Source organism: Rhipicephalus microplus, chromosome 5 (genome assembly GCF_043290135.1).
Source record: "Rhipicephalus microplus isolate Deutch F79 chromosome 5, USDA_Rmic, whole genome shotgun sequence".
In the NCBI taxonomy this organism is placed as follows: domain Eukaryota; kingdom Metazoa; phylum Arthropoda; class Arachnida; order Ixodida; family Ixodidae; genus Rhipicephalus; species Rhipicephalus microplus.
The window spans coordinates 42,525,357-42,668,867 of NC_134704.1; the positions used below are offsets into that span (position 1 = coordinate 42,525,357).

The 143,511-nt window shown below is 44.6% G+C and overlaps 6 protein-coding genes across 9 annotated transcripts; 4 read left to right on the forward strand and 2 right to left on the reverse strand.

The window, feature by feature from the left end:
- Nucleotides 1-10,411: 10,411 nt before the first annotated feature.
- On the forward strand, nucleotides 10,412-33,150 carry LOC119173898 (medium-chain acyl-CoA ligase ACSF2, mitochondrial). Of its 3 annotated transcripts, XM_037424681.2 has the most exons (16): nucleotides 10,412-10,623; nucleotides 11,867-12,035; nucleotides 12,279-12,407; nucleotides 13,709-13,762; nucleotides 17,334-17,452; nucleotides 19,676-19,723; nucleotides 22,056-22,173; nucleotides 22,499-22,591; nucleotides 24,666-24,814; nucleotides 26,236-26,327; nucleotides 27,198-27,274; nucleotides 28,651-28,758; nucleotides 29,965-30,110; nucleotides 31,288-31,429; nucleotides 32,594-32,704; nucleotides 32,968-33,150. In XM_037424681.2, exons 1-16 carry the CDS (start codon nucleotides 10,526-10,528, stop codon nucleotides 33,085-33,087), a joined length of 1,773 nt encoding a protein of 590 aa, XP_037280578.2. In that variant the 5' UTR covers nucleotides 10,412-10,525; the 3' UTR covers nucleotides 33,088-33,150. The 3 variants fall into 3 exon arrangements, with proteins under 3 accessions (XP_037280578.2, XP_075750426.1, XP_075750425.1); XM_075894311.1 differs by lacking the exon at nucleotides 22,499-22,591; XM_075894310.1 differs by lacking the exon at nucleotides 13,709-13,762.
- Nucleotides 33,151-34,597: 1,447 nt separating this feature from the next.
- On the forward strand, nucleotides 34,598-36,892 carry LOC119173897 (neprilysin-2). Its single transcript, XM_037424679.2, has one exon. The coding sequence runs from the start codon at nucleotides 34,598-34,600 to the stop codon at nucleotides 36,890-36,892; it is 2,295 nt and encodes a 764-aa protein (XP_037280576.2).
- Nucleotides 36,893-39,796: 2,904 nt separating this feature from the next.
- Nucleotides 39,797-71,412, forward strand: LOC119174653 (ras association domain-containing protein 1). 2 transcript variants are annotated; one of them, XM_037425645.2, is made up of 9 exons: nucleotides 39,797-40,007; nucleotides 40,548-40,719; nucleotides 41,020-41,272; nucleotides 43,508-43,629; nucleotides 45,371-45,472; nucleotides 46,064-46,248; nucleotides 55,016-55,128; nucleotides 55,459-55,568; nucleotides 61,394-71,412. In XM_037425645.2, exons 1-9 carry the CDS (start codon nucleotides 39,985-39,987, stop codon nucleotides 61,610-61,612), a joined length of 1,299 nt encoding a protein of 432 aa, XP_037281542.2. In that variant the 5' UTR covers nucleotides 39,797-39,984; the 3' UTR covers nucleotides 61,613-71,412. The 2 variants fall into 2 exon arrangements, with proteins under 2 accessions (XP_037281542.2, XP_037281543.2); XM_037425646.2 differs by lacking the exon at nucleotides 39,797-40,007 and adding an exon at nucleotides 40,017-40,148.
- Nucleotides 71,413-71,801: 389 nt separating this feature from the next.
- Arf4 (ADP-ribosylation factor 2) lies at nucleotides 71,802-79,453 on the forward strand. The gene is made up of 5 exons (XM_037425643.2): nucleotides 71,802-72,019; nucleotides 72,370-72,560; nucleotides 74,047-74,118; nucleotides 74,221-74,346; nucleotides 78,291-79,453. Exons 1-5 carry the CDS (start codon nucleotides 71,953-71,955, stop codon nucleotides 78,378-78,380), a joined length of 546 nt encoding a protein of 181 aa, XP_037281540.1. The 5' UTR covers nucleotides 71,802-71,952; the 3' UTR covers nucleotides 78,381-79,453.
- Nucleotides 79,454-81,860: 2,407 nt separating this feature from the next.
- Nucleotides 81,861-95,685, reverse strand: LOC119174651 (interleukin-1 receptor-associated kinase 4). Its single transcript, XM_037425642.2, has 9 exons — nucleotides 95,249-95,685; nucleotides 95,032-95,192; nucleotides 94,305-94,388; nucleotides 92,454-92,688; nucleotides 91,839-91,953; nucleotides 91,668-91,777; nucleotides 89,074-89,311; nucleotides 87,464-87,616; nucleotides 81,861-82,026 (listed from the first exon to the last, which is right to left on the reverse strand). The coding sequence occupies exons 1-9, from the start codon at nucleotides 95,449-95,451 to the stop codon at nucleotides 81,973-81,975; spliced, it is 1,353 nt and encodes a 450-aa protein (XP_037281539.2). The 5' UTR covers nucleotides 95,452-95,685; the 3' UTR covers nucleotides 81,861-81,972.
- A 6,016-nt stretch (nucleotides 95,686-101,701) lies between these two features.
- LOC119174650 (zinc metalloproteinase nas-26) lies at nucleotides 101,702-132,718 on the reverse strand. The gene is made up of 12 exons (XM_037425641.2): nucleotides 132,580-132,718; nucleotides 123,785-123,885; nucleotides 118,671-118,802; nucleotides 115,302-115,476; nucleotides 114,606-114,732; nucleotides 111,910-111,982; nucleotides 110,797-111,015; nucleotides 109,543-109,687; nucleotides 108,778-108,906; nucleotides 108,025-108,110; nucleotides 106,723-106,847; nucleotides 101,702-102,031 (listed from the first exon to the last, which is right to left on the reverse strand). Exons 2-12 carry the CDS (start codon nucleotides 123,854-123,856, stop codon nucleotides 101,905-101,907), a joined length of 1,410 nt encoding a protein of 469 aa, XP_037281538.2. The 5' UTR covers nucleotides 123,857-123,885; nucleotides 132,580-132,718; the 3' UTR covers nucleotides 101,702-101,904.
- Between the last annotated feature and the right edge of the window lie 10,793 nt (nucleotides 132,719-143,511).

Below are 143,511 nucleotides of genomic sequence, written 5' to 3' on the forward strand. Positions count from 1 at the left end.
GCGATACTCATTAAAATTACCTCACAATAATGCACAGGTTTTATGCTGAAATTGTGCCCAAAGGACCTTATATTCTTAATGCGCGCAACGACAACTCCACTGTGTCGCGCCAAACTTAATCAATTTATGAAATGATTCGGTTTATGCTAACATCTTCCTCAAATGCTCATTCACGCCACATCCCCATGGCAGTGAAGGCATACAATGTCACACTAAACCTTTGAAAAAACTAGAAAAATGACACATTTTCTCTGTTTTTACCTTACGCAAATTTTCGCACTCGTGATTAAACTGATTCAATGCTGACTTTCAGCCTTTGGCTCGGCGATTTTCCTTCTGAAAATTTTCCACCGCATCACGTAACCTACCAAATTTAAAGTGGCTCAAATCTGCATTTTCAATGCAACACCGAGTAACAATATTTGACACGCCCGTGCAAAAGTTACTCCAACTGACCGTTCCCCCTTTTCTCGTGGTTCCTTTAATCGTACACGATGGGGTCGCGGTCCCGGCGGTTTTCCTGCACGTCTGAGGCTACTAAACAAACGAACGTTAGGCTGTGTCCTGCCGTCACGCCTCATTCTGCACTTCGTCCTATTCCCCATAGGAATTTGAACGTGACGCCAGAAGCTGGGGGGGGAGCCTGTGCCCTTTTCTCTTTGTATTCACCCCTGCGCGGTATTTAGCCACTCTGCTCTTTCGACTTTGACCCTTCGGGCAAGGCCGCTTTTCCGAAGTCGTCGAGCTGAACCGCGCGCATCGTTGGGGTGACGCACCTCCCTTTCTCCCTCCACACCTGACTCGCCGCTTGTGCCTCCATGAACAGCCCCATTGACGTTTCCTTAAACGGATTAGTGGCCTACCCTTTCGTCTTTCGCGGGGCGGTGTGGGACTAGTCCTATGCTTAGGCAGTGCCTAACGCTTTCGCTTCTTCCTTTTTCTGCGATGTTTGCAAACCTGCTCGGTGTTATCGCTGCACTGCTGAAGCGTGGCGTTCTTGCCCTCATCAGCCACTGCGCTAACCATGCCTAAATTTGACAATGTCGAAAGGTCCCCCTGAGGCACGAAGAAGGTTTCCAGCCTCTTACTGGGCCCATTAGGGCTGCTGGCACCCTCTTCATCCGCGCAAGGAGCGTCCTTCGACATCGTCCCCACCTCCAGACCGGCCACGGCCTCGTTCTCTACATCATTTACATGGATGCATTCGAGAATATGCGGGCCCTTCTCTGGCGCAATCTGTTCCTGTCGCGCTTTATGAGGCGCCTCAACTTCCGGCGCTTTGCGACGCGCCTCGCTTTCAGACTCCGGTGCGAGTCTTTCTTTCTTTTTGCTAACAGAAGTTCCGAATTTTCCGATCAGCTCTGATTTGATAACTTCATAGTTGTTCGCGTGCTGCTCACTGAGTCGCGCAACAACGTCCGCTGCCTCGCAGGGCAGAACCGTGCGTAGCTTCTGAGACCAGGTGTCTCGCTCACACTTAAGTTGACTACACTTTCGTTCAAAGAGTCTGAGATACAGGCCCATATCCCATGATACCTCATATGGCTGCATGTACCTAGACATCTCGAACTCTGCCTCCTTTTCGAGAAGTACTCCTCGCTGGGGTCCCAGCCTCATACGCAACTCATAGTCTTGTTTGAAAAACTTTCTCTTGAGGCCTTCTCTTTCCTGTTCACTCTTTCCTTCCATCTGAGCTGCTCTTAGTTTTCTTTCGATGATGAGGTCCCATTCTTCACTTATTTCCTCATCATCAGCCCCAAATCATTAATCGCTTGAATGATTATGGGTTTTCGTGCCAAACCCTTTGTATCGATCCCCAACTCCTCACACAAAAGCAACAAGTCTGACTTCTGCAGCTCCCGCAAGTCCATGATCGTACTGAGTGCTCGCTACTTCCAAAATAACTTTCCGAAACGGCGAAACTGAGTCTTTCGGCAAAGTTAACTACCAGTTCTAAAATTTACCCTCTTTTAGAACCTGGTTCACTCAAAGGAAAAGCCAAGCACTCACCCATACGTGATCCATGTCTCGAGCAAGCTGCTTCTCCTGGGCCGACTGTTGTTGTCACTTGTAGCTTCGAATCCCACCGCTGTTCACCAGTCGTCGTGGTCCCACCGCTGCCACCAGTTGTTGTGATCCCTCCTTTGATCACCAGTTGTTGTGGCTCGGGGTGGAAGGTCGCTGGAGGATACGAAAACAAAACCCGGTCTCTTGTGGTAGCGTGGTGTAGCTTCGGGTTGAGGAAACGAGCGCTTACAAGATGGGGATATGAAAAAACAAACAGGTTTATGGCACTATTTACAAATATTTACAGCATAGGAAGGTTAGGAGTTCACACAAACCACGAGCGTGGTGGTTGAACCGCTACACAGTTCAGAGCGACGTCCTGCACTCTGCGGCGCCGTTATAAGCCCTGTCGGGCTCCTCCTTCTTCAGTGGAACACCAATCACACACACACACAACAGGTGAGGGGTACGAGCATGCACGGCGCACGTGAACATCCAATTTCGAGTCAAGATCACTGCACTTAAAGGTGGCGCCAGAGAGGCTCTTGCTCGTCGTGTATGTCGCTGGTCGAGGGGTCCCAAGCTTCGGACAGCAGACATCAAACGGTCCGCCAATCTGTCCGCTCAATTAGCAGGGCACTTTGTGGCGGCGGTCGCCGTTTCTTCAAAGGAATACGCTGTCTTTGTTGTCCCCTCTGGAACGGCTTACCGCTTCGTGGCGACGTGACGTCTCATCCGCCGGCTAGCAGGGACAATACCTGGCGGGCATAGGCATTCGGCGAGCCGGCTACTTGTTTGAGGATTAAAAGAGCGCCGCTCCCCCGTCAGCTCTCAACGCTGGTTCCAAGAAAACCTGGGTTCCAGGCGTGGGAACGCGGCCCGGCTACGCTTTTCAACGACAGCATGGCGCCTACCGATGGCGGTCATAACAGCCCTTGGAATGTCCGCTGGATGGCGGTGCTTCTATAGGGAAAATGCTCGTGTCAATCGTGTCAATATGATGAAAAGATACGATATGGTGGTACTTGGAGTGTTGAATAGATGGACGAACGGACACACAGACAGATGCATGGATGGACGCATGAACGGACGCAGGGGTGGATGCATGGATGAACGCAGGGACGGACGCACGAACAGACGCACGCACGGACGGGCAGATGGACGCGTGGACGGTCACACAGACGGATGCATGGACGGACGGAAGCAAGGACGAATGGATGGACGAATCCTTCGCCCCACTCTCCATCGTTCACTCCGTGGATATGCTGCCATTTTTTCTTCTTTTTTCTGTGCACACTAGCTACTAGAGCCGGAAACGCATACCGCTTTTCTCGCTACAGAAAAACGCCAAGTGCGGCGAACTGCTGTGCGGTGTAAGGAAAAAAAAGTGCCGCCATATCCACGAAGTGAATGATGTTGAGTGGGCGAAGCTCCGGAGGTAAACCTGGTAAACCATGAATCCCCTGTACATTTTGCCCACTCGATTTTATTACATCGCTCCCCCTAGCGTACGTCGCCGCACTAAATCGAACGATTGCCTTCAACCAATGACACGCGCCATATGTGACATCATTCCTATTTTATAAGATCTCGCGTCTTTCATCAACTACAAGTACCGCTTTCTAGTTTATAACATCTTGCATCTTTTCATCATCAGCTACAAGTACCACCATCTAGTAAACACTACAAGAACTAAACGAGAGGTGGCTACATACAGGAGACGGTACCGCCATCTAGTGAACACTGCAAGAACTAAACTAGAGGTGGCTACATACAGGGGACGCACAGCCCACGCAATAAGGAGCTTCGCCCCTAAAAAGAAAACATTATTTTTCTAACACTAGGATCTCACGTGCGAAACGCCGTTATGAACGCGCATTCGCATTTCCTCACAATCTCTTCGGGAAGGAGACGCTCTAGGTGCCGACCAGTGTGGACGCGCGAGGATCGGCTCCTGCTTTCAAGAATGCTTTCCTGTGGTATTCACGAATTTGTCGCCGAGTTTTTAGTCCCATCGTGTGCCTAAGTTCTCAAGCAATCAGCAGATACCACCTTTGTGCTGGTGAGTGGACTTTTAAACCATTTTTGGGACATTTTTACACGGCAACGCCACCGGGGGATTTAAGCCTAACCAAGGAGGCGATTGTCGCCGATGCGCCGGCCCGGCGCCAACGCGACTCAACGCTCTGCGCGTTCCAGGATCTGCAACTGAGAATGGAATACCAAGTAGATGGAGAGGACGTCTCTCCAGAGGATTGCACGGAAAACATGGGTTGCAAGGAAGCCGAAACGAGACGCTCAAGGAATAAGCAAGCCGCGGTTAGCGTTTCTGCTGCCAAGGGTTCGACCAAGGCTGGCGTTGCGGGAGACGCTCGAGCCCGTCGTAATAGGTATGGCACAAAGCATACAATCGTGCGAGCTGGACACATGCCGCCACTACCTAAGGACTTCAGCAAAATTGTGCTACAACCACGTGGAGGATTAAATATCTCGAGAATGGGCACTGGAGCCGTGGCAGACGCGATAGTACTGGCGGCCGGCGTCAAAGAGGAAGAGGCCATGCAGGACATCATCTGTTCCAACTTGCAGCAGAACATTATGGTGGCAAGCACTCCGGACCAAGACAGAGCTTCAAGATACCTCAAGGTCAAGCAAATTGACATTGGAGGCAAAGTTTTCGAGGTCAGCGCGTACGCCGCGGCACCCCACGATACTTGTAAAGGAGTGATTCGTGGGATCCCCGTAAGCGATACTCAGGACATTTTGACCCGAATGATCGTGAACGCGAACAACCCGCTCGCGCTGCAGGCCAAGAGAATCAAGGACACCGGGACAATCATCATAGCGTTCGAAGGACACAAGGTGCCCAGATTCGTGAGATATGGACCTTCACTTTTGCAGTGCTCCCTCTACCGCAAGAACATCGATATTTGTTACGTCTGTGGAAAGCTGGGCCATCGGTCTGACGTCTGTCCAAACCCAGCTGAAACAACCTGCAGAGGCTGCGAGATCAAGAACCCAGATAGCCTGCACCAGTGCAATCCAAGATGCAGGCTGTGCGACGGTCACCATCCCACGGCAGACAAGGAGTTCAAGAACAAGTTCTTAGTGCCATACGTCGTCAGACGCAGACGTTGGGAAAGATCGCGAGCAGCCGCAGAAGCCCGGGACGCATCAATCACATCGAGTCCAGACATCAACGACAAGCAGCTTATTCCAGCCTACTGGACCCAGAGCATCCAGACTACACAAGAACAGGAATGGCGGCCCCACTCCAGGGGGAGGTCGCGTTCCAGAAGAGGTTCTAGACCCAAGGCCCGCTCCCAATCACGGGGCCGCTCGAGTTCTCAAGGTCACCATCAGGGTCGGGATCAGCCTGGGCGGCACCCGAATGGCCAGCTGCCTGGCGTTCAGTTCGAGATCACGGCTTCACACCCGGGGAGGATGCCTGCAGTTACTTCGAAAGGCAGCTGGGCTGAGCGAGTGCGCAACGGCGGGGCAGAGGTGATGACAGGTAAGCTGCCAGAGCATGATAGAATTGCACAGCTAGAGCAAGAAAACGCGAGACTCACAAAATCGAATGAGAGGCTATCAGCTGAGTTAAAGGAAATAAAAATTCTTCTCACGAAGCTAACCAGCGCGAAATCTTCACAGCCAATGCCTCAGCCAGTCGATGTCCCTGTGGCTGAAAACGTGGGGGACTCGAGAACCACGAAAAAGAGGGCAGTCATGGCAGAACACGTGGAAGCCAACCAAACGACCATGTCAGATATGAAAGAGGTGTTTGACACGCTCAGCAAAGTAGTAGCCAACCTTAGCGAGCAGATGGGTAGGCTACAATCAAGCGTGGCGGCACTGGAAGAGCATATGACTTTGCGCATTACAAAGGTCGAAGCATATCTGCACAACACAGCAAGGCCTCCTCACCCACCAAGCTCACCCCTTCGGCCACCAATACTAGTGGTACCAAACCTGTCGACAGGTGCAGCATCAGGCTCTGGCCGCCCATGTAATAACCATGATGGCAGCGCTACGTGAAGGATTTCGTATCTGGCAATAGAACTGTAGAGGTTACCTTAAAAAGAAGGCAACCCTGCAGCAGTATATCAGGAGCAGCCAAGAAAAGCCTCATATTATATTATTACAAGAGACCCTTTCACCGCAAGCAACGTTGCTTGGATTCCGGCCTGTAATAGGGGATACTGAAGGGAGGGGAGTCTGCACCTTCGTATGCAACAAACTAACCCATGTAACCCACGACCTCAAGATAGAAGCAGGCCGGTTGGAACACGTCTTGGTAGAGATCGTGCCGGGTACCAGCAACCGTCAGAGCATTTTCATTCTTAATATATACAGCAGTCAAAAGGAACAAAAGCAAGGGTTCAAGACGCTTCTAAAGAAACCTGTTAATATCGCCGGGGAATGTCCACTCGTCATAGCAGGTGATTTCAACGCCCCTCATCATACATGGGGTTACAAGTACAACACTGGGAAAGGAAATCGACTTTGGCAAAGTGCCAGTGAACTTGATCTCGCCCTAATCACAGACCCCAGCCTACCAACAAGGCTTGGTACATCTTGCTGCAGGGATTCCACCCCGGACCTTACATTTGTAAGGAACATCAAGAAGGCCCAGTGGATGAACCTTGCTGTAGACCTAGGAAGTGACCACTGCATTCTTGCCACTACCTTCTCCGTGGAGCATAAAAAGCAGAGAGAATTCCACTTCACAGACTGGGATAAGTTCAGGAAGATAAGGATGGAAAGGGAACAAGATGGCCACAGACAAGGCTTGGAGCAGTGGGTCAAACAGATTAAAGATGACATCAAATCCGTCTCCTCCACCATTACCACAGATTTTCCGGTTGAAAGAATGGATAGCCGGCTCGCTCATCTTCTTGAGGCAAAGCAAGCACTACTGAACCGTTGGAAGGGTCAGCGCCTGAACCGAAGACTGAGGAAGAAGATAGCTGAGGTAAACAGATCAGTCGAGGAACATTGTCGCGCACTATCCAGGCAGCAATGGGACGAAATCTGCAACTCCGTCGATGGTCAGATGCGCAATGGCAAGACATAGAATATGTTACAGCATCTCCTACACGAAAACACCACCAAAACAAATCAAAAGCATGTTATCGCTCGAATTTTGCATAAAGAGATAGGGCGCACTACAGAACAGCAAGTTGTACAGCAGCCCGTGCATAAGTACCTCCCAATCAAAAGAGTATTGGCACCCCCAAGTAGACAGTACCAGGGCACGCCAAATCCAGGTCTTGAGGGCAAGTTTAACATCGAGGAGATCAGAAGAGCCTTGCATGATCTCAACAGCAGGTCGGCCCCTGGCCCGGACAGTATATCAAACAAGGCCCTGCGTAACCTTGATGGCGATTCAGTTGAAACCCTGAGGGATATGATCAATTCAGCATGGAAAGAAGGCAGTGTGCCAGAGCAGTGGAAGCTGGCCAGCACGATCCTTATTCCTAAGCCAAGAAAGCCCCCTAACTTGGACAACATGAGGCCAATATCCTTGACATCATGTATCGGCAAGGTTGCAGAACATGCCATACTGCACAGGGTAAACAAGTACTTGGAAGATAACGACATATATACACACAATATGGTTGGATTCAAGGCAGAGCTATCCACACAAGATGCATTGAAGCTTATCAAATACCAGGTCATCGACAATGAAACCAGAGACGTGAGAGCCATTCTGTGCCTAGATCTAGAAAAAGCGTTTGACAACATCCTCCACTCATTCATACTCGAAGCAATTTCCAAGCTTGGTCTAGAGAAAGCCTTCTATGACTACGTATGGTCTTTTCTTACAGATCGGAAAGCCGTGATGAAGATTGCAGATATCGAGACCGCCGCAATCGAACTAGAAGCAAGGGGCACGCCACAAGGGGCAGTGATTTCACCAATGCTGTTCAACATTGCCATGATTGGACTGTCAAAGAAATTATCGAGCATTGAAGGATTGAAGCACAGCATCTACGCAGATGACATTACCATCTGGTGCACAGGTGGAAGCGAGGGGCAGATTGAGAGCGCTCTGCAAGAGGCGATTGACACCGTAGAAGACTACCTTCGCCCTTCCGGGCTCAAGTGCTCCTCGAGTAAGTCAGAACTTTTGCTTTATCGGACTGCACGCCGGGGACCGAAGCCCAGGGGATGGAAGCCGTTAAACCAGATAGACATCCACCTCCGTACAAATCAAGGGGATGCCAACCAGAGGGTCGACTCCATCAAATTCCCGGGAATGCTGATAGAGTCTACCGGCGCCAACAGCAAATCTATAGCCAAGTTAACTCGGAAAACAGACAGTGCGGTGCACCTCATACGCAGAGTGGCCAGCAAAAGAAATGGGATCAAGGAAGGCAACCTCATCAGGTTGATGCATGCGTTTATTCTAAGTCACTTCACATACGAGGCAGCAATGCACAACTGGTCAAGAGCCGAGTCCGAGACACTGAATGTGCTCCTCAGGAAAGTTATCAAGAAGGTACTGGGCCTACCCATACATACCAGCACCGAGCGTCTGCTTGAGCTTGGCATACACAACACGCTCGAAGAAATAGCAGAAGCCCAAGAGAGAGCACAGTTTGCAAGGTTATCTACTACAAGGTCGGGGAGAATGATCCTGCAGAAGCTGGGCCAACACCCAATAGCAATCAGACGCAATTACAATAATATCCCTGACAACATCAGGGAAACTATCACGGTATCTCCTATACCGAGAAACATGCATCCAGAACACAACGTCGGAAGAAGAGTAGCGAGGGCCAGGTCTATACTTCGTCAAGTCTCAAACGAGGAACGAGGGGTCGTATTTGTTGACGCGGCTTCCTACGCCAATGGGAAAGCATTTGTGGCAGTGGTAGTCGATGGGGCTGGCCATGTCGTCAACTCAGCGACGGTCAGGACGAAAGACCCAATCATTGCGGAACAAGTGGCCATCGCCTTAGCACTCAAGATGGATGACATTGAAGTCGTCTACAGTGATTCCATGGCAGCACTACGGGCGTTCGCCAAGGGGACGGTCTGTGAACAAACGCTGAAAATACTGCAAGGCAAGAACATAACCCATCATCTTCTGAGTTGGTTCCCAGCTCACCTTGGACAAATCAACGATTCCCCTCCCAATCTCAACGAAGCAGCACACGAGGCGGCGCGAGAACTCTCCAACCACGCCTCCCCGGGGATGCGTTCTACCGGTGAAGGGGATAACCGGGAAATTCTTACAACATATAATGAGCTCACTAAACATTTCTACCTGTCTAGAAGGATTTTCTCTCCACCTCACAAAAATCTAACCCGGCCCCAAGCACTTACATTAATGCTTTTGCAAACGCGGATGTACCCTACTTTGAAAATGTTACGCATCATGTACTCTGACCTATACCCAAGTAATCTTTGTCCACATTGTGGGAAAATAGCTTCATTAGAACACATGCTCTGGCAGTGCACCAAATTCGCTCATTTATCGCACATCACCTCTGCCAGATGGGAGGCGGCAATCCGCAGCTCATCCTTGGCAGATCAGCTCTGGGCTGTCCACCAAGCCCGCGAGGCGGCTGAGGAGCTTGGCATCTCAGTCCCCACGTGGGAGCTGCCCGCAACACAGTGATCTGTGTTTTGGAGGACCAAATAAAAGTTTATCCAATCCAATCCCTTCGGGAAGGCGGGGCATTTTTTTTTGGGTGGGGGGGGGGATATCATTTTTTACTTTTTCTTCTTCGAGACTCTTGCGAGCTGTTGTAAAAAAAGTACCTGGTGAAAGGCGGCTTCGTTTCTTAATAATAACCCTTCTTATCATACTCGGCGAAAGTTGATTGATTTCAATGACTGAATCTCTCATTTGTTTTCTTAGTTTCTGTACCACACTTATTTGCACTTTATACATTTATCCAATTCTTAACCTACGCCACGTACACGTAGCATCGGTAAAGAATTGAACTGTACCATAGTGGTTATAGTGGGTATAGTGCAGGTCCAATAAAATTGATAATGTTGATAATTGATAATAAAGATTTTCGCTCATTTGGGAGGACACGCTACATGACATATGCTAAAATTGATGGTTAACCAAAAATAACCTCTAATTATAATTGACGGTGTAACCAATTTTAGCACTTAAAAATTTTCAGCCTGATTATTGGCCGATCCCCATGCGGTTATTCGGCCCACTCGATACTGTGGTGACAAAATACCTTTGCCTGGGACATCTACTGCTCTCTTAACAAACAATTTTGTTTATTGGCAGTTTTATCTCTAAACTAATTTTTCAGATTGGCTTTAATTTCATTTTAGTTTCATTTAAGTGTCCTGTCGCCCGGTTCTTGGCCCATACCCCTTTGTGGATGAGCGCCGTCCATCTGAGGTCATCAGTATCAGCATCAGCACCAGTCCGCCTTCATAACAGCCTCACCTCGCGTAGTACTGCGCTAAGAGTTGTTAGCTTCCACCGTCGACTAGCCCATCGAACGAAGCGTTTATTGCCGTCGGCGACGCGGCGATGCTACTACGGTGCTGCCCGCGAGTTGCCGAAATCTTGTCGGCAGCCCTGATCCGGTCAAAGCTGAGGAGCCCTGCGAGTGCTCTTCAAATTGCAAGGTGAGATTTTTCTTATCTTCGATGAGTCCTTTGGTGGCTGCAGTTAGAAATGGTTCTAATGGAGGCCTGGTATGCGAATGCCCATTGCTTTTTATAACGTAGCATTGTTCACTGTTCGCTCATTGAACGCTTGTACACTCTGAGCAAACGAAAGAGTCATCCGACTTTTGTTTTTAGTCTTAACTTGCCTCTTATATAACTTTCTCAGGATATATATAAAAAAAACAGGAATCGGGGGGAAAAGAGAAGCGCGTAATGAAAAATTCCCGAACAGGAGTGTGCAGGAGTCAAAATTTCCCCGAGTGGATCCGTTGTCTCGAAGACAACGCTTTGAAAGCACTTGGCATTGAAAGAAACACGAGTCCATTTGTCGAAATGCAGGCTCCTGCACACACACCCTGTTTGCGAACTTCTCATCTCTGAAAAGTCACGTAAGCTCTCTTAAAAGGGTGATTTATACTTTCGTGGCACAGCCGTGGAAGTCATAAAGGCAGTCACTATGTCCCTCTAAAGGGAGTCATTGACGTGACAAGTCAGCACTCGCCGAATAATGTAACCTGTGGTCTTCTTTTTTTTTTGTAGTGGCGTACTTTTCAGGGGTTAAGAGAGGCGTATAATGAACGAGAAAGCTGTCAATAATTACCAGAACAGCTTTTCTACATTTTATAAATGATGTATTGTAGTATATTGCAATGCGGTCTCGTCGCGATGTGGTCTTGTATAGCACAATGGTGTACATCTAGCATGACTAGCGCAACAGAAAGCACATAAACAGACACGCGGTACGTTCGCGTGTAACCCTGCGTCTAAGTCTTCTTTGCATTACACTCATACCGCAAGAGAAATGCGACTTCAGCTCCACTTTCATGTTGTCGCTTCAAGAAACTGCCACAAGTCTGAGTTATGTAAACGGCGTTATGCATTGTGAGTGGTCTATAGACCACTCACACATGCGAATGGCATTATAATGCCATTCGCACTATGCGTCTGAAATCTGTTCTAGTGTTCTCTAGGGCTACAACCGCAAACCCCTGCGATTCACCGGGTAAGGTAGTGTCTTCGCTTATGTTAATTCACTGGACCGCCTAGTATATTGCGTTTCACTTGCCATCACTCTAAAAGGCGTACCTAATAAATGTTGTCTGGTGTCCAACGCTGACGATGATTCTCCCCTACGGTTAAGCGGGTGACCTGCTTGTTCAATGCAGAAGTTCAAAGTAAAAAAAAAATGTTTGTTTTGCAGACGTAAGGCTTCCCGCCTCAGCTACTACCATGCACCGAGTGATGTTCCGCTGCTGCCGCTAACAGTGGGCCAGGTGATCGACAGGGCTGCGGACACCATGGGGGACAACGTGGCCATCATCTCTTGCCACCAAAACATCACCAAAACTTACGTGCAATATAAGCTTGACGTAAGTGAACATGCCTGCTGCATATTCCTCAACGTATGTAAATAGGCGTTTTTCTTTGTGTTTATTCCGGGTCGACCTTCACAGGAAACAGTGGGGGCAAACGGGACGAGGAGGACAGAAGAGACTTTGCACTGGCTTTCGTTAGCCAGCGCAAAGTCCTGTCTATCTCTCTTGCCCCGTTTGCCCTCACTGTCGCCGGTGATGAAGTCATGCCAACAAGCCCTAGTTGACACCCATTTATAGGTCGACCACTTGGCGGCTGCCCTGGCATCGCTCCGTCTGCCTGTGGGATCCATGATTGGCCTCATGGCGGCTAACATATACGAGTGGACAGTCGTGCAGTTCGCATCGGCCAAGGCTGGCCTGATCCTCGTGAGTCTCGCTGCGGTATCTTTTGCTAACCGAATATATTTGTTGACACTATATAATACTACTCTATATACGCTGAAATATGGTGCGGTTGGATTGAGACGTGCAAGCCATGCCAACATAAATAACGACTTGCAGCAGTATCTGCTAAAAGTGTCATTGAACTTTTTTTTAATGTGGTCGGAAGCGTACTGTCAGCATTCAAAGCCATTGAAGAATTAAAAAAAGATGTTTAATGCGTACGCCTAAGACGACTCGAAAAGGAAAGCCATCTAACGTGGCTGTTTTACAGGCTGTTTTACAGTGATGGTGAGTGTTTTACAGTGTTTTTACTGAGGTAAATAGTGCACGTACAGCGGACACTATTTACCTCAGTTGTCACTAATTTCTCGTGTAATAATTAGGTTCAATAATTTATTTTGCCAACTAATCCAGTATTACCTTAATTTGCTTTTATTATCGTCACGTAATGAACTTTTGCTATCAACTTTCACTAATGAATTAGCTTTATTTTATAGTCTTCTTTATATTCCCCTTTATCGCCTCGCTTTCACGCTTTCTCAAAGATGAAGCGTAAGTCACGTGAGATCCTTTTTTTTTAATCGCATGAGTGCCGCAATGACGTATACTGGTCGCGCAACTTGCTCGCATCGGTCTTCGAGGCGAGCGAGTGGTCATGTGACACTTATAATGAGACATAAGGGGATTTCACCTTAATGGGCGGCAAGCAGGCTTTGAACAGAGCTGTGATAGTTGAAAAATGTATGAAAGTAAAAGTAGCAAAAGGACAGGGGCCGAGTTGTCGTTGTTGTTTGAGCGGTATTTCTGGTTTAAATGTAAGCAACTAAGTCATAATTTTTGCGCTTTCATAAGTTCAAGCAACAAGCGATCACCTAACGTGAACGACACAAGAGCCAAACCAATAAAACACAGTAAAAATATCAACATGCGCCATTAGAAGCATTAAACAAACGGACGTTTACGACCTAATACTGCGCTTAACTAACGTGCAGTTCGATCGTTATGTACAGTCACGAGCGAAGGTATAGAAACCTCAAGATTTTTTTTTTTTGTCTTAAGCCTGAGTATGTTTGTGAAATCAAGAGGCACAGCCTAAGCACACATGTTTTGCCAACGCAAAATGATTAAAACAATCCTATACGCTGTGTGGTTGTGCCAGGGAACCTTTTTTTTTTTTATTTGGTGTTGGTGCTGTGGCCTCTAAACTTTTGCTCACGACCGTACAAGTAAAAGCCTCGCCCCATTTCTTATATCAGGTGAACTTTTCGCGCACCTTTGTGCAGGTAAACATCAATACAGCGTATCAAGTTCCAGAATTGGAGTATTGCCTGGAAACTGTGAGTTTCATTCAAGGCCTGTCGGGTGTTTAACTTAAGGCTGAATCCGTGTGTTGTGACTGAAGATCTTATTTGGAGATACGCCCACTAACTCAGAATGATTGGCTATACAATTTTTTAAAAATTCGCACTTTGTGCTCCAGTCTTGCAGGTCTGAATGTTTTGATCGCATTGAAATCACTAGATAATATTTGAAATGTAGATACTTGCTTATTACCAAATGATAAAGACAAATTGGTTACTATATACATTATAGAGTTGAGAACAAATGCAAGCTGGTTGCTTATGTTTTAGCCACCACGCCGCGCTGACGTAAATTCGGATCGAAACAGAAAAATTTTAAATCTCTGTGGCCTGGATTCACGATGTGCAGTGTAAAACATTATCGTATGAAAGTGGTTAAGCAAGGCAGCTTCAGAAACGATAGCATTTACAATTATGGCCAGAAACACCACATCCTTGTGTGAAGGAAAATATGCTCGTGCTGAGTGGATTTTAACACACTTTGAGAAAGAAAAAGAGAGATTCAGTTGACTTGCTTTTTATAGTTCTGGATTGCCACGTATACGACTCTAAAGATACATGTTAGCTCCTTTGAATATACAAGTGGTTTTAACAGAAGAAAATTGCCGACCCGTAACTGTCTCTCCTTACTAGGACACCTCAATAGGTCCGCACAGGAATGGGGAATAAGATATATAGGTAGGATAAGATTGGAGAAGAGAGAAAAGAAAGGTGAGGGTCATTCGATCTGCTTCCTGTAACGGACTCATAAGCGCCCCACGCGCCACGCGTGGCCGACCAGGAAATTTAAGAAGGCCGGAGAAGGATGGTCGCCGCAAGAAGGAAGACAAACAGGCTGGATTGGCGCGTTGTAGAGGGCGTGTGAAGCACTCGCCGAAGCGCGTGACCTCTTCACGGAAACAAACAAAAAAAGTTGAAGTCTGTAGCACTCACTAATACACAAATTCCACCGGACTTACGTCACGAAAATGCGGTGGCGCTGTCTTGGTAGACAAAAGAGGCTCTGCCTACCGCAGTTTCTGCTTGGTTTTCAATGGTGCATGTGGGGTTCTCAGTCAAGAAATGAGAAAGAAAACGGTATGCCGACGAGCTGCGTCATGGTTGGATGTGAGTCGCGTCTCAAAACTTAGTTTTGTTTGTTGGCCCACATAGCAGCCTTCAGCGCTTATGACTTTCACAACGCTTGTGGCGTCTCACAACGTCGTTTTGTAGGCGCACGTCGCAGCCCTCAGCGCTTATGGCGGAGGTTATGGGCGTACGGCGCTATAAGTTTACCGATAATGTCGACATCGGCCTACCCGTGTTTAAGAACAAGGGATAGGTCTATAGGAGTCCAGTAACACCTCGACGGGGAGGCACTAAAGTTCCCCTGGATGTCGTCGTGCTCTCGTCGGAGTTCCGAGTCCCAAAAGGGTCAACGTAGATCGCTTTAAAGAGAGTCATACACCTGGCAGGTTAGGACTGTCTGAAAGGATTGTCATATTTATGATATTTTTTTCTTATAGTTCAAGAAATTCATGTTCTATGCAGTGTCTTTCAAGAAATAAGCCCGAAAATTAAAAGAAAAATAAATTGAGAACAACCCGAAAAGTATTCGCTCATTTTTTTCACAATTATTTCTTTGTGCCGGCAGGCACATTAGGATTGCTGGAAATATCAATTAAAACAATAATCACGGTGATTCATTTATTTACTTTTTTATGATGGAGACCACTGGTCGAGTCAAACAAGAGAATGAGGGTCCTTGCTTCGGACAGCTCATTGCCGCTAACAGATTTGCGGAACACGTCCGATGGTAATAGTGATTAAGTCTGAACTATATCAATGTGGATGAGAGCAAATGCTATATTTTTAGACAAACAAAATGACCTATAGTGTCGTTATACCAACTATTGATCGATTTAATTTTATTGGTCTGTGAGTTACGCTTGCGATTATGAGACACGTGACTCACGTATGTTAAAGGGACAGTGAATCCAAATATTATGTCCATGTTGATAGCTGAAATAGCGGCTCAGAAACCTTGTAGTCTTACTTTTGTGCCAAGGAAGTGCTCATTTGAAATAAAATCACGTTTTCTTGGTCTGCATCACGTTGGCACACCTCAAATTACCCGCCTCGAGTGCAACCTTTTGCGTCACTGTTGCCGTGCACAACGTTGCCGGGCTTCGATGCGCGGCCGCTGACACTAGTAGCAGAAGAACGAAAGTAGCGGGAGCCACAGCAGCAACAACGGTCATTGAACAATTTTTTTACCATGTCCTCCGAAATGGCACGCGTGCTTAGTTCAACTGAGTCCCGCTAGATGGCACAACCTGTCCGATTTACCCAGGTGAAAATTAACTTTTGAACCACTCGCGCCATTCTCCATATAGTAACGTCCGGTGGTTATTTTTTTTCTGTGAATCAAACAGAAATGAACAAGCAACATTTTATTATATCTCTTGATGCACGGAAGGTTGTTTATTTAGTGTAGCTAGTTCTATTACTAATGATTAATCGTAGGCAGCAAGTGTGACGTCATCGGGATCATTTTGTGTTCTCGTGCATTTTCAGTAATTTCTCGGCAAGTAGGGCACTGCTGTTCATAATATTGCCATTTTAAGCGTTGACATACATTGAGATTTCACTTTGACTTAAATTGTTATTTGAGTTTAGTGTCCCTTTAACCGATACAGAGCTGACACGATTACAATAGATCTCGTGAATATTGACGTCTTTCGGGTCGTCCGCTAGTTTCGCTCATCGGCGCTTCGGTTTCGATTTCATCGACATCAATTACTGCGCAGTAGATGCGAGGGGCTGCTTCTTCGAATGTCAAAGCGACAATAGGCTTTTCGCAGGAGGCACTTCAATTTCCCTTGTGACCCGACCACATGTCCCCACTAATTAACTTAGTTCATTTGATTACTGTAGTCGTTCCCTGATCAATATCTCTACTCATCGCAAGACCTGTGCCGCCACAAAAAAAAAGCAATTATGAAGGCAGATAGGGAAATATTACGTTTCCATCATTTTTGTGGATTTTTCTGACACATTTTCTCAGACACCCTGTACATTACCATATGAAGTTCACTCTGAAGTCAGCAGCGTTAGGTCTAACCTCTACAACTTCAATTACACTGCAGTGTTTGAGGTACTATTACATAGCTTTTATTGGGTACAAGCACCACTAAACGATTCCGAAATGAAGTTACCTATAAGTCGTTGCTCCAATTGGCCGTGCGATTTGCCACATGATTATAGTTTCAGTGCGAGCTTACACCAGCTATTCATAGCTTGCACTTGACGTCATATGGCTCCAACGTGGGGCTTAGATGACGCCAAGACAGCATAATCACGAGACTATCAACCTCATTCAGTACGAGAAAGACGTCGCTGGAACGTCATTGGGAATCTATGCACAGAGAACGGTGGAACCAGCACGTGATGTACTGATAGCACTAACATGACATCACAGAGTTTGCGTCCCACCATGTTGGTGGTCCAACGCGGCAGTTCCAGTGACGTCATCCCAAGCCACCTATAACCCACCGTGATTCCGCAGGTTGACTGTGCAGCTGTCATCCTGTCAGAAATATTCACCCGCCAGGACAACTACGCCATGATGCTGCAGATAGCGCCCGAACTCGAGCACAGTAGTCCGGGCGAACTCAAGTGTAAAAAGTACGTTAAACGAACGGCATATCTATTTTTGACGGGAGCGTTAAAACATACATAACCACCATATATCGTGGTCTGTGTATTAAGACGTCAGAGAGTCCGACCATGTAAAGTCCTAACCACACGCGTTACAACGGGTCGGCACGTGGCGCGTAGGCTCGCCGCCACGCCCTGTGTCAATGAAGAGAGAGGGCGCAAAGCTTCGTATAGCCGAGCACCCTCTCTCTCTCTCTTTCTCTCTCTCTCTAATGAGAGAGGACACAGTGGTGAGTCTACACGCCACACGCCGACTCATTGTCATGCGTACATGTGGTTAGAATTTATCGTATTGTGATCGGTTACAATTAACCTAAACATGCCAGCTCCACTCACAGCTTCGCGGTGTGCATGCAATTGCAATTGCAATTAAGACAGTAGTGCTGGCTTGTTTCAGCTCCAACCGTGAGTATTTTTACGGCGAAGCTGTATACCTCTAGTTGGTCGAAATCCTTCGCCACGTGAACATGAAACGACCAGTTGAAGGGCACCCGAGCCACCAAATAATTTCTTGCATGCCCTTCTGCTAGCAGACGGGCACACTTATTTCGTTTTTACTTCGAACTCTGTAGAAGGTCATTCGGAGAGGTGTACGGACGAACAAGTTAGCTGTTGACTCGTGCACCACTGCAACGCCACAACTAAGAAGTGAGGCAGCTTGGGCTAGTTGGTATGGCATGACGATAGTTATAGCGCCAGAACAGAACGACGACACAGAGACAAGAAGGACACGAAGGACACGAGCACTCGTGTCTTTCGTGTCCTTCTTGTCTTTGTGTGGTCGTTCTGTTCTCGCTCTATAACTATCGTCATGCCACAACTACATTTCGACCGCTCGGTTGTTCAGGGGCCCCTTTACACTTCAAGGCGAGTGTCACATATCTCCTTGCAATCAGGCATACGAAATGGAGCTCAGTATTCGTTTCAATTAGGAAACTACAAAACAAGCATCAAAATCACATGCTGAATGACAAGGTGCCTGTGAACAATGGGAACACCCTCCCACCCATTCCTGGTGAAGATTAGGTAGCAGCTGCTTCGCACTTAACACGAGGACTTCGAATCACGTCAAAAGCACATCCCTGATTGATTGATATGTGGGGTTTAACGTCCCAAAACCACCATATGACTATGAGAGACGCCGTAGTGGTGGGCTCCGGAAATTTCGACCACCTGGGGAAAAGCCCATCCCTTCACCCAGCGTGTGTTTCCTGCTTTCATTCATGAAAGAGAGGTCTATCTATAGCAACTTCATTCTACAACTGTCATGGGTAGACTATGGAAATTAAGGACACCAGAAGAGCAGCCTACAGGGCTCGACAATAGGAAGCAATTCGTCTCGCTTAAAACGGTCGCGGAACCAATGACGGCCTACCACAGCGACCACAATTGCCACTATACCCTTAACTCTAAAGTAATAATAAAACATACCCTCATCCCCATCATCATGTGTGCTGCTCGATACATCTTTTCTGGACATTCACGTTTGCAGGGCGCGATGGCGACCATTTCTTTTTCTGTCGCCTGATGTAAATACTGCGCGAATTAAGAGCTAAAGGTCCATCGTTACATAAAACATTATGTTTAGGTGAGCAGCTATGCCAGTGTCTCCGACTAAAATTTCCAGGGCGTTCAAGTTTCCTAGCTAAAAGCAATATTAATGGACACAAACTTGCGCACCACTAGCTTTAGCTAGGAGGAAACCGTAAATTCGTGGGCTGGTTTTTTATTGTTTTGACACAATAATAATGAAAACTAAAATACAATGATGTCGCTTAGATATCATTAATATTGCGTCTAGCAACAAAACATGATCCCATAAATTTGCACTTACCTCTTAAATTCATTGGCGCAAGCATTAGTATTCATGGGAAAGTCAACTATCAGAAATACTCGAAAGAAGTGCTTGATGTCATGAAAATGAGCAAGCGTGACTGGTTGGAGCATTTATGCAAATTCTCTTTGGGGAGGGAAAGCGATCGCTGTAAACGGAGCTGACATTTCCTTTTTTTAAGTTTAATTTGTGATCCAGGATAGTTGTGCGACAACTTTATACATGGTGTTTAGGTATGTTTCTACCACTCTCGTGAAAGGGACAGATTCGAAGATACTCGTGGCGCAACCCACACGAGAACAAATTATTTATCAGTCTCGTTGCTTTACTTCAAACGATATTTTGTTATTTTGCAGACTCCCAAGCTTGAAGTATGTTATTATGCTCGGGGATGAAGTGAAACCGTAAGTGTGGCGTGCTATTTTCCAACACACATTTCGTTTGACATGCATACGCGTCCATGTGGCGCTAACAACGTGCAATCTCTCTCTCACACACACAATATTTGGTATATAATGAGTGGCATTCTATTCTGCGAACCATACCAAGAAGAAAGTTCATAAATGGGCGAAATAGCAGGTAGCCGATGAAGAACTGCATATTAGCCTAATATTCGACCATCTATGGGGTTTTTAACATGCACGTAAATCTAAAAACACGACTGTTTTTTTTTATTTGCTATTCTTCAGAATCAAAATGAGGCCGCCATCGCTTCAGATTGAACCCGTACCCTCTAATGCTCTCAAATGAGCGCCCACACAAGCCCTCGATGTTTCATAAGCACAGATTCACACGCAGTTTTTAAGCATAATGGTGACACTTGACCAGTACGGTTACCTTAAAAAGCCCTAAGTCCTCTCGCGCATATTGGTAATGTTTGGGTCGAATGCCCGACCTGGCGTCCCCTACTTAAGCAGCATGATGCAGGAGGCGTTGAAGATGCAACTAAATTTTGCCGACACCGTGGGGTAATGTGGCCTTATACTATGAGGATTCTTACGTAGCAGGTTCTGGTGTCGTGGCAGGGTGACGTCGTAGTCATCTTGTTCCCACGCCAACGAGAAAAGCCTGTCACCGGGGGTACTGTCGTCGTGTGACCCCGGTTAAATGTGAATCGAAAAATTTATCAAAAATTTCAAAAGAACAGACTGTTTGGCTAGTTGGTAATGCATAATTGATCAAGCCCGAGTTTCTTCTCGCTGCGTCCGCGTGCTACAGCTGCTGCGATTGTGGCATGGGGGCCGCGAACAGGTCACGCAAGGAGAAACAGTTCCCCTTTCCTAACTGGTTCTAACCTCGCCTACTCATCTCCCTTACCACGCGGGGATGAAAAGGGCAACTAGAGTGAAAAAAAAAACGTAACTGATCCCCCCATATAGGAATCGGTATAACACAAAAGTGAAACACGTCTTTACAGAGATATTTGAGTGTTTCTCGTGCAATGTTTCAGCAACAGCAACAAAATACAAAGTCACGTTATGAACAGCAAGCAGCTCGAAACTTGCAGCGCACACCTTAAAAATAAAACATGCACTAAATCAGCATACACAGGACGAACACGGACTTACAAGTGTGACAGCTCTACACTTGAAGCGCGCTGTTTATACGGAAACAAAGAGTGCACAACGAAACGAGCGCACAACGAGCTTGCCCTGTGTGTATACACAGCGTAAACCGCCGTCGCACTTCTTGCTGCGTCGTATGTCAGCAGCATGCTCCTTTCGTAAACGCTGCCGCGGCAGCATGCGAAGTCACCTTCGTACTCTCCCGAATTACGAGTCTGGTAAGCGCGCGCGCACGCGAGACCACGCTACGTGGAGGCGGCGCTTCGCGGAGGCGACGACCTTTAAAGCGCGCCCAGTGCGAGCCCTTGGCGCCATCTGGCCACCGATAACGAAAACACGCTAAAATTTCGAAGCTCTGAGGACTGCCAAAGGGTGTATGTTGTATATAAATGGCTTGCCGTTAGAACTCCAGGCAACGTGCGCTTCATGGCGTACATAGTGGTTAGCACCGTGCGATGAGAATGGAGAGGTTGCTGGTTCGATTCTGCACGATGAACCCTTGCCTTTTGGTTTCTTCTTTGCAATCTCTTAATATATCTATTTTTCAACGTCACTTCCGTAACGGAAGAACGTCTGAGTAGCAGTTGTGGACCCCAGCATAAAACACTTTCATGTTAAAAACGAATAAAGAAGTCAGCTGAGTGTTGCAAGTCATGTCATCCTGTTGCCTTTCTTTACCGCTCGTACAACCACCCCAACAGTAGGAATTGGGCGAGCCTTGTGCAGTGACCTCACGGCTCATTCTCCTTATGGGTACGTTGATGGGGAACGGAACTGGCTGATACAACTTAGTGTAAATGAAATATTTAGGGCAATACGAGGCTTACCGATTATTTCATGCTATGGTTTAAAGAGCTTGAGTCCACACCTTCAGGAAGAATACCCCACATCGAAAATGTCATGTCAGCGGTTCTTTCGACTTGCTTATCGATGTCTGCTTAAACATGGCTATAATTATAGGCTGAGCCAAATCATAACCTTGCGGATTGCTCAATCACTCAAACGCCAATTAAACCTACAATTGCATTAAGTGTGTGTAAGTGTGTTAACCACCATTATCTACATTGTTTTCTGGTTATATTAATCGCAATATTTGTTACTTTTCTCGACTACGTCTCAAATTTCAGCGTATATGTCATTTTTAGAACGCTCGGGGTGCACCTTATCGCAGGGGCACGATAAGATATGATGACCTTCTGGCGCAAGCAACCTCGAAGGATTACGCAACCGTCAGTATGATCGAAAAGCAGATACGCTTTGACTCACCCGTTAATGTGCAATTCACCTCGGTGAGTAAGCTACGGATTCCATTTTTTAATTATGTGATAGTGGTTCATATCTTACATTAGAGGATCCTCCTTTGCGTTCACGTGTCTCGCTTTCTTTTCCGTTAATATATGTCATGACGAAATAACCTGCCTATCGCATTTGATAGTTCACGTCGAGTATTTTCGGCTTTTATCGCCCTTCTGAAAATAAATAATATGTTGAATAGTGCAGTGAGTATTACTGATCTTTGTCGTATAAAAACTTTCTTGTACTCTGACGCCAATAATCTGCTCTTAAGCAAAAAATTAATTGCGTTCCAACTAATTCCTTGAAACTATTTTTCAGGGCACCACGGGAAAGCCAAAAGGTGCCTTGCTGTCGCACTTTAACATTGTCAACAACGCTAACTCTTTGGGACCTACGCTGGGGCTTGATAAGGTAAATCTGAATGAGAATATATGGCATTCTATTGTGTGATTAGTTCCTATGGAGTGAAAGTTTATTGGCAGTCATAGTAAACCAGATCTTGCCATAACAGTCATATCAATTAGTCACGCTCGAATACTATTCACGTCCTCGCTGCCTCCGCATATGTGCAAATACGTGTTCTGTGGGTTACCCGGGCCGCTTTGCCGGACCTTGTCAAAGTTGATTTGGCAACCCACCCTCATGTTACACCGTATCCGCTACCGCATTTTCCCGGGGACGCTCAAGGACAGATGCTCCGGGAAAAAGAAAGCCTCCGACGTGCCACACGAGCTCTTATACGTCCGTGTGGATCAGACCTTCCTGGTGGTTTAACCCGCCGAGAGGAGGTTACGTTGCGTAGGCTTCGTGTTAAGGTTGCGCTTACCCCATCCGTGACCACCCTTTAGGCGCAAAAGTACCGAGGCCCGTATGGCACATCATGTCTATTTTGTGGCGCCCAATCTACGATGTAACTGCTTCGCACTTACGGTTGATCTGCACTGGTCTACAATTAAGTCGTCGCCGCCACCTCCGTGCAACAGGTGTCAGGCCTGGCCGACCACCCGACTTTTGACCGCTTGCTAGACCCTTCTCTACTGGACTTTATACATGAAGAAAACATGTATTTTTGAATAAAAAATTATTATGCCTATGGGCAGACTTTCGAAATAAAAAAATTACATCAGTCTTGAATCTAGGATAACTGTCGACATTAACAAGTGATAGCTGGTCTTTTGGAAACCAACAGGCCTTGGTTAATTGCTACAGCAATTTTTCTTTGTTTTTATTCGTTTCACATAATATTTGTCGTTAAGTAGCTGACACTGAGGATAAGGAATTTCGAAATAAAATGTAATAAAATGGGAAGTTGGGCGAGTTGGTTTGACGACATTCTATAAGGAATCACGGTTTTGTGGGAGTCAATTGTCAAGGGCTGATACAACAGAACCTAATTGAAATAACAATAATTGTTGTGGATTATAATCATCAAGAATAACAGCAACGATAATAATATTAATAATAGTAACCACTCAGCTTTAACGTGCCGGAACCAATATATGAATACGAGGCCCATCGTAGTTGGGAGATTCCGGATTAATTTTGACCGCCTCGCGTTCCTTCACGTGCACTTAAAGCTAAGCGGTCGGGTATTCTTTGCATTACGCCCCCCATAAAAATGTGGCCGTCATGGCCAGTGATCGAATCTGCGATCTCATGCATCGCAGTGCGACACTTACAAAATTAATTCATTCGTTATGACATATGGGCCTTCTGTCATGTATTGGGCCAATAGATCTATTTCTTGTTTGTTGTTCTGATTCGCAGAAAGCCACGCCTCAAACATCATTTGTTGTAATGATTATTGCCGAGATGGACCTCTAATATTTTTAAGAAGATAATGAAAGTGGATTAAAATATATTAAGCATTTGCTAAAAATAAGTCTACGGAGCCGGATATTACACAATAAGTGTTATTTTTATTATCTTTTATTTTTTTAATTTTTATCATACGCGTTAACTTGAAGTGGCCCTGCAACACGTTTTCGGCATGGTGAGAGAACGAAAAGACACGTTGCCGCTGACAAAGACATAACCCCCAATATACATGTTGGGTCCCAGCCGGTGGCAAGCTTTTTTTTTTTTTTTAAGGGTAGAAGTTTCTTATGCCGTGGGTAGCATGTCCCGTGTTGTAGCCATCGAGTAGCCAGCTGCATTGCACTGCTTGTCAATAAAAACGTTGTCACAGCATATCCATGGATTGAATGATGATGAGTGGGTTGAAGTGTTCGTCAGTACGTGTGTGCTTCTATGCGTCCATTGATCCGTCCGTCCGCTTCGCCCCACTCGTCATCGTTCACCTCGCGGATATGCTGTGATTTTTGTTTCGTTAGCTTTACTTTTTTTTGACATATATGTCACAATTGTTACGTATACTTCAAACAGTACAGTTAGCGTCCCTTATGCATTCTTTGGCTTCATTATTGGCTAATTTTCGTAAAGGTTTTTCCCTGGTGGCTGCGTGTTTTCTTTTTTTTTTTTCAAGAATGACGTGATTTGCCTGAACGTTCCACTGATTCACTGCTTCGGCTGCGTCATGGGAAGCCTGGCAGCATCGCTGTTCGGTTCCACGATTGTGATGCCAGCGTCGGCATTCAACGCGGTCGCCAGCCTCGGCGCCATCACAAAACATAAGTACGTGTTGCGTCTACATTTCGAGAATCATTTATGTTACGTTCCCGCACTGCACACCGTTACGTGCGAAACAAGTCAATGTGAAAATGAGGAATATGGCGCAAAGCACGGACGTTATGACGTCAGTATCGCAGCCAGAGAAAGAGAGAAAAACAACTTTAATCGAAACGGCAAGGGTAAGATTATTTATATCTTCTTAGATGACAGCCAGGAGTCCTTGGGCAATAGCGACATCTTCGGCTTGCCTGATCACTTGTAGCTGGTCCTGTATGTTTGAGCTAAGCAGCGCGGTCTCCCGCTGCTGTACATTCAAATATTCAGTGTTTGGCCCCTTCACGAAGTTGGGACTGGTCCAGATAATGTGCTGGAGGTCCGCCCGTTTATTGCAGCATTTGGACATTTGTCTGGGTGGAGGTCAGGGTAGCAGTGATCGTAAGCAATTGGATTTCGGAACGTGTTTGTTTTTTGCCTTGACAGATTGGTATTTATTCTTTTTATGGTGGTTGAGGGGGGGGGGGGGGGGGTCAACCATACTTTATGTATGTTTGTGCTTGCATTCGTATGTATATACGTGTATTTGCACACATGCAAAATAAGAAAACTTAGTATTTAAGCGAATCCCGCCCCACCCCCCACTACGCCATTGGTTATCGTCACAGGGTTTCCTACGCAATCGCTTCACATGACTCGAAAGTGAATGTCGTTTTCTTGCTAATTTTTTTTTTCTTCTCGATCGATTTATTACGTTTTTACGCTGCCCCGCCCCACCCCGAAAGATTTTGGAACCTAACGTAATTTTCGACTGCCTCCGAGATCGGAAGCATTGCGAGCTTTCTGTAGCTTATCTTGTTTTGCTCTGTCTCCGTGATCAGCCCACGTTTGACCAAGCTACGATGTCATGCGATGTCATCATGCGAAGCTACCTTATGTGACGTCACGGTAAAAGCACACATTTTTAGCGATGTTAGACGTGAAGATGACGTCATGTAGTGACCTTGTTACGGGATGACTGTTTGCACCACTCGGGTTGGCGACGTCGCCGCAGCTTCCCGGTGTTTTTTTTTTTTTTTTTTTTTTCGCATTTAACGAGGCATCTAAGGCTCTCGCGTTTGGACTCGACTTTGTCACATTTTATTAGGGAATATCCTAATTCTTCAGAACGAGTGTAGAAAAACTACGTTGAATGTATATCTCACTGTCACTCTAGAATGAGCACTGAGGCTTGGAAATCTAAGCAACTGACACCCTATACGTGGGGCCTTCTTAGCTTTCAGGGTATACGCAAACAAAAAAGGGCGTTGTTTTTCATAATTTGCATGCAATACTGCTCGTACTAATTGTTATTTGCTTGAATTATGACATGTGCAAATATGATGACAAAACAACTTTTTTTTCCGCTTTATTTTTTTTACCGTGCACAGGTGTAGCGTGATATACGGAACCCCAACCATGTACATCGACCTGCTACGCCACCTCAATGATGCGGCCTATGATGTCTCGTCTGTACGCAAAGGTAAGAGAAAAAAGCAAGTGTCTTAGCGACGCATGGTCAACAACGCGTGCAGCTTGCGTATATTTTGGTTAGAACGCTTGCGTGTTACAGATCCACGTTTATAGAAATGATAATTTTCTTACATACTAACGCGCAAGCCTTACATGCCTCTTCAAACGCAAAGTTTGATTGTCAGACAGGAGTCATGTGAAATGTCATCACTTGACGACGTCACCATGACGTCATCACATGACATCGTAGCTTGGTCCAAAGTTGTCCCGTCACTAAGGCAATCTTAAGCCGTATGAGGTGCCCCCGATCTTTGAGGCAAAGCAAAAGCTTTTTAGGGATAGAAAGCTCTCCAAGGTTGGCAGGGCATGTATCATCAATACATCGTCCTAGAAAAAATAGAAGATGGCTTTTCATTTCGATTTGTCTAAATTGGATACACAAAGTACCCCGTGAGACAAGAACGCATTGATACCTCGCCGAAAAAAAACTTATTAATGCATATTTCCAATCCATCTTGCATATGAAGCCGCAATGCACGTCGATGTATACACATATTGCGATATTCTTATAGATGCAAATGCAACTAACTTTAAGTTTAAAGAAAAGCTACGTATTAATCGTTTGGAGCGAGGTTTCAATAATTAGATTTAGTATATTCTATAAATTCGTGGAGGATGCTGGAATTGACTCCGTTTGTACTCTGAATTCCTAGCTATAGTAAAAAATACACCCGAACTTAATAAACTTTCGTCATTTACGTCGCAAAATGAAGATATGATTATGAGGAATGCTGTAGTGGGCTGGGTTGACAATCAGGGGTTCAATAATTAACAGCGATGTCGTAAGCATGCTTTCCAAAGTGGCGTCCTTGTATCTCAGGCATTATGGCCGGTGCCCCTTGCCCACCCGAAGTGATCAAGAATTCCATGGAACAATTGAACGTCAAACGACTCTGCGTACGTATACAATGTCGATCGTGGCTGGAACTTAGAAGTTTGGCAGTTTGGGCTAGTTGGTATGACATGACGATAGTAATGGCGCAAGAAAAGAACGACGACAAAGAAACCTTCTTGTCTCTTTGTCGTCGTTCTGTTCTAGCGCTATAGCTATCGTCGTTGCTGGAAGTGTGGCGAGCTGGGGTTAGCATAACCTAAGAGAAAGAGGTTTTTTTTCTCATGTTGGTAAATCACTTTTTGCGCAATACCAAAATTACCATTGTAATCCCGAGAAGTAGTATTTTAAGTGAGGAAACGCGCGAAAAAAAGAAAGTGCGCATGGCGACGCTACCTCGAAGTTCCCGCACCAATCGCCGTGACAACGTCGCTTTTGACAGCGTCTATTTAAGGCCTACGCAGTTCCTAATCGGTAAAAATGAAGTATACAGTGTCATCTGAAGGGCCCGTATGCTAGACGTACCAAGTTTTGGAAAAATTTTGCTGGGATAATGTAGGCGGAATACTAAAAATAGACTTGGAAATCTGTGACGTCATATGCAGCGATATCAGCGTGGAATTTAAAATGAAACTTTGTCCTTCATTTTCTCTTCTAATAATAAACATATATGATCGTGAAATGAATGTGATTAGAGTTCTCAGAATATATTTTTTAGTATAAACCAATTCATTGTTTCAATTTAGTGTCCCTTTAAAAGATTTCAGGAGCAATTTTGGTCTTGCAATGATACGCCATCAATGTTTCATGCAAGCTTTCAAGTCGTCATCCTTTAAAAATGAGCAGCTAGTACTCTTCAGTCAACAATGTGATTCGCGCGCCTCGGCGTGCCACTGCGATCCTGAATGGTATATGCAGCAAAGATAATTATGATTACTGTGATTGTGGAACTCAAATGAAAATTTTAAAAGGACTTGAAGCCTTTGTGGATTGTAATACTAGTTTGTGATTGATTAGAATCAGGGACTGAACCATGTCTGAGACACTTCGCAATTAGTGTCACAATCGCCCTACCCCCCGCATCGTTGTAATAAAGCGATAATTCAAGGCTGGGCCATTGACGTCGTCGATGCCATTTTGTGTGCACCGTTAAAGGAACTCCATAGCTTGGTATTTTTCTCCCGTACGCGCTGTGTGCATCGTCATAGAGTTTCGTCATACAGGCCCGCCCACGCAGCGTCGCAGAGACCGCCATGGAGGCCGCACAACCAGCGCAACGTTACTAGAACAAACTCTAGTAAAGTTGACGCAATGTCTAAGTAAGCCATATCACACAGAAGAGTGAAGCTTTTAGTAATTGTGAGTAGAGAATATTTCCATTTTAAGAGTTGTTATAAATCGCGTTTCGATCTTCCTTCAAGTTCGACTTCTATCTTCGCAGATATGTTACGGGTCGACAGAATGCAGTCCAGTCATTACGGCTACAAATCCCGACGAGCCGGTGGAAAAATGGATTCACACGGTCGGAAAACCACTAGGTCACGTTGAGGTAATTTGAGGCAGCTAGAATACGTTTTGTACATATATTTTATTTTTGCTTTGAATGCCAGTGTAACAATGATTGTAGTACACCTTTCAAAACCGAACTTCATGTTTCGTATGTCTCGAGTTTTCAGTCTTACTCGGCTAAGTGACAGCGATTATACTAACACTCATACTGTCTCTAAGTGTTGTAAAAAAATGACATTTATCTAAAACTTTTGGAAAATTCTTAACTACCTGGCTCAACTTTCAGATTCCTTATTAGAAGTGCATAGACGCGACACGAATCGTTGGAAATTATTATGCGTGTTTTAGTAGCTAACTCACTTTGCTCATACACTTAATGTCTGAGAAGTTTTCGCAATCACTGATATAAATTTCCTCTCAGTGCGTATAAAGTTGCTATTACGATTGTGCAACTGATACAAGCGTTTGCCGTTTGTCGTTAAGTGCAATGTATCGTGGAAATATTCTGTAGGAGAAAACCAAGTCCGGGACCTGTGCATGTTCTCGCAAAAAATACCACAGAGTTCTTTATGTATTCGTCTAAGACGACTGAAAGGCGTTAGCCATTTTCGTTTTCTTCTCAGTCGATGCATTGATCTTCCACCGTACTCCTCTGAAAGCTTTTCTTGCACAGCCTCCGCGATCATCCAATCGTTGACCAAGGTGAGATGTCACGTGATAACGACATCGTGCTATGTCACATATATGCAAAGTCACAAACATTCACGATCCGTGACGTCACTGCGAGATTAGCTTTTCGCGTCACTTGCGAGAACACTGATGGTAAATTACCGCGTTGGGTGGGGCATTTCAGGCTCTCAGCAGGGGCGAATACAGCCACTCATTTTAGAGGAGGAGGGGGGAGTGGTCGCCTGAAGTAACACCGGAAAGGGGGGTTGTGTGGTCATGACTTTGTTTTTACTAGCAGAAAATCCCCTTCATATAGCATAAGTACTATTAATGTGTACTTGCTTTCACTCATTTTTTTTTTTCAATTGGGAATAGGAGGTGGCCTACTAGCACAGAAGTGGGTGGATAGGGGGTGCTGACACAGATTTGGGGGGGGGGGGGGGCGATCAACCCCCTTTTTTTGGATCCGTCACTGCCTCTCACCTTAATAAATTACACTATGTATGTATCGCAGAAGCGACGGCACAGTGTTTCACGTTAGCGAGGACATCTCGTGCTGTACTTTCGTGGCGTGCAGGTAAAGGTAGTGGACTCCAGCAACAACATCGTCCCTTTGGGCACCCGTGGAGAGCTTTGCGCTCGCGGCTACCTCGTCTTCAAGAGATACCACAACCAGCCCGACATGACGAAGGATGCGGTGCGTGACAGGTGGTACCACACCGGGTGAGCCCCAAGACACTTTCATTGGTAGCTGAAGAGTATGAATTGAACCAATGGCCAGCACGTGGTCATACGTACAAGGTTATAGATTCTGTAAAGCTGGCGTCGGGTGCACCGTCGTCGATGTACGTAGTAATCTCTTCTGCAGTCTTTATGTTGCCTGCTAATGCATATCCTGTGTGCGTCGAGTTTCAAGCAACACTTGGAAAAGCTTTTAAACATTACGTTTTCGGAAAAAAAAAAACCAATTTCCTCCAAGGTGCGGCGTGTGCCTGTAAATGTTGAAATCGCACTAATTATTCATTAGACAAATAAGTGTCACTATATCGTATATGTATCAGTTTGATCGACCTACATACTAAAAAAATAATGCCGGTGGGTTCTCAAGGCTCATATATTTGGAAGAAAGTCTGAGGATTGAGCAGGTTTTAAGAAGTATGCGGCACTTAACATGCGGTAACAATCCACGGCTGTTCCAGAAGTGTTTATTAATGCACAAAGCTAAGTTTCGTTGTAAGTGCACATGTATGGCAGGCACTATAAGTTACTCCCCTACCAACATCGCTCGCGGAAAACGTTGACGTAATATCAGTTTGCTCTTAAACTAAACACGATGAAGAAATTGTTGATAAGTTTGCCTCTTTTTAGAGGGCCGGTATACATAGCCTATGTTTGCCGAATTTAGATCAACCTGCCCGATACGATTGCAAGCATTCAGCTATGTGATAATTTCAATGTGTCATATCGTTTCGTAGCACCAGAGCCACATTACACCTTTGCATAAGTATATGAAAATTCCCGTGCTCATGAATAGGGTTGCCGTTCATGGCTACTTTGCGCCAAATTTGGACCCGTTTGGCGACTAAAACTTCCTGTTGGTGCCATGGCTAATCACTGGCTACATTTAAATTTTCAGTTTCACGTATTAAAGGTCGTTTCATTCTTTCATCAATATAGTAAGAACTCTGTTCATAATAGCGCTCCTCTTCTATTGGGCTACAAATTTGGAGACAGTTTTTAATGACATGACTACTTTGGTTACATTTGGCTCGAGTTCTGGCGCCTTCTCTATTCTCCCAATGAGAACCTTGCTCCTTAACTTCTGTGAAAGTTGAAGAGCCAAATGAGTTCCAAAGTAATTTGAATTTTTTTTTGCTGGGAATATTTTACTGTAACACAGGGACGAAGCGATCATGACTGAAGACGGCCATGTGATAATCAGCGGCCGCATCAAGGACATGATCTGCCGTGGCGGGGAGAACGTCTACCCGCTCGAGGTGGAGGAGTTCCTCTACACGCATCCGGACATCGAAGAAGTTCAGGTGATAGTGGCTTGTTCATGTGTTTCGGTGACGCACAAAACACCCGATGCGAGATGGTATACGCTTATGCACGCCATGGCTTATGAGGTGTTAGATTGCGGATTTTCCACTCATGTTCACTGCAGATTCAGTCAAAAGGTCCCTGTACAGGTTCTTTAGATCAGTGACGAGTTTATAGCGATAGTAGTTATATAAACACATTGTTGGGGATAATTTTAACCACCCCTGTCGGCGTTGTAGTTGCCGTCATGTTTCGTTTAAAGTGCAAATCGGTGACATCGTCCCGAGCGTCGTATGTTTTATGTGCGTGTGAAAACTTGCAAAGTCTGCACATGGGAGTGACTTAAGCACAGATGAAACGCGCTTTCTAACTTCGTCGGGTAAATGAGAATGATGGGGTGCCATTGGTTAGGGTGAGGGCTGCATTTTTGGGGCAGCACCTACGAAGTTCAAACGGGCACGGTCACAAGTTCTGGCGCACGCACTGTCTCCAGTATCAGTGGACATACTAAATGTTGAAAGAGGATTTGAGTCCGAGGAAGACCCTCAAGGCACCCCATGGAGGCCCGAGAAAACGGCCTTTTTTGCAGCCTCTCAAGCAGGCTTGGAACGCGCCCCGTTGGCTATAATCTGACAACGAGGGACAGCTACGCGTAAAGAAAACGAGGGCAGCGCACAGCGCTGTGACCACCGGAAGGGAATCAAGGATCAAGACCACGCATGCAGTGACGGATTCATTCGCAAATTGTCCTCAGTTCTGAGAGCGAGTCTTGTACTCATTGTGTATTCGTGCCGCCCTTTTGTCCGTTCACAATTAAGCAGTTGTTTGTTACCGGAACTAACGTATCAGTGCTCTAATTTAACGATCGTTGACAACACTCACACCCTTGTACGCATTACGCCCACACCCTTTCGCGTTGAGTTGACAGACAATACGAAAGTCACTTCGCTCCCTGGAAAAGCCGTAATCCCTTGCGCCATAGTCATGTAGAGATGCGCCAAATCAGATACCAAAGAATTTTTCTGCCAATGCGTCGCTTCATATAGCATTCTAATTTGATGGTGTTGGTTTCATTACTTCGCTCTTGCGGCGTAGCTGCAACTTTCTTCTCTGTATGTGTCCCTTCTGTGCGAATCCATGCCGCTTGTTAACATCTCCAACAGGTTGTTGGCGTTCCGGACAAGAGGCTTGGCGAAGAAGTCTGCGCCTGGATCAAGCTGAAGGAGGGAAAAAGCTTGACCGGAGAGGATGTCAAGAAGTTCTGCGAAGGAAAGGTATATACGGTGTTGGAGCAACCAGATTAATTTCTGTTTTGTTTTTATACATGCGTATACGTCATGTCTGGTCTCTGTGCACTGTCACAACTCAGTTTATATTGCGCTGGGGCGGTTTCCGTTTTTTGTATAATTTTTTTGAAGCACCACTCCTATAAAAGAAAGGCACTAACGTATGGTGTCTTGAGCACAACCCATATTACCCTACTCACTTCATTCAGCGTCAGTAGAATGTCTAATTTCTGTTATTTTGTTTTCTGCAGATCAGTCACTTCAAGACCCCCAAGTACATTCTCTTTGTGGATACGTTTCCGAAGACTATTTCTGGCAAGATACAGAAGTTCAAGATAAGAGAAGAAAGTCGAAAAAAATTTAAGCTCTGAACTTTCTATGTCCATTGCCCATTGTTTTGTTCGTGTTTGTTGAATACAGTTGTGTGTGAACAGCGTCCTCGTGTAAATACTCGCGAAAATGTTTTTCAGAAAAAAAAACTATGTGCTTTGATGTGCTGCGACGTGCTATGTGTTATGCATGGAGCGAATATATTTAAAAAGAGTATCAATGGCCAAAATTTCTATTTTATAATTTTTTTCTCGGTGCAAAACAGCGCCTCCTAAATGCACTGACCCGCGCCTATTGTATGCAGGTGCAAAATATTCTAATTTTTTATGCTCGAAGTATGCACTACACTGGGAAATCTCGCTGTCATACACAGCAGGGCAAGAAAGTGCGTTGGTCAGAAAATTTCTTCAAGCAGTATAGCGATAGCCCGCTGCTTGCTTCAGCGCCTTCCCGTTTATACCTTGCGGTAAGTTTTGCAGACACTCTATAGGGCTTTATGTTTACGTATTGTGTACGAAAAGCTTCGCAAACAATGGAAGATGTGCAGGTGTTCAGTTGCCCGTAGACTATACGCACGTCGCGCAAGTGGATGGCAAGTTGCTTAGGAAATAGGAATACAGCGGATATACGAGTGCCGATTCCTGCAAAGAGGTATGCATATTTGGAGGTGATAACACTTTTCTGGTACCGTTCTCTAAGCGACGTTCGACAAGCAGCATGCTCTACAGCGGCTTCATCTTACAGTAGTCTGTGTTATCAATAGCCTCTACGAATGCTTGAAACCCGTAGACCATTTAGGTGCGCGTTTAAGGAACCCCATAGGGTGGTTGAAATTTTCGGAGCCCTCCACTACAGCATCTCTCATAATGATATCGTGGTTTGGGGACGTTATACCCATTATTATTATTATTATTATTATTATTATTATTATTATTATTATTATTATTATTATTATTATTATTATTATTATTATTATTATTATTCGATGTTCACGTTCAGTATCAGCGTCATATTCATATCAGCTTCACTCTTCATTTTAATATTGCACTTCACATGGGTCGGCCAAAAATCTCATGCGCGCACCGTCTTTCTGTGGTCATTGCTTTGCTGTATGAACTTGTTCTGCATGCACCACGTTGCGATCACTCTTGTCGCGTCTGGCAGCTGTAGACAAAGAACGTTCTCTGCACTGTTATCTTATCTGCGATATTCAACTGATGTATTTATTATACTTGTCCAAAGACGGTTTCATTGAATCCATCGGTCAGATTACGCTGTATGGTATCTCTTTGACCATATTTAAGAAACGATGCCACTGCATCGGCACATCACCGATTCCACCAGTTCACAGAGGGCAGGGAGGAAGAAGTGACCACCATCTCTCGTGTGCACGCAAACCACGAGACAGAAGAAGAAGCAGCAGCTCACCGAGTGCAACCAACGGCTTGAGATCCCACTCGATTACCGTTTAACCGGTCGAGCGCCGATTACAAACCACATTTTCTGCGTCAGGGACACTACTGTCTAGTTCGGGCGCCACGCACTTCAAGGATGCCGCAGACGCTGCTGCCGTCCGACGACAGGACGCTGTTGATCAGTCGCGGCACTCGGCGCCTCGGCGAGATACTCAACAAGCGATGCTACTGGGCCGGCGTCTGGGCCCTCACGGCCGTCGTCTTCATCATGCTCGGTGTCACCACGATCCCTCAGCTCGAAGCCTTTTTTGCGCCGGCCTACCTCTCCGTGAACGTCACCGAAGACTCGCTAGACGAGCCGCAGAAAACAAACGACTCAATCGGCGAAGAGATGGCTTCCCTGGCTGCAATGTCGCGCCCGCGACCACAGCCTTACGTCTGCAGCACGGGCGCCTGCGTCAAGGAAGGCAAAAGGGTAGTCAAGGCCGTCGACAACTCGACCAATCCGTGTGACGATTTCTACCGGTTCGCCTGCAATAGGTGGATGGCCTTCAACAAGCCCGGCCCCAGAGATGCCAGGGCGTCCGTCGACGACCACCTCCTCTACAGCTACGCCGAGATAATGACCCGGGTGTTGGTCCAGAAGCACAGTGTCGTGCCGTCGGTCAAAGTGCTTTTCGACAACTGCGTCAACCCTACCGCCGAACTCTTCGAGCACATACGGGGCGTCTATTTCTACCTCCTCGGCTTTCAAGACTGGCCCTACTTGAGCACCAGCTCGGGCAGAATCAGCGCCGACGAAGTGTCTTCTAAGATGGGTGACCTCCACCGCCACCTGGGCATTGACAGTCTCTTCCATTTCTCGCTCGTCGAAGAATACGAAAACAACGGCACCCTCTCACCCGTTATTGGGGAACCGAATCTCTTGCTAGGAAAACTTGAAGGCCCCCTGAACGAATACCGATTCCTCAGTGACGCGTTTCAGGCCCTGATGCACTCTATGGGCAAGATCGCCGACACCGACATAGCTCAGTTCGAACTGGACCTCGCCCAACGAAAGGCCTCGCACACGCACGACTGCATGCTTTTCCCCAAGCACTGCGGCGCGATGAGCCTGTCGAACCTTCCCAGCTCCAGGATCTTCTCTTGGCGTCTTCTGTTGGATCGAGCCTTTGGTGATCGCATTTTGTCCATGACCGGACACAAGGTCAAGGTGACAAGCTTGGAATACATTTCCAGTTTCGCGAACCAAGGAACGCTACCGCGAAAGGCGGACGTTCTCAATTACATCGTGTTTCGCGTCTCCATGGCACTCTCGCCGTTCATCAAAAACGCCGAGCTGAGAAACAAGCTGGCCTCCATCGCGTACGCTGACCATCCCGAGTTCGCCAAGCACTTACCTGCCGCCCACTACTGCGTCAAGTTGCTGGACCGCATGGAACCTTACGTGCCCATGATACTGGCCTACAGCGGCTCTGTCAAACTGCTCGGCTACGAAACGCTGAGAGACCTGCTCTTGAAGCGTCTCAACGCCAGTTTCTACGAGACCGTGCGCAACGACACGCGTTTCTTCGGCGCGTTCAAGGACAGCCTGCTGAAAAAGCTTCGAGCTCTTTCCTGGGAACCACTGGTGCCACGCAGTTTCTTCGACAAGGCGTTCCGCAACAAGTACTTCAGCAACATGTACAGCAGTAACCCGACACAGCCGTTAAACGCCTTCTTCTATTACTGGCTGAAGAACGCTATGATGAGGCGAAACTGGCTATCGTCCGACTGGTACAGGCAGTACAGGACTGGCTGGAAAGGAGGCTTCTTGCGCACTTACCCGACCCTAGAAGCGCCGTACCGAAACCTGGAGATACCACTGGCCGTGTTCGATTTCGTTATGTCGAGCCACGCATCGGTCCAGCTGCTTCACGTGCCAAGAGTGGCCACTCGGGTCTACCGCAGCCTCTACCGTTTTATATATTACTGGGCGTACACGTTTTACTTCCACACGACCGCTACGGACCCGGTATCCGTCTTGGAGAACATGCGGGGTTGCCTGCAACAGGACTACGCCTCCTTGAGGTCTCCTTTCTCCAATGCGTCCTTGAACAGCGAACGGACTTCCCTGTCGGACCTGTTCGATGTCTTGGCGATCCCTGCGGCTTTTGAGGCCTTCCTGGCTGAAGCGTTGAAAGGATCCAGCGCTTTCCAGCTGGCGGGAGCGCTGTCTTTTACGCATGAGCAGCTGTTCTTCCTTTATTACGCCTTTGGGCACTGTGAGAACAATAACCGCGACTTCCTGGCCAAGTGGATGCGCCAAGGGTCTGAAAGCCCTGCGTGGTATAGAGTGAACGGACCTCTCCGCCATTTTCCGGCGTTTTCGAAGGCGTTCAAGTGCCCGGCTGGCAGCTTCATGAACCCCGTTAAGAAATGTGTCAACTAGTAGCGACGGGGTTTAAAAATATTTGCTGATATTGAATGTGTAGATACAATATTACCATCAAAAGTCTACATCAGTGTTACTGCAACCTTGATATAGCGACTATTTTACCTAAAAGATGTGGGCGCTGCCGTCTTGGGCTATTAAGCTGATGTTTTCTTGCATTTGTATATCGTGATATGAATTGATAATATCAAGAAACGTCGTATGTACCAACCAAACCGCTTTCATGCGTGCGCGTCTATACTGAAACCCTGCTCGTTTAGTTGTCAGAGGCGAAACACTATCGGTTTACAGCCCAACATGGTGGCGGCACTCAAACCTATCCGTAATGTACGTTTTGTTGGCGAATCCGCGTCTTGATCTTTCCAGAAAACACGTTTTGCCAAGCTTCATATTTTTAACAATGGAGCCGTAATTCGGTATTGCGGCCTGTCGCAAAGCTATCATAAATGGTTATGTGCCACAGAAATGGGGTGAGTCCTCCTACTCGCCACTGGTCCACTAGAAATGAAGGCAACAGCCCAACACATGGCTGCGACGCGACGGCGAGGTGCAGCAGAGTCAGAATAGGTACAACGGGAGAATACTATAGGGAACGGGTAAGGTAATGGTGGATAAGGCCTATAAACAATCTATAAGCAACCAAAGAAGTCTTCACAACGGTCCATGGAGTTTGCTCAGCCCTCTCGTAGCTTTATAGAAGCTTCGCCAGTTTTTTTTTTGTTACACGCATTAAAGGGACCTTGCAGCGCTTTTAGTAGCCATGGAATGGATTCTATACAGAAGCACAATGTCTCACAAATTCACCGCCCCAAAAATTTTGAGAATCCGTCCAGTGCGAGCGGAGCTACACAATGATTTGCCACACGCTGCAATCGCAATCTCTCTTCACTCGTCTCGACAGAAACGCTGGAAGCTTGCTTGCTTGCTTGCTTGCTTGCTTGCTTGCTTGCTTGCTTGCTTGCTTGCTTGCTTGCTTGCTTGCTTGCTTACATTTCTGTGCTTACCTGCTAAAGGGGATCGGCCAACAAGCCGGCGGTTAGTGTAAGTGAAAAATTGAGGTCGATGCAAAGGGAAAAGAAAAGTGATTAGTTTGTTTCTTTTTTAGGAAAATATAAAAATTTCTGACACAAAAAATTTAAAAAGAAAGAAGAAAAGGTAATAGTTATTCGAATGACTCGAAATTATTCATAATACTTTAATAAGTTAACATAATGATGTGACGATCTATCGCACCAACCTCTAATCAGCCATTGGTCAGCGAATGGGAGAATCAGCCTACATCCCAGGCCTAGTTGTTGATAAGGCTGAGACGTAGTAATTTTGAGCCGGTAGCGTCATTTATCGAGAGATGAGAGAGCAATTTTGAGCTGACTTTAGGAATTTATTTTAAGTTCCAGGCCAAGTGGTGTGCTATAATATTTGGCTGGCATGCGTTAAATTAGCTGTACAATTGGTTTAGGCAGGAAGCTCAAACGTGCAGCCCTTAAGCAGTGTTTGCTGCCCATGTTTTTTCTTGTTAATAATTTTTGTGTACCAGTGTTGTCTCCCTCCCAAGTACTGACCGAGCCCTACCAGTGTGGTGAGTAGCAGCATTTTCCCGAATTCTTTCGTACATTCGTGGCGTAGAAGTTGTATAGCGGATTTGTTATGGTGGGGGAGTCAAAAAGAAGGCCACTGAATGACTGCAGGGAAAGGGAAAAAAAGAAGGACATAGAAAAACAAACAAAGAAATTAACGAAAGCCTTAGGAAGGCATAGATGCGAAGGGACAGGCTTTGAAGAAAGATAGATAAGGAAGAGAGCAAGCATAGAAAGGGATGGGAAAGAGACAAGTGAGAGGGTAAAAACCTAGCCAAGTGAGAACGAGCAATGTGTCCTTTCTTTTCTTCAGAGCCTTATCATACACTTGCGTGGCTTTGTGGGGGTTAAGCTGACTGTCACGCAGAAGGGCTACGTTCTCTTCCGTCTCAACGTCTGTTTTTTATATATAATTTGCATTATTTGTGATCTTTCTCTCACGGACCTTGAGAACCGCGTGCTTAGATTTAGGTGCACGCTAAAGAACCCCAGGTGGTCCAGATTTCCGGAGCCCTCCACTACGACGTCCTTCATAATCATGTTCTCTCAGAGAAAATGTAACGTTTTCTTCGCAGCCAACTCCTCCGACACCAATATGCCAATACCACAGTATCTGTAACCCTGGCTAATTAAACAACGAGTGCTAAAACTGGGTATTAGACTACTTCGGATGCTCAAACTTACCTTTGGAGTTAATTAAACGCAAGGGGTTACGCGGATGTTCGTTCGAATTCCGCGCCTCTTCTACCGTTCTCCTAGGAGGAGAAAATGAAGCGTGCGAATGGAAACATAACGCGAAATGAAATCGAGGAAGACATTAGTTTACAGAATTCAGTAAAACCTAATGTCTTGCTTTTTATGTTCTTGGCTTTCAAGGTTTGGGTGCTCTTCTAGTGTCAAGTCACCCGTTGTCTGAAGCGTACGTTTTCAAACTCGCTTCGGTTTCTCATCAGAGACGATCTTCGCTTTCCTGCCTTTGTTTTGAAGAGCTCCCACGTTGCTTGCTTCAAGGTTTTGTTCTCATTTCTTTAATTAAGTCACAAAAAATAACAACAAAAAATACGCGTAGCACGTTCCTTGCTCTGCTTGTACCTTTCTAGAAGTGAAACCGAAAGTTTCAGGGCCGGCGCAGTTGTGAAACCTGATACACGCATTTTTGTGTGGCCGTATGAAACGAGCTGTCATGTCACACAACAGTGCTTAGGGTTTCCGACTTTGCGCAGATTTAACAAAACTATGACCCTATTGTTGTTCTACTTTCAGGCGACGCAGAGATTCGAGTTTCATTTTGTATTTTCACTTGTACCTGTTGATTTTCTATGGGCAGGTGGCGCCAGCTGCGAGGTGACGTGATGTGCGTTCGTTTGGTGTGTGCGCGCAGTACGTAGCGTACGCACGCAAAAAAAAGCTGCTGTGGCCTCCGCGGCTTCTCCTCGCACCACGTATTCTACGATTTACTTTTTTCCCCTCTCAAAATGTGGGCTGCTCGAACCGCTTCCTCGTTGGCCACGCATGGGGTATCCCAGCTTTATCAGGTACGGTTGATAAGACCTCGTAACCCGCTTTGATCTGTGCGCCAGAGTTCGTGGTTTACGGTTGCGATTTTCACCCCACGCTTCGTACGGAAACACGCGAGCTGCGCAAACGACTCGTGCCTCTGCAATTGGCGAGTACAGGTAAGGATCGTCTTTCGCGGTCCCGTGTCCGCGTTGCATCCCCAGTTGGAAGTGCGCTTGGGGCAACCAGCAGAAACCCGATCACGCTACGTGAGCTGTTGATGTCGGTGCTCGTATGCGGCGCTCGTCAGCATGTTTTTTTTTTATTTTTATTTGATCTGGGCGATGCTTGTTGGTGCACAGTTGTGTCATAGCGCAAAAAGAAAAGAAACTGCACTTTTCTGTTCTGCACGGCTCAGCATGTACACCTGTCATCCTTTTAAGGAGCTTGTAGAGCGCTGAGTTGTGGGTCTGCGATCTCTCTCTCTCTGCGGCACGTGAAGCCATTTCGTTGCACTGTGCGTTTGGTTTCGTTTTAATTGTTCCAGCTCTTCAATGCCGGTGTTGTATTTTGCGCAGCATGTCGAAAGCCGAGAGCCAAAGGGAACACACTCCTAGGTTTCTGACGCCGCCGTCAACGCCAAGGAGGGTCATTGCATATCAAGAAAAGCTGAAGCAAACCTTCAATCCAAGCGTGTTTCTGCAAAATTTCAACTTTCCAATACCGTTTCGACGAAAACCAAAACCAAAGGTAAGCAGCAGCGATACGGATAAGCACGCAAATATTTTGCGGAAAGATTAACACCTGCAAGTTGATGTCACTATCCTGATATGTGATTAACAGCTGGGCATTTCTGTTTTGTTTACATGTCAGCATGTCAATATGAAGATTGTTGGGAACTGCCTGTGGTAGCTGCAAGTGAAATTTAATAGGCTGTTTGTAATTACTTCAATTTATCGATTAATAGCCTCACTATGGCTATGTTTAAGAGTGCATTGAATTGTCTACTGGTGTAAACTGACTGCTCACATTTGAACTGTTGTTTTTCAGCCAAGCGAAGATACAACAGTGTTTCCTACCCCTTACAAGACGCTTTACCATCCGAGGGCTGCGAGGTACCAACCATTCCGCAGGTCGGAGTTCATCGAACTCGCCAACTTTGGTGTGGTTGAAATCGACCCAACTGAGAGCGGTGTGGGGCACGACTTTGAGCCGGTGGTGTTCAAGAATCCGACTTGGTGTGACTTGTGCGGTGACTTTGTGTGGGGAGCCTGCAGTTTACAGCAAGGGCTTCAGTGTCAAAGTGAGAAAACGTTGCGGTTTTTAGCAAGTGACAGTAAAGAGTATGAATTGTATTTGCGCACGGATAGGTATTCGTATCTCTGGCTGATTTTGACCATGCTACGAAATTATTTGCACTGCTGTAGAAGCCTTTCGCCTTCGGAAATGAAGGAAAGATATGCCTGAAACAATTCAGCTGTTCCCAAAACGGGAGAAAGAAAACCACATTACTAAGTTTGCGTCAAATTTGAATCAATGCATTTCAAGCATGCATTGCGACTCAAAGGTGCTCAGAATAGACATGGCTAATGTGCTCCTTGTGCTCAATCATGACCAAACTAGTAAGAACCACCCACTGATGTGAAATTTGCAATTTTTGCAGCAAACATAAATGTTGAGAAATTAAACAACCTATATTTGGAAATGTGGTGGCCGTATAGTAATCTCGAATCTTAATAAGAGCCAGTCAAGACAATATAGCTAAATGCAGCAGTGCTAATTGACTTGAAACACTGTGATTCCTGCACAAAGACTTCTGATATTGAACTTGGTTGCTGGGAAGTCTGTATATGTTTCATTCACAACGCTTTAAAGTACGTTTTGGTAGATTATAAGTAGGGCTGGACATCAACTCAATATGTAAACCTGTACAACTCAAAAGTTTTAATTAGTAATCAATCTTTTAGATTGACTTTTCTACTGTTGCATCTGGACAAACTTTGCAGCAGAAAAAGATCACTATTTAAATTTATAGTGACGCCTTGCAGGAGTGAAATGTAGCGGCGTCGTATTTACACGAATGTCGCAGCAGTAACATATCGTATATCCTAGTGCATCACAGTGAATGTATGTTGTTTACATGTGGGGCGTCCGCTTTCATATTAAACAAGCGGGAAGCTTTGTTTTACAAGTTTGTTTAGCCGGCGAGAAAATCGGAGTGCTTGCCTGCAGCCGTTTTATTTATTCACTCTCTTTCTGTATAATATACCAACGTTTATGTGCCCCACGCAAGTCAACTGGCATGTCTTGATGAGTCCTCTTCTAGTGCATTAATGCAATTAGCCTTCATAGTACATTCACTACAAATGTCATTACTATTTACAGTTCTGGTGGTGAATTTGTAGTGCATACGATTCACTACAAGTGTGATATATGTGATGCGCTACTTATTGATTTAAAGGTGTATATGTACACTAATGCCGCCCAATGTCCAGCTGTAAAAGCAAATACCCAAGCTTGGCATTCAGTTTTGCTTCCGCTAAGTCGAAGTTCACTTCTTATGATCATCTCCTCACTTCATAGAGTGGCCTCATTTTACGTCTCATTCGATCGGCCTTTTTATAGTGCCTTGTGGCATTGTTTACAATCAGATAATTAAAATTTGTAACTGATTTGCATGGTTCGTTTGGGTTGCTGCATTCTAGTTCGAAGCACTCCAAGTCACCTTGACCTTCTAGCTGCTAGCATGACTAAAGGACAAGAGAGAATTGTTTGCCTGACTCCTTGGAATTATTCGGGAAGTACATGTACAATGGATTTTCTCCGTCTTCAATTTACAGAAGGCTGTGCGTCACCCCCAAGCTGTGTTAAAATATAGCAGTAACCAGTGAAAATTTACCTGGAAGATTAAGAAGACCAAAGGTCAACGTGATATTTCTTTCTTTGCTGTTCAGCAAGCAGAGTGGGTGTGTTGTTGCTCCATTCTCAGACTTTGAGACCTCAGTTAATTAACTGCGCTAATGAAAAATTGACTGTGATTGAAGTAACAGAACGAAGTAATGAGGTTGAGAAATACGTTTCCCTAGCTCATAGACAACTTCTTTTCATTTTAACTGTAAGTTATACTCATAGGCATGCACACGAGGGGGACTGGTGAGGTGACTGGTTCCCCTGAATAACTTAATAGGGTGCACAAAGCCTGTCTCACATTTTCACTCAGCCGAACATGTCCTGTCATTGCTTGAACAGCACGATACCGTATTCGAAGAACTGTTTCCCTTCCTATCTTTAATCCCAGAAAGCTAATGACCAACGGCAGTCATTATCAGAAGACTGTTGTCACTACATTTTCATTGTAGAGCATGTTGTCATGTTTTAGATCAATCAACGGGGGCAGGGGGGGGGGGGGGGGCATGGGAGTGAAGACTGAGATTTGCCTCCTCCCCTTCCCCCCTCCCCTTGATGAGAAACCCTGCACACTTCTATGGTTATGCAGAGCACCTTTGTCACTTCATTGTACTGTTTTTCTTCTTTTCAGACTGCAATTTTACTTGCCACCTAAGGTGTCGAAGTTTTGTCGCATTAGACTGCAAAGGCCAGGGGGAAATGGAAACGAGCGACCTAAGCGAGCAGAAGCAAGACGAGAGAAAGGAAGGAAATGTGAGTTTTATTACTTCAATGCCCTTGGTGTCTTCCTAACTGCAGGTTGTATTAGGGTAGGGCAACAGGGGTGATTAGAAGTGCATTATCTCTCTGTAAAAGCAATAAAAGGAAAGTGCTGTTTGTTTATAAGTAGGTATTCAATGTAAACACTGTGAATAATCGCCAGTGCACATTATACCATTGCACAAGAAACTGCTCAGCCTTCTTTTGAAGCTCTAAGGCCTGTCCACTGGAGTTGTGAGTGCTGTCAGATGTACCTTTTGCTCAACTGCTCAACACCTGTACTAATTTTGTTTCTGTTCTGATGCCACGAGATAAAAATATGTTAATATTTCTAAAAATGATAACGCTACTGTTTTTAAAATTGTTGGTGACCTGATGCTCGGCTTCATTTTGATGAGTACCTGCATTATCTTAGTATAGTAAAATCTTGCTAAACAGAACCTGAAGGGACCAAGAAAGTGTGTTCTATTCAAAAGAAATTTCGTTTACTCAAAGTTGAGCAGGATTGCAGAATATATGCCCAAATTCGATCATATAAGAGGCAGCTATTCCATTTAGGCTGCTATTTTCTTTTAGATACTTTTATTTACTAAGATTCTACTTTGTTTGCAAGGCCTTGGACATATATGAGAGGGACAGTTGCCTTTGATGCAGAAGTAAACATGAAGGGCAAATGACACAGATGTTGGCATAACATCAGATTTTCAGAACAAGCCAGTTACGCGGTTGAGTACTGTGTTAGTACGCTTGATGTTTGCTAAGGAAGGAAACAAAAGGCTAGCCTGAAGAGCACTGTAAGTGGCCCTTTCTTGCAAGCGTTAAATCGCATGAGCTGCTAATAATGTGGGTTGGCATGGGTAGTGCACATCATAGTCTGCACCGTAACAATTACTAAGCAAAGCTTGAAATTTCAAATGGTCAACAAACTTTCCAACATTTGTTGTGCCTATACTCCGTCATGTCTATTGTGCTGCTGTTCTGTAAACATTGTGCATTCAGAGTTTTGTCATAATGAAGATGTAGTCGTGCAGTGCCTTGCTTTGAAAATACTTTTGGCAGGAGACAATTTATTTGTTGATCACTTACACATATTGTCTTGTGCATCCTGTGAAACATTAGTAAATGCTTTCTTTCAAAGTGACCTTCAGCCTTACTAAAGTGTTCACGAGATGATTCGTTGCCTCAAGGATGTTGGTGTACTTTTCTATCGGTAGTATGTATTCCCTAATTTAGTAGCTAGCGTCATAGGCTTTAGCTGGCTAACCAAGCTTATTGATTCACTATCAGTGTTCAAGGCTGATCATGGATGAAGCACTAATTTGCTACTTGAAACAAAAATGCTTGATCAGTCTAGTATGTGAACCAATTATTGCGTCACATTGTATGAATGAGTCTTATGTAAAGCTTTTGGTATATGCTGAATGGGCTTCAGTACTATAGCATTTGCAATCTCATGTTGCATAAAAAGTGGGGTGGCAGTCTTTTACAAATAAATACTGGTTGGTTTATCCAACGTACGGACACTGACAACTAGACTGCTGGGTGGAGATGTGAGGCTACAGAGGCTGCGCACACTGGCAACGCAAACAGTGCAAGAAAAAGACCTTGTAGTAGTGCTCAAACTTGTCACATTTATGATTATTACAAACTTCGTCATGCATTGTATGTCCCATAGCAGTGAGCTTTTTAACTGTTTTACTAATGAATGGGAATATTAACTACTTGCTTTAAACAGGGTCGTATATCACCATTGTTTCTTGAGGACTTGCCTAGAGACGAGCTAATGTCACGAATTCAGTCCTACAACCTACAAGAACCAGGGCTTGACATGGTTTTGGTAAGCTACTGCATTTATTTTGTACTTCCCGGCTTTGCTTATTACCCCCTGATTATTTTAGCAGCAAGAGGAATTAACGACATATTGTAGACGTTGCCAAAATGAATGTTCACTGAAAGCCAGAGGTTAGTTGTTAGTAAAGTGATTAAAATTGTACGACCGCCCAATTGTAGGCATTTTCTATTTCTGCAATAATCACTACCTTTCCCTTTGACATGGCATCAAATCAACATAAAAGTAGAATTTGCTGAAGTAATTTTTTTTCTATGGAAAGTACTATATCAGTGGACTTAATATATACTGTAATGATCTGTATGCATAGGGTATACTTTAGGCATTTCTTGTAAAGCTCTGGCAGAGTGCTTAGTTATGAGCACTATATTAAAAGGTCGCATTCAAGGTTCTGTAACAAATCTTATAGTAGCACTAATAGTTTACTGAATGTGACCAATCGCAGCTGTGACTAAAACTGTTCTGTCAATGCCATGATAGTACATAACTGTACACGCACATGAAAAGTCCGCCTTTTTGTTGAGTACAAACTGCCCAGTTCTGTAGCTTGCAAATTCTTTCTATTTCCCTCGAATGCAGCAAGAAGACGGGTCGGTACGAGGTTTCGTGAGAGTGCGCATGAACCTGATGCGTCCCATCAACGTTGTCGCCGGTACAAGACCTCCGTCCATTTACAACATCCTCAAGGATGAAGACAGTGATAGAAAAACGCTTACTTCCTTCTACCTGCCCAGGGACACTATAAAGGCTCTTCACATTACGAGGTAAGCGGGAAGTCTTCTTATGGTAGCATGAAGCTTTGCATCAACATAAGAGTAGAGAAAGCCCCAGTCATGATAGTTTCTGCTGGTACTGTTCTTCAGCATAGTTAAAAGACTCTTCAGCATAAGTTAAGCGAGTCTATTTTTATTGTAGTCCACACAAAATAGTTTCACGATTCCTCAGCTCCCTTAAAAGTGTGGAGATCTGTACATTTAGCTGCCCAAGAAAAGCCGCATTGTGTGCCCACTGTTAGAATGCACAGCAGTTTCTTTAGCAGGTGTGGGATAGAACAAAGTCCACCGAAAGTGAGCGAGAAAACAGACGGGTATGAGGCGTGAAGATCTACGTAAAACAAATTTGCCTGCTAACTGATTTATAGCTGACTGAGCAGTGATAATCGGAACTTTCATTGTGAAATATGGCAAGTTGCTATGGGTCCCTGAGCATGATGTCATGGAGAGATAACAGCATTTAGGGATGCTGTTGTCTGGGTCACTCTCCAATATTAGCAGAGAACTCGGTATTCTGTTTATGAGTATACATGTTCTCATTGAGTGCTTTTGTTACACCTAGATCTGATACAGTGAAACCTCGTTAAACCTTACCCGCGTAAACAGTAGTTTTGTTTTAAAAGTAGTGAAGTCAAATTCCCGACCCGGCGGCCATTGAACATAATGCATTTTGTATCCGCGTAAGCCGTACCAGCTTATCGCGTATACCGTATTTACTCGATTCTACCGCGCCCTCGATTGTAACGCGCACCCATTTCCACCGTGAAAAAAAAAAAAAAAAAAACGTAAGACATCGATTGCAATGCGCACCCATTTTTCTCGCTGGCCCGCACGATCACACCACTCGAAAAAACGACTCCTTTCGGGAGCGTCTTCCATTTAAATATGAGGTACAGGCGAAGCTTGTGCCCATCTGACGTGTAACAGAGCATTGCCGTCACTGTAGTTTTACCGTGGATTAATGTCAGCACGCGAACTTGCTTCGCCCCCTTCTCGGTGGTTGTGGTGCCAGGCATGTCGAAGTAAAGAGGCGTCTGATCGGCATTCCCGATTTGCCCAAGCAGGTAGCCGTTGTTGCGCCGCAAGTTTAGGACGAACCTCTGAAAACTGTGAAGCTTTTCATCGTACTCCTCCGCAAAACTTTTCGCATGTGCATGTTCCCCTTCGGAGGGAAAAGCGTTTCCTCTTCATAAAGTTAGTTAGCCAGCATCTGCTCGCTTTAAACTGGCTCCACATTAGACCTTTTTCTAAGACTAATTGCATAGCCCGCACTTGGAGCAGTTCTGTCGTCACGGGCCGCTGTGCCGCTCGCTGCTCAAGCACATACTCGCCGAGCAGCTCTTTAATTTGCGGAAACCGACCCTGCTGTGGTCCACTGAAGCCTTTGTGTGAGCTTTGCTGTCGACATTTTTCTGCTTTTGTTTCCGCCGGTCCCGCACGCACGTTTTGGGAACTCCGAACGACCGCGATGCGGCCCGATTTCCGTCCGTTTCCGCACACGCGATGGCTTTTCTTTTAAAAGCGGCATCGTGGTGCACTCGAGTTTTTGGAGTCGGCCCTTCCACGCCGTCGATGCTAATGCACTACTAGATGACGGACTCCTCAGCACACGTACGAAGTGCCGCACATGGGAAACACATAGGCAGAAATGGCCGATGCGGCGCCATGCCGACGAACGTAGGGGGCGGCCATTTTGTATTTGCCGATGGCAATAGATTGAACGTATTTTTTTTGTTCGTACTCGATTCTAACGCGCATGCGATTTATGAACTCGCTTAACCGGAAAAAAGGTGTGTGTTAGATTCGAGTAATTACGGTATATTGGTTAATAAGTAGTTTTTCCAATTTTCGTTGCGCACTCGCCACGGCATGTCGTGCCCCACTGGGCGTCTCGACAGAACAGCAAGCCACAGAGATCGAAACACGCCTCGCTTGTTTGTGTTGATGATGATGGCGGCTGTGTTGGTGAGCGCCATCTCTTGGATTTTTCTGCAACAAGAAGCACTCGGCCGGCTAGGCTTCTGGTGTTGTCCACGCAATGGCGCTTTGCACAAACATGCAAATTAGAGGAAAGTGTACTGGGCTTCAACCTCTCTTTCGTCAAACAAGGAAAACTCATTGAACAGGCACTACCAGCATTGATGTACGCAGATGATATAGTGCTAATGGCCGACAACAAGGAAGATTTGCAGGGATTGGTGGACATTTGCGCTAATGAGGGAGATAGGTTAGATTTCAGATTCAGTAAGGAAAAATCAGCAGTCATGATTTTCAATGACAACGAAGGTAGTGAGCTTAGAATACAGGAGGTCACGCTAGAGATAAATACAAATATCTGGGCATATGGATAAGTGATGGGGCCGAGTACCTAAGGGAACACGAAATATATGTGTCGACTAAAGGTAACAGGAATGCAGCGGTAATGAAAAACAGGGCACTGTGGAATTACAATAGGTATGATGTTGTGAGAGGAATATGGAAAGGGGTCATGGTTCCTGGTCTGATGTTTGGCAATGCGGTCTTGTGCATGAGATCAGAAGTTCAAGCAAGATTAGAAATCAAGCAACGTGGAATAGGTAAGCTTGCCTTAGGAGCTCACGGGAATACACCAAATCAGGGAGTACAAGGTGATATGGGATGGACATCATTTGAGGGCAGGGAATCTAGCAGCAAGATAAAATTTGAAAAGCGATTGAGAGAAAGGGGGAAGGAGCATTGGGCTAGGAAGGTATTCAGCTACGTGTACGTGAAGAATGTCGATACAAAGTGGTGGAAGCGAACCAGAAAATTGACTGGTAAATACTTGGAAAACAGCAGGGGGCCAAACCAAAAAGAATTATCGGTTAAGAAAAAGGTGAAGGAAGCTGAGACCTATATGTGGAGAATTGGCATGATTAAGAAGTCCGCACTAGAGATCTATCGAACTTTTAAGCAGGAAATTGCCAAGGAAAGGATCTTTGATAATACTCGGGGTGGTTCTCTACTGTTTGAGGCCAGGAGGGGAGTATTGCGAACCAAGACATATCGGGCCAAATACGAAGGGGTAGACACGGTGTGCAGTGCGTGTGGAGAGGAAGAGGAAACTTCCGAACACTTGATAATGTTCTGTAAAGGGCTTCACCCTGTAGTTCAACATGATGGCGCAGAGTTTTTCAAAGCACTGGGGTTTAGGGACAGTGAGGGCAAAATAGACTTTAAGCGGGTAGAATTAACTAGAAGAAGGTTATCTGATTAGTGGCTAAGGTCAAGGCACGAGTGAAAATTAAACCCTTCACTGCAAAGTACGAATCCTCAACCTCACTATTTAAGGGAAAAAAAAATAAATATAGTTTTTGGTTCATTAAGCATTACGGCTTGGTGGCGCTAGCCACCGCCCGATCTAAGGGTACAGCTATATCCAAGCATCCATTCATTCAAACACGGTGTGCGCTTGCTTTGCTTTCTTTGTTCCTTTGGCACCGTGCATAGGTGTTCTCTGTTGATCCGTGCCGTACAGCTCTCACGTCGTTTTTCACGTGTTGTGTATGTGTGCTTGTGCTGCTTCGTACTTGCGTCATGCCGAAGCTGGGACAAAAACATCGAGTGCTGAAAATAGAGGAGAAATCGCACATAATTCGTACTCTTGAAAGCGGCATGAATAAATCAGCACTGGCACGCGAAAAGGACCTGCCGTTAACCACGGTGTATGGAATTTGGAATTCCAGAGAGAAGTTGCTAGGCAGTGCTTCTGCAACTGCGAAAAGGTGCCGGCTACGCGGTTCGACGTTTTCGGATGTAGAGGAGGCACTGGTGAAGTGGCTAAAAGCTGCACGGCCAAAAAATCTGCCTATCAGCAGACCCCTGCTCGTGGAGAAGGCCCTGGTTTTTGCCTCGCAGTTCAACCATGACAACTTCGTGTGCAGCAATGGCTGGCTGGCCAGATTTAAGGCGAGGCACGGCATTACCACGAGGATTGTTTCGGGAGAAGGTGCTGCTGCTGACGTGGATGGTGTGGAGCAGTGGCAAAATGGTCAGCTGAAGAATATCTTGGAAGACTATGCACCTGATGACATCTTTAATATGGATGAATCGGCGCTATTCCTTAAGCTGCTACCAGACAAAACGCTCGCATTGAAAGGCGAAACGTGCACCGGTGGCAAGCATGCAAAAGACAGAATATCAGTGGCGTTTTGCGTAAACATGACTGGAACTGACAAAACTCCGCTCCTCGTGATTAGAAAGTTGGCGACGCCTAGATGTTTCAAAGGTGCCCGGTTGCCATCAGGGGTCATCTATCGCAGCAACACCAAAGCGTGGATGACGGCAAAACTCTTTGAGGAGTACGTGCGCCTCATCGATCGTCGTTTTGCGGCTAAGAACAGAAGAGTTATTCTTTTAGATAACGCTTCGGCGCATGTCGCCCGGGACAACCTGACGGCTGTGAAGTTGGCGTTTCTGCCACCAAACACAGCAGCGATTGCCCAGCCCTTGGACCAAGACATCATTCGAGCTGTAAAACAGCTCTACAAGAAGAATCTGCTGCGCAGATTTCTTCTCGTCATAAAATGTGGCAAATTATTCTCCATCGACCTGATTGGAGCGATTCACCTGCTCGAATACTCGTGGTGGCAGGTTGAAGCAACGACAGTTCAAAATTGCTTCAAGCGTGCTTCAGTGTGTGTGCGAGGCACGCAGATGATGCCAGTGAAACCATCGGCCAAACTTCGGACATCGTAGACGAAGCTTGCAAAACTCTGCTAGCTGAAGTGCTGGAGCGGCAGGGCATTACGGAAGGCATTTCCTTTCCCGACTTCAGAGACGCAGATAGCGATGTGCAGACATCTACGGACATGTCCGACGAAGCCATTGTTGCCTCGGTTGTCGAAGTGTCGCCAAATGATAGTGATGAGGACGACATGGAAAGCGACAACACAGGTGATCCAGGTCCGACAGTGGCTGAAGCTGCGCATTGTGTCAGCATCATGTGGGTATTTGCCGAGAAGAGGGGGCTGGCCGAAAAGCTGGCTCACAGCATAAGTGAGTTTGAGGCCGCTGTCGTTGCTGCTAGGCTGCTGCGTCGTGAAATGAAGATTACAGACTTTGTCACGCGAAGTTAATAAATTACTGCACGTTTTTTGTTCTTTCATCGCACTCCCTGAAGGGTTTTTTTTTTTTGACAGGTAAATGAGCGACCTGACGCTATTTTGGTTAAGCAGTACTACCGTTTAGTACGTACTTTTTCTGAGCTCCGGCCAACTACGATTTAACGAGGTTTCACTGTACAATAAAAAGAATGATTGCATCCTGCTAATTCGTCGCCCCGCCGCGGTGGTCTAGTGGCTAAGGTACTCGGCTGCTGACCCGCAGGTCGCGGGTTCGATTCCCGGCTGCGGCGGCTGCATTTCCGATGGAGGCGGAAATGTTGTAGGCCCGTGTGCTCAGATTTGGGCGCACGTTAAAGAACCCCAGGTGGTCAAAATTTCCGGAGCCCTCCACTACGGCGTCTCTCATAATCATACAGTGGTTTTGGGACGTTAAACCCCACAAATCAATCAAATCAATCAGCATCCTGCTAATTCGTGCTTACTGTGATAGGAAGTCATGTGTGCAGTATATGGAGCACTCTGTCTATCTTATGGAGCTGTGCTCTCCTTGCTTGTTTTCAGAAGGTGCTTGGTGAAGTTTCAACCTCAAACAACAGCTCACCATGAATTAAACTGTATTTAGAAAGTTAAAATGCATTTTCAAAATAGATGATAAATCGAAAAATGATTTTGCACATTATGACCTGTCGCAAAACCATAGCCATTTGTTTTCTTTCTCTTGTCTGTTTGCACCAATTATCTTCCTCTAAGGCTAAAACCATGTTCCTGTCGTTCACGTCAGCTTGCTTGTGAGAACCATTTTCTCCGTTGATGCGATAGCAAGCTGTCAACAGAATAATTTTTCATTAGACATAGGAAAAATATCCAAGCATTTTGGCCTGCGCTGACATAGCTTGGTTATAGTAACTAGATGACAGTACACTTCAGTGCACTGTTTTTATGCGTTATTTTACAAGCCAAGCTAGTAGCAACAAGTTTACGTATGGGCTAGTGTAGTTACAGCAGAGCCATATCAAATGTCATCATGTGTGAGACTTGCTTTGCTTCGTTTATGGAGCAAAGTCTTAGCATAAGCAATTCGTGATACTCGTGCAGTCACTTAACTTTTTTCTTGCCTCACTTATTCAACATTCTGACCAAGAAAATCGCAGCGTCCCTTATGCATGCACATAAGATGACTCGAAGGCGAAAGCCAATTTTTTTTCACTAGGTTTATATTGATCCTGCCACACCACCATCCAAAAGCTTTGTGGATCTGGCATGGTTTTGCACTGCCCCTGTGAATGGCCCACCTGTGACTAAGCTGAGATTTCATGTATTGACAGCATGACGTGACGCTACTCCAAAATTTGTAGCATTATGATGACGTCATATGGCGACATAATTATGTGATGATTACATTTTGGATCACTTCCGTTGTCACCAACGCCGCAGGAGACCATCACTGATGACATGGCACGCTGGCAGTCAATTTTCATGTTTTTTATGAGGCATCTAAGGATAGAGTTTCATACATAATACCTAGAGGGGAATCTGGCGCTAGTGTCTACACGGGCGCCTTCTGTGGCACTTGTAACCCCATGGGAATTATGGGAAGTACAGGCTTTGGATCCGCTTTGGATTGATTACATTCTTGAAATTTGCGACGCTTCTTTTCCAAGTGTAAAACAAAGTGATATGAACTTATGTTTAATTGAAACTTGCTTTATTTATTTGTATGCAAACTTTATTGCTAAAAGTTTTTGTGACAATGGGGCAAAAGTGATACCTGGGCAAATTTAACCATCAGGGTATGCATTGCTCTGCCATTGCATTCCAGATTCGGCATCAATATTTTAAGAATTATTTTATTACAGCGCTTGAAAACAAGCCTGCTTGTTTTTCTCTGGAAAGTACGCATTATCTATTTATATAAATAACAAAACAGTAATAAGTGAGAAAAACTTAACGTTTACTTTTCTGCGATGTTAGGTGCGTTTGTCCAAGTGGTCTGCCCCCAACGCATCTCTGGTTTGTTGTGAAGTCAAGTCAGCGTAGCATGACGGTGCATCTACTTAGCTTCGCCATTGTTTTGAAGTTGATTTAAAACGAGTTTAGGCAAGACGCGCTCATGAAAAAACATGAACTCGACGCAATATTCTGCACTGGCATGAGAGGCTACATCTCTGCGCAGCTGTGCGGGGACAACGCTTCGTTAAACTGTCAAATATGACTCGTAAAGCTTCAACGTTGCCGAAAATTTCAGACATAAGTGGTCTTAAGCCTCTACAAACAACATAGGGACTGCTTCAGACTTTTTCACCTCAGCCTACTACCCGCGTTGCATGAAGAACGAAACTAAAACTGTAGAAAAAAGTCTGTAGACAGTTTGCTAGATAACCCTATCCAATCTGAAGCCTGTACACCCCATAATACCCATGGAGGTACACGATCGCAGTGCTAGATTCCTCTCTAGGTATTATTGTATGAAACTCTATGCATCTAAAGCTTTTACCCTTATATAACCAACACCATCTCTTTTGTACTCCTTCCTTGCCCACGTGTCTTGGTTCCTTCGCACAAACAAGCTAAGCTATTTTTTTGTGCCCAACGGTATGTGTACTTCCACGTACCTGAAAATGGTAGACCATTGAGATGATACCAACGAGTGTATGGCAGTACGAGAGAAAGGAAAATCACCGTCAGCAAGCTGAGCTTGTCTTTGTTTTTTGTTTTTTTAATCTCAAGAATGAGGAAAGTTTTTTCATGGCATGGCAGGGGTTACGAAATATACAAGTTACAGAGCGACTTAGCCTATGTTAGCTGCAGGGTGTCCTCAGTAGCTGCTGTAATAGTTTTTAATTTGCCAGAATTTGAAGTGCGTTACATTCAGAGAGGCCTCTGAAAGGTCAAGGGTGCACTCAAATGAAGTCGCAATATGATCAGCTTTCTGAGGCTCTACGGAGCTGACAAGGGGGCAGGTTGAAATGGCAGAATCTCTGGTTTTAGTTAATGGGGCAATACACAGTTTTGTTTATGTAATCAAGCATTTTATGAGCACTCGTCTGGCAAGGGCACATAACCTGTACAAAAACATACACTCGCCAAGGTGAAACTTTTTTGTGTGTCTTTTATGACAGTTTGGTTTACATTGATTCATTCTCAAGCCTTGCCACGTTCTACTTTATCACCACCTGCAGAGCCACACCTAGCATATGGCAATTGCTTGGCTATAGAATAACAGTATTCTGGTTTCTGTCAATGGGATAAACAACCTTCTCTGGTGAAAAGCAATGCTCTGTGTGGTAACCACCTTCACGAAGAGTTTGCAGAAGTCACAGTGGAACTATTCTTGTCATTTTTTTATGGCAGTTGGATTTTCTTTCTTCAGTAGGATTAGCCAACTCTTGAGTCATCTTTAAGGACGTCTGTGTTGTTAACCTACCTAGTGACAATGGTGCTCGGCTGCTCACACGAAGGCCGTGAGATAGAATTCTGGGGCAGTGGCTGCGTTTCTGGAGTGCAGAATGCTAGTGATTTAGGTTTGATTTGTAGGTGCACGCGAAAGGACACTAGGTGGTCAAAATTTCGCTAGCCCTTCACTACAGAGTCTGTAATAATCACATTGTGGCGTTGGAATATGAAACCCCCACAGTTATTATAGATGTGATAAAGCTGGTGCTTATTCATTGCAGTGAATATTCTGTACGGGAACTGATAGTGGCCCTTCTAAAAAAGTTCAAAGTAGCAGACAATCCACGGAAGTTTGCACTTTATGAAAGTCAAGTCGACGAAAGCACTGGTGAAGGTATGTCTATTTACAGAATTTAACGAGCCTGTATTTGCTCTGGGTTTGATTGTAGTGAAAGGCAACACTGCTGTGTTGTAACGGTGAATAGTTTGTTGTTTAGCGAGCTTTCATGCCTTTAAACATTTTGCTCTGTTTTCAGCTTCTGTTGTTAAAATAACTGCTTTTCGAGAGTTAACGATATCTTTTTTATTTACTTGTAAATATGGCAGCTCATAAACTCTAATGTACATATAAAGGCAGTCAAGACAGTAAAAGAGCTCCTGTTCTCTTCAACGTAGAGCTTGTAAGGTCGCATAAAATCTGACCTCTTCTTGCATATTGTTTCAGTGAAGCTTAGGAAACTTCAAGATACGGATAAACCTTTATGGCTCGCCTTGGACTGGAATAGCCGAACGAGGCAATTTGTTCTTCAGGAAAATGACAATAGTGATATAGAGGTAAGGCTGTACACTCATTTACTAATTGTTGTTTAACCTTACTCAATGTTTCGTGGTGATTGAAGCCTTTTTGAGTAAGACAACAGCACGAAAGCTGATTTGGTGGTGAATACCAGTACAATGGTGCATATGAATACGTCTTTTTTCCACTACTAGCGATTATGCTTATAACGATATTAAATATGAGGGAGGCTATTAAATGATATATAGATTAAACTTCATCATAATGAGGTTCAGCTGTGGCTCCCATCTGGTTATGAGCTACAAGTTTAAAAATAATTAAAGTGGCATAAGTAGTGTGTGCTGCGAGTGTTAGCTTCCCTCCTCTAAACAGGATTGTATTGTATAATGACATGCTTGTTGTTCAATTGGAGCAATGCAACTGCAAATGGCATTGAAGGTATGCTGTGCAGTGCAACTAGTACATTGAAACATTAAAAATAGAGCTGTAAGTAGGCAATAGATTTTCGCTCTGTTCGAGCTGTACGTAGGCGTTAGATTTTTGCTCAGTTCGAACACAAGTAAAGAGCTGTTGAGCGTTCATTATCTGTAGTTGTTGAAGATTTAAATTTTAGTTTGTCAGGAGGGGCCATGTGTACTGAGCCAGTAATGTGCAGCATTGTAGTGAAATGTAGGTTTTTTATGGGACTTTCACTGCTGCTAATGTGACAATTTAATCATCTCATCAAAAGGCTACCAAATTGCAAGTCACAATACAAGAGCAACTTGACTGACAGTTTGAGGTGCAAGGTTTCTTTTTACTGTAGTATTAACTTGGATAAAAATAGGGTGAAAAATGGGGTGAAGCACATTTGGCAAGCACTCTCAAATTATGACAGGTAGATTGCTACTATCCCTCAAGAAGAAGGTATATAACAGCTGTATCTTGCAAGTAGTTAGCTACGGAGCAGAAACCTGGAGACTTACAAAGCTGGTTCAGCTTAAATTGAGGATGACGCAGTGAGAAATGGAAATAAAAATGGTAGGTGTAACCTTAAGAGACAAGAAGAGAACAGAGTGGATGAGGGAACAAACACAGGTTAAGGATATCATAGCTGAAATCAAGAAGAGGAAATGGACATGGGCCGCACATGTAGCGCGTAGACAGGATAACCGCTAGACATTAACTGGATTCCCAGAGAAGGCGAGTGGGTTAGAGGGAGACAGAAGGTTAGGTGGTCAGATGAGATTAAGAAGTTTGCGGGAATAAATTGGCAGCAGCAAGATCGGGGTAGCAAAGCAGGCAGTGATGCCCCCCTGAACGAAAACATCGTGGTTGTTTTCAATCGCCGAGCTAAAAGGGATGTCATCGTTAAGAAAGCAAGGAGAACTCGATTCACAGCTGAGGAACAGGGTTTCACAACTAAACAGTCTGTTTTCGTAAATGAGCACCTTTGTCCCCAACTGAAAAAATTGCTGGGTATGACGATTGCTCGGAAACAGGAAATGAACTGGCGCTTCGCGTGGGCAAGTGGTGGCAAAATATTTGCGCGTGAAACGGAAACATCTCGTGCAGTTCAAATTACATGTGAAGCTGACTTGCACAAGATGCATGCGGCCACTTCAAGCAGCCGCAGGGCATCTAGCGTGCCGTAGGCTTATCTGATTAGCACTTTTCGTTTTTTCGGCGCGACCTTTTTTTTTCTTTTTATTTTTTTCCTTTTGTTAAGATGGCGATATTACCACGTGATATCAATATACCTTACACTAGTGGGTATTGCAGTATCATGCACTTAAATGCTCGCTCAGCTCGCAACAAGCACGATGATATAACTACGTTTCTCGACGAATTCTCGTTTAAATTCGACATCGTCGTGATTTCTGAAACTTGGTACACGTGCAATGACGAGGTACTATGCTTGCCAACGTATAAATCGTTCTTTCTAAACAGGCCCTCTCGTCGAGGGGGAGGTGTTTTGCAACTAATTGCTGACCATTTAGTTTGCAGCCTTCTCTCAGACTTTTCAGCTACTACACCAGACTATGAGGCATTATCACTAGCATGTCACAAGTATGTATATGTGGTAGTTTATCGTCCACCTGACGGAAAAACAGAAGTGTTTTTTCAATTTCTTTAAAATCTCCTTACGTATGCGTGCACTAACAAGTTGCACATTATCATAGGGGGCGACTGCAACATAAACCTTTTACAGCAAACTGAAACCTCTGGTAACTTCCAACTACTACTTGATTCCTTTGCGTGTGCTAATATTATTACTGAACCTACACGTGTCACTTCAGATACTGAAAGCCTTATCGACTTACTTATTACAAATGACATAAGTGATTCAACCGTATCTGGAACTGTTATTGCCGATATTAGTGATCACTACCCTATATACATGTTTCAATATCGCAACGAGTATCTTAATCGTGCAAAAGTATCAACTCCAGAATCATACAAAATACAGGAAATTAGTAACAAAACATTAGACACTTTTAGGCGTGAAATTGCGCAGATTTGTTGGGATCCTGTCTATAAATCAGTCAACGCTAATGAGGCGTATGAAATATTCATGTGCCTGTTAAGAAAAACTTACCATAAGTGTTTTAAATATAAAACTGTCGAAATCCTAAAGAAAGGTCGGAAACAATGGATGACACGAGAATGTCTGGAAATGATTAAGAAGAAAAATCTACTGTACGCGAAATTCGTGAAAACAAGACACCATAACGATCTTTCGGAATTCAAGCGGTATAGAAATTTTGTAACGAAGCAACTGAGAAAAACTAAGAATGCGTACTATGAAGCTCTCTTCAAGAGGGTTAGCACTCGTGGCGACGTGCTTTGGCGAGAAATAAGTAAGCTTCTAAATAGAAGTTGCTCTCGAGACAACGCACTTGAGTTAAACATAGATAACAAGATAGTAAAGGGTCAAGAACTTGCTAATAAATTTAACGTGTACTTCACAACGCTGGTGTCCTCTGATTTATCAAACCCTTCTCGTGCCTGTAATAGTGATTACAGGGACTTTCTAGGTGTGCCAAACATGAGCACCGCATATTTTTTAAACACAACTCCTGAAGAAGTATTGTCTGTATTTATGTCACTAAAGAACACTACTGCTCGGGACATAGATGACCTACAAATTAGACCTATTAAAGCAGCACTTGATTTTTTGTTACCTGTTCTTACCCATCTGTTTAATATCTGCTTATCCACGGGAGTTTTCCCAGAAAAAATGAAGCATGCGAGAGTTAGTGTCTTATACAAATCTGGTGACCGAAATATCTTTTCTAATTATCGTCCGATCTCGATACTTCCTGTTATATCTAAAGGGCTAGAGAAAATCATATATCAACGTGTCATGTCTTTTTGTGAAAAGTACTCTATATTATCACCGCATCAATTTGGCTTCCAACGGGGCATGTCCACGGAACTGGCTCTCCTCACACAAAAAGAACTCATACTTAACTCATTTGAAAAGAAACTGTTAACACTGGGTGTTTTTATTGACTATTCCAAAGCGTTTGATAGAATCAACCACGAAGTACTCTATGCAAAATTGTGTCATTATGGTTTTCGGGGATCCCCACTTGACTTTCTGAAATCTTATTTATCACAAAGAAAGCAATCTGTAGTTATAAATGACAGCCAATCCTCCCTAGTAACTATAACGTCAGGTGTACCTCAGGGCAGCATATTAGGGCCCCTACTGTTTAATATTTATATAAATGACATAACAAGTGTCAGCAAATATGTGGACTTTATAATTTATGCAGATGACACTAGTATATTTTTTCATAATAATGATTTAGGTAAGCTTGCAGACTCAGCCAACAACATTCTTAACGACATCTTCATATGGAGTACTGCAAATTATTTAATGATCAACACAAAAAAATCCAAAGCTGTGGTATTTGCACCGGTTCAGAAGGCTGTCTGTCGTGGTTTGGATATATATCTCGGGCCCAAAAAAATTGAGGTTGTCAAAGAAGTTTCATCATTAGGAGTAATTTTAATGAAAATCTCAATTGGGACGAACACGTTAATAAAATAACTAGAAATATAGCTAGGACGTGTGGTGCTCTCTCTAAACTTCGACAGATACTTCCAGCAAACATTAAACATTTACTCTATAATACGTTGTTTTCATCTCACATAAACTATTGTAGTCTAGTGTGGGCAGATACATTTAAAGCAAATTGGAACAAAATATTTTTACTGCAGAAAAAAGCGATTCGTCATATTGCAAACGTACCATACGACGCACATACTAGTAATTTATTCAGAGAATATAAGATTTTACTGATCAATCACATACACAGTTTCAACCTTATTATGAAATACAAACAAAGCTTGCTATCAAACAACGCTTGTTTTCTTAAACTGTGTAACCTCAGAAAAAATACACAATCCTATTATGACATTCGGAAAAGGCCTTCCTGGTTCGTTCCTTATTCGCGAACTAATCACGGTTTGAGAAGACTTGAACACTGTATTCCAGCTTGTTTTAACATGTTTGAAAATAAAAACATCGACATCTTTAATATACATAAAAAACAACTTAAGAACCTTCTCATCGAAAATGGCGGCGTGTAGTTTAGCTTCTTCTAGTTGTCCGGCTACAGTACTATATGTAAAAGAAACAACCTATAATAGTGCTCGTGTGTAACATGGCATCCTATAATGTTTACTTTCTTTGACATTTTTTTCGTTGCTTTTTTTTACGAGTAAAACGTGCATTTCACTCGTCAGTGTTTCCCTTGTGCATTAAAACTTGTGCTTTTCGCATACCCAGTGTTGTAAAAGTTGTATAATCATTTTGTAATACTTTGGTAGCCGTTTAGCAACGTGTGCATTGTTTCATGATTGAACGCACGCTGTTTTCTTTTGTTTTTTGTTCTTTTTCTCTCTTTGTGGTTTGCTTATCTTATGTAAACCTGAAACTGATGTAATTTTGATGCATTTTCTTTTTATTTTCTAATTTCTTGAAGTTTTGAAGATCGACGTCAAATTGTTTTTTCATGTTTTGTGCTCTGCTGATTTTTTTTTGTAATGCCAAGTGAAAAGGGGTAGGAGCCTCGTCAAGCTGCTAACATAGCAGCTTTTTGCTCTGATCGTTGCGTTTTCTTTTTCGCAACTCTGTGAAGAAAATGCTCAATAAAAACTGAAACTGAAACAGGACCGAGTTAACTGGCAGAACATGGGAGAGGCCTTTTGTCTTGCAGTGGACGTAGTCAGGCTAATGATGATGATGATTATGATGATTAACTTGTAGTTTGCGTGATTTTTCATTGTATTTTTGCACAGTTCCTGGATGGGTTACAATTATTGCCTCTCAGCTTGTATTAGATACAGGCGTGTAGTTTTTCACAGTATAAAACACTGACCGTGCAAATCATGTGGGAATCTACTGCTGCTATTTACTGTTCACGCCACAGCTTGTATCAGCATTGCATCAACATTAAATCACTTCCTGCTGCATTTGCATGCATAACTTACATGCTGTTTCAGTCGTATGTAGTATGAGGGAAAATCTGTTTGACCTTCTGCTTTGTCATATTTGGTGGTCAACAGGAAATGTGGATTGTGTAAGAAATGTCATACTACTGGCAATGCTTGTGATTCACTTTTTTCTTAAGTTTTGTCTAGAAAAATCAGCCCAAGGTTCGTTTGCACAAGGCATATGTACTTTTTCAATTGGCATTGCGCTAAAAAAATTTACAATGTTTTGTGATTGTGCTATGAGAAATGTCATATGGGTAACTCCTGCCATTCACTTTTTGCTTAAATTTCGTCTTGAAAAATTGATGCAGTGATCACCTTTCTGTCCTCATAAGACTGGTTAATACAGAGATTTGTCTTTTCTTTGTACTTGCAGTGGGAGGACTTTGCAGTTCCGGAGCTTCAAAACTTCCTGAAGATTCTGGATCTCGAAGAGGAAGAGTACCTGACCCAGCTGAAGCTGAAGTACGACCTCGTGCGTTCGAAAATTCAGGAAGCAATGGACTTGTTCCCGAAGCCTGAAAATGAAGTTCTCGAGGTGGAAGGCTCGGAGCCACATGGGCCTGAGCGTGCAGAAAACGTATCAAGCTCTTGATTTTGGCGTTAAAGCTTAGAACTTCTAAAATTGGTTTTCCAATTTCTCCGCATGCCATAGACCTCTGGAAGTTGCGCTGTTGTCGATGACTTGAAGTGCCAGCAGTTCATTCGAGGTAGTGTCGCACCGTGTTCAAACGTGTTGGTGGGCATTTATGCATTCTAATTGGAGTTAACTCAATGCCTTGCAAGCGAGAACTACGGGCACCGAATTCGACATTAGTCACGAAGTTCAGATGTGTTTTCGTGTGCATTCGATGTTTTATTCGTCCCGCTAATAACTAGTAGTACCTGCATTTGATACGTGATTTACTTGCTTTCGCTTGAAGTTGCTAGCTTCCCGGTGATGGACTAAATGCAGCAGGGCTATTCAACTGGCACATTCAATGCTGTTCGTGCCAGACAGAGTTGTATATGTTTGCCTTTAGGCATATTTATTTCTTTCCACGCGCTTTTGCTCTTCCTCTTTAAATCACTACACCTGTTCACGTCACATCTTAAAAGGCGATTAGCCATCTACTTTTCTTTTCTGTTCATTTTTATTGCAATGAATTTCTGCAAATCGGTGTACAGATGTTTTACTACAGTTAGCGCAAAAGTGAGTGATATGAAAGGGTTTTTTTTTTTTCGTTCCAACATTATTTTGTGTCTGTATTTGTATAGAATACTGCAGACGTGTGTATATAGGGTATAAAGTATTTACTTCAATGATAACAATTATAGTACACAAGACTATTAAGGAGCTTGAACGGTAATGTTAATACACATATACTAAGACGAAAATAGCACGATCTTTTTTCAACTGTTCTAACCACAAATAAACCAAACTACCAGAAGTTACACAAATGTTGCCATAAAACCATAATACAGGAAACAGACTTGATAGGTCAGTTTCGTCTAATTTGTGTAATCTAGCATTTGTGGGATACAACTTTCCTTCAGTACCAGTGTGAAAAGAAGGCGAAAAAAACGTCTGTAAAGCTAATATGAAATGTCAAGTGGAAATTGTGATCAAACAGCCTCATCTAACCAGTACTAGCTTCTGTGTTTCCAATAAGTTTAATACCCCGGGGTGACTAACCTTGATAATTATTCTGCTCACTCTCGCATGATTGTAAAGAAATGCAAGATGCTTCTTTCATTCCTCCTCTTAGTTTGGTGAGGATGTGATTTGTAGAAAAATAAGATTACATTATTTCACACAACTAGTGGGAATGCTGGTGGAACAGTCCTGTGTAGTTAGCGTAAACGTGTGCCATAAAACAGCAGGAAATGCTATTCCTAGGAACATCACAGAAAAATGCGAATATGAACGATTGGCTTGCCTAAATTGATAATACAATTCTACCAACAGTTGTCTATGACAGCAGTTCCCAGCCATAAATATGTCGGAGACCTCTTGTGGACTGGTGGAAGTCTTGGGGGACCGCTTGCAGTGAAGGGGAGGGAGGATGGGGGGTACGTAGTTAAATTAACACAACTGGAGTGTGAGACTGGAGCCTTTTATTGCTACCAAAAACATCAAACAAACGTGCCACATCACATCAGTTTGGACAGTTCATCAATACGTGGCACTGTCACGCTTCAAGAAAAATGTCGGGGAGGGTTTCGCGGATCGTAGAAATGGCTTCGCGGACCTCTTAGGGTTCGAGGACCCCCATTTGAGAACCACTGGTCTATGACTTTCACCCCATGCTTGAAGATTATGCAATTCTAAACAAGATTTCAAATGCATGATTTAAAGAATGTTATGCCTCCCAAGCCATTTTGTAGCATGTCTCCAACCGTGCTCTTTATTCAGTGAGATTTTGATTATGTGGCAATCTCAATAAGCAATGCAGAGCATAGTTTTCTTGCTTTCATAATTCTGACATAAAAACTCGCTCATGATGCACCCAGTGGTATGTACCACGACCGACAAATTTCCCACTGAAGTCTTCTTCTTATTCTTCTCACCTTTAACCCTTTCTGTATCAGCGACGAGAATAGTTGTCACGAGTGAGAAGTAATCACAACGTGTTCCCACTTAAGCACGTCAGTCGATTCCTTTGTAGCTGTTTTTTGTGGTACTCGAGTCGCATGTAGTTTTTCTTTATTCTTCAGGTGCTATTCGGTAGAAGTGTGGCTTTCCTGCTTGACACATTTTTTGGAAACTTGGTACAATATCTGCAAAGGGCCCTGCAACACTTTTCAGCATGGTCATAAAACGCTGCCGATCGGTAATTGAGGTAGCCCCAGAATTCGCAATTAATATTTAAAGTTGGCTAGACATGGTTCCTTCGTCTTTCTACAAATAATGCCACATGCCGGTATCCACATCCTTTAGCTGATTTGACCACAGTGAACTGCTTAGTAAATGTGAATTCCACAGGAGGCTGCCACATGCTTATGCTCGCGATCACACTGAAATTAAGCTGCAATCTGAAGATAAAAGAAATAAAAAGAGAGAAGTGCTCAAGGTTATAACACACTCGTGACATAATTACTTCCTTTCGTGCCATCACTTTCAGCTTACTAACTTCCAGCACGTTGGTCGGGACGAGGGAAGAGGGAAAGCAATTACAACGTGCAACAAACCTGTGCAAGTCTACTCGTACTTTTGCAATGCAATAAACTCTTTCATAGTGAAGCCATTCGATGGTTACGTGTAAGAGTGATGCAGGGCCCCTCTATATACCTGCAGAATGGAAAGGTAAAAATCATGCTGAGTGCAGTGGGATATTTTAATAGACCGTGTTTATTCATATTGTAATATGCTGAACACGCAGCTGGCAATCGTCGAAGTAGACACCAGGAAAGGAGGAGGAAGCCTTTTCTTTCTGTGGTTGCTAGATTCATTGCTACCTTTAAATTGTGCAGGGTGGGCAATACAGCCAAACTCATTGTAACGAAGTTGCACCTTACATAAAAATAAGTTTGTTATATTCGAAAATTCGTTATAAAGTATATTCCTAACACTGTCACTATTGCAAGAGTATTCTTCAATATACTTTTTTTGTAACCAATATTTCGTAATGTTCCGGTTCGTTATATCAATGTTTGCATGTGTACATAATAGCAGGAAGGTAGCCTAAAGTAACTTGCGATACGGAGAACACATAGGATAAGTGTGTCATTTTTACGCGTCATAGTTGTTTCAGCAGTCATAGTTTCTTTGCTGAACATTCCGGTTCAGGTAAAAAGCTGTGTATTTTCAGGGTGTGCAATATTTTGCTATGCTTTTACGAGTATTACGGTCTTATAAGTCTTCCTAGTACACAGTCTGCCTTATTATCACAGCAGCAAGGCTCCCTAATGTAGTAAAACACTGTGGCCAGTATTTCATTATAAATGTAGCATGTGAAGTGGCAGATGCCAGGTTGCTCCTAGTACCACAGCTCTCTGCAATTTGAAAACATGCAAGACATTGGCAGTCTTTCACTGTTCGTGCCCGTCCCTATATTTTAATTTTATCATTGCAGTCTTGAGAGGACCAACGACTGACCATGATGCCTTAGGATAATGGAGTCGTGGCATAAGTCAAATAAAAGATGTTGATTTCAGCATTGACTTATTGACTTGAAATGCGGTGCAAGGTTGCCTTGTAAACTAGGCATGAGCCAAAATTTATCATATCAGGACACTGGCACTTGGTAGAAGTGTTCGAACTTGTGCATTGTGCCCATATAGCATTGTGGAGGCCTTATCTAAGTCACTTTGATGATATTTCTGTGCCTAAAGCTCTTTTTATCATATTTTTTTATCCCTCAAGCTTCTTTTTTTGGCCTGTTGTTGTTAGCACCTTTCTTTTTCAGTCATTTTCACTATAAATATTCGAGGGGCATTTGACACTTTCATTGTCCCACGCAACACACATATCGCGGACAATCCCGCAATTCTTCAAAGTAGTATGTTTGAATGGCTTTCATACTTATCGATTTGAAGGTTTGCTGCCAGTGCCTGCATTCATTTTTGACCATTTTGTCCAGCATTTTGCAATTATCTATCCAGGGAGAACACTGTAGGCCAAACATTTCTATTAAAACTTGCTTGTGTAGTGCCTTCAAATTAGTGGTGTTGGGTTACGTGGTTTGTAACACTGGGCAGTAAAATTGAACATTATGTTCCTATTTCTATTTAATTGTTTTACGTGCTGGACTCTCACATAGAAATTTTCTATCATGGGCATTTTATTACCATATTGCAATGTGGATTAACTTGTTTGTGAATGTGACTAACTTCATAGCACTACTATGACGTTGCGTGATGTGCAGAACTAGGAAGAAAGGTCGCAGACTAGGCTTCTTCCCTCTGCTTCTGTGCTGTACAAGAGGCACTCTGTGCTATCAAATATTTTTCATGTCTCGTTATATATTTCAGTCACCTCCACCACTGTGCATGAAAAAAAAAAATTTCAAGGGGCTCGTTTTTTTTTTTTTTTTGCTAGGCACAATCAGTTGAATCTGACAGACAGTTAGGCTAGGTGAGGTATAGTAGGCAATAATTGTCATCTCATAGTCTAGTAACTGTGTCATACATTTAAATGAACTGAAGTAAAGAAAAGTCACCCTTTTTGTTAGTGAGATAGGAAGCCACAACTTTCGAATTATAGTTGAACTACTATAAGAGACCTACTACGAAGCATTTGTCGTCGCTTGTACACTCGTACCTCAATATAACGAACCCACATATAATGAAACACTGTTTATAACTTAGTAAATTAAGAAATGTTCTTGCAGTTCATATAGTATGACAATTGTAGCTCTATAACGAATATTCGAATATAACAAACCAATTTTCGGTAAAATGCAAGTTTATTTTAATTCGGCTTAAATGTATGATGAGTTTTCTCTTATAAGCAGGGTCAAATACCATGTTCTTATTTTCTGGTCAACCCATATTTCTGTGTAGGCACACTGCTGTCTATTATACCCAATCGTCTCTTACATCAGTGTCTCTTATAAAGGGATTCGACTACTTGTATGACACTCTAGTTCGATGGTTGTAGGTTTTGGATTCGACCGATAAAAAGGGCAATCTTTCGTCCTCTTTAATTTCGATTTGCATGACAATTACTACACTGCACTTTCATACAAGAATAATGCCTATACTTTCTTTTGAATAACTGTCTGTTGGAATCATTTGGCTCTGTTGTAGTGCAAGTTTCCGTGTGGATGGTTTTAATTTCCAAGCTGCTTCTTGCATGCATTTGTTAAGGCCCGTTTTGTTCCTTCAATCTGCCACATGCATATCTATTCTTGCATGGCTATTTTTCAGACTTCGCCCTTTTTTTGCGTGACTCAATTGATCTAGATCCCCTTGGTTATCTGTTTTGACTAACCAAAACTACTTTCAAATCCAACCACAATACTTAGTGCAGTCGCACATATGCGGAAGCTTGATTGCTGCAGATTTGAGTGCTACAGATTTGAGTGAACCTGCCTGTGTATTTATTGCTCTTCTTTTTATGTGGAGTTGCTGTCGAAAAACCTGCATATTTGTATGCTGTCCAGTGATCGGCAATTTATCATCTCTGTACTCTGAACGTTCAGTCGCTGCTTCATATTTGCAAATTTGTGTTGCTGTTTGGTGCGTTAGCATCCCTTCAATTTTATATATTTATTGAGTTTTGCAAAGTTTGAATACAATACTGCTAGCGTTACCATCTCTGCCATGTGGTGGAATTTTTCATAGGCTACTGAGAGTGTGCCATGTGCTTGAGCAGTGGGGCTTATAGCTACAGCATACAAACATGGAAGCCGGCTGCCAGAGCAGTCATGTTAGCAATAGGAATCGTGGCTGCATGCTAACATTCAGTTTTAAATTACCATTTTGAAGCCTGATTGTAGTTGTTGTGGTTGCATGAGATGTCTCCAATACCCTAACTTTTTAAATGCCCGCAAACAGCCTGGTGGCATTGCACTTTGGTACTTAGTGTGCCTGTCGTATTATCTAGTATGGTATTTCACAAATCATGGCAATATTAACTTGACCACTAGGTTCTTTGGTATGTGCCGAAAATGCTGTGTTCACTTGGCACTAGAACCTGTTCCTAAACTACATTTTAGGAGTTGTGCTGAGCTGTAGTCGGGAACTGTGTTGCCCCATGCTGACTTGAAGAACTAACATTCCATTACGCACTGTGACAACGTAATCTCGGTTAGGACCTTTAGCATTTCCGTAATGTGCACTGCACTGTTACCGAGCCATGATTGGGGCCTATAGATCTAGCAGCAAACCACAGTACTGATACAGGGCTGCATTCCGCAACACTCGAATTCATCAGATAATCTAAATTTGTCTGACTGGCAGGTTGCCTGCCTATAGCTTGGCGTGTTTTCAACGTCATGGCAGTTCAGTTTTCTATCCTGTCATTCTGTTAAAGAGCTTTACAGAAATGTAGAAATATTGCTGTTGCATTCCTGTACCGGAAATAGTTCTATTGCTTCAGCAAGCTCTTAGGGATGTTAGCCTGGAATTTTCAAACTGCCATGAAAGAAAATATGTGTCGCTAGGTTTCACTAAGTTTTCTAGAGAGGCATTTTGTGCAGCATGTGAGTGACAGGATGTACTACAGCCGTTTGGTGTAGCTTTCACGCAAAGCAGCTGCAGCTTTGTGACAACTCTTTGCTGGTCGCACAACGGGAACAGCACATGCAATAAATTTGGCACTTGTTACGCAGAATTTACCGCAAAAGTTATTTACAGTGTTAAGTCATTGTGATGTTTGCTCCAGTGTTGAAAACTTTGAGTTGTCCCATCTTCTTATTCAGAGGTAGCCATTGGTGGTGAGTGGCACCAGTGCACTTGTGAAGATGTTGCGCTAAGCAGTTTATGAAATTCAAGACTAAACATTCTATAGCTATGTGCTACGGTAATATTACAGTGTACCACCAATGTAACTATGATGCAGCATTGTGGGAAGCATATTGTTTGGAAACAGATGTGCCACCAGGCCAGAAGATTGACTGGAATGGGCTAGCATTCACATGTGAGACATGCTATCACGAGAAGATGAAGCCCAATAAGGGAAAGTTCATCTGCAACCCTTGATCGGGCTCAGCTCTACACCTTAAGAAAGTGAATGAAAAAATTAAAGAAACTAGAATGAAGATAAGAGGGCTAAGTGGTGGCAAAGTTGGGATAAATGTGATTTAGAGAAGGAAAGTTTAAATTTGCCCAATTTAAACTTTAACGTGCAATAGCTTGTTCTGAAAACTGATATCCTTTTGTTGTATAAAATTTAAGTGAAGTTATTTCATAGTTTTTGTAGGTCCTCCAGATAGTCTTTCAACATATTCATTCTTTAAATATTTAACTGACTGCAGTGCCACACTTGTCTAGAAGGTACTTAGATGAAGAATTCTGAGTATGAAAGTTACCATTTTAAAAGAGCCGTAGTAAATTAAATGGATCTGTGTCGCTTTACAATGAGAGCAAGTACTACACACAATGCAATACTGTCATGGTTGCAGCTCTGAAAAATATTATATTCACCTAATACGCAATGTATACACTTTGAACAACTGTAGTGCCATTGCTGTACGTAAACGCTAAGTATTGTGGGAAACTTGGGCCATGCTCACCGAGTTCTTCCAGTAGTCTGGTGTGTCAGATATCCCTAGGCTGTTTGGCACCATTAGGCAAGCTGCAACAGGCCGTTGGTTGTGGGTATTGTGTTGCTGGGGCTTTTTGAATGAATTGGGCAGAGTATGTACATAGGTGTCGGCTTTATGGTGTAACTAGATATAATCAAGATTCAACTACACTAATGTACATGCATTTTTTTTGCTGTTTGGCATGCCATATGCTCACTTGTGATTGTTTTTCATCAAATCAGCCTTCATTGGATTTTGAGTTTCATCGGTTTTCATACATTTTGAACCTCTTCACTTGTCTCAAACATCGAGTGCACTATTCTAAGATTTATGGAAAACCTGTATTACAAACATCAGAATGTATTAGGACATGGTGAATTGAAGCAGACTGGTGCTTATTCTTTCTGGTGTATCACTGCAGACGTATCCGTTGCTTATCACTTTTGGGGATACTGGCACAGTTGTGTTATGATATGCCTAGTTGAAGTAGTGGAGATCCTGTCCACGGGGTCATCCATCAAGTGCATGATGAACGTAACTTTATTCAAAAGTGATTGGCTGAAAATGCAGCGCATGCTTTGTGGTAAAACACTTCAACTATCATGCATCTAAATGCTGTCGCATGCATTGTGCATTCACAGTACCACACGATGCTATTATGGTAATGCTAGCCACCACAGCGAAATATTTGCAGTGAGGATCGTCCTTGCTTATGTAAATTATAAAAGAACAAATAATAATTCACATTAATTTCACAGGCCTTTCATTAGCCGAATTGACGGAATTCACCTGTGCTATGCTTTCAGCTCACGTTGTTACTAGGACTGCATGTTTTTTATGCATCTGCTTGAGTTCCTATTAATTTGCTTACCATATTATATCATGTGGTAAGTGTGTATGTGTTTTTGTTGAAAAATGACTGAAACTGCACATGAGAGAACGCATTAATTTGAAGCCACTTTTCAGCTGCTCTTGGAGTAAAAAATTTCTGGGATACGATATTTGCCAAAAATGCTGAATTTCATACTTAGTAGCTATGTATAAGACTATAATTTAAACTGGAACAGTAATACATTAGTAACATAGGAATTAACATTTAACATAAAGACTGTGTCTTAGAAACCTTCTACCCTTGTGGAACATGAGGAAGGCATAAGCATTTCTTTTTGTGTGAATTTGCATCTGTATATTTCTCACCACCAATAATGTGTCTAGGGGTAGGCTTTCTAAAAAAAATAACAACAATGTATTTATATAAGTGCAACTAGATGCACATTAAAGGAAAAAACAGTATCAGTGGCTACAATCAAATATTGTTTCCCATATTCTAATTTTAATAATTTTTGTTAAATAATGTCTCACAAACAGAGTAGAGAATTTTGATATTCTTTTCTCTCACATAGTCATTAGCTGTCTTGTTTAATCTAAAAAAAATTATTTGGGAAGGCTGACGCAATGTGATTGGTTAGAAGATTCACTATAGCTCAAGTTTCTTTGCCAAATACCAATAAAAATTCAGATATATTTACTGATGAGCCCATTTTTACCTCCTGTTTGTATCATGCAGGTCACAAGCTAACGCTTCCTTTTCGTATTCACTTGATGAGATTTATCTGGAGAGCTCTTCACCTGGAGTTTTTGTATGCACTCTTTGTTGTACTTTTTTGGCTTCTCTTTTGAATCGATAGGTAGTTGGCTTTCTGGGCGTGTGCTGGTTTTTTTTTTTTTTACTTTTCTAGTCAGGATGCTGCATTTTATATTTACCTATTTTATCACAACTGCTCATGCGTGATGTTGCTGATGAAGTTGTTTCATCGGGGTGATGTGCAGTTGTGTTGATCGTTTATTTACCTTGGAGATGGTGTACAGGAACTGCTGTTACTGTTAGTGTGGTTACAGTGTACTAGAAGAGTGATTTTTTTCCTCTGCGTCTAAATAGGTCATTCTTTCCAGGACACACTTGTGCTTGTCATGCAAAATTTTGGTTCGAGGTAAATGGGATACACTTGTGGGACGATTCTGGTGTGACGAAACCCCAGCTTGAACCAGCGGAGATCCCTGCCATTACAGGCTGCGAGGCATTGCACTAGAAATGTGAAATGTATTGTATGACCTGTCAGATGAGTCATTTCTGGAATGGACAAAAAAGAAACAACCTCTTGTTCTTCGAGAAATGAGATTTATTTACAGAGCTAAGCAATAAACATACAAAATCTATGCAAAAGGCTGTTGTGTGTTTCTATGTGGTGGCAGCAAGATCTATTTTACTACAGAAGTTCATTGTTAGAAACTGTTTTGCTTTTCTTCTTTTGGTCGCTTCAAGGCGTGAATACATGTGTGTTGCGCCAAGGTGCGGACAATATTAATGCTTTGTTTTTTGTTTTCTCTGCCCCATATGCTTTGACTGTGCAAAAAAATTCGCACAATATCTCACTTACTTAAGTCTCTTGAGGTCGCATTTATATGGCCTCTCAAGAAGCGGTTGAAAAGTTTTTTTTTTTTTTATGTTTCAACGCACGAGGTATAAAAGCCTTTATAACGAACTATAATAAACCGGCTTGCAGCGCCGCCAAGGCGCTCTCCGTTTTGTTGACGAGGAAGTTGAGGCTGCTTGTAGTACATGACGTCACACCTGCGCTGTTCGCTTGCCCCGACAGAGACGTGGCAAGGAACAATTTTGTATCAAATCTCCAAGCGGTTGCCTTAATAATTGTGGTGTTTCTTGTGTGAAGTGCATACGGTCAGCCCGGATTATCGACCAGCTATGGGACTTACGCTGTCGTCTTTGTTCTCGCGTCTTTTCGGGAAGAAGCAAGTTCGTATACTGATGGGTGAGTGAATGCCGCCTGCGCTCTAGGCCTAAATGATTCAATGTTTATCGGGGCCCTTTAATTTTGCAAGACGTTCTGCCGTCGTTTGCTAGCGAGTTCATTGACGTGCTTTTTGTCGGGTAACGTTGGTTGCGGAGACAGGCATTTCAAACGAGCTACAGGGCTACCCGTGTTGACTTTGTTGGGCCGGCGTAGGTGTCCGGAACCCGCTGAATGAATAAGATCGAAAGTAAGCGGCTGTTCCGTCGTTTAAGCGGTGTAACTTGCCCTTTGTTTGTGTATGCTCGTGCGTGAACAAACGCGTATGCTTTGAAGAAGCTGTTAATTTACCTGGAGTCGTTTGTTTACAGTTGGTCTCGACGCGGCCGGAAAGACTACTATCTTGTACAAACTGAAGCTAGGTGAAATAGTGACTACCATTCCTACCATCGGCTTCAACGTAGAAACTGTCGAGTACAAGAATATCTGCTTCACCGTGTGGGATGTTGGAGGACAGGACAAGATCAGACCGCTGTGGAGACACTACTTCCAAAACACGCAGGTGAGGTAGCGATGGCGTTCGACGTCTTTCGGACCCCGAGTTTGGTTTCGGGTGCTGCGAACCTACTGCATGACGCGACGTCCGCTGTTTCGGGAGCTTGACTTCGTTACTGAAAACATTGGCGATAGCACAAACTCCGTATCGTTTGGACGGATTACGTACAAAGGTGATGAAAGGGAGTGGCCGTGCATAGAAGGCGTGGCTTCACACAAAAGCGCTTTCGTTTGTGACACGTTCTATGCATTGATGCGCGTTGTCACAGGTGTTCGTAAAAGAAAAGGGATGCCTGTTTACTGGAACTCCTCAATACACACGTGCGCTGTGTGCATTCAATATGCTGCATAGGTTTGATTATTGGCTAGCAAGCAGATTTTCTCTAGTTGAGTGTTTTAAACCAGAAAATGAAAAAAATGCATTTAAAGCAGTTGACATTTCATCCGTGTCGGCATGCAGTGCATACTTTTCGTGTATGTGCGCCTATTGTTCATGGTTAATCATTTTTGAAAATGAAGAGCAGCTAACAAAACTTGTATATGCGTAGATGGCACATGGCTTGAAACATGTCATGCAGCATGGGCCATTGACTTTTATGTTTTTCTAGAAAATTCTATTATGTTTCTTTTGTCACGAGGGATACACCTTCATGAGGCGTGATGCTATGTGCTTTGATGCACCCTATGCGAGGCACGGCATCAAAAGGTGTTGTCTCCCAGTGTTATGTTACGTTCTCATGCATGTAAATGGGTTTCACAAGGTTTGTAGAGCGAGGAGCTTTTAGCAAAAATGTGACATTCAGGAAGAAAGATGTCCATAATCGCTTGGCTGATGAATTGCATTGGGTGCGGCTTGACTTTGAGGGAGTCTAATATAGCATTGTCGTGCTAGAACCTTATCAGGAATCAGTTGGTTTTATTATGTATGATTACTTTTATCACATTAGAACTTTGCCTAGTTGTTGCTTGCTATGGCACGAAATTGCTACTAGAAAGCTGTGCAGAAAGCAAGGATGAGACAGACTAACATATGAGGCTCACATAGTACCCCTTGTGGCATTTCATAGCTGTGAATGGTGTCAAGGGTTTAGAGTCCTGTCTGGTGATGTTTAAAAATGCTTGTAGATTGCTTTTGTGTACAAAGCAACTCCTTATAAATCTGGAGCCTTTCAATGTCGGCCCTTGTATAAGGGGTGTGCACTTGACATCATCCGCAATGGTCGCTAGTTTCAAACTTGCCATTTTGGAGGTCAACGCGCTCACTGCATGTGTTGTGTCAGAGTTCTGTACAGCAACTTGGATGTCTAGAGACCTCCAGATAATCTCCTGCACGGACAGTGGGGCACGTGTATAAAAGGACCTTCGAAGCGGTGTGGCAATAGTGTAGCCGCCTTGCGGATGAAGGCTCGCTTCATACCCCCTATTCCACTGTGTGGCTTTTTGACATCATCTCCGGCAGTGTAATTGGCAATTTTATTTTGCCTCGATTTCAGGGACTCATTTTTGTCGTCGACAGCAACGACAGGGAACGAATCACCGAGGCACAGGATGAACTGCAGAAGATGGTGGGTCAAGTTTGTCGTGTGGTGGTTGCATTTGTATTGGGGAAAAAAGAGTAGTTCAGATGGACTGAGACTGGTCTTATTCTCCTTAAATATTTTTCGTAGCTGAGTGAAGATGAACTGCGAGATGCTATCCTACTGCTCTTTGCCAACAAGCAAGACCTGCCTAATGCCATGCCTGTAGGAGAACTCACTGAAAAACTGGGCCTCAACCAGCTGAGAAACCGAAGGGTGAGTGTAATTGCCTGATTTTATGCCCCTTTATTTACTGTAGGCCTGATTGGTTGTGGTTGGCTGCCATGTTCTGTAAACATGGTTTCAGCTGGGCTGTTAATGCCTTCTTGATGGATTCTGTGCTGCCAAGCGGCATTGAATAACGGTGGCCTTCATCTGCCTTTATTCATGAACAGTGACGTTTAACGTACACAAAGCCATGACGATATTGTATGAATGCCCCTGAGCCAGTTGTATAAGCTACGTCCGGTCTGTCGCTCATATCTACTGCCACATGTTAATAAAAGGAAATTAATACACAACGGCTTCTTAGCATTCTGAAAAGGGTGCATGATGCTTCGTGGAACACGTGCACTTTTCTTTGGGTGCGGAGCATGTCATTTTGCAAAGGCTCAATTGATAATGTTATGGCTGCCGACATGACCACCTTGACATCTTGTGAAGTGGCCCACCTTCTTCAAATTATGGGAGACACAGTGAATATGAGGAATGACGGCAAGCCTTTTGTTCTTACTTGCGAAATTTCCCCAGTAATTTGTCTCGGCACTTGCATACCGACACCTCTTTCTTTCTTTATCTTGCGACACAACGCTTCTGTCACACTGTAATTACTTGTTAAATGAACAATAAAGCCGAATAACAATTTATGTCAGAAGCAAAGCTCAATGTATGACAATGTTTAAAACTACAGTATTATCAACAGCAGTGTCCTACTTACTGAGAAAGTAATGTAAATGCACGAAAACATGTGCCACGCGTAGGAAATTTGCAAAATGATTCTAATGACGTCAGACTTACAGCCTACAATTAATCACTAGTAATCGAACTATCTGCACTAAATAAAGTCTTCTGTGTATCAAGAGACACATTAAAATGCTGTTTGTTCGTTTCTGTTTGATTCATAAAAAAAAAACCAATAAAAACGACCAAACATTACTATGGAGAATGGTGCGAGTGGTTCAAAAGTTCAATTTTTGCCTGGTTAAACTAAAATCTCTGGATATTTTTAGGAAAGTACCGCCATTCTTTTAACCGAGCCGCTGCGCTGTGCATAATCCTCTCCCGCCTCTCGGGCTGCGACAAGTATCGCGTGTGTTATCAGCGTGACATAGTACGGTGGCTGTTCGGGAGAGGATATAGATTAGGTTCGGACACTTGGGAGAGGATAGTTGGACACTTTGGAAAGGATATGGCGGAGAGTGTCGCTGCTTTCTCTATAATAAGGGGCTTTAGGTTAAACTGGACAGGTCGTGCCATCTAGCAGGACCTAGTACGCCTGCAATCTCGGAGGCCATGACAGAAAATTGTTCAATGGTTGTTATTGCTGTTATGGCTCCCGCTTTTTTCGTTCTGCTGCTATTAGTGTCGGCAACAGCACAGTGAAGCCGGGCAACATTGAGCACGGCAACAGGGACGTGAAAGGTTCCACTTAAAGCGGGTAAGAGGTATGCTAATGCGATGTGGACTGCTAAAATATGATTTAATTTCAAAATAAGCACTTTGGACAAAAGTAGCACTACAAGGTTTCTGGACTGCTATTTGAGCAATGAACATCGACTTGATGCTTGCCTTTATTGTCCCTTTAAACGACTGCCTCAAAGAGCATGTCCAGGGAGGTTTGCATGGTCACATGGCGACACATTGCCAAAGCTGCAGTGGCACACCATAATTTGAAAAATGTTCAGTGGTCTTTGCTCATGCCAGCAAAAAAAAGGTGAGAAATAATAGAAGCAACAGAGATAGTCAAGGATGTGAGCCCTTGTATCAGTGTGCCTTCCATTGCTCTTTTAAAGAAAGAATTATGCTTTTTAGGTGTATCTCTTGATAGTGACAACTGAATTAATTTTTTGCACGTTACTGTTGTGTATCTTGAGAGCTGAAGCTTATGTTTTTTTTTTGATGTGAACTTGCTTAGGTACACACACAGTTCCTGTTACATTTGTGTTTCAATAATAAAAATTAGAAATTAGCACTCGTGTGTCGCATTCCCTTGCCTGTCATCTCCGATATTTGCGCCGTAGAAGTTTCAATGAAGTGCTAACTAGCCCAAACCTGCCCTTTGCTAAAGATGAGTTGTATGGCCCCGAGGAGGTCAATTGTATACTGCTTGCTGTTATCGTAATCAAGCAGCATTCGGTTTAAATTGCAGCGGCACGCCTTTTTGTGAAGTATAACACCTTGATCTATCCATCATGCATTGGTGATGACATGTAGGAATGCCAGCTTAATTGCGTGAAGGTTTTGAATGTTACTGCGTGCTGAGCAATGACTAATTACAGAGTGCTACGACGTGTGGCTACAGACTTGTTTCTGGTCACAGTTCCACACATACTATAGAAATCTTTGCTGGCATCCAAGTCTCCTTGTTCATAAGAATTATCATTCTTGTCAGGCAGTCATGCGTTTTCCACAGCATCCAAGCATAGGCAACTAAGTTGTGGCCAACTATGCAAATAAACCTGAAAGTGGCAGACTAGCCATGCCAGTTATTCGGTCAAATTAGTGTGCAAAAATTTTGAACTGCACTTGCAATACATATTACCCAAGATTTCTAATAACACAATAAAATTTAACGAGGTTCTACTGTATCACCAAAGCTAGTGTAACTGAGGTTAGGCACATGTTTTTTTGTCATCTTGACTGGACCATCCCTCAGTCTTGCTTGCTTTTTCTGATACTTTTAACAGAAAGCATAGTTATACACACCATTACTAATTGCAAGCCTCTACCACATAGGTGCAAGAAGTGGCATCTGGTTAGTTCCAAGTTCCTGAATATTTTATATTTGATGAAGGTTTTGAATGTACATATTTGATGTTAACACTAGCTTCTAAAGTGTGCATATTGATATACTAATTAAAAGTTGATGCTTTTTGTATGCTCTGCCTTGCTGAGTAGCGAAACTTAATATTAAACATACTGTGGCGGTGGTTTGAGTTTGATTATGTTGCTCCTCAACATTGCAACAATATTGGTAGGGAATGGCTTCCACTGGTCATTGCAAGGAGAGTCACTGCTTTTCAAATCAGAAGCACACGAGCGAAACAGTATTTGGGGCTTCAAACTTGTTGTTGCACTCGATGATGTTCACAGAGGGACAGCTCCGAACATAAGCGCTGTTAGAGTTGTATGTGAGTAGTTTCGTATATAATCAGGTGCTTTTTTCGAATACATCCGTCATAGTGCACTGTGCAAGCCATGATGTGAAGAGTAGCTTCCATGGTTGCATGCTTTCTGGCGAGTACATTGTTGCAAAAGAGTGCTGCGAAGAGTAGTAGATCAGGAGCAGCTCAGTTGTGGGTCAAGTGCAGTCTGGTTCGCCGAACAACGCAGTTCAAGCGCCCATTCCTCTACTTCCTTCTTCTTCATCTTGCACACCTGCACATTTCGTTGGCAATATCAGCTATCTTTAGTAGTTGTAATTGAGCAGATAACATAACGGGAAACAAGGTGAATAAGAGGAAGTTAGCTTGCCTTTTATGAACCTCTGCATGATGCTTCCATTCTACTCGTGCATCAATGTGAAAGAAAGTGCAGAAGTTGCAGTCACTGCTGTACCACATCTGGTAATGCTCAACACATGTCCACTGTTAACTTCCCTTAACGCTAAAGAACACCAGGTGGTCAAAATTTCCGTAGTTTTGGGATGTAAAACGCCACATATTTGTTTATTGTTCTAATTTTTAATCAATGTTTTGGCTCAAGCAAATGGTCAAGTAACATCTAATATGCTTTACTTTTGCATCTGTGCATACCAGATGCATGGTATGTGTCCTATATGATAACTTCATATAGAAGTCTTGGTCTAGCTTCACGATGGCCTTACTTCAGTTGAAATCGCGTGGTCCTAAACACGTTTCATTTGAGGCAGTCACTATGGTTTTGAATCATTATGCGGTCTACTCTTCTTTTTTTTTTACGTATGCCTCTCTTCCTTACAGTGGTACATCCAGTCAACTTGCGCAACGCAGGGACAGGGTCTCTACGAAGGTCTTGACTGGCTCTCCAACGAGCTCTCGAAAGCAAAGTAACTCCTGCTTCCCTTTAGGCAACAAAGTGAGGCCTAGGGCGGCAACCAGTTTTCCTGAAGAAGAGGAGGAGAAACTATTTGCAAAGGGGGGAGGGGCAGCTGCCATCATGTAAAGTACAGAAGAAAGCTTTCGCCGCACCATCTCCTCGTGCTTTTGCAAGAAGCACCCGGAGATCGGAGATGCTTTGGAAGCTGTCAAACGGCTGGTGGTTCAGCCAGCTTTTTCAACCAGTGCTGCTTGTAATATCTTTTTTTCATTATTTAAATTTGAGCAAACAGCACTGACGAAAGGAAACTGTACTTGACATGCTGTTCTTCGAAGCATGGCACTTTCTTTTCTCTTTTCATTGTGTTTGGGCAGTAATAAATTATCGTTCCTCTCTTTTTCTTACTGTGCTAAGTTCGCGAAAATAGTTGGGTTTTCCTGGGGCTGTGTTTGAAACAACTTCAAACACTGTAACGGTGCATCCGACTCCAAGCTGCTGCATTTGTCGTCGGGTAGCGATGGCTGCGACTTCATAAAATTTCAGTCCTTCGAGTCTTTTTCTTTGTGCAACATGCACGTACGGAGGAAGCAAACCAAAAAGTTAGTCATCTTAAAATTTTAGTTTACACTTTTCAGGTGCTGTATTTTGTTTGTTTGATGGCGTTGGAGCTCTACCTAGATTGTGCGTGTGACCTGCTGTGTGTTCTTACTTGTACATATTTCTCGGTAGGGGAGATTTTTTCGTTTGTTTGTACTTGATCTGTCGGGCATTTATGGGACCAACCTGACTTGACTGTATGTAGGCATCATATAACGAATAATGAAATGTTCTTGTCGCACAAGTTTCTGTGGCATATCAAAGCCTTGCATGTGTGTTCAAGAATTTAAAAAAATTTTGGGGTGATGACGTGGTTATTCGATTCTCTGAATTTCTGCCACATTGAAGAACTTTTGACACTAAAAAAAATTGTTCTTTTTTGGCACCTGTGATAACTGCACCTCTGTTTGTCTGGTTGATTTTGCTGTTCTAAGTTCCAGAGTCATGTTGCCTAGGCCTGACAAGTCATGTAATAAAGTATAGGACGAAATGAGTCTTGTTTCTTGTTGCAGAACTGCACAGTGCCGTGACATCTTTTCCAAATGTCGGCAGGGTGAATATTGATCAAATCAAAAGGATGTTGACCCTTATAGAGCACGAAAACATTTCAAGCAAGTGTGCATCGTGTGCAGACTTTTGTCATGATCAACAATGCCACAGGTGGCAGCACCACAAGCTGCGGGAGTGCCACAAATTCGAAGAAACAATGCTTTCTCTTCTCGGCCCTTCCGGCATCCATGTTGACGTGTAGGATGCCACAAAGTTGAATCTGTGATGCGGAGCACAGGCTCTCCTGCAGTTGGGCGAACAACTTCCGGTTAGTCTGCAAGCAGCTGCCTGTGCTCCTTGCTCGTTGTGTTTCAGTGGCTCATCTCGCATGTAGGTGCTCTGGCATGGCTTCAGGGTGGCTAGCCTAACTGTGTGTCACTGTAAGGATTAATCATGCTGGTGATCCTTTGAAGGCCTGTGGGTTAGTGTCGATTCTTGCACGACTTGTAGGAGCATGGGCCAGCACGGCTACGGCGATTAGACAACACGCACTGAGTTGATGTTGCAGCAAACAGAAATAGACTGTTTTGAACCGCGTGTCGGCAATGGTGTATGCCAAGCGAGACCGGGAGAGGCACTGGGCAATAGGGGCAAAACAGCTTCAGGAGAGGGAACCAGCGAACGAAAGAGTGTAAAGGAGCAATCACAGTGTTTCAATCGTTGAACGAGTCTTAACTGTGCTATTACGGTACTGTTTCGAAAAGTTCTAGGGGCTATGTGTTTGTTGTAGACTCGTACACAACTACCTTACTGCAACTACATTTTGACCTCTGGTGGTTTAGGGACCCTCTAATGACTTCCAACTGTTCATGAAGACATTCACAGATCATTTACGTGGGCCATAGGGGATGCTGTGATAGTTCACACCATCGTGAGTTGAAGTAACTTCAGGCTGGTGGTGCCTCCTGTAGTTTCATTTCATTCATTTTTCTGACTTGGCAGTTTTGCTTTGATGTCTTTACAATAGGACATAATATAGGCAGCAATAGTGTTGTGTAAACTGAAATGATTTTGAGTGTAGCTTTCTGACATCTGCTCTTACATTTCACATTGGCATGCCTTGACCCTCTTATGTCCTTCGACGTTACAAAGTGAACAAGTGTAGTTATAAATGAAAGGGCGAGGGAGAATTGTCTCATGCATTTTAATCAACAGAACACAGCCACATGGCATAGTATTTGGTTTCCTTTGATGCTACCAAGGGTTGTATTCTGATACATATTGTTGGATCACTACTATTGATTAGTGCTGATTGACTGGTTTGTAAAACCGGGAAATTGATGGTGCCATTTAGTATTAATGGCAGTGTCAATTTTCATCAAGGCATTTCGCAGTGCTTTGACATACATGAAATAAATTAGCACATTTATTTAGTTGTTGGTAAAAGTCTGACATTTCTGCCTAGACAGTAGCGTCTGGTACTGTTCATTGTAGATGTGCGTAGCATTTTCTTGTATTGATGCTCTTAATTGTTTTAGACCTTTTAGACGGCATGAAATTTAGTTGTCGTTTGAACATGCCAACAGCATAAACTCCATTTCTTGCAGTTTACTGCACATCAGCGAGATGAGATGATGCTGTGGTGGCACACCATAGCTAACAGTCGCAATGTGCCACTTTAAGCTCTCGACAAAAGCCATTTCACATAAGCTTGCATTCTTTCATGTTGTAGTGCACTTTCAACACTTATGTTTCAAGTAGCCAGAGCCAAGTGTAGCCACTGCATAGAAGCCGGTACACTGAAAAACTCCATGCGCTATGACCTCGTATAGTGTGCTCATTCTTGTGTTGCTAGTCAATCGAAATCATCAACAGCCAGTTTGACAACATCATGATCAATTATTTGATTCAGTATTGACCCGTCAAACTGCACACCACGCAAAGTAGCACTCCATTTGTCTTCGAATACAGCCTTTATATGTCCCTGCCCTCCACACGTTTGGCAGAGTCAGTGAGTGTACTGAAACTTTCGACATACTACTGGTGATAAGTTGATTGATTGACTGATATGTGGTGTTTAACGTCCCAAAACCACCAGCATTTTCACCTCCATTACAGGTGATAAGTTGTGCTTACACATAGTGTGTACCTTTGTCTTGCAATTGTCGCTGTGTAGTGTTCGAAATGGATGTAAAACATCGTTCAACCATCATTCGGTAATTTTAAGCGCATATATCCTTAGTAGAAATGCACACGATTCACGCTGCAGAGACTTCATTTTTTTGGCAAACTCTCCCCCCCCCCCCCCCTCCCAAACGTGAAACGTTCATAGAGCTGCTCTTCAATTTGCTTTAGAAAGTATCATAATCAGTGATCTTTTGCTTGTGAATGTGGAACGGTAGAAACACTTGCAAAAATAGAACTTCTTGTATTTGTACAAACATTGACACTACGCTTTACACAACACTGTCCATTGAGGCCCACTTCACTTCAAGGACTTTGTGTCTTTCCTGTGACGTTTCAATCCATAGGGCCATTCAGCATGTCATTCAGCTTCACCAGTTCTTCGTAAATCTGTGCAAAAAACAATATAAGATTGAAGTACATGCTCCCCTTATAACAGGGTTTTGCGTGGCAATAGAAAATCTGATGATGCAATAATTTCAACACTCTTGATAATTCAGAGTTGTACTGTACGTTGTGGGGTCTCGAAATGGAGAGCGACCACACTCTTGGAGTGAACGGACACAGCAGATGCGGTCAGTACAAACCAAGCCCAGACAACTTACATTTATTTTATTACTTTGAGAAGGACGATATCGTCAGCCGAATTGTTATAAGATCGATCGTGATCAACACGCTAAGACATTCTTACACAATATTATACAACACTCAACAACATGACAAACAAGGGCCCCCGGCAGACAGCCCGCGGTGCCGTGCACCGGGGTCTCACTGAGAGAGACAACCGTATGCACCAAACGCCACCAGCCAAAAAGATACCCTCGAAATTCTCTCCTGCCGCCACCAAGGCTTGCTTCCAGCGGTCACCGCTGGTGCTACCAATCTATAATGATGATAGCGTTGATCAACACTCTCGAACACAATGCCACCTACCGTGTGATAGTTGCGACTCCTGAATGCGACTTCTGCGCGGGAGACACGTGCGCCACGAGGCGCACACAACTTTACAGAAGGTGTCGGCACCCCCACAAGGTAGATTGACGTTTGGCAAGATTTTGTTATGTGTGGTTTGAACTGCATTTTAACATTTTTTTGCAGTGGCATTGCCTCTCATATCTGCTACTTACCAGTTTTTGTCAGTTGGTGGTTTTTGTAAACTGATTAGGTGATTCCATGCCAACTGTCCCAGCTATTTTGGCGATCATCTCAAATCTGTTGGAGAAAAATCATGCTGATTTACGGCATTGAAAGCAGTGAATTGCTAGAATATTTTGGAGTGCAAAAAATTTTGGTCACGTAGGTGCCTTAACTTCCCAGAAAATCGTGTGGGTTCTGTTCGCAGAAAAAATTATTTTAGAAGTACCACTCCTTCCTATGCCAAATTTGTTCTGCATATTACGTATAGGCGCTTGTTTAAAGTTTTTGAAGCTCACCAATACAGGCACAATTTTTTTGTCACGCCTCCAAGAATTCAGCCAAGATGTGTTTGACTTTTTTCCATAAAAATATTTTTAGATACCCCAAGTTGCTAAACTTTACGAGAAACAAATCACTCATTTCACAAACTCGTCATTTTTGTCCACATTTAAATGCAATCCCTATACCTAAATCAAAAGCAAACAAACAATTCTTATCATATGGCAAGTTTTATCATTACAATTTTCGTTTTAGTGACGAAAATAATTTTTGAAGTTTCCCATTGATGGCTATCTTCCCATTTCGCTAACGACAGCTTCCACCTTGAAGTTCCATTGCCGTTAATGGGAAACTTCAAAAATTATTTCATTTAAAAAATGACAATTTTGTGAAATCAATGATTTTTTCGTTGTATAGTATAACAACTCTAGGGGTTTAAAAATAATTTTTAGGCAAAATATACTGTCTGTGGAGTAAGTGTTCATTGCTCAGATGCTTAAACAAATTGTAATATTGCAATATAAAAAAAATGCAAACATAACACATTTTGGCAAAATTTTTGGAGGTGTATGCGACAGAAAAATTATGTCTATATTACTAAGCTTCAAACACATTACACAAGCACCTTTACTTAATATGTAGAACAAATTTGGTATAAAAAGAAAGAGTGGTACTTTCAAAATAAATTTTTTTGTAAACTACATTCAGACGATTTTATGGGAAGTCAAGAAGGCATCTTTGTGAGCAAAATATTCTCTCCGAAATATTTTAGCAGTTCACTGTTTTCAATGCAGTAAATCAGCACGATGTTTTCGAATATATTTGAGATGGTCACCAAAATGGCTGGGACGTTTGGCGTGGAATGACCCAACTGCTTTCAAAAATGTGGTTATTAAGTTTGAACAAGGTTATAGTGGCAACAGCAATTAAAGGTGCTTCTGAAGTTGCTGGTGACATAGTGTGTATTAAGGAACTGAATATATTGCTACGTAGCTGACATATCAGTGGTCAGAAGACGACAACGAGGAAGTGATCTGTCGGTTGTGGGTGCTGTCCTCCATCTTAGCTATATGCATCAGTTTCAATATAGATTCTAAATAGACATGCCTCGTGTCATTTTTACGTAACATCTTTGTGGTGGACGTGCTGGGTACTTCCCTGTCTTCATCACGAAGCTCCGCAACGGCCACATCATCATAGGTCCAACCATGTCACAGGTTGAACAACCATTGTCTTCACCACCTGCCCCTTCCGTGACTTCTACGTATGTCGTTTTACCTCCTGCTCGTGATCCCCGTGTATTTTCCGGTCAGGATGGCGTTGACGTTGACAAATGGATCAACTGGTACGAATGGGTCAGCGCAAGCTATAGGTGGGACCCGACTCTTATGCTTGCCAATGTGCTTTTTTACCTCGATGGCTCACCGTGGGTGTGGTTCGAGATGCACGAAGCGGAGATTACAAGCTGAGACTCCTTTAAAGAGAAGATCCGCGACCTTTTTTGGCGACACCATTGGGCGGCAGATCGCAGCGCGGAATCAATTGGCGCCTCGTGCACAGACGTCGACGGAGTCGTACGTCGCGTACATTCACGACGTCATCACCCTATGGCGCCAGATTGACGAGCACATGAGTGAGTTTGAGAAAGTGGCCCATGTGCTGAAAGGCATAGCAGACGACGCCTTTAATCTTCTGGTATACAACAACGTTGCCACCGTTGACGCCATCAATAAAGATTGCCGGCGGTTTGAAGAAGCCAAGAGCCTCTGTGTTACTCAGCGATTCACTTGGCTGCCCAACACAGCCACAACCTCATCGTGTGAAGCCGCCCGCCAGTTCCCCACGTATGACAACGTCACGCGCATTGTTTGTCGGGAAATCGAAGCTGCCTGTCCAGCTCCTCTTTAGCCACCCGTTTTTGCAACGCTCGCCGCTGACCAACAACAGCTGTCAGTGGCGTTAATACAAGCTGTGGCGAGGTAGGAGTTTTCGAACCTTGGCCTTCCATCAGCATGTCCCTTGACTCGCCCTGAAGTCCCGTCTTACTCCCCAGGACACGCTCGTCGTTCACCTCCAACAATGCCGTAACCCTTTGGAATGGCGAACACCCGACGACCGGCCTATTTGTTTTTCCTGCCACCAGCCTGGGCACGTTTCTCACTATTGCCGCCGCCGTTGGTGAAACCAACCACGTCAGACCTTCTCTACCTCTGTGCACATGCACCTGACGACCTTTCGACGTTCAGTGGCCGCACCCTTCAATTTCTATTCGTCGTCATCGTACGAGCCTTCCACTGACGCCCCTTTGCCCGGTCGCCGCTACACTGACGCCCCTTCGTCCGGTCGCCGCAGCTCTCGCTCCCCATTGCCGCTACGTCGCCAATCCCGCTCTCCGCCACCTCGGCGCTTTTCCTTGCCGAGCTTCTCTGGACGACCGCAGCAAGAAAACTAGATATTGCAGCTTATAGAGGTGAAGCTGCAATACCAATGACGGCCGAAAATCCTCTACTGACGCTTCCCATGCACCACAGCCTGCTTGAAGTACATGTCGACCATGTTCCTGTGACCACCCTCATTGACACAAGTGCGCACCTGTCTATTATGAGCGCTTCTCTATGCCGCCGCTTGCAAAAGATTATGACGCCGTCTACGACGCAGGCAATATGTGTTGCCGAGGCCGTACTGTACCAGTACTCGGAATGTGCACTGCTCGTGTCAGCATTGCCGGTCGTCACGCCGTGGTCCTTTTTCCCTTGCTAGCCTGCTGTCCTTATGACCTCATACTTGGCCTTGATTTCTTTTCGGCACACTCGGTCTTAATTGATTGTTCGTCTGGTACCCTCAGCCTCTATCTTCCAATCTTTGTCGACTACTCTGCAAAGCCCACCAGCCGCTTGAGCCCAACCACTTTCGTTCGCCTGCCACCTCGAGCCGTCTAGTACGAGCCTTTGTCATCGGCCCCTCGCGTTCCTGACGGTGATTATATCATCACGCGGATTACTGATGTTCGACTGACGCGCAGTGTTACTGTGCCCCATACCATTGCAACCATAGCGGGTAACTGTGTGTTCCTTCCGTTCCCTAACTTTGGTTCCACCCCTCAAGTGTTGCCCTGCCAGGTGTCTCTAGCCCAGCTAACTGCCATAACAGAGGACGTTGTCAGTGTTGTCGCTGTATCTGCTCCTGATCGAAGCGAAGTCTCACGGTCACCCAGCACAGAGGATGTTATTTTTCGAAACATTATTGGATTGGAGCTTTGGCTTCACCAGGCCGACGCTCTCTGCCAGGTTTTGGCCTCATACAGTGACATTTTCGACACCGACGATCGTCCCTTGGGCCAGACTAAAATTGTCACTCACCGAATCAACTCTAGTGACTCTGCGCCTATTCACCGTCAGCCGTACCGCGTGTCAGCATCCGAGCGAGAAGTGATTCAGAAAGAAGTGACCAAAATGCTTACGAAAAACGTTATCGAACCATTATCGAGCCTTTAGGCATCTCCCGTGGTATTAGTAAAAAAGAAAGACGGCTCATGGCGTTTTTGCGTTGCTGGTGACATAGTGCGTAGTAACGAACTGAAATTGCTACGTAGCTGACATATCAGTGGTCAGAAGACAACAACTAGGAAGTGGTCTGTCGGTTGTGTGTGCTGTCCTCCATCTTAGTCGATGCTATACGCATCAGTTTCAATATAGATTCTAAAAGACACGCCTCGTGTCATTTTTACGTAACAATATAAATCAGTTAAGAAAAGTAACACAGATAGTGTCAGTATTTGTGTCCCAACTTTAATGTTTCTCTATTCGGATGCAACTTTGGTAAAAGTCTACACAGCATTACCTTTTACCTTTTCTAAAACTGATGTACACTGACTTCGAACATCGAAACAGGGAGGACTATTTATTTAGTCAGGCAATTGGCTGCCGGCTGCGTGGACACTCCGAACCCTCTTTGAACTTTTTTAAGTTTTACCCAACTATAGTGTAAAATATGTCCAAACAATTTCAATTAAAGGTTCCATAATAGTAATTGAACGAATAAATGGTGACTAACTGGCTTTTTAATGACTTATTACCACACCAGATTTTGGGATAACTGTCATCGTTCGAATTTGCATGTGTAAAGTTTGAGCAAAATTCATTAAAACCTTGTTAGATGGATAATCGAAACACTGCAAGACAATCGGTTCCTGTCAACATGCTTAAACCATTGTGATGTGTTGCTTTTAGAATGCAATATTTGCTTGAATACATAACCAATTTTCAAAGCTGCCTAGCTGACGGAAGCCAAGTGAGAAAATCCATGCATGGCACTTCCTATTATTCTTACGTTGGCATGTCTGCAGGATTTTATAAGCCACTTTTTAAAAAAGAGCCATGGCTTTCGAGATGGATGCGTTGTATGAACTTACTGGTTCCATCGTAGGTCGCTGCCGCCTTTCAAGCCTGACGCATGAATCACCTAATTCGTAGACCTTTCGTGCCATCTCCTGATCCCACACACCGGCCGAGGTGTCCAGTACCGGTGTGATGTCGTTGGGATACGTGTCCTTCAAGTAGGATAGCTGCAAATGGTTAACATGTCGTTTACCATCCCTTGTAGTAGTAAACAACACAATACATTGCAGCAGTGGCATAGCCATGTTGTGCTCTTCTCTGGACTTTACCAATATCCCCAATGCTAACCGAGATGCCGCCAGTCGAAGACGTTGATGGTGACATCAGGAAAATGTATTCATATGCTAGCAAGTACACGAGCTTCCAGCTGTTCTACGTCGCCGTGCAAGGAAGAGACTCCCGAGAGGAGGAGAGAAGAGGCAATTAACTGAGCATAGTGAAAGAAAGAACGGAAGAAGTGGGTGCTGCATTTTGAACACGAAACGCGTGTAACTCCACCATTTTGACACCATTTCACAAAATTCCCACCATTATGTGTTCATTGTAGATTCTTGGACAACTAAAACGCTACAGCTAAATATTATGTGTGTGTGAATATATTCATGTTTGGAGTTCAAATTAATAATACATAATTTAATAATTCAATTTAACTACCAAATAGCTAATATTAGAAGTTTCTAATTATTTGATGGGACAATTATTTAAAAGGTGACAAAGGCCAATGGTGCAACTTTGTTAGGGTGAAGTGGCTAAAACTAACGTCATTAGAGTAGGCATTTTGTTAAAACTTTCACCAATCTCCGTGTTCAAAAGCGATGGCATATTTATTTTGAATATTTCGTAGTTTCCGCACGTCATGGCTCTAGCAAACAAAGTCGGGGAACAGTCTATAAGACTGTCGAACTGCAAGCGTAAAAAATAACCAGCACGGTGAGCACACGTTTTGTATTCAAGATGCTCAAAAATAATTCACTGAGCCTCTGACCCCAAGACAACAATGATCCTTTGAAATGCTGAAAATAGGAGAGCATGGAACTGGACTTTATCCAAGCATTGCTCAAATTGTTTTGCAGTATATACTTTTCCGTCCCTACTAGTGAGGTATTGAGCGAGCACATGTTTTCAACAGCAGGAAACACTGTAATATCACAGAGCCTCAAGCGAGGTCGTGTGGAACAGCTTGTGTTTCTGCATGACAATGGGTAATCTGTAAGTAGCAGTCCCTCACTGCATCACACTCAAACCTCAATATAACGTGCCCAGATATAACGAAAAATCAGTTATAATGAAGCAAATAAAAAGCAGTCTTGCAGTAGATATAGGGTCAAGAATAAACCTTTATAACAAATTTTCTGTTATAGGAAACTTGTTCTCGTGTAAGATGCAAATTTCTTATAATGAGGTTTGTGCATATGTGCTCGAGAACATCAGCAGATTTCACTTCTTTGTTCTTTCTTTAGATTTCGAATAAAATTTTGTGCATTTGATTTCACATACAATTATTTTGGCCACTATTTAGCACAGTTTGATTCAATTCAAGGTGCGATTTAACTATTCACACGCCCCCTACTAAACATCAACGTCAGAGTGGTTTAGGGGTGCACTAAAGGGGAACTCTACTCACAATGTCTCCTCTTGCATTCGTATATGGGGGCAGACCCGTCAGCACCTCCATGATCACCACGCCAAAACTGAAAGTGTCCATCTTGGGGGAGATTGTGCCAGTGAATGCTTCCGGTGACATGTAGACAGATGTTCCTACTACAATCTCTGTTCTTGTTGTACTGTCCCCCGACATCTGCCTTGTGAGTCCAAAGTCCCCCAGCTTGGCAGTATAGTTTCTGTCTAGAAGTATGTTGGCACTGAAAAGAAAAAAAAAGACGCAATTTCAATTGTAACAGAGAATTTTTTGCCTAATTTGTGCGCACACGTAGAATGTATTTGAATGGTTCAATAATGAATTCACAACTGTTTGTACTGATTAGCTGTTGGTTGCAAAACTGCCCTTACCCTCAAACAATCCGAGTTCAAAGATGAGAGAGTGGTTTTCTTTTCGTTCTTCTTGGCATTTGTTTTATTATAAAACGTGTGGGCACCGTCAGGACTAAGTGCAGAGCCTGTCAGGATTTCATGCTTTTCAGCGACATGCTAGTACCTTTGCTTGTGCATTCGAAAATCCACGAAAGCAGAATGCAGTCAGTCGACCACACACAATAGTCAAGCGAGACAAGGCTGAACAAGCATGTGACAGCACAGCATAGCAAGGTAGGGGACAATCCACAACTGACATCCCTCAAATTCGACCTATTGATAGCTTATTTCCTATTGACGTCCCTTGAACAGACTGATGGCATCACAAACTGTGGCAAAAAGAGAGGAAATGGCAGGAAAGAATTATTGAACTTGTGCTTTGTGTATTCGTTGGTTATATAGGGGCCCTTTAATTTTTACATTTGCAGTGAAAATTCTCCACGCACGTGTGATAATATGAAGACCGATCCACTAAAGACTGTGAGACAGCTCCCATCTTTCAGAAGTAATAAGAATGTGTTTAGTGGTCATGTTACTACTGCATCAATAATAACAATAACTAGTAATTCTTTGTGATGGTAGCACAGTAGCACTAAATCATCAGCTTTCGCTATGCACTGGTTGTCCAACCAATTTAGTATTTGGAGCAATTTTTGTAGTAAGAAAATAACATTTGGAACAGCAATAATTGTGCTTTAGAGCAGTTTTGAAGCAGGAATGATAGCAATTTCGAACAGTATTGGAGCATAAAAATTGAGCTTGGAGCAGAAAAATTGAGATTATTTACAGCAGTAAGTGTTCGACTGTTTCCTGCAGATGATTATCCCTGTGAGCACAAAAAATGCTGCTCCAATAGACACAGAGAGAGAGCACCAAGAGTTGGAGAACAGCATTTGACGCAGAAAATGCCACGACTTGACTTCACCGCAATATTCGAAAAGTGCATTTTGGAGAGGCATTAGCGACCAAGGTGAACATGACAGATACGGTTTCTCTGTGCGACAACACTTCTTATGTTTGATGAACATGTTATTTATGACGCAGTGCTTGAAATGTGAATAAAAGACAGGGAAATGAGATGGAGGAGTTCTACTTTCTGTCTTATCTATATGTTTCAAACATTCCACCAGAAATAACCTGTGAAGCCATCTTTGGCACCAACTTGCCGCAAACAGGTTCTTCTAGACAGTATAGTGTGCTCTATTGATATATTCGTGAAACGCGGGACAAGGAGGCATTCCGCAATAGAAAAAAGCTCTAGAGGTTTTTTAGGCCATGGCCAACAACATTTTGGGCGAAGAACGCGCAGATGCTGTGTGAGAGGCCAAAACTGTGAACTTTGGCACAGTTGGTGCAACTTATATTGGACTTGACACAGTGAGACATAGAGATGTTGGACTCTAGTAGAATGGCAGAAATGGCACAGTTTGACCACCAGTAACTAGGTATGCATTTTACGTCGGAGCCATCCCAAAGAAGTCGGTTATGAATGAGTTCAATATAATCATAACACAGCCAACACAGAAACTGTTGCTAAAACCAACCAGCTATGACCGTTTTGGAATGCTACAGACCTTGTACTCCAGGACTCACTGTGGCAAGTATAAACTTTAAATGGACCTGGAGAGCTGGCAAAAATGTAATATGAGTAACAAAATATCACACCTAACTGGCAAAAAAACCTCCAAATAATTTTTTTTTCAAATCTGGGTCATATGTTTTCAAAGCAACTTGATTTTACAATCATAATAAATACATTTGTGTCATTACATGTCCCTAATATTGTCCCCCTTATGCCTTGTATAGGTCTTTAAGGGTTAATAAATTATGATGATCTAAAAGCAAACAATGCAAGACTCTGGGAGGACTTCCAACACTTGATGCCACCTACACTGCCACATTCTCGTTTTTACTTTGGTGCAACCCACTAAGCACGATCGCAGCGAAAGGTCGCCCACTCAGGTACACACGGCAGATACAGGAAGGAAGATGGCACCTAGTCACCTTGGAAGCAAGCACAGAGTTTTCGTGCTAAAGTGCCCCTTTGCACCTTGTGTCAAACTCTCACTACCATAGTGATTCTCATTGTATCGGCACAGCTGTACCCTAGTGTTTCCAAATTTCTATGCATAGCCAGCTCAATGAAATTCGGTTGAACACATGTATTTTGAATAATAATTTGCTCACCTTTTCACATCCCTGTGTATAAGACAGGGTGTGCAAGTGTGCAGGAAATTGATGGCAGCAGCGACTTCTTTCAGTATGGTCACACGCCTTTTCCAGTACATTGGATTATCCTGCAAGTGATAAAAGTGAGCTGTTTTGCCAAAATGATGCCACCATGAACAAACGGCATACTTTTCTCGCAAGGCACGACTGCAGGCACCCCATCTCCATAAATTCATAAACCAAGCAACTGGCCGCCCCGTCTAGGGAAATTCCAATGAGAGGCAGCAAATTTCGATGGGAATACCTGGATGAAAAATAAGAACACTGCCATTGCAAGTTGAAGATGGACCAATAGAGTTTCCTATAAACCCACTAGAGGGAACTTTGGTGACAGAGTTTATGGGAGCTGCAATGCATGGAGCTTCAGCGAACATGGGAATTATGGGTAGTACACGGATTTGTCTAATCTTGGTACTTCTGGCTCCATATGTGTTCATGTGGCTTGGAGCTGTTCTAACACGAAACAAAAATCAGCAAATGTTCAGCGATTGTGCTTCACCACCTAAATATTTTAGGCTTGCAATTTGAAATCAGGTCACAAAGTTCAAAAGGGCCCATTCTTTCCTTCAGAACAAAAGCGAACACAGCAGTAAACAAAGCCACAAGTGCAATTCATCATAAGTACGAAGGCTAGGCAAATCTGTGTACTGCCCATCATTCCCATGGCCGCTGAACGATCGCAGCATTAGAGTCCCATCTAGTTAATATAAGGAAACTCTATGATTCGACCAGAGCATCTCTCACCTTCGTAGCAGTCTTACTTCAGTGAGAAACTGCTCCGGAAGAGAATCCTTCATGCGCTTCACAGCCACAGCAGTACCGTCCGGGAATGTGCCTTTGTACACGACTCCAAAGGCTCCCTCGCCTATTTTAAAGCCACCAAGGGACAATGGCCTGTCACAGAAGTTGCCAGTTGCTCGTGCCAGGTCGTCGTACCAGAACCGTGGCGTTTCGTTGATTACGCTGTCCAAAACCTCATCTGAAATATCAGACACAGTGTGACTGTCTATTATGTGACGGCGTGCGGTTAAGGGGGCAAGTTGAGGTGGGTCATCACATCCTGTAGGAAACATCGACTATGAAACACGCATCAAAGATCAAGGTAAATTCAGAGTTTGTACAATCAAAACCACCACATGATCATGGAGTACGTCATAGGAGACCCAAAATTAATGTTGACCACCCAAGGTTGTCGGATGTGCAGCCACATCTGAATACATGGTCGTATTTGCATTCCATGCACCTTCATCGAAATGCGACTGCCGTGGCCTGGAATTCAATCCATGTGCTCAACACTTCAGCCATTTAGCCACCTAGGCATGTAGCGAGCGCGCTGATTGGGAATCTTGCTTGAGTGAAATGACATCATAACGAAAATGAACTGAAACTACAAAAGTTGGAACAAGGAAAGAATTTGAACTTTAAGGGCTCATTTTCTTCGTCAGACACAATATTAATAAAAAATAACACATGACGATGTCAAGGAATGTGCAGGAGATGTTATTTCTACTAATTATATTATCAATGTAAAGAAAGCGCACTTGTCATTGGCAGGGAACGAACCTGCATCCTTCGAATTCAAAAGTTCCAAGATCAGTCCTTGCCAGTGACAAGTTCACTCTTCATCCACTTTACTCGCTTCACTTTTATATTAAAATTAGCATAAATAACATACTCTGTACTTTTCTTGGCATGATTGTCTGTTTGTTCTGATTAATAAGTTAGAAGACTGATTTCATATTCATAGCCTTTTTGAAGGTTAAAATACAAATGGGAAGTCTGGTAGCCAAAAATTCACCAACGTAGTAGATAGAGGTGCTTTGGTTAGCTTAGATGTTGGATTTGTTCTTCATGTTTGCCTGACGCTGGCTTATGATACTTGTGCAAATCGTAAAGGTGTGCTTGCCTATAAATATTTAAAAAAAAAGGAAAAGTATGCATGTATTGGTTGACAAGCTTGGTGCTTACAGAACTACGAAACGTAAACATGAGCGGTCCGTTTAGTAGCATCACCTGTCGATGCAAGGCTCAACCAGACAAACACATTCTATCGTTGCAGTGACCAAGAGCGTACTCTACTTTACTGCTTGTATAAACTTTCGGGAGCAGCGTAGCTTTGAGCACTCGTAGGCTGTATTCTCAAGAAGAGCTAACACATACACTTTGGATCACACCGCAGAAGCCTTTTTTTTTTAGTGTGGGTCCCACTAAACATTTGGCATTTATCTAACATTCATGTATATCACCATCTTCTTGCTTAGTTAGACCCTTCAAACTGTTCAATCAATATGCCACGATTGACCAACATAGCAGATGACTTGGACTTTCTTTCCTTCCTTTCTGCGATTAAGCAAAATAACAAATTACTTTGAAACAGCACGGGAAGCTTAGCTACTGGAATTTGAGCTCGTATGCTTCATCACAGCTTTTATTTTTTGCATTTACTAGCATTTTATTCTTGTACTTTCTACATTGTGTGTGAATATTTATGTATATGTATTACAAGAACATATTTGCACACACTTTAATTCGTATTGAACTTGCTTTATATCAGTGTAAATGTGTTTAGGAACATCAGGTGACGTGTTAACTTACCGTGGTAATTTTCGGACGGCGGGGCGGGTGGTGGTCCCAAGTCACTCAGCTCGTCTAGATTATCATCATCGTTGCGTGGTGCCTCTGTAAATTTGCGAGGTGAACTATTGCTGAAATTTGCTTCAAACACATTCCGAAGCTGTTAAGCAGCGGTGCAGCTTAAGTTGTCGTTCTGCCTTTTCGCGTGACCAGAAAATTAAGCTGTACCTAGCACTGGCGACGCAATAACTTGGCCGGCGTATGTTCTATTTGTCATTTTAGGATAGACTATAAATAAATACGGTTTTCTATTGACAACATACTTTCAAGAAGTGAAGATAGTTGTACATTTTTCTTATCGCCTGGTAATTTGGTGGATAATTAGGCCTGTGGCCAGCACACCTATTGAGGTTGACATGATGGATGTGCAATGTAGACATTTATAGATATATCTGTGCCTTATGAATTAAGACAGCCACCGGGGCAGGTACAGCGAGCACCTTTCTAATTAGTATAATTAAGACCTTGCTAATAATGAACTTATCAAGGGATGATTGCGTAGATGTTCGCAAATCTACCCTTGCCAAGTCCACTATTAGCAATTAGATACATGCGAAAGTAATTGATTGTGGCTGACATAAATATTAGCAAGGCTAATACTCTATGTCGGCCACAAGCTCGGCTGTTCGTCCAACCTTGCACCACGAGTTCAAGCTGCCCACATAATAAATTTTTTTCTTATACTTACGTTGTAGCACGTCGTTTTCAATAATCGAAGCTGCTCTGTGGAGTTCTGCCTGCTTTAGCAAGGCGATTAAGTCGGATATCTTGGGTCGATTGCGCCCCGTGGTGCTCCATGTCTTCAGTATTTCGTCGCTGCGGCTTCCTCTCGTGTAGTTTTCGAGAACCCTAAGCGAGCTCGAGGTTAGGACACTGTTAAGAACTTGACAAACCTATTTCGTTACCTTGCGTGATCAGGGTTGAAGAGCGGTCTGTCGGAGTAATCTGGGTGAGTAATTCGGTGCAACACCTCCCTCCAGCCATTTCCGGCATCTAAAACAGTCGTCAAGCGCAAGCGAGCTTGATCGGGCAAGAAACGTAATTCAGTGTCCGCGTTCACTTCGCGGTTCGAATCGCTGAACCGGTTGGCAACTTCTTGAAGCAACATTCCTTCTTGTTATGCCACTTGTTGATACTTTCGGTTCGGTGAAACCTCTACGCGCGCACTTATTCATGGACTCTGCAACGAAGTTTTCAGCTTGTACCTTTGCGCTTTCACCATAGTGAGAATGCTACGCTCAATAATTTGACGGGTCGCATGCCGACGCTTTGCATTCGTTTTAGGCGATCAGCATTTTCTCTGCGATCGCCGACAAGCGACAAGCGGGGTATGCGGGAAAATTAGCCGGTCGGAAGTTGACGTCACGTGACAACTATGAAAGCGGAGAATCCAAGGAGTGAGACCAGCAGCTCGAAGTTTCTCATGTCTGCAGCGGCTGAAGTCTCGGTCTCGCTACAATTTACACTGTTTTCTTTGTGTAGATTAGTGACATATGTAATTAGAGATTGTTACTATGGCGCCCAACAACGCATCAGCATGAAAAAGAGATGTGAAAAGTGGTACTCCGCATAGTTTTTCCTAATCTTAGGATGAAACAGGGAGCCTTTGAGATTTTCGGCTTATATTCACAACGCATAGGCTCCTCTCCAAGCGCGAAAGTTTCGTTAAGCTTTTTATGACTTAGGCAACAAGTTTGTTGAGGAAATGCAAGAGGTCTGTCCTAAATATTCAGCCAACGCAACTAGCATGATGTTGGTCAGAAAGCGCGGGAACTTCGAAGGGGCATACTTCACCTATCTCTCGTGCTTGCCTGCATTCACGGGAGAAACTACGAGTAATCCTTCAGCATTCTGTAAATATAGCTCTTTAATAAAAATGTCGACCCTCTTTACACCTTATAAATGTACGGTAACGTCAGTGAGTACAAAGGCGGGGAGGGGGGGGGGGTGTCACTATTCTGAGAAATGTTTTTACATTTTACGAGTGCATGCATAACACTCTTCACAAACGCAGTCACGAACATACATAAAGTATAATTGGACCCCTCCCGCCTCACTAGAAAATTCCTGGCTAAGCTTTTGGCAACCGGAACTTTTTTTTTTTTTTCTGGAGGGGGAGAACAGAGGGTTGACGAAAAATAAATACTACCTTGTACCTGTACGTGTTGCCTTTTGCTTCATTAGTCGTCACGTGTGTTTATACATCCATGGTGCAGATGAATGAGGCGCAAAAAACATATCGTGAAACAGGGAGAGCAGAATAGAAGAAAGAACAGCGCCCGTGTGCGACTTTGTTCCTTTGTTTTAATTTTCACTTCGGTCCCTAATGTTATCGATTGACGCGTATGATACATGCGTGAAACAAGTACTCTGGTTAGCTAACTTTTACATGCATATCTTGCCTCTTTTTGTCGACAGATATGTCGAGCATGGTTTAGAAATGTTTAGCGTAGACAAGTTAAAGTGTGCATTGCCAATAATTTTCTACCAGGTATCATCGCTTCTTTGAAGCCACCCGCTTTTCATGCTTGACTCGACCTGGGGCGTTTCTTGTGGTTTCTGATTGAAGAAAAAGTTTTATTCAGACAAAGGTGATTTTACTCGCTGTCTTCTGCGGTCCGCGGTGGTAACGGGGGTCATGTTTTTCGCTTTTGGTTTGTCGACGATCTTAGCTCTGAGCAAAAGCACTGCTCAAAGCACACGGCACGAATTCAGTACACCTCTTCTTGTAGATGCTAGCCCATACTCTGAAACAAAGTCTCACACTGCTGTCGTGATTGGCACGTCGGGCATGTGTATTAATGCGTGCACTGTCATGACAAACAATATAGAGGAAGCTGAGAAGGTAGCCATAGCCATGGCTATCACCTCTAACGAACACACCTTCATACTGAGCGATTCGCAAGTAGCTATCAGAAATTTCATGTAAGGACGGATTTCACAACAAGCCCTCAGAATCCTTGTTAACAACCAAGAACTTCAAAAAGTAGATGAACCCTAATACCTAATATGGTTTCCGGCGCACACGGAGACTGATGCTTGCAATCCGAACGAAATGGCTCATGAGTTTTCGCGAGAATTAACTCACCGCGCAACCCAACCATAGCGCCCGGTGATCATCCCTGGTGCCGCCGACGTACCACACAAAGACCGATTCACGTGCTACACTGAATACACACATCACTACAGAGAAGCAAGGCGCGTCTTTCCCGCACCTCACCCGAGTCTAGACGGGCATCAAGCATCTGAATATCGACAGCTACGAACTCCTACCCAAATCCTGTGCACCTCCACAGGAACTAGCCACACTTATACCCGGACAATAAACGCAAACTATGCATACCAGAAAGGGCTTCTTATAAACATATATAGTGGGGATGTCCCAAGATCTCAACATGTTCTCGTGAAGCCGCGGTAGCGGTGGTGGCTATAGTGCTGCTCAGCTCGGACGTCCAAGACCGAAATGGGCTATCCATGCAGGCTGCAGGGAGGCTGTACAGAGACAATGTCCCCTGGTACCGCCCTGTGGTGTCTAGCCCGGACCGCAAACATGCCGCATCATGAATAAAGTTTCTTCACTCACTCACTAACTCACTCAGGCAAAGGTGCACATTTAATCAGCTTCCCTTGATTAAATCGGTCCGAGCACAAATAGCGTTCACGTACATCAGTAGCATCGCCCGATGCTACTTAAGAGTGATGTTTGTTTAAGTGATGTTTCTTGGACGAGTTGAAAATTCTTACTTGGAAGGATAGCGCTAGCGGACATCGACTGAAGCAAGGCAGACTGACACACGAATGGAAGCACGAGAACAAACCAACAACAAAACAAGCGGTTGCTACAGCGCGTCCATCTGAGTGTCATTGTGCCTTCGTTTAGTCCGTGCCCACTAGCGCTACCCTTCTAAGTACGAAGTTTTTGTTTGTTTTTTTTTGGGGGGGGGGGGGATGGGGTTAAAAGAAGGTGTCATTCATACTTTATGTACATGCAGGCTAGTGCGTTTCTATGTGTGCTTGTATAAATACAAACACAGGTCGACAAACAATCATGAGACGACCCAATCGGACTCGCATTCAGATCGGGCCATGAGTCTGAATCCGAATAAGTCCGGTTGAAAAAAAAGAGAACATTGGTCAATGTGAGTACGTGTGAGCCCTGGGCGCAATATATATTTCTTGATCGAGTCTGCGTAAGCTCCACTTTTCACGGATGTGAAATGGAAAAATTTCGGGGAAGGTTCGAACCATGCACCTCCCCTCTCTGGTTACGTCAGTGACGCACTTAATCCCTGCGGATCACAGTTTCAAATTTAAAAATGTTTTATTATAGCACCTAGATTTATTCATTACTCCATTAAAATTGAAGCTTTGATTTCGCCATCACCCACCGCGGTTTCCCAACCGATGACTCCAGGCTCAACACCACCTAGGTGGTGTTGTCTGGCTATGCCACTGCAGGCTTCGTCCTACTGACGTGAGGAAGCCGTCCAGCTGAAATGGTCAGTCCGAAGATTCGGTATGCCAGCCATAACAAGTACGTTGAATGAGAAAGGTGCCTGAAGAATCATAAAACGGGAGACCGATAGCCAGTGTCCAGCCGTGTTTCATTTTCCATGCAAACGTGTACTACATGCCGCATATCGAAGCACAAATTGTTACCGTAACTATAGTTAGACTCTCTTCTTTTTCACCGTACAAGAACAAGAGAAAGAGAATTGCCAATAGCACACTTTATCAGCATTGTTTGATACGCAAACATACACTCGTGCAACAGGGGCGTAGGCAGAAAGTTTTTCGAGGGGAGGTTTGGGAGTGGTCTCTTTGATTTAGAGTGGGGGCTGGGGAGGCAGATGTGGTCGGGTGCCATTTTGCGCTCTATATGCCGAGACAAAAAAAAAAAAAATGGGGGGAGGCGGCACGGGCCAGCCGTGCTACCCGTTAGCTACGCCACTGAAGCGCGGCGCCATACCCATTACTTATTTTTTTTCGAAGGTGTTTACGAGTAGGACGGGTAACTTCGGCAACTGGTGGTCAACGTAAAGTTGTGTATATACTTTAATATCACCCAAAAAATTAAAGCATGAAAAATGTAAGGGAGCTTTAGAACTTCCTGCCACCACCCCTCCTAATTAGTGCCCTGAACAAGTGCCCAAGGAAAGAAAGGAAGTGCGGAAAAGAGCAAGCTGGTAACTGCCTCTGAAACCGTTGCAAGTATACTGCCAACATAGGCGTGCGCGTGCAAAACTCAGTCCCTCCCCCCCCCCCCCCTCGACAATTCTGCCCTACCTTTGAGGCCTAACCACATGCATCCGTTGCAGCGCGTAAGCGCGGGCCTTTCTGACGCAGCGCCACGTCCTCATCCCAGAAAGACAGAGAGGGCGCGCGGCTAAACAAAACTGCGCGCCCTTCATCTTGGTAGGGAGAGGGTGCGGCATCGCGTCAGAATTACGGGCGCTCACGTACTGCGGCGTATATGCGTGTGGTCAGGCCTTTACTCAGTCAGACCCTTCGCGTAATGTTTGAAGTGCAGTGTTAAGTCCACGCTGGTTTTTAACGATGATAACGGCCGAAGGACCCCAATGTTGCATTGCCAGTAGTACTTTACCACTGATATACGCAGATCAGTGATCGTTACTTGTTTACTTCAAGAAAGCCAAGGGCCAAAGTCAGGCCACTATGGGATGCGCGTCATAGCTTCCTCATTTCATTGTCTTTTGGAGTCGACCAGAGGGGGGAGAGGCGTTGATATGAAACTTGAAACTTTGACCACTTTGATGGGGAACCCTGTGCACGCCTACGCCAGCCGACTCTTTCGAGAGAAGGGAGTAGAAGTAGGAGATGAGAACAATAAGATAGAAGTACGGAAGAAATTGGAAAGAAAACAAAAAGACGAACGACAGAAAATATTGATAAACTGAAGTGAAATCGTGTAAAGATGTCGACAAACGGGAGGACAGTACCGTGCTTGAACTGGACCATGCCAAGAGATACCACAAAACAGTGCTTCAAATAATTCTTCGACAGCGCAGCCCTTGCAGCACGCATACAATACGCTCATACATGTCAAGCGTTGTGCCTTAACCCTTTCACTGTCAAAAAAATGAAGATCAGATAAGCAGGTAAAATGTGCAGAATTTTATTTCACATGGCTTCACAACTTCCAAGAAAAAAAATTGCGACAAAAATTTTGTTTTCAAAGGATAAGAACGGATGACCACATACGGTGACATTGGTTGCGAACATCGCGGAAACAGCCCCGCTAAATGTGCATTCTGAACCTCAGTGCTTCAAATATTGACACGCTTAAGGTAACGTTGCGTTGTACTGCTCGCTGAGCTAGGCCAAAAAGCGGCTCAGTCCCAACTTCAGTGTCCTCTTTCATGCGTGGTTTTCATACAGGAAACCATGTGGCATTATCCCCCCCCCCCCCCCCCTGAAAAGCATCGACTCGCTGCTCGTAAAGAAAACAGAAACATAACTCCAACATGCGCTGACGCAGAGAATCAGAGAGTGAGTACCATACACATATACACAAAAATAATAAACACGACGCACCGTCACCTGCGCTTGCGCAGACACGAAAATACCTTCAAACAATCCACAGGAAAACAACAACAACAAAAGCTATCACAAACGATTACTGTCACATTTTTTAGACGATTCCCATTGCACGGACAAATAGCATAACTCATGTTCACACAAATTTGCATGAAAAAAAAAATGGACCATGAAACTTTTATTCAGGCCTATAGGCATGCAGCTTCGCGCTGCGTGAACTTGTCACCATCGTTTCCTCTTGTGTGTACTCCAGTGACTAGGGACGTAAGCAGATTTTTTCGGGGAAAGAGGGAGTGTGGGCGGGGCCGGCAGATGTGGGTCATGCGTCATACTGTGCTCTGTATGCTATAGAGAGAACTGAGGGGATGGGGGGACACGGTGTGTTACCCCTTGGCTATGCCAATGCCAATAACGAGCCGCTGAAGTTGACTTCCGCTGGTCACTCTTGGAGTACGTGTAAAGGCCTGACCGTACATATAGCCGTTGCATTGCGTCAGCGTGTGGCTTTTTGACGCGGCACCGCGTCTTCTGGAGAGAGAGAGAGAGAGAGAGAGAGAGAGTGCATGGCTACGCGAAGCTGCACGCCCTCTCTCTCCATAGGGAGAGGGCGTGTTAGATACGTATGCATGGTCAAGGGGCGCTGGACGACGATGACGCGAGCTTTCAATGGCACTGAACGACTCCTTGAGTGGTTTCCTTAGGAAGTCGTGTCCGTGAACGTGGACGTAAGTAGCGAAGAAGTCGATTAAAGGGACGTCAGCAGGCCGCACACCCTCCCGCCAACAGGCATACATCAATAGTCGTATAGCACTCTTATATTTATAGGGATATATACGCCATGTAAGGACGTGGGACAAGATATCTGCTCAAGTGCTTCACACGAGCTGGCACAGCTTCGAAGGCAGACAGAGACAGCCCACGGAACCGTTGGTTGTCTTGCTCTTAGAGAGGCCCGCAGTTCTTGAGCATGGCTAGCCGCTGGCGCATATTATGCCCCGTGCACTCACGCGTACACCGTCGCAGTGAGAGTGAAATTGAAGTTTGCGTTCTTGGAGCCAAAGTAGTCGACAAGAAAGTCTTTCTCCTTCGCAAACAGCGGTTCGTCCAGCGGTAGCTCGTACCAGCAGTACCTGTGAAAAAAAAAAAAAACGGCAACAACATGCTAGTTTTCTCTTCCACACAAATAAAATGTCTTTCTTTTATGAAGTCGATGGTCTGACGAAACCTCGTCTGATCGCGATTAAACACTGCCAAAAACACCGAAGGACGCGAGCAAGGTGAAAATATTTACTGACGTCTCAGCTACCAGGAGCCTTGTTCACAATGACGCCTTGTTCATTGGAAGCAAGGCTTCCGTGTGATAGCTGGAACGTCAGTTCAATATTTCAACTTAATCGACGTCCTACACACCAATCCCCTTCGATTCATTGTGGGTAGAATTAAAAGACCTTTGTGACACGTTTACAGAAACATACACGTTTTTTTATGATGATTGATTGATTTGTGGGGTTTAACGTCCCAAAACCACCATATGATTATGAGAGACGCCGTAGTGGAGGGCTCCGGAAATTTTGACCACCTGGGGTTCTTTAACGTGCACCCAAATCTGAGCACACGGGCCTCGACATTTCCGCCTCCATCGGAAATGCAGCCGCCGCAGCCGGGATTTGAACCCGCGACCTGCGGGTCAGCAGCCGAGTACCTTAGCCACTAGACCACCGCGGCGGGGCACGTTTTTTTATGCCATAAACGGATAAATTAAATGCAAAGATTCGGCACTCGCAGTTGTGTAAGAATGTCATGTGACGTAGTTTGGCAGTAAAACTGTGCGAACCAAACAGTACCGTTACTTGACCAGAAAGCTGTACCCGCCGAGCATAACGAGGAGCACCTAACCAAGATCTACCTATCGAAACTTTGGCCAGCCTGTCTGAAACACGCACTATACCTCTCTTTATACAACTTTTCTTACACATTGCCCATGAAGTTATTTTGCTTGTATTGATTGTCCGCCTGAAATGATCTTCTACGTGCTTCTGAAGGAACGTCTATGCGCTGGGTGTTTTTTCGCCCTGAAAAAGCAGGGTGTCTTATGAAAATAGTTGAAATAGTTATAGCTTTTATAAAAGTCGTACCGTGTTGTAAATAAAAAAAAGCAGTTGCCTTTCGATTACCTATAACAGTAATTTGTTACAAAACATGCGCTCGTATTCAGATCACGTGCTACGTGACGCCAACGCGCAGAAAAACAGTGTTTCAGAATTGCCGTCATGGCTACTGGCGGCGCTGACTCATGCTCCGACATTTAAATGGACATATACACCCTATAAAGTGGACGGGGAGATAGCCGCCGCGTTAGCTCAGTTTGTAAAGAATCGGACACGTTATTTGAAGGTCGCAAGTTTCGTACCTGGCCTCGCCGCAGTGGTCTAAGGATACTCAGCTGCTGACCCGCAGGTCGCGGGATTGAATCCCGGCTGCGGTGACTGCATTTTCGATGGAGGTGGAAATGCTGTAAGCCCATGTGCTCAGATTTGGGTGCACGTTAAAGAACCCCAGGTGGTCGAAATTTCCAGAGTCCTCCCTACGGCGTCTCTCATAATCATATGGTGCTTTTGGGAAGTTGAACCCCACATATCGATCAATCGAGTTTGGTCCTTGGCTGCGGCAAGTTATCGTTTCTTCAAATTTTCTTGACAATTACATTACATTTACTATAAATGACTTCCCTTGGCATTATTGCCTGTTAGTTGGCTAACCTCCCTGTCCATTCATTTATTTCTCCTCCCCCTTGCCAGCTAGCTCTTATTAATATTACGTCTAACAAAAAAAAAAAAAAACACGACCCATTGAAAATTTCATTTCTTTAAAACAAGACATTGGCTTGTTTTATTTAAATAGCAGTGTTATCGGAGGACAAAAACGTCTACTCCAATGTAGCTTGGGTGGAAAACGAAGATGAGACCCGGACCCGTACGTCTGGCTACATCGAAGGGAACAGAAGACTACGAGAGCCAGCGCCCACGGCACTTGCTCTTGCCCGAGTCCCTTCTTTCGCCTTTATTTGCAGCGGCTTGGATCCTGTTTCGATATAGCTTGTACAGGTACCGATAGCGATAGACATAGCACTTCTCACAAAATTACCTAGAGGGAAATCTGGGGCCAGTGAGCTGCTGGATGCAAGGGAATGCCGGGACATGCGAGCTTCGAACTTGACTCGGATTTGTATACCTCGAAGACGCGTCTGTCTTCACGTTAAAATGGTTGATTTTTTTTACTAAAAGAACGCGCAATGAGCCATTTATTTTTCGTCATTGCACAAAACGTGTTTTGTTTAACAATGGAACCTTCGTCGTCGATGTACAATTTTACGAAGCGTAAGAAGTAACCAACGGCCACTAAACTTGGCAGGCAGACGACAAAGCGAGCATTCCCTCTGCCACTTTGTGTCGCCTGTTTCTTTTTTTTGTTTGTTTGGCTGTGCCGTCAAGGCAAGCCACGAAAACTCAGCGCTAGTTTCGGTTTCAAGGAACATGCACGCTCGTAGCGGTTGCCGGGCATCCTCAAATCTTGTTGAACAGAGGGAGGTTGATGTGAATGCTCGTATTTATTGACTTCCGCAAGTCTTTACAAATAAAAAAAGTTAATACCCATGTAAAGAACTTCTGTTTTGTTCATATGTCTTTTCTTATTCCTTATTTTATGAATTTTAAATCAGGCGATAGCGCAGAAAGTGATTGACAATTGCGTTTGTAACGCTTGCCTCCGCTCCTTCTCTCCCCTAGCTCAGCGATATTAGAAGTTGGATTGCACTCAGTCATGTCACTCGGTTGGCGTGTCACCTACGGGAAAGATAAAGACGGCAAGTTGTGGCGGGCAGAGAACGGAAGCCGCAGTCAGCTACGTCGGACCAGTCAACAATGCATTCGTCGAAGATGGCTTAATCGGGCAACACATGTTTTCCGCGGCTCTGCGGTGTGCTAACCCGGGAATCTCTAGTTCAGCGAAGGTTTTCCAGCGTTTCCTAAAAGCAACAAGTGAGCACAAGAATTGGGACTCACTATTTGAGCAGGTATTGATTTTGCATGAGTACATATAAGTAAACACAGTTCTCTCGAAGTCTGACTCGACTAACAGAATTTCAGTGTCGCTTGACTAATTGGTGAAGACGGCAACTAAGCTCCTGTCTGTAAAATGTGCTTATTGAAAAACTTGAAATCGAGTTGGCTCGTCTGCATAGTTTTAGTTTCTCTTATTTTTGGTGGGTAGTTCAAATGATGTCAAGTAATTATAGGCTACTTTCTGTTCTTAAAATTCTTGTAGCAGCGTTTTGAAAACTTGTGAGTCTTATAATAATGCCACTCATGTACACGTGATGGAATAAATGCTTCTAAAAATCATTACACAGAATGTCCTGGAGCCAATGTTCTGACAAGCGAGCTTTTCTTCGTCAAGGCAACGCTGTTGCTTGAAGACAAGTCATCTTGCCGAAACACTGTTTGCAGCGACGTTCTGTCTCGGAAAACTTCTGATCGCTTCAAGCCTCTCCGTGTCTCTGAACATCACTGTCGTTTGGCACTCAAGTTATGTAAGAAAGCTATGCCCGTCGTCATAACAAACGTAATTGAGTCACATAGAACGTGTCCTACTCGCGATTTTGTTGATAATTTTTGCACTGGTTCGGATATTCTGGGTTCAACATTTGCTCACTATGCTTGTAAGTCAGTTGTCAGTTAAAACTGCTTTTATAGATTGACACTTTCCCGCTACGTGCTTGTCTGCTTTTTTTGTGTATACAATACGTGCAATAAAACAGTTCAATTTCTTTGCTCCGGTCAAGTTTCGTCTTACTGAGAGATCAGTCAGTTTAACTTTTGCCTCTTCAGAAAACACGAAAAAAATCAAAATTAAAAAAAAAGATTAAGAAAAATTTTCGAATGGCAACATCGACCGAGCGGCCAGCGTCACTGAAAGAAGGCACGAGGGCATTCCATGCACTTGCATGTGAAGTAGGAAAGGAAGGCTTCCGCGGCAACCCTCCTGCTCTCGATTTCTCGTCCTTTTCCTCTATTTCTGGACGTTACTAGTGATGTTATGAAATACATTTTCTGTTCCTGATTTATTTCTTGCAGGATGCCCGGCAACCGCCTATGGTAGAATCGGCGCTGCCGCTGCCGAGGGCGAATGCATGGGAGGTAGTTCCAGCACCCCGGTAAAGGTGAGTTCTTGATTTAGAGAAGCTTTATAGTCGTATTCACATTTCCCTCTAGGTAGTTTTGTGAGACACTCCATGACGATCGCGCGTGTGCTGCTTAATGCGCTGTGTTTATCTCTTTTCCCTCTCTCCTCTCCATCTTTCATCTCCCCCGTCCCCTTCCCATGCGCAGGGTAGCAAACCGGATGCTTATAGACTGGTTAACCTCCATGCCGTTATTTTACACCTATTTTCCTCCCTGCCATGACGATAGATTTCGTAGGTACCCAAGATGATGCCCCACTGAACTGTAACACCGTTAAAGAGAGCCAACAAACAAGCGAGAGGGAGAGCAGTACATGTTTTGATCGAGAAGCAATGTGTCCAGTCACCGCTTACCGTATATATACATCTATTGAAGGATAAAACTAAGGAAAAGGATGATCTGAACTTTATTCGTTCGAGTAACCAAACAAGGTCATCGCGTGAGGCTCAAAAGCAAACATAAAGAAAAACAATCCTATGGTTTCCTCGGCAGTTAAAATTTGCCGGTGGATTAGGACATATGTCTTCATTCCAAACCTTGGTGCAAATAGTAACCTTTTCACCACAGTACACTTCGCTCACCTTTCTCCTTTGTAGAGGTCGCGGTTTCTGATCTCGAAGTACAGGTCACAACTGCCGACACTGTGGGTGGAGTTGTCGGCGGACAAGTCGGCAAACGTCACGCTCACATGGCCTCCCTGAGGTGCCTGTTGACAGTTTTACATGCGCGCACACAGCGACGCAGGGTTAATCGGCACACTGATGCGGTACTGTCCAATCCGCCTTCTAAGTTCCAGTGATGCCCTCTGCCGTTTTGGTAGGGTTTTGGCACAGAGTCTCATACAATAAGGTGTTGGTAGGGTTTCGGTAGAGGCCAGAAGAACTGGCGTTGCTAAAACGATGGCCTCCGAGACCTGAAGTTGTTTCGCGACTTTCCCGCTAGGGGAAGAGCGCATGCGTCGAGGCATCGCGGAGAAGGCGGATTGTGCAGCATGTTTTTTTTTTTTTTCGTGGGGCAATACATTTTAAAAATACGATTGCGCACGGTAGTTATATTTTGAGCAACCGTAAGGTTATGACAAAAGTGCTATATTTCAAAAAAAAAAAAGAAAGTGTGCGCACCTTACCGATTATCACAATTTATCTATTAATGAACGTATCGTGAAGGTCCATTGATAGTATTCTTTTTTTTTTCTGCAATTATACGCTTTAGGCCGCATTGAAGGAGCCTCTGAGGCATGATCGCGTCACAGGTATCCTGACAAGATCTTTCTACTGCATGGTTTCTGGCTTTCTGTGATAATTAAACTCTGCTTCCACGCCCGCGAATACACAAAGCTTATACTACCGAAGTATTAAGCACGTGAATGCCTTATAGAATCCGTTAAATGTTGCTGCTTGAGAGCACATACGTTACGTGATGTCAAGGTGTTATAGCTGGTCTCGAATATTCGCAGAAAATTTCGATTTCACGAAAGCGTGAACTGTGTAGGCGTCGGTGCCCGCTTCTCTATGGCGCTCCATATTGCCTTCAACCTATCCTATAGAGAGTCGATCTAAGTTCGAGACATCTGTCCATGCGCAATAGGTTGCCAATGATTATACCGCATATACCTGAAATTGCGAGAAGCCACGAAACGCAGTGATTGGTTCGTGCTGGCGAGCGACGATTCAGCATGATTTGATGTCTCGGATCAGCGAATGCAGTTGAGCTGCTTTTGTTGGATATGTTGTGGAATCTGGCGACGTTAACTCCGCTCGCAACACAGACAAATGTGAAACAACACTCGCGAAACAAAGGTAGGAAATCTGACTGCATCACTAGGTAAATCTTTCGGGAGAAGCCCTTCAAAAGGAAGAAACCCAGTCATTTAAAATTATTACCCTGATCCACCACGTGCAATGGTAACTCGAGGGTTCAGAAACAAAGTGAAGCGTCTTGTTGTCTTGAAGCACTTCTCCACAAATATCTGAAAAGAAAATAACGTTTGTGAGCCGGGTTGGCAACATTTTGGGCTATATGACAGCCTCTCGAGAAACCCAGCCGAAGCGTTAGCCTGAAATGTGTGCCAAAGCTCGTGGCCTCCCCGACATCAAACAGCAGTGATGCAGTAAACAATTATGCAACGCTCTTTAATTTTATATATTCAAATAGCTCTTATTGTCTCAGTTAGCGGCGCTGTCTTAGATGTATTTAGCTTGCATCGTTACGTCTTTCTTTAGCGCATGATCGTGATGTGTATAGCATATATAATCCTCATCATAACTATGACAGATAGTGTGGACTCCTTTTGTCAGCCTATACAATTCTCTCAACTATGAGTTTTTTCACTGACAACTTTTAACGGCTTCTGGACTCTCGGGTGATAAGAGGAGGAGCATTGTTGTTTGAAGAACCATGCGGAAAAATACAGTCTTGGAGAAAGTGCCGATAACTGTTCTTTCCAATGGCAGCGGAGTTCATACGGTACGTAATATATCTCGTTTAGCCCTATAGCATTCATGCCAGCAGGGCTAAATATGACCAGCTCACCCCACCTGTTCTTCCGCTCAATATCAGGATAAGGTTTCAGGAGGAACCTCCCTCACTCATATACAACGTGCTTGTGCGCGGGTAACAAAGGACATCGATCTTACCTTTCTTGGCATTGGTCGACCTGTGCTCGCAGTGATCTCCGACTGTACCTGGCGGGCACACGCAGTTGCACTTCGGTCCCAGGTAGCCGCCATGCTGGCATCGGCTGCTGTTTACGTTCGGACATCTCTCTGCAATGTAGAAGTATACACACGATTGTCATAGCAGTCATGATGCGCTCGTACACTGAGGCGTTCAGTTCGCCTTTGATACACCAATACAATATCGTTTTCTTTCCTTCGCACAATAGCTTCCCTCCTCGCCAGCTGTGCCTGTATAAAATCTCGCAGGGGCGTCTGCCTGAGTGGTAGTTTGGTGAGTAGCGTCACCAGGGACCCGAGCTAAGAGGAGGAAAGGGGGGGGGGGTCAACACCTCTCACCACTTGCTGCGCTTGGCTTTGCCGTATCCGAGGAAAAGAGGATCCTATAGAGATCGAGCTGACGAAGGGGGAGGATTGAAAGAGGAAGGACAGGGAGGTTAGCCAGTACTGACGCAGGCAATGCGCATTATGGCCATGACCTTAATTACACATTAGCTGTATTGTGGCGGTGACCATATATTGAGGTCAGGACTATCTGTCCCGACATGGGAGCGGCTTACTACGTGCTAGTTCACGCCACGACGGACCGAAATGAAGCTTTTTTTTTTCATAACATGCATCAGTAACGTTACAGCTCTGTTAGAAGAGCCACATAAGAAGCCACTTGAAGTATGTCTATGGTCGTTTTGTTGTACAGCGCAAAGTATATGCATGCCGTGGACCTACCGTTACATTTGTAGAGCTGGTTGACCTTTTTGTATTCAAGGAAAGAAGCACGTTCTGTCGACGTCGTTCGGTACAGGTAGAAGGGGTCTGATGGATAAACAGCTCTTCGGTCTTGTAGCATGAAGTCGACGCCGCCTTCTACACTCTGCATGATGGTACCATGAAGGGAAAAAAAACATATTGTCATCAGCTTGCACCGTGGCAACTCGCGCACGCTTCAAGCGCGTTCTGTATACATGAGGTTGACGATTACGGTTGCTATTAAGCGTGTAGTAAATAACTTTACGAGGAAAACATTGAGCTAATGCGCTTCTTTGTTATGCTGCAGATAAAGAAAAGGAAAAAAATAATGTAATTGTTTGGTGACCGGTAGTGGCACTCGCACGATGGCGTTCATGTACCCTTGTGTATTTCTTAGGTTAACTTAGCTCTTGAGTCGCGCTGCCGAATCAGATCTCGGAGGCCACGTAGAAAGAAGCGCGTGATTTAGACTGCGTTCCGATAGGTGGCGCAACCACCACAATTCCAGCTGCTCACAAGAAAACCATCATCTCATTTAACGAATTCATTAAATTTTCATTCATCATCGTGACACTTGTCTTTGTTGATCCTTATCTTCAGTAAACGTACGTATGCCTATAGTTGACTCTCATCTTCACTAAACATATATCCACACGTAAATCTTTCTTAACTAATTGAACCATGGAACCTCTAGATTTCGTACCAGTTGTATTGGTTGGAATACGCGTTTGGTCTGAATATTCGCGAAACCGGAAGTAAGTTTTCGACCGGAAGTGCTAGGAAGAGAAACGAGGTCGTCAGTCGTTGCATCGTAACGCTAAGAATGCGTAGTTCTTGGGTAGCGATTGGCGTAGTTGTAAATCCTGCGGATGTACGTAGCACGGGCACCCGTCGATTCCATTTCGCAGAGTTACCTCTTCTCCGTCTACCGAACCGTTAGTGACGTCAACGTTTGAAGTAAGCGTGTATGGCTCCTCCGCAGCAAGTAGAGACTTTAAGTTAGAGAGATTCACAAACCCAATGTGCGACATGCGCTCTATTCTATGACGCGCTTTGTCGACTTACTGATTGTTACGAGACATGTGTCGTCTGCATGCAGCGAGTAACACCAGCCCCCTTCTGATGTAGCTATCTGACGCAGCTTCAGCAGCGCGGTGCCAGCTAAATTACCACAAAGACAACGTATACGATCGCTTGAACGAATTTGAAGGCTTACGGTCTGCAAGCGCGTACCTCGCTCTCGTCGGCCATGACGGAACTCCAGTCGAACTCGAACTCGGACTCCAGCGGGTCGATCTTGGTGCGTGGCCCATAGGCGGGACTCTCTTGGTCGAAGTTGTACCGGTACCGCTCCGGTACCGTGTCCCAGGCCACGTGGTACAACGTGTCCCGGTCGCTGTCGGCATGCGTGTGTCGCAGGCCGAGTGTGTGACCGAGCAGGTGAACGTAGCGCTGTGTCCGAAAATAAATAAATAAGTAAACAAATAAATAAATAAATAAATCACATTAACTAAATAATGAGTGATAGTTCGAATATGCGCCATCATAGACACGTTTTTTTTATTACAATTTGTCTATAGATTGCCCGCCATTCATGCTGTTCTATAGTAGTTTTGGCGCTCACCTGCTGACCCAAAACCGCGGGATCGAATTCCGTCTGCATGCGGTTCCAGCATTTCGATGGTGGCAAATGGATGAAGGCCTGTGTCCTTGAATTTAGGGGTACGTGAAAGAACTCCTTTGGGTTGAAATTTCCGGAGCCGTCCATAAGGTGTTTCTCGTAATCATCATAACCATATTGTGGCTTGGGAACGTATAAAATATTGACGATTAATATAGCTACTATGACGTTCGAGATTCACTTACTAATTGTTCTTATATGCTGCGTTGTAGCGACATGTCAGGCATGGCTGTGTCTATTCGGTGAAGTTTGAAGTATGACATTTCTGAAGTACAGTGCTTTGTAGGTAAAATGGGATGATTATCATCATTTGCGTTCCAATTAAAGTGGAAATGCGTGACAATTGGCCTCCTATACCTATTTCGTTCTGATAAATCGTGACGTCATTTGTTGCTCTCCAGCATTGCGGCTCTGTCTTTGTGGAGTTGCTTTCTCTACACGTGCCTCTATTTCTATAATGCAATGTTACTTACGTACGCACGTTTGTGACGGAGGTAGTCCTATCAATCTCGTCACAGTGAAAGTGCTACCCATCGACATGACCACATTATCATTTTTTTCCCTCCACAAATAAAGAAAGGCTGTGCGACCGTAAGCCTTACTCTGTCATAGACGCAGCACATTTACAGAGCACAGAAGAACGTGACGTCGAACCTTGAACTCACAGTGTCGGGAAAAAACTTGCTTGGTATCCCAAACTTCTGCGCCCCTCCTTGCTTTCCGAGATAGGAGTAAGCCCTTCAAAAGGGAAGAGATAAGAAAAAAACAGCCAGGAAATTTGATGTTTTATATTTCAGTGACTCAAAGAAGCTAGAAAAAGTCAGATAGTGCCCGGTGCGAAAATGAAACGTCCAACGCAGAAAGAAGCTGCATGCTCTGGACTGTACTTAAAATGACATTTATATAGCTTGTACGTATACTTTTTAACGTTACAGTGTTACCGGAATGGCGGATCATGATTACCGTGCTACCGGAACGCATGTTTTAGAAAAGCTTTAGCTCCCCATACGTAAACGTTTACGTACCTATACGTAAGCGTACACCTTTACATTTGTGCAAATCACTAAATGGTGATGACGATCATCATCATCATCAAGCTGGCTATACGCCCACTGCAGGGCAAATACCTCTCTCGTGATCCGCCAATCAACCTGACCTTGTGATTTTCGCAGCTGCGTTATACCTACGAACTTTTACATCTCATCATCCCACAAAACTTTCCACCTACACCTCGTGCATTTGCCTTCTTTGGGAATCCAGTCAGTTGACCAGCGGTTATCCTGCCTACGCGATACGCGCCCGGCCAATGTACATTTCTTCATATTGATTTGAACTATAATATTCTTAACCCCCGTTTGTTCCCTGATCCACTCTGCTCTCTTCCTGTCCCTTAAGGTTACACTTACCATCTTCCTTTCCATCGCTCACTGCGTCGTCCCCAGTTTAAGCTGAACTCTCTATGCGAACCTCCAGGTTTATGCTCCGTGTTAAGTACCGGCAAGATGCAGTTGTTATATACCTTCCTCTTAGGGTTTGTGCTAGACTACCATTCATGATTTGAGAATGATTGTTGAAGACGTTATTCACCTCATCCTTATTCTTCTAGTTATTTCACTTTCATGGTTCGGCTCCGCGGTTACTACCTGTCCTAATAATACACATATTCCTTTACAACTTCCAGCGTATCTTCACCTATTTCAAAGCCGTGTTTCCTGCCGAGATTGTTGTGCGTTACTTTAGTTTTATGCATATTAATTTTCAGTGATAACTGTTTTTAAACTAGGATTGATTTAGATAAGGTTTAATGAGGTTAAAGTCTTATTCAATCAATTTAATCAAAAAGATAAAAAGCACATCGCGTTTGCAGCCGGCCGTTGGTTGCCATGATCTTCCCGCCGTTCCGCGGCTATCCTATCCTTTAGTTGTAAATCACGAAGTCACGGAATAACTATTTCTCTTCGGTCTTATTCCGAGTTGTATTTCTTAATTTTCATAAAGTCTGTGTCGATGTCCAGTAACATCATGAGTATAGACCTCCTGCGAGATATATTCATTCCGTTGTCTATACTGATTGCGGAATTTCTCTTTTTCAGGCCACGTACTATTTATGTGTAGACATAAAAAGACAGGACGCCGACCAAAAGGGTGTCAAAAATGTAATAAGAGACGTTTCGGCTTCCACACGTAAGCTTTGTTCACTATAGTAGCTGAGAAGCCGAAGCTTCCAGCTTAAATTCGCCAAAATAATTGCTTGATGCATCTTGCATACGTCAGAGGTAGCCTGACGATAGCTATGGCGTGAGAACAGAACGACGACACAGAGACAAGAAGGACGCGAAGGTCTCTGTGTTGTCGTTCTGTTCTCGTGCTATAACTATCGTCATGTCATACCAACTAGCCCAAGCTGCCACACTTCTGAGTCAGAGGTAGATTGTCGGCTTTGTGGTTAAGCGTGTTGCTCGTTGTATGTATAGTTAAAGATTTCAGATAGTGCCGTTTTATGTAGTTCTTTTCTTGGGCGATAACGGAAGCACGGTCCCAGTCGAGGAAGTGGTGCATTTTTTTTTTCTGCGTGCTCTGCAAGAGCACTGGAAGCGACTTTTTTTTATTTTTCACGTCACTCATGTGCTCTTTCAGACGTCACTCAAAAATCTCCGCTTTCACCCACGTAGACGTATTCGCAGTCAGCGCAAGGAATCTTATAAATGATCCCAGGAAACTTTTTTTTTTTCATTTTGTCGACGCTGACGAGCTCATGACGCAGCTTGTGGCTGGACGACTTCGGGTTTCACCAAGTAGTGCCTAACAAAAAAAAGCAGCCCTTAAACTATTCTCCTCGTTTGACTAGTAGTAGCCACTGCCAGTGTTGCCACTGAAGGCACCAAGAAAACTTTGACCGCTGTTGTATTCTTCGTTTTCGTTTTCACGCTAAAATAATTGTCTTTTATGTCTTTCTTGAAGTCGGCTCCTTGTTGTCCGGCAACCTTGTGTGTAGCAAACACTGGTGCTTCCTCTTCAACCTCTCCCACTCCTCCTTTCTATAAGTCCTCTCGTTGCTTTCACTAATTTAATTTCACCCCGACCTCACCGATGGCTTCTCTTAATCACACTGTTCCCGATTCAACAAGATGTATAGCGCATCGTCCGGCGATGTCTTGCTCCCTATCCCTAAGAGCCACGAACCTCTCTGTTTGTGTGCAAGCGCGCACGGTTTGCCATTTGTCTTCCGGGCCTCTGACAGGCCGTGTTATTAAAAGTCGTTCAGGCAGAAAACCGACCGTTCTTTTTTGCCCCGTTTTCTACTTACAGCGCGTGTTAGTCGTTCGCCAGTGTTGTGCAAGCTGTCGCCGAAATGACTCACCAACGAGACTGTACGAAGCGGACTTGATCCGTGTCGACGGTGTTCTCCGTCGTCTCGACAAAGCGAACGCACGTTTCTCGTTCCCAGTGTCTCATGGCGTCGCGAATATCTCGCGCAAAGTCGAGAACTGAAAGAAATGGGACATAAATACAACGCCAGATAAGCAAATCACCAAATCCTTGAGAAAACTTACAGTCGATTCAGCCCGTAAACACTAAAAATGCTCTTTTTTTTTGCTTAGGGACAGGCCGGACGGTTTGTCCCCACATAGTGTTACTTGCGGCTTCACAACGCAAATCGCATCTGAACTTGAACACTCTTGAACGCGCACGAATTTTAGGTGTCAATGAAAGTTAACAATAAAAATAAAAGAATGAAGTAATAGATACAAAAAACAAATATATGATTTTGAGCACGTAAGTACCTATAGATATAGTGCTTCTCCCGGTTTCCTACAAACGTGGAAATAATGATTACTATTAAAAAGATAGACTATGTATTCTTCATGTGCAGTCTCTTTCCTTTCGCTCTGTAAGAATCTAAATCACCTCCCTGTATCCCCAATAAGAGATTCATTTATCGGGATTGATTCGATTTCCCTAGTGCCCACAAGGGTGCGCGCTAATGCGCTGGATAATGAACGACAACTTTTGAAACCGAAACCCACCACCGCGACCGATTGTGCGCCGTTCTCACCTTTTCTTCCGAACGAGAACGGCACCGTAGCGTTGGGCCACGCGTAGTACGTCTCGTCCTTCGAGGTGTCGACGCCGTAGATTTGAGCCAGCTGCGGTCTGGTTATGCGAATGTCCCGCTGGTACATGTAGTCCCCGTTCCACAGCTTTCTCGCGCTTCTCACTGCTTCGAAAAACTGCGAACAGAATGAGACGGGCTGGAGCGAAGGAATCCTGTTGCAAAAGCAGTGAGTTCGGTGAACTTAAAGTGGCACTAAATAAAGAGAGAGGGGAAAAAAACGTTTTTTAAGAAAAAAAATATCAGTTTCAACGCAAGGGCAAAGCAATGTATGTGATAGCAACAAATTGTAATGTTATGCGAAGGTAAGCTGACAGCTAGGTCTTTTCGATCCGATTTGACGCAACTCTACAAAACGCTGGCGTAAGAGAATACGGCTACTCCAGCGACACTTTTCGCAAAGTCCGCTTGCGTTGAGAGCGCAGCACATGGGAGGGGCCCGATGGCTGAGGAGATCGCGAGAAAGAGCCTTAGCCCTTAAAATTTAAGACTGCTGTTTGAACACCCCCTCCCCCCCCCCCCCTACCTTTGCGTCTCTTCATGATCATTAAACATGGGTACGTCATTTACTCTGTGCTTGAGTATTTGACGGCCGGTCTAACAGGCAGGTAGCTGTTATGCATGCGCCCTCCTACCGGTGGATATGAGCCGGTTCATTGGATTTCTGCTTCAGACGCATTGGTCGCCCCCGCTCGCGCGCTATTACCCACAGATAGAGCGTACGATGCGCTGGAGGATCTTATCAATTTGGACTTTTACATGGGACATGACAGCGACGGCGCACACAATACTCGTCGAGAGTGTCTATATAATTGCTCTTGTAATAAAATAACACGCTTGATGCATGTTGGCTGGTAAGCGAGCAAACGCGCAACACGAAAACGCTGGTGGTGGCGCCACTTGAACTTTCCCACACGGCTGCTGCGGCGTGGTAGAACTTGACAGCGTCTTGTATGGTCTACATCGTTTTTAATCAGTTGTAATGAAGTACATTGCCTTCTAAAGAGGACAGAGACCTAACATACCAAGCTTCAGAAAATTTAGTTAAGCCTGCATGGCCAAAATTCAAAAAAAAAAAAAAACCCGCCTCGGAATGCGTGATGTCACCATTGAAAGTTTCAGCGGCAAATTGAAATGTTAAAACTCTGCCGTGGATTTATTTTTCACTTAATAATGAACCTATGCTATAAAATTAACGACGGTAAAGCTTTCAGAGTGTAATTTATCAGTCTAAATTAATTTATGAATAATTCAGTGTAAAAAAAGAGGTACTTATACGAAAGATTGAACGATTTAGAATGTGATGTACAGTGTCAATTTTTATGAAAGGGAACACGGGAGCGCGTGGGCTGCGTGCTCCGGTGGCTGCTGGCAGCGCGTTCAAGCGAGAGCGAGAGCAACCATAGTCTTTATATCAGCAACGAATGGTTCTTTTGCTCGCCGCGAGATGACGCGAGAAGAGACTGTGGTTGCTCTCGCTCTCGCTTGAAGGCGCTGCCAGCAGCTGCCGGAGTGCACTGCCCACGCGTCGCCGTGTTCTCTTTCATAAAAATTGACACTGCTCTAGCTACTGCGCGAGAGCACTAGGCGGTGCCAGTTAAAAGAAAAACGCCAAGGCGCCGAGGCTGTTATTGAAAAAAATTGGTTAATGATTCCGAGTACTTCGTACTCTACTACGGGAGGGAAGGAAGCCGCGTGTTAACAAATAGTGGATGACGATTTGGAGCCCTATGTACTCTACTATGGGAGAGCCCCAAGCTCTCCATAATGAACGCAGTTGGAATGCGCCGATAAAGGAATCACTGGTGTTTAGAAGAAGTGTTTAACAATTTTGAGTACTTCGTACTCTACTATGGGAGAACGGAAAGCCGTTCCAGGACATCTGTTGGACAATGACCTGTTTAGAAAAAGTGTTTAGAATGAATTGTCAACGCTTTAGAACACTGCGCGCACTCTACTATGGTAAAGCCGTAAGCAGTACACGGTTGTCGGACATCCGATGCTGTTTAGGTGTGTTTAGATTAACGACTTCGAGTACGTCGTACTCAACTCTGGGAGAGCAGTGAGTTGTCCCGATTTGTGTCAATCGCTGTGTTTAGGGAAAAAAGTGTTCAACGATTTAGAATACTTGGTATTCTACTACGGCATAGCAGTGAGCCGTGCAAGACACTAATGTGTGTTTGGAAAAAATGCTTAACGATTTAGAGTACTCGGTACTCTACTATGGGAGACCTGAAAGCCGTCTCTTGGAAGTCGCCGAAAGGGGAAACTAACTACCACTAAATGTTTAGAAAATGTGGTTAACGATTTAGAGTACTCAGTACTGTACTATAGGGAAGTCACCACGGCGTAAAGAAAAAGTGTGTTTAGAAAAAGTTGTTGAGGATTTAGAGTACTTGGTACTCTACTATGGGAGAGCTGAAATCGGTCCTGAGACTACTGCATGTTTAGAAAAAATGGTTAACAATTTCAAGTACTTAGTACTCGACTATGGGAGAGCCTAAAGCCGTCCCGGTGGTTTGGATCGGAGCGTTTCTCTCGAACGCCCAACGAGTGTGCACAGGGGGGGGGGGGGGGTTAGAGAAACTGGGTAACGATTTAGAGTACTTGGTACTCTACTATGAGGGGGGGGGGTAGAAAAAGTGGGTAACGATTTAGAGTACTAAGTACTCTACTATGGGAGAGCGTAAAGCCGTCCCGTGAAACAGCAAGACAGCAGAAATAAACAGCAAGATATCCTGCACACTATGGGGGGAGACACTAGAAAAACGAGAAATAGCCTTGATGCGATGTTATGCAATATTATCATTATTTTTCACATTCTGAAACTTGTCTTCAGGCTATGGTTTCCACAGCGAATATGAAGTTGTTGTCTGCTCGTGTATGACCCTTCTGAATCGATTAATAATTGGACAGGTCGAAAAGACTACCAGAGACTGAAACTTTTATTTAATAATTCTAATATCTGGAGTTTAATATCCCCAAACAAAACAAACCTTTATTTAGAGGCTTCGTCCTACGGCTTAGCTAGGAGTTACTTTTGTTCGAATTTCTTGACTCCCGCTCGCTCCACTGTGGTGTAGCATAAGTTAAACATCTTTTAGGGCATTTCATTGTGCCATATTTAGGTGCCATTTTTTTATCGTAAGTGCCAATAAAGCTAAATAAAATAAGTATTGATGAGGTGTCCAAGATAATCTACGGCGAAGTGATCCTCTTCAAAGACAAGAAAATACAATGTAAGCTCTGAGTTGCTAACTGCAGTAAGGCGAAGTGAGAAAAGGTCACCGTCGGGTGAGCACGCTCTCTTACCTTTTCCCTGTCACTCCTTTTGTCTGTTTTGAAGATCGTGACTTCGGGTACTTCGGTGTCTGTCGTGACTTCGGTCACATGGCTTCTTGCGATTGTGTTTTCCGCGTCTCCGCCACTATGGGGAACTGTGGCCTGTAAAAAGATGTGGATTACCGCATTAGTGAGGCTTTTATGTGCGAACAACTCAGTGAGCTCACTTGTAACCATGCATGTTTCAGGCTGCTGGAAAAGTATTTCGACGCTCGCCTTTGCCTACAATATAGCGTACGCGCTGGGAACGTAGCGGCGAGGGTATTCCGATACTTCAGAGAGAATGCTCTACTATGTCGTCTCCCAAGGTCGGTCATCGCGTCGCAGCGACCTTGAGCCACCGGAGCGAGTGTGTGGCTAGTGTGACGTCATGCCACGTGGTCCGCTGAGGAAAGAGGTTGCAGCTGCGCTCGCTTGGAGCCTCAGTGCTGACGTACCACGTCACTAGGAGAAGGTTTCCAACACTGCCTGCATAGTATTTGAAAAATCAAGGCAAAAACACCTTTTGCTCCTGATAGCTATAAGTTTACGAAAGGAATAGCTCGAGCAGTTTTTTTTCGTCTGTAATAAATTGCCTTTACGAAGCTTGCATTTAATTGTATTTTTTCGAAGCGCTCAAGGTCAGAAGGAGAACAAAATTTGATAGCTCACAGTATCAACATCTACAAATGTTTGCAGTGTTTCCTTGCACGAATCACAATAAATTCAAAAAAGCAACAAAACTGAACGTTACATAACTGTTCTGGATACATTTACTTCTGATGCAGTTGTGCATCGCACATATCGAGTGCGAATTCAGCTGTGGATGCGCGAATTCAAGGGCTCACTTGCGACTGATTTTTATTTAAAGAAGTTCGGTAATTTTAAACTTTACTTTCTGTGTAACTTCACATGGGCATAGTCAAGAGTATCCACAGCGTTAAGAAAAGCTTGTCTGACGCTTTAAAGAGGGATTTTCCTGGGTACGACAGAGAACACGTTCGTACAGCCGGCCAAAACTTTAGCTATTGTGCGCAGTGGCCACTATTTTTTCTGTCAGCACCATATTATGACGAAGTTACAAAAAATATCTTCGTGGACATGCGCTTTATGGGCATACACTTGTCCTTAATTCAACTGAAAATTAATTCACCCGTTGGAAAATATACATAGAAAAACTGCCACTCATGCACGATAGCTAAGGATATGACCGACTGTATGCACCGGCTGATCGGCTACCGTATTGCTCGAATGTAATGCGAGCTTTCTTTTTTTTTTCAGATCTTTTGCCAACAGAAGTAGGCACTCGTGTTACAATCGAATACCGTGATACTTTCTTACTGGACGCAATGAAAAGTCGCCCCTCGAGTTACAATCGCGTTCACGTTACGATCGAGTAAATACGAAGCGTGGAAACTTGGGCAAGTTGGTAGGATGCATAACTGAATATACGAACAGTGCAACTTAAAAGTATTTACAGTGTAACTACAGACGCGAAGAAATGAGAACAGAAAAAAGCGCTTTTTTCTGAGGGCAGAAGAAATACGACAATAAAAAATTGGCACCGTATCTGCATGTTACACTGCAAATATCATCGAAAGATCGAAAGTCTTGCATCCGGAGAGAGTAAACAAAACGTTTATTTGATGCTCTGCGCAAGAAAAACGGTGAATGGTACTCTGGAGGCGCTGCGTTAAGGTGCCCCGAAGCGTGCAGTGGAGGCGAACGAGCGCATTAAGTCACGTCACACGTGAGTCATCAGCGCTATCTGGCAGTTATCTTGGCAGTTATCTTGGAAAACGAAGCGCGGGTCGTGCACGCCTGTCTCGGATGCGATAAGGTGTAGAACGCAAGGTGACGGGTAGGGGCTACCACCGTGTCGTCTTAGCAAAGCGTTGGAAACGCTTGCGTTTTCGAGCAAGCGCTGCATTGTCAGTGCAGCATGATAGACACTACGGTCCTTTAAAATTACTTATGTACGCCTCTTCTAGTTAAAAGACACACATACACAACATTGACGCGTTGTTATGGTGCCTCACATATGCGAAGTAATTGCTTTCTAACTGATAATCGCACAATTATGAACGCTGAACCTTGAGCAATATTAGTGGGCGCTGCGGATGGGGTTGGCCGGAGTATAGTTATGGCGACCAAGTAGAGAGATGTACAGAGAGACCCAAAACGTTTGCGTCGAAGGTGCCCAACGAAGACTATCGTCTTCAAAAGATAGCTTATTGGAAGGTAGCGGGTCTCACGTGTATGTTGCTCCTCTGAAAAAAACCGAATAATTTTAGTCTGCAGATGTGTGAATGTTGGTGTAACAGCCAAGTCGTGTTTGTGGGTTATATATTCGACCCGACACATATTTCTTACTGTACAGCTATATTCTGTTTACATGGAAGCATTTTCTTTATTAAGTGTGAATACACTTTATAAGCGACCCCAAACCATCCACCGCCGTCGGCGGCGTCCGCAGTCTTCTCTCTATCTTTAAAAGAAAGAGGACTTGGCGGGCCGCAGCGCGACGCTCTACCGAATAAGCCACGGACGCGACGCTGATATCGGTGTCGCTCCTCCGCTCTTCTCGCTCGCTGCAGCTGCGCGCGCACCCCTCTCTCTCGCGCGCCCGCCTTCTCTCTCAGTGTCCCGTCGAGAGCGGGTCGTGCGATGGATGTCCCGGAGGCAACGCTACCATCTGGATATAAGGCGCGTTACTGACACCGATATATATTTATATATATATATATATATATATATATATATATATATATATATATATATATATATATATATATATATATATATATATATATATATATATATATATATATATATATATACTGGTTTTCTTTTTGACTTGCTGCTTCTGTTCAAAATAGGCTGCGAGAGAACGCTCATTTCTTGTCCACTTGCGTTCACGTCAAAATTCAAAATTTATGTTCATCAACATGTAATAACGCGCAGAATACGTGATTGAGCACTGCTGTGTTAATCTCGGAGGCCGGGATTATTTCAGATTAGTTTTGCAGAATCTTGTAAGGTGGCGGTAGGGTTAAAAAAATGAAAATAGACCGCAAACCGTTCGTAGCACCCAGCTGCTGGCCCTTGACTCATTTGCACAACTATACACGTCCTTGTGTTTTGGGTTGTCGATTATTTCACCATAGCGCTGCCGATTGCTACATTCCGGGCTAGCTCAATTATTAGAGGGATCGTGCCGAAAAATCATGGTTGTGGGTTCGATCCCAGGACCAGGACAAAATTTTCAGCAACTAAAAGGCTTTCCTTTCCGAGGAATGGCTGTCTGCGGCTTCGTGCTAAAAACGGACGATTGACATTTTTCCCCCCTTTCATCGCTGTATATTCACGAATTTTTCAGCCACTCGCCCAATTTAGCCAAGTTGCATTGCTAAACGCGTTGAGTAGCGCATGTTGTCTGGCAAGAATGTGGACAGATTTTTTTTTCTCTCTATATTTGGGGGGGGGGGGGGGGGGGGGGTAGGGGGATTTCATCTACATGTCTGTTCATGGTTGGGTTTGTATGTAACCGCACAAAATTCAGAAATGGCGGGAGGAAAACGGGACCCCGCCTATTCCACCATGGTAACACGATTGTTTTTTTTTTTGTGTACACATAGAATTATATCTAATTTTATGCACACGACTGTTTTTCTCTATTTGCATTACTACAAAGCAAACAGCAAACGCCGTGACCGCTTCCGGACGTTGTCTTGTTGCTTCTGTTCGATAAAACAATAACAGTATTAATTTATCGTCTACAAATTTTTTCTGTAGAGTTTTCTGCACAAATGAGAAACCCTGTCACTTGCAACTTCAAGTATATCCTGTGGTCTAGACAGTATGAGGCTGGTGGGCAGTACGTACAGGTGGGGTCGTCTAAAACTCGTCCCGCGGCTGCCTTCTGACGACTTTTCTTAGTACAGTTGCTCCAATCTCGTGTTTTGTTGTGTGAAGCTCACCCGGATACATTGAACTCGCAACAACAACAAATAAAGAGGGGAGGGGGAGACTAGTTCAATATATTGGACAATTCGACATACAACTTCGAATAAAATTTGCCTGACCACATGTAAGCATGATGTGTTCGCAAAAATATGCGTTTTTTTCTTTTTCTTCAAAATTTTGTATCATTCTGTGGCTTGTAGGGGTGACATACGTCGGGGAGTTGTATGCGAGGAAATACGGCATCAAAATAAAGGCTGCCTCTTGACCTTCGCCCACAGCTGTGTTTACTCGTCGGGTGCCGAAAGCGCCTAGCCTTTATTTGCGCCAAAATTAGTCCTGTTCTTTTTTTTTTTAAATGATACTTAGCGTGCTCTTATACGGATGCTGTATGTAGCCGTTATGGAAGGATTACTTTCTCGAAGTTCAACTACATCGTTTATTACCAACATTACGGAGGAGAGCAGATCATTCTGTTGCACGGCATCCATCGCGTTAACAAAGGAGCGTTGAAGCGAAGGGCGAGCCAGCACAACGTGCCGTCGACGAAACGAAGAGGAAGCGTCACAGCACATGGCCTCCGATGTGGTGGGCGCGCGGTGTGAACTCGCTGCGCGCTCGCCATCTCGGAGGCCATGCACGGCATGTGGTAGTTTTCACTCTCTCCGCGCGGCGTCGCACTAATCACAACGCTCGATCACAAATACACGCGAAATTTATTTATTTATTTATTTGATTTGCTTGCACAGATCCGGGATAATCTACTTCTTCGAGGAAAAGCCAACTATATTAGGAGTGATTCCCTCTGCCCGATGTCCCATCAAACGCTCTGATGTTAAATGTCAACCCATTTTGTTTTACTCCTTGCTATCTTCTCAATTATCACCTTGTTATGAAATAAAACAGGCCTCCGTGTCAATGTTCTTTTCCTAAAATCTGGGACCTGCTGTTTTTAACGTGTGTCATCACGTGACTCCTTAATACATTTTGAAATAACTTGAATCGATAACAAAGAGATCAATTTAAGTCAGTTCTTGTCATTTAAACCAACCACTGTCACTGAAAAATGTCTCATGAGCACTCCTATGAGCAAATGAACCTGTTTTGCAAAGCAAAAAAAAAAAAAAGTGGTAATGACTTACATTGTTTTTAACAGGTGCACTAGTAACGAAGCTGACAACCACGACAGAGCTGAACGCGATCAGGAACGCCATCTTCGTACGGTGAGGAATATCTTGAAAATCTGGAAATTTTGAAAAAAAAGAATGAAGCATAAAACAGTTCGTGCGTGCACAACTTCATAAAAGCACGTGCCGCTGCTTCATCAGCTCTGTGTGCCCGTTATATCGAAATAAATGCAGGCAACGCAGAAGTCAAGCAGCGAATGGCATATCAATATGAACGCTCGAAGCGCCGAGATGAAGATGTTCCTTCGTGTCGTAATCACAGGGCGAGCCGCTGTCGCATTGAGGCGCACCTGACCCTTAACTGTCAAGATGCTTTCATATCGGCAATTTCACAATGCGCGAGGGAATTTCACAATGGCACGACTTCGAGTATTGTTGCCCAACATTGCGCTTTCCGTCAAGTTTCTCAGTTTGTAGACCGTTCATCCTTTTTCCTCTATCGCTTTCGTAGCCAACCTATCTTGGTTTGTGGATCGTTCCTTCTTTTTTTTTTTAGCTTTCACAGCCAACCTATCACCACGAGTGAGTCATCTTGGAGACTTGCACTGTAGTATTCCTAATTACTTGTGGGCTGATATAAGCTGCTGCCGAAAAGATTATTTCAGGTAAATATCAGAATGTATCATCAGGAATTTATCTCAATAATGTTTCTGTAGCAAAAGAAAAAAAAAGACACACCATCTTTCGTTAAAGGAAACAATGTGTAGATGCCGAGCAGTGGACGCTAACGCTTACACTGGCGGCGACGTTGACGCTATAGCGCTCATCTTGCGCAGGAGAGAAACCTGGGGAGGCGCAAATCACGCAGTAATGGTCCGGTGTCTCCTACAGAAACATGCCAATCGCTGCTAATTGGCAATGAGAGACAGAAGACTTCAATTGGACGCTGAGATTCGCAGTCCGCTTTTAGTTAACGCGCACCCAGCGAATTTTCATTGCTCATCAACACACAAAAGATATCTCCCACCGACACTACTTTGGAGGTCAAGATACGGGGTGGCCAGTTAATGGTTGTGCAGCGCGAGCAGTTGGTATTTTCAATCGAGAAAACAAATGGTACTCTTACCGTGAGGCCTACGGGACGGCTTTAGGCTCTCCGATAGTGCAGTACCAACTACTCTAAATCATTTACCATTTTTTCTAAACCCACCAACTCGCTAGCAGACGCGGCCTGCCTCGGTGTTTCGAAGCGAGATGCGGGGGAACGTGGGAGAGGAGGAGATGCGCATGCGCAGTAAGGGTAGTCACGCCACACACCGGATTGAGCTCGACCATAAGAAGCTTCGTATAAAAAAAATAGCCTCCACTGCGTGGAGCGCGCTTCTTTACAACTGGATAAAGCTGTACAGCCATACAACGGCGTAATACGCCTTGATAGGCGCCATAGCTGCCCTGGCATTAAAGCTCCTTCTGCTTTGGAACACACCCAATGCCGTTGTAATTCATCTACCATTCCGGATGACGCAACAGCCTGCATTGTGTGATGACGTTTATTGAACCGGAGAAGTCGCAACGATGTCGCAACAAAAATGGCCGTACGACAAGTCTGGCAAAAGGCGGCCCAGGTTCTCGTGCAATCAGAGCACGGGGTTTTTCCTTCTCTTTGGAAGGCGCATACACGTTAGTGCGTATGCTCCACTACAATACCCCCCGGGTTGAAGAGTAGCCATCCTGGCGACTCAGGGAGTAGGCACAATGAGGGGGTCGTAGTACGGCTTGAGACGGTCGACGTGTACGGTCTCGCGTCCTCGACGGCGCAAATCTGGCGATTGTGTTAGGGGCTCGACGATGTAATTCACTGGTGAGGTTGCGTCAATGACACGGTATGGACCATGGTACCGGGCCAGAAGTTTAGAAGACAGGCCAGGAACGTGCGGGGGCACCCAAAGCCACACGAGGGAGCCAGTACGAAACGTAGGCGCTATGTGATGAGCGTCATCATGCCGGGTTTTTTGTAGACCTTGAGCCTCACTTGTCATAGACCGAGCCAACTGACGGCAGTCTTCAGCGTATCTGGTGACTTCCGAAAGCGGGGAGCACTCCGATACATCAGGGCGGTACGGGAGTATGGTGTCGAGTGGGTGGGATGGTTCGCGGCCGTACAACAGAAAGAACGGGGAAAAACCGGTAGTCGCTTGCGTCGCGGTGTTGTAAGCGAAGGTAACAAAAGGCAAGACAGCGTCCCAGTTAGTGTGGTCGGAGGAGGTGTACATCCTCAGCATGTCGCCAAGTGTGCGGTTGAATCGTTCAGTGAGACCATTCGTCTGTGGATGGTATGCGGTAGATTTCCGGTGGATGATGTTGCATTCAGCGAGAATAGCTTGGATGACCTCCGACAGGAACACTCGACCCCTATCACTGAGTAATTCCCGTGGAGCCCCATGGCGGAGAATGAAGCTGCGGAGAATGAAGAGTGCAACTTCGTGGGCGGTCGCTGCTGGTAGAGCTGCAGTCTCAGCGTAGCGTGTCAGATGATCGACGCCGACAATAATCCACCGGTTTCCAGAGCGACTATATGGGAGGGGGCCATAGAGATCGATACCCACGCGGTCGAATGGGCGAGCCGGGCATGGGAGCGGCTGTAACATGCCAGTAAGGTGCCGCGGAGGTGTCTTGTTCTGTTGGCAAGTGGTGCAAGACTGAACGTATTTCTGCACAAAGCGATACATTCCTCGCCAGTAATATCGTTGGCGCAGCCTTTCGTAGGTTTTCAGGACACCTGCGTGAGCACTTTGAGGGTCTGCATGGAAATTCATGCAGATGTCAGAGCGCATATGAGTTGGGACAGCAAGGAGCCACTTCCGACCATCAGGCATGTAGTTGCGGCGGTACAGAATGCTGTCTCGCACGGAAAAGTGGGCTGCTTGTCGGCGTAGCGCTCTCGTGGAAGGGACAGCAGACGGATCGGTAAGGTAGTCGAGTAACAATGCAAGGTATGGATCTTTACGCTGCTCCGAAAGCATGTCAGTGGTGTCTATTGGTGACAAGGTGGTAAAAAGTGGTGACAGAGAAGCCACATCTGGGGTCAAAGGCGATCGCGAAAGTGCATCGGCATCTGCATGCTTGCGACCGGAACGATATACTACACGGATGTCGTATTCTTGCAATCGAAGTGCCCAACGTCCCAGGCGTCCGGACGGGTCTTTCAATGTGGACAGCCAACATAGAGCGTGGTGGTCTGTGACCACGTCGAAAGGGCGGCCGTAAAGGTACGGGCGAAACTTCGTCAAGGCCCAGATTATGGCCAAACACTCCTTCTCTGTCACGGAGTAATTCAATTCAGCCTTCTTGAGAGCGCGACTTGCATAGGCGACTACGTATTCGGCTTGGGTGCCTTTCCGTTGTGCCAAAACTGCACCAAGACCGATGCCACTTGCATCGGTGTGAATTTCTGTGGCAGCAGCGGGGTCGTAGTGACGAAGAATGGGTGGTGAGGTCAGCAGGCGGCGCAGCTGGCGAAATGCGTCGTCACATGCAGGTGACCATGCAGATATACCTTTGCTGTTGGAGAGCAGACTTGTTAGAGGTGCGATGATGGACGCGAAGTTGGGCACAAAGCGACGAAAGTACGAGCAGAGACCGACGAAACTTCTTAGAGCTTTCAGTGATGTGGGCAACGGGAAGTCAGCGACAGCCCGAAGCTTATCGGGATCCGGAAGAACACCGTCTCTTGTGATGACATGTCCCAAGATGGTTAGTTTTCGTGCTGCGAAGTGGCACTTTTTGGAGTTAAGTTGTAGGCCCGCAGAAGTTAGACACGTCAGAATCTCGTGGAGGCGAACAAGATGTGTCGGGAAATCAGACGAAAAGACTACGATGTCGTCCAGGTAACACAAGCAAGTTTTCCACTTATGGGCACGCAAGATGGTATCGATCATGCGCTCAAATGTGGCAGGTGCGTTGCAGAGCCCAAATGGCATCACTTTGAACTCATATAGACCATCTGGCGTTACAAAGGCTGTTTTAGGGCGATCACATACAGCCATTGGCACCTGCCAATACCCAGAACGCAGATCCAAGGATGTAAAGTACTCGGCGCCTTGTAAACAGTCAAGAGCATCGTCTATTCGTGGTAGCGGGTAGACATCTTTCTTCGTAATCTTGTTTAAGCGGCGATAGTCCACGCAAAATCGAACGGTGCCATCTTTTTTCTTGACCAGAACGACAGGTGATGACCAAGCGCTTTGAGAAGGCTGTATCACTCCACGTTTAAGCATGTCGTCTACTTGCTCCGTAATGACGCGGCGCTCTTCGGCGGAAACGCGGTAAGGACGCTGTCGCAGAGGCAAATGTGAGCCGGTGTCAATAGTATGAGTGATAGTCGTGGTGCGGCCCAAAGCAGGTTCTTGAAAGTCGAAAGAAGAGCGAAACTTGTTAAGGAGAGCAACAAGTTGGCGGCGATGCGAGAGGGGAAGGTCTGCGTCAATAGCATTGTCGAAGGCTGACAAACTTGATGGCTCAGACGCATGAGTTATTGCGGCAATGTGACATGGCGTTTCGTCGGGAAGAATAATATCATCGATATGGTCGACAGGTTGCACATATCCCAACGTTTCACCACGAAGTAAGCTGATGGGGTAGTTGCAGTGGTTGGTAACCAGCATTACGGTTAAACCAGATGCAATTGTAAGAACGGCAAATGGGAGAACGATGCCCTTGCGTTCAGTAAAAACAGGAGATGGCGTAAACACCACCGTGGCGTCAGGTTGCGCCACACATGAAAGGCTTACAGGGACCGAAGCTTCCGGGGGCAAGGTGATGTCGTCGTCAGCGATGAGTTTGCAGAGCCGAGGAGACCGGTCGGGTGGTGGAAATTCATATGTTGGCACAAGGGACACTTCGGCACGGGAACAATCGATGATAGCTTCATGACCTGATAAGAAATCCCAACCGAGGATAAGGTCATGAGAGCAAGATGGCAGAACAAAAAACTGTACGACGTACAAAACATCTTGGATGACGACGCGCGCCGTGCACAGAGCCGAGGGATGAATGCGTTGCGCGCTAGCCGTGGACAGCACCATGCCACAGAAAGATGTGGTCACTTTCTTCAGTTTCCGACAAAATTTGACGTCCATCACAGAAACGGCGGCCCCGGTATCAATTAACGCTAATGTGGCGACTCCCTCAACATCGACATCAACAACATTTTTCGGCGAAAACGGAGGCCTTGGGAATTGCGCACAAGTTGCAGTTCTTGCCTCCGGAACTGCACTGATTAGTTTCCCTCCTCAGGAGGTGGTCGACGACGCATAGGCGATGGCGACCGGCGACGAGGGGATGGGAAACGAGCAGTCGATGGGCGGCGATCCGAGTCTGAGTGCCTCTGTTCATATGCAGATGCGGTGGCCTGCTGCGGCGCGTAGGTAGGAGTTCCGAAGTATGCGTTTGCAGGTGTGGGGCGACGGCGGCAGAAGCGTGCAATGTGGCCAGCGATGCCACAGGCGAAGCAGATAGGACGATTGTCTTGAGTGCGCCACTCATTAGATCGATGGAAAAAGCGAGGTGAGGGCCTGTAAACTGGAGGCGAGGCCGGAGGAGGTGGAGCTGATAAGGCGACTGGATGCGGTGGGGGCCGCGCGACCACAGCTGCGTAGCTGAGAGGTGAAGGTGGTGCAGGTGGTGCGTAGCCGACAGCTGAGAGATTAGGCGCTACTGAAGTGCACGGGTAAGGGGCCTGCACTGTAGGGAGGACATCACAAATTTCCGTGCGTATGGCCTGCTGCAGTGTCGTAGGCAGGCTTGCGGTGGGCGCGTCGCTATGCGGCAGCAGGGAAAGCTGTCGGGCGACTTCCTCCCTGATGAAGTCTTTGATCTGGTTGGACAGACTTTCTTTGCAAACGTTGGCATTTGTGAGTGTGACGGCCGAGACCGAATCCGGCGGTAGGACACTCTGTCGGGCGATGGAACGCTGACGGCGCAATTCATCAAAGCTCTGGCAGAGGCTTACGAGGATTGCCACCGTGTTCGGGCTTTTCGCTTCCAACATCTGGAATGCGCCATCCTCGATGCCCTTAAGAATCTGCCGAATTTTTTCTTCTTCGGGCATAGATGGATTCACACGCTTGCAGAGGTCGAGCACGTCCTCTATGTAACTAGTAAACGTCTCGCCAGGCTGCTGGGCTCGGTGGCGCAGGCGCTGGTCAGCGCGGAGCTTGCGGACCTCTGGTCGGCCGAACGCTTCAGTGACGAGTGTCTTAAAGGAAGACCAGTTGGCGATGGCGGTTTCGCGGTTCGTAAACCAAAGTTTAGCTACGTCTGCCAAGTAAAATATAACGTAGGCGAGCTTAGAGTCGTTGTCCCACTTGTTACTGGCGCTTACGCGTTCGTACAAGGAGAGCCAGTCCTCGACGTCTTGCTCGCCACTGCCGCTGAAGATTGGTGGGTCCCGTTGGCGAGTAGCGCCGGGGCAGGTAGACGGGACAGCCGGTGGTGCTGGCTGGGCTGGGATGGGCTGGTTGGCGACTGCGTCAGTCATGTTTTGCAGTGGTCTCTCGGGCAACTTGCGAGAGCGGAGCTCCAGGTCTGCTTGGGGATCTCAGCAGCCTCCACCAAATGTGATGACGTTTATTGAACCGGAGAAGTCGCAACGATGTCGCAACAAAAATGGCCGTACGACAAGTCTGGCAAAAGGCGGCCCAGGTTCTCGTGCAATCAGAGCACGGGGTTTTTCCTTCTCTTTGGAAGGCGCATACACGTTAGTGCGTATGCTCCACTACAATTGGATATATCAAAGTAAACTGCCCTCGTCCACCTTGATTGCCATTTGATCCAGCGGAAGCGGTTATGTCGGTTTTCTGCGCGTGCCTCGTGGAGAAACGGCAATACTGTAGTCATGCTTTCTTCAAAGACAGGGACGAATGCAAACAGTGTTCGAGGCTGCTGAATGTGTTGAAATCTCTATGTTGACCCGCTAGATAAGATAACGATACTAGGCGAGCGAGCGATTTCTCCTCAAGCGGGCAACAGCGACTGTGATAGCGCATTCAGCTGCACAAAGGATAACGAATGTCGGCCGCTCAATTTGAAGCTGAAAGACAGGTAAGGTCTTTCAGCTTCATGATGAATGTCCTAACGTTTATCCTTTCGTAGCGATACAAGCGTTTACACTCACAGGCACAGATATTGCACTTTTGTAAACGACAACTGCATGTACAGCTAACATCAATATGCTAGAACGAATTATTTATAGTAGTTTTCAGAGCGGTGTATATAACGCATCTACTCTGGCCGCGTTCCTGTATAACTGCGACAATTAAAAAAATATATAATATCGTTTTTCATCGCAGAGTTGTAGAGTAGTAAAATGCGTATTTTTGTTTTGAACTTCTAATATTAGTGGTGGTTCTTACGTCTGTAAATTGACTGTAGAAGTAGAAAACTGGCCATGTACTGTAATCTATATTTAACATATTATTTAAAATGTAGCGAGCCTCGTCAAGACCGAGGCTATGGTTGAGTAATACGATTTCTTGGTTTGCACTCTGTGATGTGGTAACGTTCGGGTTAATGCTTTTTCTTACTAGTGAGCCATTTACGCGGAGCCCACAATTCAAATTTTAAGCTGAGATATACTTCAGCCGTGTGTAAATTTGTTCGTGCATTTTTTAAAACATTTTTACTTTGTCTAACCAGTTTTCGAAATGAAAAAAAAATAGCATGACCAAGACGTGATTATTAACACTGATCCAGCAGCACTCACAATAAAAAGTCAAAAGCGCGCGCGTGAGAGAAAAAGGGAGATAGACAGATAGAGTCATGAAGTGAACACGTGCAATAATATATATGTCATGCTCGTATGTGGTAGCACTTTCAAAGATACTGTCACATTAATGCAATAGAAAACAATGATATGCCCATATCTAAGACAGCGGGAGGAGGAGGAGGAGGAGGAGAAAAGTTTAATCGGAAGGACAGGGAGATTAGCCAGTTCTTAGACCGGCTGGCTACCCTGTGCTGGGGAAAGGGGTGAGGGAATAAAAGATGGTAAAAAGAAATGGTGCGCAGAGAGAGAAAGAGAGAGAGAGAAATTATAAAAAAAATAGTGACAAAAGGCAACATCAAAGAGTATAAGACACTAAAGTCTGTCTTTGAGGCCAGTTGTCCGCAAAAAGCGTAGCAGAGCTTTCAAAGACCGCGGGACGTTGCCAAACTGCAATTGCAGTTCACACAAGAAGCAGTGTCACAAAAAGAAGCGTACATAGAAACGCGTTTGTGCACGAGGTAATTCGAAATCACCGCTATACGTGTGTATGATGACAGCAAGTAGAACACCATATTTAAACTATGGATTGATTAAACTACTGATGTTCGGCACACTCGCCCGAAGAGAGACTTATAAGTTGCTGCCAGAACAACACAGCTGGTGAAACTACACACCTGCGTTTATGCTTTTGGCGGGTTTACTACCAACTGCTCGCACAAAGTTGAGAGCTTCAAGCCCTGCGTTAGAAATAATGTACCACTGCGTATTCTTAAGGTCCGGACCTGGGTTCGCAAGACTGTACGGTAACAAAAATGGTATACTTGACTTAGTTGGATTCAGTGCATGTCAAAACAGCGTTGAGAACCGTACATACAGAAGTCGCGCAGATAAATGAAATGCCATGAAGCGTCGTGTATTCGTAGTCTTTCTCCTCTATGTTGTGCGTGTGGTTTGCGCTATAGGCTTTCCGAACACGCAAGAACAGAGTGAGCGAAAAGCGACAACGTTTCGTGCCAGACGCGAGGTTTGAGATTCACCGACTTACCTATTCGCACCTTCTAGACGATCGTCCACGCGAATCGAGAGTATGTCGGGACGCGCCTGACTGCCCTTCATGGAAGGCGTCACTGAACTGAAAAGGCGCTCATTGAAGTCGGCCACGCCGCCTCGCTGGTTCTTTAACGGATGTATGCAACTCTTGCCGCTTCCTTCGTCGGACGAGGAAGTGGCGCTGTCTCGCCCGGATGCCGCTGTAATATAGAGGCGTTTTGCCTTTCATTTGCCGCCGATGACGCTAGCTTGGAGTTCGTTTACAGTTTTCAGCTGACGTCACGTTGGATCGTCTCCAGGCCGCCCCTTCGAGCTCGTACGGCAGTATACGAGCGGCGCTGGAGAGCCATGCCACCACTTATCGCCTCGTCAGCGTGAGATGTTGTGTCTGGCAAGCCAGCGCGCGAACCGACTGGGTTTCCATAAGGGGCCCACATAAGCAGACCCTGGCTTTGGGCTACGAACGGGCCCGGATGTCCCTGCCCTGGGATCCGGGTGTCTGTAATAGCTACTGAGACGAGGTGAACGAATGCATCAGTAGGATACCGTACCGTGTACTTGCTGAGAGCCTGCTTTCGTTCAAGTAAGGACTGTGCCGCTCTCGGATCCAGTAACACAGCAGACCTCAGCAAGTGTACAGTAACACGGGCTTGTTTGTTAGTCTTCGGTCGGCGTCGACTGCTGTAAAACGGCCCGTTTTTTTCAAGAACGCGCAGTGCAAACAGGAATACATCAGTGCTAAATACTAAGTACTGAAAGTGTGGACGCAAAAGTCACAGCTTACTATATGGTCACTTGTATAACTCAGGACGAGCGCCCACTTGGTTTACCACTCTTTTTTAGTGCGCCTCTTTTGGCGCTGTCTTGATAAATGCGTGTTGGTGACTGTACGTATTGTATCTGTGTGCATGTGATCGCTGTACACGTATATAATTGTCATGGACACTTGGGGCAGCAAGTCAGAGGATAAACAAGGCCGACATTCTCAGTGATACCGTTAAAAGTTGTTAGATATCTCTCTGCTGAGCGTTTTAGAATGCACTGACTGGGGTAAACTAAACCGTTTCTGTAGTGTCGTAAGGCCACACTTCTGCGTGTATGGCGTTTCTACTCATACAGTTCTCCCTTGCATAGTCGTTGCAGAAAGTGTCGAAGACGAGTCTCATTATCCCAGGACATTGCCGACCATCAGGTCACTGGTTAGCTTACTTTACGAGTTTCTGCCTTCAAACAGACGGAGGGGGGAGGGGGCAAAAACGACAACACAAAACAAACAAATCCAAAAATGCACGCACAAAATGCAGGCGAGCACGCGCACACAATCCTGCCTGGCACGTGCATGCGAAGTATCTCGGATGAGCGCTCGGATTGGCTCGCCCCACCGCGAGCCAACAACCTCCGATCGTCTGGACTTTCTCCACAAAATCTTTGCTGCTAATAAAAAAAAATATTCAATCAGCGACATACACTGAGGAACAAACGCCCCCTACCGTGAAATCCCGGGCAAGAACTCCACCCTCACCCACCCACAGTGACGGATAATCCGACAGGATTAGAGGGGGAGGGGGGCTTGCTGGGTCATGAATCAAAATTGAAGGTGATAGAGTAAGAGCAGCTAAAAGTAAAACAATACATGCCCGTGCTTCTAATGAAATGCTTTATTGAACACGCATGCATTCGCCGTTTTCATTCCCTCTCGTCAGGCAAAGAGAAACTGATCGAAGCAGTGAAAATGGTGCGGAGGTGGAGAAGAGGCCGTATACTTAAGATCTCTTGAAGAAAGGAGCAGGGCACTTGCTAGCGCATGCTGAGGACTTTACGGTGGTTTAACTTCCTGCCGATCCTGCCGCCAGGTTCTTGGCTGATCCCCCTTTGTGGGTGTGCGGAAGTATTATAAGAATCATCATCATCATCATAAACATCATCATCATCATCAATATGGGGCAACGCACCGAAGATGCATGCCTTGCACCGCAAATATTTTGACAGCAGACTGTTTACTTTAGTACAACACATAAAGAGTCATGCCTCACCAATACCTATAGATTTTAGTCTTCGGAAAAAATAAGGGAAGTTTTTGTTCGTCCGTTGATCTCACATAAAAAAAAGAACTAACGAAAGTGAAGAGGAGGCAGTAGCTCCGCCTTAAAAGAAGTTAATGTTGAGAGTAGAACTTTCGGCGTAATGGAGCGAAAAAACAACAAAAAACAAACGTAATTCGCATTGAATGTAAGAACCTAAATTTTTCTGATATAAGACAAAAGGAATGGTATATGGTTCAGCGTGACGCATCGTGGGGCTCAAGAGCTGGCGGCCTATGCTCACTCGCCCGCTGCTCTTGAATGTCGGAGTAGGGCGAGGGCTGAGCGAGGTCGTAAATTCTGCCTTCCTTTAAGCGGGAAAGCCGGCTTAGGTGCACGCTATCAACCTCAGGATCCAGATAACCTCGTTCATAAATAGTCTGTACAAACAAAACTTGGATAAGTATTTTAGAAACTCATTTCTTTTTTTCGTGCCTGATTCAAAGCACCCAGGTCTTTCCACTCTTTGCAAATTAAAGAGGAAAAAAAAAGTAAAGTGCCTGGTGGTGGTGGTGAGTCAACTTTAAGTTACGGAATGCCAGACATTTTTTTTTCTTTTAAAGCTGCACCTAATGTGTTTTAATGCGCTCAATTTATTTTTAAACAAACTTGCGCGCAGTGACCCTGGCTGCGCAAATGCACAAGCTTATAGGGAAGTTAGGTGGCTCCACATCCTTGCCTTTCTTGACTATTTCTCTCTCTCTTCCTCTCTCTCTTCCTCTCTCTCTCTCTCTCTCTCTCTCTCTCTCTCTCTCTCTCTCTATATATATATATATATATATATATATATATATATATATATATATATATATATATATATATATATATATATATATATATATATATATATATATATATATATAACTGGCGGAACATGGGAGAGGCCTTTGTCCTGCAGTGGACGTAGTCAGGCTGATGATGATGATGTATATATATATATATATATATATATATATATATATATATATATATATATATATATATATATATATATATATATATATATATATATATATATATATATATATACATTGTTGTTGTGCAGTGTTTTTCGGTTTCTAAAGAAAGCACGCTATACGACAAATGAAACAGCGTTTGATGCCTTTTTTTTTCAATTACCGTTGAACGCTACAAATACTAGAGGACATTACATCGCCCTTCGATCCACGTACTTCAACTATAAATTGACCGATTGTCACTATGATGCATCTTTAAGGAACCACTACTTATCCGTTACATGACTATATATGGCCAAACTACTTTAGTTATAAAACTGTAGCTGACGTCCCCGTATATTACACGCGAAGCAATATCACCTAATGCAATAGCTCGCGTTTCTGCGCTTTCGCGTGCACAACCGTGGCCTCAAAAATTACCTGGTGGTACGCCGCCGGCTAATCTCGGAGAGTAGGAGACCATGGCACAACAGCCACAAGCATACACGTGGTGGCATTGCGGTTCCTAATTCACTGGCTTCGGAAACACAATTCGCTGAGCGTAAACATTGTGACTCGCTGTTGGCACATAGTTCATGGTGTCTCCCCAGCAAACTTATTGGCACCCTCCGCTCTGTGTGATCTTATGCGTGTACACGAAGACCTGTCTTGAGTAATTTTGCTTGCACGACTTCGCTGCCCCAGCTACACTTCCGTTGGCGCTGATTTACGCATCTCAACAGGGAGGAAAGGAGGGTGGGCGCTGATAAAGGGAGGCTTACCGAAGAACGTCAAAGCAAAGCTACAAACAACGTTGCTTTTTTCCCCCCTTGGAGCCGACTTCTTTCGCGAAAGAAAAGAAAAAGCAAGATTTGTAAGCATCGCATTCATTTTCGTCTTAACCCCTTCGCGCGAGGATGAGAAATGAGCGAGAATGAAAGAAAGACGCTGGCGAGTCCGTATCTTCCGAGTCGTTTCGAATGTACGCGCAAGCTGGTATGCAAATTAGGCGTATAGCTCACGCCATTTCTGGCGAAAAAAAAAAAAAGCCAAGAAAAGCAGGAGAATCCAACGGCGCCCATTGTATGCATCCGAGGCCTGTCTTAAGCCGGCTGTGCTCCCACCGCACCCTGTTGTGAGGATCGCCTCCCTCCTCCCATGCCATCTTAAAGTTTCTTTTTTTCTTTATTTCACGGGCTTTCGGTTGGAGATCACTTTGGATCCGTGCTACTGGTCGCCTCACCGTTCCTGCTCTTTAGGCACGTTTCTTTTCTCCCTTGATCCTAGTTTTTCAACTATTAAATTCCTGCGTCCACGATACTGCACCGCATAACCTGGTGGTATTCCCTTTGTGACGTTTCGCGATGCCGCTTGGATAAAAGAAAAAGTGTGCAATCGTGATTAGGATTCCTCCGGAGAAGCAAGGCGTGCCGCTGAGGGCTTATCGGCCGGTCCCCTTACAAATGGAATCGCGGGCACAAATACGACGATGAGGAATGTCAAAGGCGATAAGCCCCACCGAGAAGATAAAAGAAAAAGAGAGAAGGAAATCAGTGAGTATGGATATGTGTGGGTGTGAGGGTGAAACGACCATCTATTATTCGCCCCACCAGTCACGAGAGAATGCGAGTGTTCACATGTGCACTACCACACCAGATCGGCGATGACATTCGTTCTTTCTTTCTTTCCCTCTCACCCGTCCCTCCTTTCCAGATTTTCTGTCTTCCGAGTCGCTTTCATTAAAGCGCGAGATTGTGAGGAACAAAAACGTAATGAGACCTGCTACCCCTTTTATCTTTTGATGGCGACGCTGGCCGTAACACCACCCCTGCATAGCTGCGCGTCTTTCTTTCTTTCTTTCTTTCTTTCTTTCTTTCTTTCTTTCTTTCTTTCTTTCTTTCTTTCTTTCTTTCTTTCTTTCTTTCTTTCTTTCTTTCTTTCTTTCTTTCTTTCTTTCTTTCTTTCTTTCACATTGAGCAGCGATGAATGATGGAGAGATTGCAATGGCGAAGAAGGAATAATCCTGCACCCATCGCTGAATATTGTTTTCTTTTTTTGTGGCCACCCTTTTATCAGCCACAGCAGTTGCACACCCTGCGAAAGGGCGCTAACCTTATACAGTGTAAGCCACAGAGCCGACGATTCAGCGGCTGCTGCTTCGTCCCTTCTACGCGTAGTATGAACGCTCGCCGATTCCTTTCTGTTCTCCCGCAACGATTTTCTTGTTTTCTTGGGGAGGGGGGGGGGCGCTTCGCGCAAGTTCCGGCAGTTACATAACCGACTCGGGAAGATATTGAACGGCGGCCATTCTACCAAAGCGATAAGGTTTGCCGTTCAGCCCCTCGCCTGGTTTCGATAGCGTTCGCTTCAATCACTGAAGCAAGCCGGACGAAATTTATGCGGCGAGCGCGCACCCGCGTCTCGTCACAATTGAGAAGCGCAAATTTGCTTCGTCCACATTTGCATCGTTCGAATTCCGCTCGTGAGCCGGAGACGGAGAGATGTTTTGGTTTGGTCGAGTGCTTGACGCGATTATATCCTTTCCCGACACGTATTATGATCGACTGTCTATAAGTGCGCGGAATTTGCATAGCTTCAAGCCACGGCTCTGGCGATCCAGTTCAAAGCAGATAGAAGAGTTGGGATAAATTGCAGTGAATGAAATAGGTAATTGACAGCCATCCATTAGTAGCATGATGGCACAAGAAAATTCATATCCATGTGAACTTGGTAAAAAGGAAAGCCAGCAGTTGGGGAATAGTCCGTCTTGGTGCGGGGATCAAACCCGTGACCGACGTCTTTTGGCTTCGTGTGTGAGTGATTTTAAATGAAAAGAAGAGAAAACTGAGCCCCGTAACTCTCTCTCAGTGGGAGGACACCTCAACAGTAGCTCACGAAGCGTGGGAGTAAAGGAGAGATTAAAAGGATAGGATTGAAAGGTAAAGAGATAGAGAGACCAAGGAGAGAGCGAGGCACAGGGACAGCGAACGACAGAAAACGAAGGAAGTAAAGAGGAGATAGGAAAGATGGACACGGTTGCAGGAGTCCGAGGACGGGGCACCACTCGGCGAGAGCTCTTTCTTGTCCGCGTCATGAGATGGCGTAGGGCGCGCCATGCAGTCGGCCAGAGCTGCGCTGTCGTCGTAGATCGCGGAGGCACAACCGGTCGGCACGAAGTCCATAGAGCGAGTTACGGCTTCGTGCTTACTGCTACATACGTATGGCGTACGTATTTTGAAGCAATTACTTGCAAGTAGAACGTATATAATTATCTAATTATTGTATGGTCAGCCGCGCTGCATTTCTTCATAAGTGAATTCAACGGCCCAGTGAAATTACACGCGATAGTTATCTACTGGCAGTGAGAATTACCAAAGAGGTACGAAAAAAATACGTTGAGACTCCTCTCGAAACGCCCCAAGTCCAACGTCTCATTAGGCACAATATACACTGCTCTCGCAGCACAAGACCGGGATGATTGGCTGGTCATGGGAGAGGCCTTTGCCCGGCAGTGGGCGTAGTCAGGATGATGATGATGATGATGGTGATGATGTGATGAGGCTTATTAGCCATTAACGACAACGGCAAGACAGCGTGATGAACTGTCCAGCAGAGACCGGCACAGCAGCGAACCGAAACACGAGCCGAGAGAGCCGGGCGTTGGCGATGCTTCTCGCTGCAGGCACACCTTCTTCATCACAATGATGATGATGACGACGATGATGATGATGATGATGATACTGCCTTCACCGAGGCGATTGTGTGCAGCAAAATATTTAGTCGAGAAGTGATATAGGGAAACGTTATGCCATGTAATTTCTTAATATACACTAGAGGGAACTCCGGCGCTATTGTCTATGGGAGGTACAACGCGTGGCACTTCAGCGAGCATGATATTGATGGGTATGTGCATGTTTTTGTCTATTATTTTTACTTTCGGCTTCATTTGGCTTCGCCTGGCTTGGGGATGCTTTGTCACGGAACGACAAACAGCAAATGCTCAGTGGTTGCTCTAATCTTTGTACAGCGAAAGCTGTTATAAGATGGAAACTCGGGTCACGCGCGGTGCAGCTGTCCAACGCCGCCACCGCCGGTGTTCGTAACCACAAGAAAAAAAATAGTATTAAGGACAGAGTAGGGCTTGAACCTGGGTCCGCTTTGTGCCCACTGAGCTACGCCATTTTTTATGGTATTCAATAAAAAATTTGCGTAATAAAGAGAAAATCAAGCGAACAAAAGTACAATTAAATGGCTAAAATAAGCACTCAAGCGTTACTCATAAACACTCAATGGCTTACACAGTGTGAGTTCTTCACATCTTGTTATGCAAACAAGAAGGTCGCAATGTTCTGTTGGATTCTAATTGATGTTCACTGTCTGTGAGAATAAATTTCTCTAAACAGAAAGGGGTGAGGTGAATCAGCTCTCTAAGTTGGACTACCAGTCTGGTCTAAAGTCTAGCTTATCGTTAGTGTTTTTGAGGTGTATAGCCATTTGAATGAAGTGTGTGCTTGAAGAGGTGGTGGGCTCTGCATTGCGGTCTTGCATTCGTATCTTACACAAGCTGTGCATACCGACGAGGAAAAACATATAATATGGCACTTCATGAAGCGCTGCTGATAGAAGATAACGTATTATGTGAGAATTAATGACGAAACGTTTTTTAAGTGCTCGCTGAAGGTAATCCCAACGCAGTATGACATCTTTGCAGCTAACAAAGCAATGTTCAATCGTTTCCGGAACGTCACATAGACGGCAGTTAACAGACGGAATAAAAATACCCTTTCTTTTTAACCACGTGTTTACCGCCAATGTTTCAGAGTAGAGTTTATGGAAGAATGTTTTTGAATTTGGTGGACTGTACATTTTGCGCACTCGCTTCAACACATCGTGGCCTGGGAGATTAGAGTACAGTGAGCGGTACAGCGGAGGTGGGAAGAGTGTACTCAGTAGATCCTTATACAGCACCTTGCGCGATACTGTATACAGGTATTCTACAGAAAAGCGAACTTTAAGGAACTGAACTGTGAGGTAAACTTCTTGCATGAATTCCCACAAGCATGGGCATTCGGAGCAGTTTGATGAAACAGTTAAATCTGGTAAGCAATCAACAAGTGTAGCCTGCAAGAAGGAACAGATTACAGGATGGGAATGGTCTCGAAAAAAAAAAAGAATCGTGACACTATTTGCCATAGATAAAGATGTTTCAATCCTAACCCACCCTTGCCAACTGGCTTGAATATATTATCACGACGCATGAGCTCAAAAGTCGAAGACCATGTGAAAGTAGCAAAAATCCGATGAAAGCGTTGCATATAAAATCTTGCGCAATGAATAAGTTGCAATACGTAGTAAAGCTTTGTTGCTAAGAAAGTATTGCAAGCTTCAGCTCTCCCAAAGATTGAAAGTCGATAGGGAACAAATGTCTGGGCCTGTCATTCAAATTTAGGGACGCATTCCTTCCAGTAATGCGCACTGAATCTATATGCATGCAATGGTACACCGAGGTATGTTGGAGGAGTTTTTGTCAGTGCTTCGGAATTGTTTGCAAACTTCCCTTAGGCAGGCTTGATGTCGGAAAAGGAACCGCATTAATATGAGTAACAAAGCGTTTTAGAACATCAAAAGAATAACGAGGCGTCACACAAAGCGAATAGCGTAACGAGTTGGTAGTCCAATTTTACAACCCATTACAAAAGCTCGTTTTTGATCACCTATTAACTGTGGCGCATACCCACTTCAGGCATAATTATTCATCATCGTCAGCCACTGCATGAACAATTTGCAGAAAATTCCTTGCAAGTGTTTAGCGGATGCAACGCTTCTCAGAAGAATGACAAAAAATAGCATGGTGAATGCTGGTCTATTACCCAGAAATAATATTAATAATGCCGTTGTGGGTACCCAGCAAGTGTGCTTGCAGCAGTTACCCAATGAGTGTTTAGAAAAGGCTCTGAAAGGCCGCTCTTCTATAGCCTTTACTGTGACTGTGCGGAGCCTTCCGCGCAGACCTGGCGTTTTTATTCTCACCAACTTAAATCATCTCTCGAAGTTGAAAAGGGCGTGTTTTTTTATTCGAACCAAAACCAGAACACTGCAGTAAACTCCGCCACAAATGCACTCGAAGCCCGTAAGCACGAAGACTAGAAAAATTTGTGTACTACCCATCATTCCCACACTGACTTAACGATTGCAGCGCCAGAGTACCCTCTGGGTAATTTTAGGAAACTGTATGATTTAAGCAATGCAGGACGAATAATAAAGGAGTCAGCATGACGTGGCGCCGCCGGTATTTGCAAACCAACCCGTTTTGAAGACAGCAGTATCGGCCCATCACGTTATCTTTTCCGGCAAGATCACGCTATAGCAACAAGACTAGCCGACACTGCGCGGTATGGCGGCCGGTAGCTTTTAATCGATGAGTGCTGGTTCGGCGCAGACCAGTCCGATCACGTAGGAGGTTCAAACACGGAACACCACCGGCTTTGACGTTTCCGTCTGGTGTTGGGCCGACGCAGTGGGCTTCAGTTGGATTCACTCGTGTAACCTAATGCCACCTACTTTTTTTCCCTTCCTCCGTGGTTTGGGCAGGAAGTAGGCTCAATCTATCATTATCTCAGTGTTAGGTCTACTCCTAATAGATAGTGCGCAGAAAGAGTAAGAACAAGCCGCGTCTACAAATGAGAACGCCGTATCGCAAAGGAATGTGCTATGCAAGGTCGCAGCGCTGACGAGCCTTTGCTGTATGAGGAGAGTCGCGTGGTTTTGGGAGACATGCTCATTAAATTTGTAAGCAGTCCCCTAAATTGATTAAGTCCAGCACGAGGACATACAGGTGCGAGTGTGGAACTGCTACAAGAATCCTAAGTGCCTCAACAGAGTAATCGAGTTAGACGCAACCGAAAGTACTCGACAGATAGTTTAGCGCGTTGTAAAGGTATACGTGCGGACTCGCTCTATGGATTTCGTGCCGACCGGTTGTGCCCCCGCGATCTCCGACGACAGCGCAGCTCTGGCCGACTGACTCGCATATGCCATCTCTTGCCGCCGACAAGAGCTCTCGCCGAGTGGTGCCCCGTCCTCGCACTGCTGCGACCGTGTCCATCTTTCCCACCTCCACTTTACTTCCATCGTTTTTTGTCATTCGCTATCCCTGCTCCTCGCTCTCTCCTTCCTCTATCTATTTACCTTTTAATCCCTCCTTTACCCCAACCCCTCGCGAGCTACTTTTGAGGTGTCGCACTCTGATGCAGACAGTTCTGTTCTGGGCTGACTTTTCTGTTCTTTTTTCGTTGAGAATCACATAAGGTATACGTACCTCATTTTTCAGACAGACAAGCACTAATTGGATTCGCCAACGACGCAAATAACAATTAAGTCGGTTTCAAGAGGATTTGAAAGCCATTTACGGCCTCGAACGAGGCACGAGTCGCCCACGTGTTCCGAAAAGTGTGTCTGAAAACGTTCAAAAATGACGAAGTTCAATACTTGCTCACTTCTTTTATACTTACGTTATCTACGGTAGCAGTTATCTAAATATCACTATAGGCTTTAGTTACAGTATTAATTGCAAGAACTTAGATAATCAATACTAATAATTAAACCGGACAGGCGATCGCATCAAACGGGATAATCGAAGTCCCTCCTGCGAAGAAACCATTGACAAGTACACGTTCCCAGCAAGCGATCACTCGTAACTTTTGCGGTGTTCTGAAAGTCGACCAATTTCACCGGCGACACTGAATCCGAAGCGTACGAGAGCTCTAATTCAATGTGCTAAGAGACTATAATGACGACATTAGTGAGTAAATATCATAGTTTCTTATACTTTCATAATCTTTAGACACACTTTCACATCTCTAGACACGTTTCTCGAAACACCTAGTAGAGTATAATGAAGGAAATTGTACA

Bases quoted from the DNA above. Each gene is read 5' to 3' on its own strand.
- LOC119173898 (XM_037424681.2), top strand. From the start codon at position 10,526: ATGCTACTACGGTGCTGCCCGCGAGTTGCCGAAATCTTGTCGGCAGCC. The intron at 24,815-26,235 runs GTACGTGTTGCG...TACCGTGCACAG, and splicing joins GGCGCCATCACAAAACATAA to GTGTAGCGTGATATACGGAA. The intron at 32,705-32,967 runs GTATATACGGTG...TGTTTTCTGCAG, and splicing joins AGAAGTTCTGCGAAGGAAAG to ATCAGTCACTTCAAGACCCC.
- LOC119173897 (XM_037424679.2), top strand. From the start codon at position 34,598: ATGCCGCAGACGCTGCTGCCGTCCGACGACAGGACGCTGTTGATCAGT.
- LOC119174653 (XM_037425645.2), top strand. From the start codon at position 39,985: ATGGGGTATCCCAGCTTTATCAG. The intron at 46,249-55,015 runs GTAAGCGGGAAG...TATTCATTGCAG, and splicing joins AAGGCTCTTCACATTACGAG to TGAATATTCTGTACGGGAAC. The intron at 55,569-61,393 runs GTAAGGCTGTAC...TTGTACTTGCAG, and splicing joins ATGACAATAGTGATATAGAG to TGGGAGGACTTTGCAGTTCC.
- Arf4 (XM_037425643.2), top strand. From the start codon at position 71,953: ATGGGACTTACGCTGTCGTCTTTGTTCTCGCGTCTTTTCGGGAAGAAG. The intron at 72,020-72,369 runs GTGAGTGAATGC...GTTTGTTTACAG, and splicing joins GCAAGTTCGTATACTGATGG to TTGGTCTCGACGCGGCCGGA. The intron at 74,347-78,290 runs GTGAGTGTAATT...TCTTCCTTACAG, and splicing joins ACCAGCTGAGAAACCGAAGG to TGGTACATCCAGTCAACTTG.
- LOC119174651 (XM_037425642.2), bottom strand. From the start codon at position 95,451: ATGTTGCTTCAAGAAGTTGCCAACCGGTTCAGCGATTCGAACCGCGAA. The intron at 92,689-94,304 runs GTAAGTTAACAC...CTGATATTTCAG, and splicing joins GCCGTCCGAAAATTACCACG to ATGAGGTTTTGGACAGCGTA. The intron at 89,312-91,667 runs GTGAGCAAATTA...TTTTCTTTTCAG, and splicing joins ATACACAGGGATGTGAAAAG to TGCCAACATACTTCTAGACA.
- LOC119174650 (XM_037425641.2), bottom strand. From the start codon at position 123,856: ATGGCGTTCCTGATCGCGTTCAGCTCTGTCGTGGTTGTCAGCTTCGTT. The intron at 115,477-118,670 runs GTAAGAGAGCGT...TTCTGTTCGCAG, and splicing joins AAAGGAGTGACAGGGAAAAG to TTTTTCGAAGCAGTGAGAAG. The intron at 108,907-109,542 runs GTAGGTCCACGG...TCTACATTGCAG, and splicing joins CCAGCTCTACAAATGTAACG to AGAGATGTCCGAACGTAAAC.